Below are 144179 nucleotides of genomic sequence, written 5' to 3'. Positions count from 1 at the left end.
TTTGTCGAGCTCTTGCATGAAGACGGAGTTCATAAGGTACATGAAATATGCTGGAGCATTGGTGAGACCAAACGACATAACCAGATATTCATATAAGCCATATCGAGTAGAAAAGGCTGTTTTTGGAATATCACTGGGCCGAATCTTAATTTGGTGATAGCCAGAATGAAGATCAATCTTGGAGAATACCTTGGCTCCGGCTAATTGATCGAAAAGAATGTCAATGCGGGGTAAGGGATACTTATTCTTGATGGTTACCGCATTGAGAGGACGATAATCGACACACAGCCTTAAGCTATTGTCTTTCTTTTTTACAAACAGGGCTGGACAACCCCATGGTGATGCACTTGGACGAATGAAACCTTTGTCCAAGAGGTCTTGGAGTTGAATTTTCAATTCAGCTAACTCGTTAGGAGGCATGCGATAAGATTTCTTAGAGATAGGGGCTGTGCCAGGTTGGAGTTCTATGATGAACTCGATATCCCTGTCTGGGGGCATTCCAGGTAAGTCCTCTGGAAAAACATCTGGATATTCACAGACAACTGGAATATCCTCTAGCTTGACCCCAGATGTAGCATAGGTGCAAGAGTTGAAAGACTTTGGTTGTGGGAGATAAAGAATGGTAGGTTCGTGTTCGAGTGAATCTATCTCCACAGTGCGAGAAGAGATATCTAAAGACACATGGTGCGGTGCTGTGTCATCCAGTTCATTCCCAAAAGGACATCCATTCCCTTTAGGTCTAACAGAAGTAAGTCTGTTTTTATCACCTGACTACCCAAGAGAAGTGGTACTTTCATACAAATTTGATTTGATAGGGTTTTCCCACCAGGAGTGATTATCCTATAATCTTCTTTAGTAGGATAAATATCCAAACCTACTTTACTTCCACATTCTTTACTGATAAAACTATGGGTGGCACCAGAATCAAAAAGAACAATAACGAGGTAATGGTTGATAGAAAATGTACCCGTCATTATCGGTGTCCCTTCAGGAAGTTCGGAGAGCGTGGTAAGATTCACCCTCCCTTGATGGACCTGCACCACTTGCCTCTTACCCTTCCCCTGGTGGTTTGGATTAGATGCTTGCCCTTGGAAAGATTTCCTAGGTTGAGGGCAATCCTTGATGAAGTGGGACGGGCTTCCGCAATTGAAACAACGATAATTGCTGTTTCCTGGAGTAGCTGGCGGAAAGCTCAGCCGCAGACCTTGTCATGGTGGCTGTTGATTTTGCGGCAGCGGTGGTCGGTTGAATTGGGTCTGTTGGGGAGGTCGAGCTACCCATCTGCCAGGCAAATTACTTCGAGGCGGAGCTCGAGGGGCGTTACTCGGGACCAACTAATACCTTGGCGACTGTGAACTTGCAGGCCCTGTAGGTGCTTTCCATTTCTTTTGTGCTCTATGGGCGGCAATACAATCCTCTTGAGTAATGGCCATATTGACCAACTCATTAAAATTGTCGGCCTTTACCAAATTCAACCATTCCTTAAGTTTGGTGTTTAGGCCTCGGCGAAAGCGATCACATTTGCGGGCATCAGTGTCCGCATGAGATCCTGCATATTGGCACAGGTGATTGAAAACCTGTGCATACTGCGTAACAGTGCGGGTACCTTGGGTCAAACTCAAAAATTCATTGAGCTTCCGCTCAATGAGTCCCGTTGGTATGTGATGTGCTCGAAACGCAGTTCGAAACTCGTCCCAGGTGACGACGTGTTCAGCAGGTTGCATAGCATGAAACTGATCCCACCGAAGGCAGTGCTTCGGAGTTGCTGAGCTACAAAGAGCACCTTATTCTCATCCGAACATGGAGCTGGTAATAAGGCGAACTTGGACTCGATGGTTCGCAGCCAAGCGTCTGCGTCCAAAGGTTCATCAGCCTTATGGAATAATGGAGGTTGAGTGCTGAGGAAATCCTGGTAATTGGCCGATAGAGGTTCACCTCGGCCCCGAGGTTGTTGCTGAAAGTGGCCCATTTGAGCTTGCACAAGTTGATTAAGAAGTTCAGTTTGCCGGGCCATAACCTCGGCCAGGTTTGGAGGTGGCGGTGGTGGTTGCTGAGAACTACCAGGCTGACCTGCCCGGAATCCTTCCGGGGTTCCTCGAGTAGCTCCAACCATCTGAAATAAAGGAGACATCCATTATCAACCATAATCTTACTCCAGTTTCAGATAGTATGCAATTACCAAACGGAAATGTAATGCATATGCTCCATTCAATCCACTTGTAACAAGGATATTGAACCAGATAACCAAACACAGGATTTAGATTACTATACAGATACTGATATCCTTACATCTCATATCGATACACTCAAACCATTACAAACTTTTACCTAAAAGCACATGCCACACATACAACAAGTGGCCCTATAACTAGATAACCTACATACCACTTATGTTACATCTTTATACACTAGTTACATCTAAACCATCACCCACTCAGCCACAACTAAAAGTCATCAAAGTTTCCTACTGATGACTGACTACCAGAAGAGGAATGATGGGGACTGATGACAGGATCTCCAGGCTCAGAATCAAGTTCTGAGACTCCTTCAATCTCCTCTGGATCTTCTTCTTCAGCCTCGGGTACTGCAGGTGCATCGGGAGGGATTGGGGGCTGCTGCAGTTCTTCAATATGAGCTTGAGCATCATCAACCGCAAGGATCAGATCATGGATTTGTGCCTGTAGAAATTCAATAACAGTATCGCGCTGAGTGATGATGTGATCACTCTCATTGATCTGATCTTCCCGATGGTGGATGGTCTCGTTTTGAGTAGCAATAATCCCATCCTTCTCAATCACCACAGCTTGAAGTTGATCCACCTAGGTGATATGACTAGCAGCTTCCCTATGGAGACTCCGCGCAGCATAAATCAAATGGCCTATCTCCCGGCGTAGCAACGAGTGATAATGGTACTGCACACTCGTGAAACGCCTCATCCCTCGTAGGACTTCTTCTGATGAACCTTCCAATCTATGACTCTCAGGAATTACCCTGAGGTCCCATTCTGACTCACCAGGATCTGTTGTAGCAAACAAACCAATGGGTTGTCCTACGACTTCCTCAGGATGTTGACTACAAAAGGCATAAATGGCTTCTAGTGCTGCCGCTTCAATAGTATCCACAATTCTATAGCCTATCATGCTTATCTCAATAGGCTGCCATTGTGAACGAAAAGGATGCTGAGGAATAGTCATCCTGACATGAGCTCTATGAATTCCTTCTTCCAAATGTTCGACAGCATCATACTGAGGAGGCTCCGTGTAGTGAAAAGACTGCAAGGACTCCCAAAGTAGATGAGGGAAACCTTCCCAATGGAGGGCATTAGTATGAAGATGCCCTTCCGGATCCCAGAAAACGTTAGAAGGTGCTGCCATCTGCGACCAGAATGCAAATGGTGTAACTTTTTATCTTGTTAAGAGAGTACAAGATAAACAGATCAAGATAATCAATTCTAATAACAGCAGGGACTGCAAATCAGATGAAGAACTAAGATTCTATATAACATACCCAACCTAAAACTATCACTAAAACTCCATTAACCCCTTCCAAAGACAAACAACATATCCTTCATCTTTAGTCACCTCAAACATATATGAAAAACCCTTTTTGTTAACAAATTATGTATGCACGCACTACTCGTCCTCACAACCAAAACAACTGCCGAATATGTTCGGACTTACGTAGTTAATTCCGGTGGCATAACCATACGTCTCTCACTATATATAACTAATCGATAAACCCTATGCATCCTAATAACGTAGGCGTGGTCAGTGTACCTGCAAAAGAATACACACATATATATATATATCTCATGAACCTTCCATGGCAGCACGACATGAAAGCGTCCCCAAACATTACTGCTCACTATAGAAACAGCATCTGTACAATTACCGCCGTACAGACAACGTTAACATACGTCATCGAAACAACGTATTCACGGGGGTACCGCAAAATGCGGGGGTATGAACAGCGATCGCCATACCCTGCGCCGAATCATATACTCCCAATATAATCAACCTAAGTTGGTATATTGGCAGCATCTCAAGTAGGCCACTGCTTGAGAAACAGCGTTCGGTTTGCATCACCGACAGGAAGGCCAAGCTCCCTCAGTTGGCTGAGGATCCTTACCGTCTTACCTCCGTTCGTAGATGTCGTAACAGAATATAAGGTTGAGTTGTACAGAAATTTAAATTTTGACAGAAAGTAGTGCTGCAAGTCAGAATTATTTATACATATATAAATACTAATAGCCACCTGATACTTTCCCCATATAAATCCCTAGGGCTTTATGTTCTAATCATCAACCTTAACGGATCCAACGTGCTTTATAAACTCATTTGTGAACCAATTTTTATCCTGAAAACACTTTTTAAGAGCTTTTCCAGATGTAAAGGTAAACCTACAGCTCTGATACCAGCTGTGGCAGAACCGCCTGAATTATTCCGGCTCAAGTGCGCTAATGATCACCATACAATAGCCATCAGCTTAACGCACTTCAAACGGAACAATCCCTTGGTCTGTCGGGTCTCCGCCCGATACAACCACGATTCAAAAGGATCGAAGCAGGTTTGCCTCGCACGAAGGCGAGTTCACATCACAGAATAACTCATCAAATTTTAATTTACAGCCATAAATACATTATTACAAGCCGAGTTCAAATATAAGTAAACTTATACAAACAGTGTTCAAACTGACAAGCATAACGGCTTGTCCAAACTCACAGCGGAAAGAAAAGTTTACGCGACTACACACGTCGCGAAGGCGGACACCACGCTTAGCCCTGGGCCTGGTGTCACTCCGGAGGGTCACTGCCGGCCGGGGACGGGTCCCACTCCACGAACCAGCCATAAGGAACGGACATTGGCCACACAGGGTTGTCCGTGGGGTTCTCGAAGGTCATACCTGAAACAGATATTGGCAAGGCTGAGTATTCTAATACTCAGCAAGACTTACCCGAGTTTGGGTATACTTTAACCCATAACTAGACTCATGAAGGTACTATACGGGGCTCTAAGTTTATTTTCAGCTGAAAAGCAACAGAGAGTATAAACTATTTTCAAGCTTTAGCTTTCAGATTCTAGCTTGATTAGCCATTCTAGGTAAGCACCTATACTAAACAATTATGATATAGATTATCATTCATCAAGATTATTCCATCAATAATTATACTTTTTACTCGATGTGGCAGAAGGATAAGCAATCTCAATCCTCGTGAGAGGCGGACGATTCTGAATCGAATTTTTGACCTTGCAAGGTAAACCTAACACGCACGCTCGGAAGATCCAACGATCATTTCCAAGCAACCGTTTGCCTTTCATTCCGGGTCATGGATCAGGTCCACCACAAGCGGCTGTAGGACCATTCGCACACCAATTGTGCAGGACATACGTCTATAGCGCGACTACAAAACCCGTATTCCTGTCTGCCATGCAGAACGTACTCCCGCACGTCGGTGCGTGGGAGAACCAAAATACGAGTGGTGGGAGGTATGTCCACTTGCTGGGCCGATTGGTTACTAGGCTTACCGCTTACCATATTTCGCGGCAGGTGGCTAGTACTTTCAAACGCTTAGCCACCACTACCACACATTTCGACCTTAAAGCTTTTATCCAAACAGACAGGGTATTCTTCAGGTCATGATACAGCACATGACCCTGTCCATTATCCTTGTAATGGTTGCAGAATTGTAAACATGCAACTCCTATATCGCGCGAGTGACAGGAAATCACCCGACTTTTACTGGCCCTATTTAGCAGAGCATCTAAGCGATAAGGACTCGGGAGCGATACATTGGATTCCTAAGGTCTTATGCAACTAGGGTTTCATTTCAACTCCTAGACATAATGCAAGATATATAATATATATGTGAAATGGTAATAACTTGAAATATTGGGATATGCATCGGGGCTTGCCTTCTTGAGTGGGGTTGGGGGCAGGAGTGTCAAAGGCTTCCGAACTTGGGTTCGGGGCTTCAGTTAGTCCCTCAACGACTTGCGCTGTGTCTTCTGAAAAGCCTTGGTCTTGTCCTAAGACCAACTCGTAGTCCCCGTCGTCGAGCGTCGTTGATTCTATATGAGATGCAATAAATTAAGTAAGGTAAGGTTTAAATTTAAGATCTTATGTTTCAAATGTTATAACTCACCAAGTTATCACACAAAAGCTCATAAAATAAAGAGGGTTTAGGTTTGAAATTCTAGTTATAAAAGAATCATAAAGATATTGCTGAATTTGTTGCAAACACGAACTGAAATATTTAAATTTGAATTTGAATTTAAACCCAACTTAATTTCAAAACTTTAAGTAAAAGATCATAAGGTTTTGGAAATTTAATTATACATTAAACATTAAACAATATCACATTAGAGAATGACAATAGATCTTAATTAGAAAGGGTTATATAACAGGTTTAGTTAATATTTCAAATTTGAAAGTCCAAATTAAAAGAAGTTAAGTTTAAAACAAATTTGAGTTTGAAATTTTATAAAAGGTTACATATAGTTTATAGAACATACATGCCAAAATTCATAAGCAACAAAACAAGAAATATAAAAGTTAAGTATAAACTACCCCTTAATCTTAGGTTTAAAATAGAGGTATAAGTATTTCGTTTCAAAGTAAACTTTATTAACAAAAGTTATAGGGTTTGAAATCTAGTTTCCAAAAAAACTAATTTTACCATTTTTGGATTTTTCTGTGAATTACTACGAATTTTGCAAGACAGAATATACACTCACATGAAATAACAAACACTCTTGCACATAGGTCCTTAACACTACTATTCCCCTGAGTCTTATAGTTTGCAAATAGCCCCCTGGGCTTTTGCTCCTTCTAACCTGAGATCCCTGCCGGTCCAACACAGAGGGGGCGAGGTTTGACCGGCGTGTACTGGTGACGGCGATCACCGGCGGTGGAATTGGAGGGGTGGGAAAGTATCAGTGACCCTTTGCGCACCTGAGGACGCTTGGAATTGAAGTGGGGTGTGGCTAGCAGTGGCGGCACGGCGGAGGCAGGCGGCCGGCGATGGAGGTGAGTAGTGGAAGCGGCGATCCAGTGGTCAGAGGCGGCGTGGGATAGGCCGGAAAGCTTCACTAGAGCATAGAGAAGCCGGCCATGGGGTCGTGATGGCGCGGGGGTGACCGAGGTGGCCGGCCCATGGCGGGCAGGGGGCGGCGGCAGGCGGTGCTGGTCGGGAAGGTTCCTCGGCCGGGATCGAGAGGCGGCCGGGGGCTGCGAAGCACCGGCAAGTACCGGGGAAACCTTTAGAGGGATCAGTGCGGGCAATGGTGGCCTGGACATGGCTGCCCACGGTGACCCAGAGTTCACCGGAGGAACGGTTTGGGAGGTGGAGGCGAAGGGGGCTCGAAGTGGGTTTGGCAAGCGAATTAGCGAGGCAAACGAAGTGGTTGGGAGTTGCTGGTGCTACTGAGCAGAAGAGAGGGAGGGATAAGGCGAGCCTGCGGGGGAATTGCGGCGGCGGCAGAGACACCGGCGAGCGGCGCTTGCAGGACTGCAGGCGTCGTGGCACTCGGGCAAGGCGCCAGCAGATGGGGCTACAGCGGTGGAGGGATGGTGAGGCGACGCGTGGGCGAGGGAGGAGCAGGAGGTGGCCGGCGGCGGCCAGGAATGGTGTACTGCGCCGGCGGCAGGGGGAACCAGAAGCGCAGAGCAGAGAGCGGAGACTCAGGGAGGAAGAAGCGGGAAAGAATGAAGCCGGGGACTGTTTTGTAAAATCAAGGAAAAATAGGGACTTCGCTGTAAAGACCTTGTAACTTTTAAACCAGTGCTCAAATGGAGATGGTCCAAAAAGCAAAAGTGCATAGTTTTTCAAACTCTACAACTTCTCTTTAAGGTTCATCTGCAGTTGAGCAATAGTTTTGAAGGTACTATAAACTTAGTAATATTTTCAAATTTTATGTAAATCCTATGGATAAAATTACTTTTACATATATACCCAAGGGTAATTTCTCATATTTTTGCAATTTAACCACAAGTTACCATCTTTTGCAAAACAAACCTCATGCTTTTAAACTTTTCCCTCCATTTCCACCCATTTTGCATAAAAGGACATCTAGTTAAATTTAATTACATAAATAACACTTTTTCCTTAACATTGCTCATATTAAGCACACCTTTACCATACTTTGCACCTAAAAGCATACCAAAACTCTAGGGTGTGACCAAGTTATTTACCTGAATGTTACAGCATGGTCTTCGTCAGTCTTAGAGTATATTAGAATATCGTCGATGAAGACCACGACGAATTTATCAAGTTCCAGCATAAAGACTGAATTCATGAGATACATGAAATATGCCGGGGCGTTAGTAAGGCCAAATGACATAACCAGATATTCATATAATCCATATCTGGTTCAGAAGGCCGTTTTTGGAATATCACAAGGCTTGATTTTGATTTGATGATAACCAGAGCGTAAGTCGATCTTAGAGAAGACCTTAGCTCCAGCTAGTTGATCGAACAAAATATCAATGCGGGGAAGAGGATACTTATTCTTGATAGTGACCGCATTGAGTGGATGATAATCAACACATAACCTTAGGCTATTGTCCTTCTTTTTAACGAAGAGAGCGGGACAACCCCAAGGTGAAGCACTTGGGTGTATGAAACCTTTATCAAGAAGATCTTGAAGTTGAATTTTTAGTTCAGCTAATTCATTTGGAGGCATACGATATGGCCTCTTTGAAATAGGAGCAGTGCCCGGTTGAAGTTCAATAACGAACTCGATGCCTCTGTCTGGTGGCATTCCAAGCAAGTCATCTGGGAAGACATCGGGAAACTCACACACTACAGGAATATCCTTTACTTTAACATTGGGAATGGCATAAGTACAAGGATATAAACATTCCTGTTGAGGTAAGTAGAGGGTAATGGCTCCTTGATATGGTGAATCAATCTCAATAACTCGGGAAGAAATATCCAGCAGTACTCTATGTTCAGTCATCCAATTTGTCCCAAGTATAACGTCAATACCCTCTAAGTTTAGCAATACCAAATCAGTTTTAATCACTTGACTGCCTAATCGAATTGGCACACTTTTAACCATTTGATCAGAGGTAATCTTTCCTCCAAGGGTAGAAATCATATATGATCCATGGGTAGGACAAGGATCAAGTCCTATTCGGGTACCACAGTTGTTACTAATAAAACTATGAGTTGCTCCAGAATCAAATAATGTAACAACTGGTTGGTGATGGATAGAGAATGTACCCGACATGACGGGGACTTCGTCCGGAAGTTCCGCAAGGATGGTGAAATTAATTCGTCCTTGCCGGACTTGCATCATCGGCCTTTTACCCTTGTTTTGATTACCTTGATTGGAACTTTGTCCTTGGTTAGGTTTCTTGGGTCGCGGACAGTCCCTGATGAAATGGTCTGCACTCCCGCAATTGAAACAGTGATAATTACTGCCTCTCTATGGAGCTTGTTGCACATTTGGCCTTGGGCCAGATTGCTGTTGTTGCTGTGGAGGTATGGGAGGTCTATACCTTCCTTGTTGTTGGGGTGGCCTAAAAACCAATTTGCCAAACAAGGCATTCCTCTGTGGTGCTCTGATCTGGGTGTTAGGAACAACCCGATACCTCGGTGATTGAACACTCGAGGGTCCAGTAGGAGTCTTTCTTTTCTTTTCAGCACGATGTACCATGATACAATCCTCCTGGGTTAAGGCCATATTAACCAGCTCACTAAAATTATTAGCCCTAACAAGATTCAGGCGCTCCTTGAGCTTGGTATTAAGGCCATGACGAAAACGATCTTGTTTCTTGGCATCATTATCTGCATGATAACCTGCATATTGGCACAGATGATTAAAAGTCTATGCATACTGCAATACCGTATTGGAACCCTGGGTAAGTGCCAAGAACTCGTTCAACTTCCGTTCCAGCAATCCTTCGGGAATATAATGTGCCTTGAAGGCAGTCCGGAACTCATCCCAGGAGATGACATGCCCTGCGGGCTGCATGGCGTAGAGATTATCCCACCATATACGGGCAGTACCGCGAAGTTGCTGGGCAGCAAAAGAAGCTTTACTCGAGTCCGCACAAGGTATAGTCAAGAGGGCGAACTTTGATTCAATGATATGAAGCCAGGCATCAGCATCCAAAGGTTCTTCAGCCTTACTGAAGAACGGGGGTTGAGTGCTAAGGAAGTCCTGATAGCTGGCCACTGGAGGGGGAAGGTCATCACGACCTCCTCGGAACTATTGACACTGCTGGTTCTGTTGTGCTTGTACCAGCAGATTGAGAAGTTCCGTTTGCCGTGCCATCACCTCAGCTAGATTGGGAGGTGGCGGGGGCGGTTGTTGAGAACCACTGGCTTGTTCTGCCCGATAGCCTTCCGGGATTCCACGCGTGGCTCCCACCATCTGAAATAAAGGAGACATCCATTACTAATTATATAACCTTACTCCCAAATTCAGAAGATACAATATTCATATAAACAATGCATATATTCCATTCAGTCATCTCATTTCAGAACATCAAGATAAGGATCAAGGAAATAAAACATGAAACTTATATTACAACATGGATGATGATGGTTCCTCACATTACACAACCATAGGACCCATATACCGGCCATCTATATTACAACAAATGGCGCAAGGTCTAAGCAAACTACATATTAACTAAAGCATCTCACTCCTCACAGATTACAACTAGAAAGAAGTTGACGATTTAACAACTAGAAATCGTCGAAGTTGCCTACGGAAGACTGACTGCCCAAAGAAGAATGGTGAGGACTAAGAACAGGATCCCCATGCTCAGAATCAAGTTCTGAGACTCCCTCAATCTCCTCTGGATCTAATTCTTCGGCTTCAGGTATTGCAGGTGCGACGGGAGGTATCGGTGGCTGCTGCAGTTCTTCAAGTTGAGCCTGAGCATCATCAGCCGCAAGGATCAGATCATGAATTTGTTCCTGAAGGAACTCTATGATGGTGTTGCGTTGAGTAATTATATGATCATTCTCATTGATCTGATCTTCTCGGTGAAGGATGGTTTCATCCCGTGCTGCAATAATCTCATCCTTCTGAGTCACCAGAGCTCGAAGCTGATCAACTTGAGTATTTTTTCTATCAGCCTCTCTATAGTGACTTCACGCAGTATTAATCAACCGACCCATTTCACAACATAGGAGCAGTTGATAGTGATACTGTACATTCATAAACCGCATCATTCCTTGAAGCGCTTCTTCCGGTGGACCTTCCAATCTATGACTCTCAGGGACGATTCTGAGATTCCATTCTGGCTCATTGGGACTTGTCGTTGAAAATAACGTAATGGGTTGTCCTGCAACTTCTTTCGGGTGCTGATTACAGAAACGATAATTGCTTCTAATGCTGCTCCTTCAATAGTATCAACTATTCGATAACCCATCATGTTGATTTCAATGGGTTGCCATTGCGAGCGAAAAGGATGCTGAGGAATGGTCATTCTGACTTGAGCTCTGTGAACTCATTCTTCCAGATACTCAACAGCATCATATTGGGGAGGTTCCGTATAGTGGAATGACTGTAAGGATTCCTAGAGTAAATGAGGGAAACCCTCCCAGTGCAGGGCATTGGTATGGAGATGTCCTTCCGGATCCCAAAAGACATTAGAAGGGGCTGCCATCTGCAACAAGAATGCAAATGGTGAGATATGTTTACCTTGCTAGGAAGTCACAAGGTAAATGGAACAAGATGACTGATTTTGACAATAGCAAGATCTAAAACCCGAAAGAAAACTTAAGGTTCTTGACCAAAACTACCTCAAGAACCCCATTAACCCATATTAAGGATAAACAACATACTACTCATCCTTATCAAACTTAAACATACCTTGCATTCTTTTGTTGTCAAGGAATTATGCATGCACGTACTATTCGTTCTCTCAACCAAAAACAATTGCCGAATATCTTCGGACTTATGCAATTAGTTTCGGTGGCATAACACATACGTCTCTCCCTAATAACTAGCCGATAACTCCTACTCGTCCTAACCTCTTAATCGTGGTTAGTATACCTGCAAGAGATCACAATATATATATCCAATGAACCTTTCATGCCAGCATGTCATGAAAGCGTCCCCAATCATTACTGTTCACTATAGAAACAACATCTGTACCATTACCACCATACAGACAATGTTAACATACGTCATTAATAACGTATTCACGGGGGGTACCGCAAAATGTGGGGGTATGAACAGCGATCGCCATACCCTGCGCCGAACCATATACTCCCAATATAATCAACCGAGGTTGGTATATTGGCAGCATCTCAAGTAGGCCACTGCTTGAGAAACAGCGTTCGGTTCGCATCACCGACGGGAAGGCCAAGCTCCCTCAGTTGGCTGAGGATCCTTACCTCCTTACCTCACTATCGAAGACGTCATTACAAGAAGTAAAGTTGGATTGTGCATGAATTTAAGTTTTAGCAGAAAAGTAATGCTGGTGGTTAGAGTTATATATATATATCATAGCCACCTCTAATTCCCTTAAATATCCCCCTAGGGCTTTACATACTAAGCACAAGCCTTAACGAAACCAACGCGGTTTTACAAAATACTTGGTTGATCGAATTTTATACTAAAAGTATTTTTAAGGCGTTTCATATCTCCAGTGTACACTTGTTAGCTCTGATACCAGCTGTGGTAGAACCAACCCGAATTACACCGGCTCAAGTACGCGAGTCCACTCTTGAGGACTCCAACATGCCTCAAACGGTATAATCCTTTGGTCTGTCGTGTAATGTCCCGATAAACCACCGAATGCAGGATCAAACAAGGTACCCCGCATGAAGGCGAGTCCCGAGATACAAATGCCATTACATTTTTCATCACAGGCAGATACATTACATGAGTATCCAACGTGACATAAACTTTCCCAACTGAGGGAATTTATTACAAAACAACCATAAGTTTCAAGTCATGCAGCGGAGTTTAAAGCACGGGAACTGTACACGTCGTCCATGCAGACATCATGCTAGCCCAAGCATGACATCATTCGGAGGGGTCTGCGTTGGCCGGGGACGGGTCCCACTCCACGGACCAACCATCAGGCAGAGGGTAGGGCCACAGTATAGGCAGAACTGAGTCATCAGAAGGATTACCTGAATAAAGTTACAAGGCAAGACTGAGTATTCTAATACTCAGCAAGGCTTACCCGGTTTTGGTATACTTAGCCATGTAACTAGACATTATGAGGGCTTGCTCTGATTCTGGATTTAGTTTTTAGCTGAAAGCAACTAAGAGTAAATCCTTAATTGTAACCTTTAGCTTCCAGATTCTAGTTGATTATCCATTCTAAGTAAGCACCTATAATTAAGCAAGCATGGTATAATCTTCGGTCAGGCATCATCTTTGATAATTATAATATTGCTCTAGTTACTCTATGTGACAAAGGGATCAAGCAGTCTCAATCTCCGCGAGAAACGGACGATTCCGAATCGAATTTCAACCTTGCAAGGATAAACCTAACTCACACGCTTGGAACACCAAAGGGTCATTCCGAAGCAACCGTTTGCCTTTCATTCCGACTCGTGGATCAGATCCACCACAAGTGACTGCAGGACCATACGCACTTCCAAAGTGCAGGATGTACGCCTGTAGCGCGACTACATGTCCGTACTCCTGGTTGCACTTGCAACACGTATTCCTACACGTCGAATCAAGTAACCAGAAGAAGCAAATACGAGTGGTGGGAGGTATGTCCACTCCTCGGGCCGATTGGTTACTAGGCTTGCCGCTTACCCAAAACTCACGGCATGTGGTTAGTACTTTCAAACGCATAACCCCGATCACCACACACTGCGACCTTATCAAATTCAACAACACAGATGGGGTATCATCTCATCCATGATACTTCACCTTCTTCCCGTCCGTCATCCTTATAGTGATTGCAGGAATGTAAACATTACAATTCCTATATCACGCGAGTGATAGGAAATCACCCGACTTCTACCGGTCCTATTAGCATAGCAGCTAGTCGGACTCAAGTTCTAGTGTTCAGTACATCGGTTCCTGGAATTATGCAGCTAGGGTTCCAAGCAATTCCTAAGAACTTAATGCATAGAATTACACAAATAGATATAGATTGCAATGTATTTAAAATAGTGGGTTATGTCCGGGGCTTGCCTTCTTGTGTAGGGTTGGGGGCAATAGTGTCAAGGTTTTCCGAACTTTGGTTCGGAGCTTCAGTTAGACCTTCGACGGTGTTCTCGGGGTCTTCAGGAACTTCTACGGCTTCATCCGAGATTAGCTCGTAGTCACCGTCGGCGAGAGTAGTCAGGTCTACATGATATGCAAGGATATAACATTAAGGAATGCATACTCTTTTACTTTATTTCACGATAGGTTGCAATCCAAAAAGGCTAACACTTCAAGGACTCATGGCACAAAAAGGTAAATAAATTTAAACCTTAGGTAAATAGATTAGGTAAATAAAATTATAAAGTTTTGAAACCATAGGTAAATAAAATTGTAAAGTTTTGAAAATTTAAACCTAGATTAATTGCATACTCAATAGATTATGACAAAGAGATCTAATTAAATAAGCTTTAGTGGATAAGCTTAGCTAATCCTATGATTAAATAAATTGAATTGTCCAGAGTAAAAGAATTCAAGTTACAAAAAAAATTGGGTTTGAAAATTCTACATTAGTTCTTACATAATCTGTAGAAATTGTATACCAAAAATCATAAGTAGCAAGGTTGTTACGTAGAAGCTATGTGTGTTAAACTCTTTCACCTTCGATTTAAAATAGATTAAAAAATAATTAGTTTCTAAATAAACTCATTTAATAAAAGTTGTAGGGTTTAAAATCTAGTTTCTAGCAAAATTAGTTTTGTAATTTTTGGATTTTCCTACAGTTTGTTATGAATTTTACAAAACAGCAGCAGCATCACATGAAATAACAGCAGACTAGGGGGGTCTCGGTCTTTTTGCGCTCGGGCCCCTGGAAAAGGATTTATATTTGCAGATATGCCCCTGCCCGACCTTGACGACGGCCGGCCGATCGGTTCGAGTGCGTTCTCATCGGCGGCGAGCTCTCCGGTGGGAAGGGGCAGACCAAGTACGACCCACGGGATCTAGGGAGTGGTTTGGAGGAGAGGGTGCTCGATGAACGGCGGGGGAGCACAGCCGGCGACGGAGAGGTGCGGCGGCCGCGTTCGGGTCACCGGCGTTCCCGGCGAAGGACCGGTGAACACGAGCAGGGGAGGCGCGCACGAGCACCAGCAGGCCACGGGGAAACGATTTGTGTACCTGGATGGGCCGGAGATCAAGTGGAGGAAGCTGTCGACGACTAGGTCGAGCTCGGGCGGCTCCGGTGAGCGGCGGCTCAGGGTGAGAGCAATTCCGGCGGAGGGAAGTTGGTGGCTGGGTTGGGTCAAGTCGAGGAGCTGGGGAAGAGGGTGGGGAAGCAGCTGGTCAAGTGAATTTGGGCGGGGTGGCGCGATTGGGGAGAATCCCGGTGAGGAACAGCGACGGCAGCTCGGTGTCGCGAGGAGGAAGAAAGGGCAATGCAGCTGGAGGGAGAGGAAGTGTGGTCGGGTTTGTAGCAGCACCTGGTTTGCGGAAGAGAAGGAAAAGGAAAGAGAAAGGGATGGTCACGACTGCGCCCAGGATGGTGGGCAGCGAGGTGGTGGCCGGTGAGCGCTCGGGAGCACCGTGGCGCGCGCAAGGCTAGACAGCACGGCTCGGCTAGAGCGGCGGGTAGGGGTAGGCTGACGCGTGGGGAGAGGGCAGGCAGGAGATGAACGGCGGCGAGGGCAGGGCTGCGGCCAGGGGGGAGGTTCTGCGCCGGCGGCAGAGCGGGAAGCAGAGGAGCAGAGGGTGTTCAGAGGTAGAAGAAGAGGGGAAAAGTCCAAGGACTGGTTTGGAAAACTTAGAAAGTTCAGGGGTGTCTAAGTAAACTAAAAATTCTTACTGATCTAAAGATCAAATGAGGAAAAGTCCAAAATGAAAGTTGTAGAGTTTTTCAAGCTCTACAAACTTGCTTTAGGACTCAAATTCAAAAACTCAAAGTTTACAACGTTACATGTTGAATTTTGAGCAAGGTAGAATTTAAATTACTCCTGTCCTTACCAAACAAGGTTTTGATCAAATTTTTGATATATTTGCAAGTATTCGTGAAATGTCATGATGACTAGTACTTTTACAAGTAGGCCCTCAGATAAACATGAAAGTTACTTTTATTCTACAGTTATTTTGCATAAAAGACCCTATGGCTTATGTTTATTTACAAATCGGCCCCTACTCTTACTTAAGGGCTTATTTTCCTTATAATACCAAAATTTTAACACCTAATATCATATTTCTCCTAGGTTTCAAGGCTACCTTCCAATCCACCCATCATACACTTAAAGGCCTATATTGTATAGAAATTACAAATACACCCCTAGCCCTTTGTACTACCCATACCAAACATACCTATTTCACACTAGAGTTTAGAGTCTATATCCCTTATTACCTGGATGTCACAATTAGATATCTCTTCCCGAATTGTGGAGATAGATTAACCTGAGTATGAACCTACCATTCTCTATCTCCCACAACAACAGTACCTTAATCCTTGCACCTATGCTACCACCGGGATCAAGTTAAAGGATATCCCTATTGTCTGTGAATACCCAGACGTCTTTCCAGACGATTTGCCTGGAATGCCCCCAGATAGAGATATTGAGTTTATCATAGAACTCCAACCTGGTACAGCCCCTATTTCTAAGAGATCCTACCGTATGCGTCCTAATGAGTTGGCCGAGTTAAAAATCCAACTCCAAGACCTCTTAGACAAGGGTTTCATTCGTCCAAGTGCATCACCATGGGGTTGTCCAGCCTTATTTGCGAAAAAGAAAGATAATAGCTTAAGGCTATGTGTTGATTACCATCCTCTCAATGCGGTGACTATCAAAAATAAGTATCCCCTACCCCACATTGATATTCTCTTCGATCAGTTAGCCGGAGCTAAGGTATTCTCCAAGATTGATCTTCATTCCGGCTACCACCAAATTAAGATCCGGCCAAGTGACATTCCAAAAACTGCCTTCTCCACCCGATATGGTTTATATGAATACCTAGTCATGTCATTTGGTCTCACCAATGCTCCAGCATATTTCATGTATCTCATGAATTCTGTCTTCATGCAAGAACTCAACAAATTTGTGGTGGTCTTCATTGATGACATCCTAATTTATTCCAAAAACCCCGAAGATCATGCCAAACATCTTCATGTCATTCTCAAACGATTAAGAGACCACCATTTATATGCCAAATTCTCCAAGTGTGAGTTCTGGTTAGATACTGTGAAATTTCTGGGCCATACCATCTCGGGTGACGGTATATCCGTTGACCCCAGCAAAGTACAAGAAGTGATGGATTGGAAACCTCCAACATAAGTCCATCAAATTTGTAGCTTTCTTGGTCTAGCTGGCTATTATCATCGCTTCATCCCGGATTTCTCCAGAATAGCCAAACCTATGACCGAACTACTAAAGAAAGGTGTCAAATTCTCTTGGGATAAAAAATGCGATGATGCATTCCACACCCTCAGAGATCATCTTACTACTGCTCCAGTCTTGGCTCAACCAGATGTGTCAAAACCCTTTGACATCTATTGTGATGCATCAGGAACCGGACTTGGTTGTGTGCTTATGCAAGACAACCGAGTAATTGCATATGCATCACGAGCACTCAGGGTTCATGAACAGAACTATCCTACCCATGATCTTGAACTCGCAGCTGTCATTCATGCCCTAAAGATCTGGAGACATCATCTAATGGGTACGAAGTATCATGTATACACCGATCACAAAAGCCTCAAGTATATCTTTACACAAGCAGATTTGAATATGAGGCAAAGACGCTGGCTAGAACTTATCAAAGATTACGATTTGGAGGTACACTATCATCCAGGTAAGGCCAATGTCGTTGCGGATGCACTCAGTCGCAAGGCACATTGTTCTTGCTTGTCTGTAGAAGCTTTCAATGAGACTCTTTATTCGGAAATGAGAAAGCTCAATCTAGAAATCATTCCCCAAGGTGACTTAAACCATCTCTCAGTTGAAGCCACGCTTAGGGATAGTATTGTTCTAGCTCAACAGCGCAATAAAGGAGTCAGAATCATTAAGCAGAAGATAACACAAGGAGAAGGGAAGTATAAGTGCTTCCGAGTAGATCCAGAAAGAGTTTTATGGTTCAACGAACGTATCATTGTACCTAAGGACCATAAACTCCATAAACAGATAATGGATAAGGCCCACCTGTCCAAATTCTCTATGTACCCTGGCAGTACAAAGATGTAGCAGGATTTGAAGCAAAACTTTTGGTGGACTCGTATGAAATGAGAAATTGCCAAGTATGTCTCAGAATGTGATATCTGCCAAAGAGTCAAAGCCAGTCATCTGAAGACTGCTGCTATCCTTCAACTTCTACCTATTCCCTCTTGAAAATGGGAGGATATCAGTATGGACTTTATTGTTGGCTTGCCCAATACTTCTCTGAGACATGACTCAATTTGGGTAATCATTGATCGGTAAACCAAGAGTGCACATTTCCTTCCTGTGCACACTACATATAATGTCAAGAAGTATGCCGAAATTTACCTGGATCAAATTGTTCATCTTCATGGGATACCTAAGACGATAATTTCTGATCGTGGAGCACAATTCGTCGCTCGGTTCTGGGAGCAACTACAAGATGCTCTTGAAACTAAGTTAATTCGAAGCTCTGCATATCATCCTCAAACAGATGGACAGACTGAAAGAGTAAATCAGATTTTGGAAGACATGCTTAGAGCTTGTGTACTTCAGTATGACAAGAATTGGGATAAATGCTTGTCACTGGCAGAATTCTCTTACAATAATAGCTATCAGACTAGTCTCAAAATGGCCCCGTTCGAAGCATTGTACGGTCACCGATGCCGAACTCCTTTGAGTTGGTCACAAACCGGCGAGCGTAAAATCTTTGGACCTGACCTAGTTATTGAAGCAGAGGATAAGGTAAAGATTATACAGAACAATCTAAAGGCAGCCCAGTCTTGGCAGAAAAGCTACGCTGATATACGAAGAAGACCATTACAGTTTCTAGTCAGAGACTTCGTATTTCTACGAGTATCTCCTACTCGAGGTATTCAAAGGTTCGGCATAAAAGGGAAACTTGCTCCTCGATACATCGGACCCTTTAAAATCCTTGAAATTTGTGGACCTGTAGCTTACCGTCTTCAACTTCCTTCTCAATTAGTGGCCATCCGTAACATCTTCCATGTATCCCAACTTAGGAAGTGTGTTAAGGTTCCTACCGAAATCATCGATTCCCAAGTCATTGAAATCGAACCTGATCTGACCTATACAGAACATCCACTTAGAGTGCTAGATACCAAAGAGAGAAGCACTAGAAGAGAAACTATCAGAATGTTCAAGATTCAGTGGAACCATCACACAAAAGAAGAAGCCACATGGGAAACTGAATCTTATCTTCGACAAAATTTTCCAGACTTCTTCCAAACCAACCTCCGAACTTTATCATTCAATTCCATCCTGTTCCGGAATCTCGGGACGAGATTCTTTTTAGGGGGGAAGGCTGTGACACTCAGGTAATTAGCATGGTCACTCCCTAGATTTTTAGTGTGATGTTATGTGCAAAATGTGGTAAACGTGGGTTTAAAAATTTAAATACTTAGAGAGAAGGGTTATTTATATAATTATATTTTAACAAAGGTCCTTTAGTGCTAAATGGGTAAGCATGGAGGGTAGATTTCAAATGTATGAGGGTTATTTTGCAAAAGTCAAAAACTTGTGTTTAAATCGCAAAAGTAGGTGAGACTACCCTTTGGATATATTTGTAGTGTAGTTTTTAAATAGGGTCTGTATAAAGTTTAGAATCTTTGCTAAATTTTATTTTAACTCCAACTCCTTAGCTCTTCTGTGGATGAACCTTAAAGCAAAGTTGTACATTTTGAAAAACCATACACTTTTGCATTTGGGCCCATCTTCATTTGAGCACTGGTTTAAAAGTTATTTATGCTTTACAATAGGGTCCCTGCATTTCTCAGATATTGCATTTGGATCCTCCTTCGTCTACCTCTCTCTCCCTCCTCCCTGTTTCTCTGCCGCGCGCCGCCGCTGCTCTGCCCCGGCCATGTGCGCCGCCCCTGCTGCTCCAGTACCCCTCTGCGCCCGTGCACGTGCCACCCCGGCCTCTGCCCCGCCGCTTCCCGCCCTCGCGCTGGCCACCCCTGCCCTCGCCACGTCGCCCGCCGTCTGCCCGTGCTGCACCTCGCCGCCGCTCGCCGTCGCAGCATCTTCCGCACCACCTCCTGCCTTCCGACGTTCCACGCGTCACCCCTCTGCAGTGCCGCCGCCCTCCCGACCCCGTGCTGGCCTGCCCGTGCGCCCTCCACGTCGCTGAGCTTCTGCCCGAGCGCCGCCGCGATCGCCCCGCACGCCACCGAGACGCCAGCTCCTATTTCCGCGCGAGGCTATCTTCTCCTGGATCCCGAGCGCTCCCTAAAGCTTCTAGCACTCTTGCTCTCGCGTTTGCACACGCACAACTCACCTGACCCCTCGTGTTCCGATAATCTCCCACTGCCCGATTGCCGCCGCCATCCCTCCTCACCGTCGGGAGCCCCCACCGCTGCTTCCCCCTTCCAATCCGAAGCACGAACAGCATCCCCACGAACCACTGAAGCTCACTGAGCAAACCAATTGCCAGTTCTTCCACCAGAATCACCAGACTGCAGCGCCGGCGAGCCTCTTTCCTTCGCCGCCGCTCGGCCTCCCGTCGACCCACCGATACAAGGCCACCCCGCTCCAATCAACGGCACCACCAGCACCACATCATCCTATTGAAGCGATCCCACCCCTCCTTCACCGCCCTCCATCGCCCTAGCCTGCAGAACACCGGCCGCCATTACCGCCGGTGAGAACCCGAGCTCCACCCCGCCGTCGATCACCACTCTCCGGCCTACGTCTGTCCAAATTGAGTTGGGGGAAAGCATCCCCGCACTCCCCCGGTGCTCACGCGTGCCTTGTTCCCCCATGTTCGCCGGCCCCTCGCCGGGAACGACGACGCCCCGACACGGCCACCGCCATTGCTCGTCGCCGGCCGTGCTCCGCTACTGCCCTTCAAGCACATCATCTCCCATCGTGTTCAGTAGCCTCTGTAGGTCGTGTAGCACCGAGTCCTCCCCACCCCGGACCTCGCCGCCGGCGAGAACGCCGAAGACAGGAACGCCGGACGCCGTCGAACGCCGACAAGGGCATATTTGTGATACTTTGTTTTGTTCTAGGGGTCTGAGTGCAAGAATCCGAGGACTCCAGTGTAAACCTATATGTTATTTTATGTGTGTAAAGCTGCTGACTTGTAAAATTCATAGGAAATTGTAGGAAATTCCAAAAATTATCAAACTAATTTTGTTGGAAACTAGATTTCAAACCCTACAACTTTTATTAATAAAGTTTAGTTTGAAACTAAATATTTTTGAATCTATTTTAAACTCAAGGTAAAAGGGTATAGGATGCATAACTTTCACATGCTAACTTTATTTCTTGTGATTTTTGATATGCAGCTTCTATAGGTCATATGTGAGCTTATGTAAAAGTTTTAAACTTAGCACTATTTTGTAGTATAAGCTATCTTGAATTTGGGCAATTCAAATTTGAGATGATTTGAAATTAATTAAGCATGTTCCTTAGGCTTAATTAATTAGATCTTTTTGTTATAATCTAATGTATTGATAATTAGTCTATAATTAAATTTTCAAGACTTTATAATTATATTTACCTAAGTTTTGTATTTAAACTTGAAATTTGAATTCAAATTCAAATGTCTTAGTTCCTGTTTTCAGTAAATCCAATACTATAATCATAACTTAAATATAAATAATAATTCAAGACTAAACCCCCTTGTTTCGTGAATTCATGTGTGTTAACTTTTTGGATTGCAACTTTATTGTGAAATAAAATCTTAAACTCAAACACCATCTCACTTAAATTATTACATATCATGTAGACTCAACGACGCTCGACGACGGAGACTACGAGTTGGTCTTGGGACAAGACCAATGGTTTTCTGAAGACCCGATAAACGTCGCCGAGGATCTAACTGAAGCCCCGAACCAAAGTTCGGAAGTCTCTGACTCTCCTGCACCCAACCCTACTCAAGAAGGCAAGCCCCGATGCATACACCAGTATTTCAATTCATTACAATTTCATTATTATATATATATCTTGCATTACATCTAGAAGTTGAAATGAAACCCTAGTTGTGTAAATCCTAGGAATCCAATGTATTGTACCCGAGTCCTTATCGCATAGACGCTCTGCTAAATAGGACCGGTAGAAGTCGGGTGATTTCCTGTCACTCGCGCGATATAGGAGTTGAATGTTTACCCTTCTGCAGTCACTATAAGGTTCATGGACGGGGTCATGTGCAGTAACATGACATGGAAGTTTACCCCGTCTGTGTTGATAAATATTGATAAGGTCGAAGTGTGTGGTAGTGGTGGCTAAGCGTTTGAAAGTACTAACCACATGCCGCGAAATATGGTAGAGCGCTAAGCCTAGTACCTGAATGGCCCGGCAAATGGACATGTCTCCACCACTCGACTTTTATTTTATGTTTACACGCACCGACGTGTGGGAGTGCGTTCTGCAAAGCAGATAGGAATACGGTCATGTAGTGGCGCTACAGATGTATGTCCTGCACAATTGGTGTGCGTACGGTCCTGCAGTCGCTTGTGGTGGCCCTGATCCATAACCCGGAATATGAGGGAAACGGTTGCTTCGGAACGATCTTTGGATGTTCCAAGCGTGTGAGTTAGGTTTACCCTTGCAAGATTGAAACTCGATTCAGAATCATCCATCTCTCGTGGAAATTGAGACTGCTTATTCCTTCTGCCACATAGAGTAAGAAGTGTAACTAATGATGGAACAATCTTGATGAATGATAATCTCTACCTTGCTTGCTTAGTGTAGGTGCTAACCTAGAATGGATAATTAACTAGAATATGAAAGCTAAAATTTGAAAGTAGTTCATACTCTTTGTTGCTTTTCAGCTGAAAATAAACCCAGAACCATTACAATGCCTTCATGAGTCTAGTTACGGGCTAAAGTATACCCAACCCGCGTAATCCTTGCTGAGTATTAGAATACTGAGCCTTGCTAGTATCTTTTTCAGGTATAACCTTCGAAAACCCCACGGATAGTTCTGCGTGGCCAACTTCTGTTCCACATGGCTGGTCCGTGGAGTGGGATCCGTCCCCGGCTGGCAGTGACCCTCCTGAGTGACACCAGGCCTTGGGCTGAGCATGGTGTCAACCTTTGCGATGTATGTAGTCGCGTGTTTATCTTTCCTTCCGCTGCAAGCATGGACAAGCTGTTTGGCTTATCGGTTTAAACACTATTTGTATAAGTTTTATTTTGAGTTTGAGCAAGGTTTGTAATAATATTTGAATATCTGTAAGTTAAAAGTTGATGAACTTTACTGTGATTGTAAACTCGCCTTCGTGCGAGGTAAACCTGCTTCGATCCTATTGAACCATAGTTGTATCGGGCGGAGACCCGACAGACCAATGAGTTGTTCCGTTTGAAGTGCGTTGAGTTAGTATCGGCTAAATCGTGATGACTGGCGCACTTGAGCCGGAATAATTCAGGCGGTTCTGCCACAATATGTGTGCTTATATACCGGATAGCAATAATCTGGTACACTCAGTGCAGAGGGCGGCTGGAGGAGTTTCCGGGGCAGATGCTGACAAACAAACGTGGCTAGCTGCCTATGCCGAGTCATGATAGTGCGCATTCGGCCCAGGAGCGCAGATAGTAGATCAGAGCAGTGCCATCCTAAGAGATCAATTTGGCATTCTACCAAAGAGGAGGGTGATCGGTTATACTAAGCTGTATCCTAGTGACTATGATTTAATTCCCGTACCACCTAAGTATCGGCTTCCTGATTTTACCAAATTCAGTGGAGCAGAAGGATCTAGCTCCATCGAGCACGTGAACCGGTACTTAGCGCAACTAGGGATGATCTCGGTGTCAGATAGATCCCTTGCGAGTGAGGTTTTTCTCACAGTCTCTCACAGGGCCAGCCTTTGGATGGTACACATCATTAGGCCCTGATTCGATCCGCACCTGGAAGCAGTTGGAGGAGCAATTTCATATTCAGTATTACTCACAAGCTGCAGAGGCTGGAATTGCCGCCTTGGCACAAGTACGGCAGAAGCATGGAAAAACCATGGCGAAATATATCCAATGCTTAGAGAGGTGAAGAACCGATGTTACTCGACCCGTATTTCAAAGAAGGAGGCGGTCGAGTTGGCATCCTTGGGATTACTAAAGCTGATCAGGGATCTGGCTTTCCAATTGGAGTTCAACTCTTTGGCGCACTTGGTGCAAAAGTTAACGACATATGAGCAGCGCCACCTAGAGCTATACCAAGATAAGTTCAAGCATCAAGTGACATTGATCGACACAAAAGACGCTGAAGACTCTGGGGATGATCAGGAGGTAGCAGTTGCAGAATGGACTCGGGGGGCAAATCCCGTGTCCTGTAAGTGGGTGAAACAGTAAGGGCCTGCCAAAGGTTTTGACTTCGACATGAGCAAAGTTGAACAGATATTTGATTTTGTTATTGAAGGAAAAACAGTTGAAGTTACCTGAAGGTTGCAAGCCTCCTACGGCATAGGAGCTGTAGGGGAGATCATATTGCAAGTGGCATCACTCTTTCACTCACAACACAAGCGACTGCAAGGAACTCCATTGGCAGATCCAATCGGCTATTGAGCAAGGCCGATTGATCTTGGGCCAAATCGCCATGAAGGTCAACACCCAGCTCTTCCCGAGTGTGAACATGGTGGAAGGTTATGTCCGATCCACGAGGTGGCAATTAGATTTCGCACTCAGCATTAACATGACAGGGCTTGCACCACGCCGCCGAACCAAGAATGAAGAGGCCGATCCTTGCGATCGGCCCCAAAAAGGAGAAAAGGGATATATCACAGAAGAACAAGTAAGGCATGTCAGGAATCAGCGGCCAGCCTATTCCGATCTCCTCAAGAAGTACGAGTACCAGTAATAGTAGTGTCTCCAGCGTGAGTCAAAGGAGGAAGAGTATGAACGCCGTACTGGAAAAAGTTTAAAGAAACAGGAAGACACGCATGATCATTGGCATTGCCCGTTCTTCAAGTACTGTTCGGATTCCGGCATGTCGATTGCCTACTACCAAGGATTGCCCGGAGTGCGGATCCCGGAAGCGAGATGCAGAGGGGGTCTCGATTTTCTGATGTTTGGGGCCTGTGTCATCTCAGCAAGAACAGATTCAACCACCACGAAGAAGGGTGGACTTCGAAGAAGAAGAGGATAAGTATCACCGTCCGCGCTGGTGCCCTGATGGACTTAACCGTTCCTAGAAATGTAGGGTTCAGCGGTTGCGCAGCCTGGAAGAAGCTGAGGCTAGATATCTTGAGACACTGAGAAAGGCGTGCCCGAGTTTGGCGGACAAAGTCCACTACATGCAGAAAAGGGAGTCGCGCCCTCCCAGGAAGGAGTGGCGGCCAAGATCAACAAGAGCTGATGCGAAGACATCGGCTGATGCGCATATGGTGTTTGTGCTCCTTGCGGAGTTCCACACTCGAGGAAATGAGGAATTATCAGTGGCCCAGCTTGACTTGGGGCCGCGGCCGGTAATATTTGAGAAGCCACAAGCAAAGAACTACAAGCATTTGAAGGCTTTATATCTCAAGGGTTACATAAATGGCCAGCTCATCAACAAGATGTTGGTTGACGCAGGAGCGGCAGTTAACATAATGCCGTACTCAGTGCTGCGCCGCTTGGGGTGGTCCGCTGGAGATTTGATCAAGACCAACGTCACGCTAAGCGACTTCAACGGCCAAACTTCAGAGGCACAAGGCGTCCTTAGTGTGGATCTGACCATTGGAAAAAAGACTATCCCAACCTCTTTCTTCATTGTCAGCAGCAAGAGCACATATAATGTCCTACTTGGTAGGGATTGGATCCATGCCAACTGCTGCATCCCTTCCATAATGCATCAATGTTTAGTTCAGTGGGATGGAGACGAGGTAGAAGTGGTTCATGCAGATGACTCGATTGAGATCTCGCATACTGCCATGAGCATCTGGGATGCGGAAGACCAAGAGCCGATCTCGGGGATCAGTTTGGAAGGTTGCAACCGCATTGATGTAACACCCTAAATTTTGCAAGTACAAGAAAAAAATAAATTGAATAACATGGTAGGTTAAAGGGTTACAAGATTTTTGATAAGCAATTTTCTTAAAGTATAAAAATAAATGTAAGGGAAAGTATATGATATGTGCATTCATGCTCTTTGCATTGTTTCCTTGGTTGTAGTTCATTTGGATTTAAGTTTGAATTCAATTTCCATGTTCAAATTCAAAAGTATTTGCTCTTTCTCTTCCTTTTTCCCTCTCTCTCTTTTCTCCCCTTTGGGCCCAGCCCAGTCGGCTCTCTTCTCCTTCTCTCCCTTTCTTCCCTTTTCCCCTGGCAGCCCGGCCCAGTTCCCCGCGCGTGGCTCTTTTCTTTCCTTCCCTCACGCGCGCGCGGCCCAATTTCCTCGCCCCGGCCCGATCCGCTCGCTCCGCTCCCCCTCTCCTTCTCTATCTCTGGTGCTGGCAGGAGGGCCCCACCTGTCGGGGTCTTCTCCTCCCCCGCGCCCAAATCGGACTCGACGGCCGCCCTATAAATGCCGGCCGAACCCTAGCCCCCTCTTTCCCCAAGCCGCAGCCGCCGCCCCGCTCTAAACCCTAGCGCCGAGCCACCATTGCCGCTCGAGCTCGGGCTCGCCGCCGCGCCGCCGTTCCGCTGCCGCCCGCCGTCGATCGATCGTCCCCGGAGCACCCCGTGGTGGTGAGGACGCTCGGCCGCCCGTCTTCTCCCTCTCCCCCGCTCCTCCCGTGGATGCTCGGCGCGCACCGAAGTCCACCACCGCCCCTCGCCGCCGGCCGCCGCCTACGGCCGCCGTCTCTCCCTCTCTAACCCCTAAACGAGTTCCCCACGTCGCCCTCTAGCTCCCCGTCCAACCCGCGTGCGAAACCGAGGCTGGGAGCACACGAGCGCACGTTTCCGGCGAGCCACCGCCGCCTCCCCCTCACCGCCGGCGCCCCGCCGCCGCTCCCGCGGCGCCCCAAGCCACCCCATCGTTCGATCTAGATCCATCGGCCCGCAACAGATCTAGCCTCGGGTCAAAAGAATTAGGTACCGGTCAACCAGGGAAAATTTTCAGTTTAGCCCTTAAGTTTTCCCGAAATCAACCCGCCGTCCTTTCCAGTGCAAAAGTATTCGCGTTTAGGTCCTAATTCTTCTGTTTAGGCCCCTGAGGTTTTTCAAAATCGAACCCGCCGTCCTATATTCCTCGGTTTAGCGTTCTAACCCCTCTATCTAGGGTTTATTTACGATCTAGCCCCTGGTTTCTTTGTTTTAGGTCCTTTTATATCCAAATCTTCGCAGATAAGCCCCTGAAACCCTGTTTTAGCCCTAACTTCTCCGTTTTAACTCCGATTTTATCGATTCTTACGCTCACGCGATCCTTACGACTTATACAATGTTTCTAAGCTATTATTTTGTCCTGTTTTCATTGATTGGTGTACTGTTCTTATTTTATTGTGTTTGTTTGTTTGTATGTGCTCGTGTGTCGCGATAGACGGTGCGCAGTTCGAGGATTCGCAGGGTCAAGACTTTGAAGAATTTCCTGAGCAGCAGCAGTTTGCTAACGAAGGCAAGTGGTCCTTGATCATGTTTCCGTCCTATTAATGTCACAATTACACCTTTACTTTTTATGCGTGCATGTGTCTAGAATATGATGGAACCCAACTAAGGATATGACTAGATTCTATTTAACTTCCTTGTTTAAACCTGGGTTATTTCATTTATATTTTAGCTACGCTAGTTGCTCAATAGTAGACTTTGGATGGTTGGCAATCATGTTATCCCCTGTATCCTTCATGTCCTTTGGAGTATTGTTTGGTGATAAATAAGATTATTGAATGAATTGGAACATGGAGAACCACCCAGGAAAACAGTACAACCACAGTACTATATGGCTCTGGTCTTGGCTAATTAATTAGAAACCTTAGCTCGTGATGATCTTACCGAAAGGGCAAGAGGGGTTGCATTGACGGGGTATACCTCGGTCCTTTTGAGGCACATAGCTATGTGGACCTTGGCTAAGGTATTTCCTCACTAGGGAGAGTTATGACCGCTTTGACTTGAAACCTTAGCGGATTATCATAAGTTAGGGAATCTTTGTAAAGGCCTCGTAGTGAATCCCTGCCACTCACCTTGGAAGTGTTTAAGGGCTTTGCAAACCCGGGCACCAAGGGAAACACGAGCTGTGGGTAAAGTGTACAACCTCTGCAGAGTGAAAACTGATATATCAGTCGTGCTCACGGTTAAGAGCGGCTTGGACCCTCACATGATAATTGAACTTAAAGATGACTTAAGCTGTTGTTCTTTATTTGATGTTATTGTTTATTTAATCAGTTTTTATATAAGGGTTGGTATAAACTTAAACCTAGTTAATGCTTGCTAAATAAAACTTGACCAACTAAAATGCTTATCGCAGTCAAACCATGTCAGCATATCCTTGATTTGGCCTTGCATGTCATATAATTTACTCCACTTGCTGAGTACCAACCATAAGTGTACTCACGCTTGCTTTATTAAAACCAATGCTGCTCAGAACAAGATAACTTTCCGGAGTTTCCCGAAGATATTGGAGAATTCTAGGCGGGTGTCTCCCAGTCAACTGCCTGTGAAGTTGAAGTCCGCTGCTATTTATCGACGTTTGATTATTCGTTTAAGATTAAGACTGTCGGTCATGTAATAAAGTACTATTATACTTTTATTCGTTAATGCATTGCTTCGGATATTCGCTTGTGACGTCTACTGTATGTGCGGAACTTGATCCTGGCGCACATATGGGATGCATTCGGTTACCTTTTCTAAACCGGGTGTGACAATTGAGGCTACAAAAAATGGGGTGAGGCTGGTCTTATCCACTGGCCTTACAGAGTAGATGAGTCACAAAGAACAAGCTGCTCTGACGCACTTGTTGAGGCTGATCCCCGCGATCGGCCCCAAAAAATAAAATGTAAACCTTTGATGTCAAGTGTTTTACATGATCATAGCAGTTACAGGGAGGCCCGCTTTAGCAGCCGGCTATACTTCTATTGTAAAGTTTCAAAGAACAATGAAGGATATAAAGCGGCCGATCTCAATGATCGGTCGTAATTCTTTTTGTTATCTTCTTTGTCCATCTGCAATGTTGATTTAACAGATGATGGAAAATTAGGATACGGGTTTACATTAGCTGATGAGCTCGAAGAAGTGGATATTGGTCCTGGGGATAAGCCACGACCAACATTTGTCAGCAAAAATTTATGCCCATGTTTACGAGAGTTGATGATAGCTTTGCTAAAGGAGTACACAGATTGCTTTGCCTAGGAATATTCGGAGATGCTTGGGTTGGACAGGAGTACAGTCGAGCATCGGCTTCCTCTGAAGAATGGATTTCGGCCGTTTCAGCAGCGAGCGCGACAAATGAAGGCTGAAGTCCTAGTGGAGGTTAAGAAGGAAGTGGAGAAAATACTAGAAGCAGGATTTATAAGGCCTTGCAGGTATGCCAAGTGGATTTCAAGTATTGTACCCATGCAAAAGAAGGATGGCCGATGGTGAGTCTGCGTGGACTTCAGAGACCTCAACAGGGCTACTCCAAAGAATGAATATCCGATGCCTGTCGTGGAGACGTTGATTAACGCGGCTGCTGGTCATAAGATCTTGAGTTTCATGGATGGCAACGCCGGTTATAACCTGATCTTTATGACTCCGGAGGATGTAAACAAGACCACATCAGAGTACCTGCGGCAGTAGGACTTTTCGAATATGTGGTTATGACTTTTGGGTTGAAGAATGCCGGTGCTACGTATCAGCGTGCCATGAATTACATTTTCCATGATTTGATTGGCAAGCTGGTGGAAATTTATATTGACGACGTCGTGGTGAAGTCTGCGTCAATCGAAGGGCACTTGGGGGACTTACGACAAGTTCTGGAACGAACTAGAAGGTTCGCGCTTAGGATGAATCCGAAGAAATACGCTTTCGGCGTATTGGCCGGTCAATTCCTAGGTTTCTTGGTTCATGAGAGAGGAATCGAGATCGGCCTAAAAAGTGAAGAAGCTATGCGAACAATGGTGCCACCTACTATGAAGAGAGAGCTCTAGCAGCTCATTGGTAAGATCAACTTTGTCAGAAGGTTTATTTCCAATCTCTCCGAGCGGATTGAGCCTTTTATGGAGTTAGTGAAAATCAAAGCCAATGAAGAGTTTCGCTGGGAGGTAGATAGAGCAGCAATGGGCATTTGAAGAGACCAAAGAGTATCTGTCAAAACCACCTGTGCTCATTCCACCCCAACAAGATAGACCATTTTACGTGTATTTATTGGTAGGGGACACCTCCATCGCTTCAGTAGTAATACAAGTGCATGACAACAAAGAAAGGGTTGTGTTCTACCTCAGCAGAAGGATGCTAGATGCGGAGACAAGGTACCCTCATATTGAAAAATTATGCCTTTGTTTGTTCTTTACAGACATGAAGCTTCGTCATATCCTGCTATCAGCTGAGATAATTGTCATCTGCAAATCGGATGTCATAAAACACATGCTATTGGCTCCTGTGTTGAAAGGCCGACTTGGAAAATGGATGTTTGCATTGTCAGAGTTCGATATCCGATACCAACCCGTAAAGGCGGTCAAAGGGCAAGTGTTGGCGGATCTCATCGCAGAAAGGATCAATACTGACATAGCAGCACTTTCCATACGTGCATGGGCCATGTACTTTGACGGATCGGTTTTTGGAGATTGATGTGGCATAGGTATCCTGCTTGTGTCGCCTCGGGGGGCAATGTATTCTTTTTCAATCAGATTATCTACCGCTTGCACCAATAATCTCGCAGAATATGAAGTAGTGTCTAAAGGTATGGAGTTGCTTCTTGAGGCCGGAGCTGAAGCAGTGGAAATTTTCAGGGATTCAAAATTGGTGATCTCTCAGCTCACAGAGGAGTATAGGTGTGAGAGCGAGTCACTCTTCCCGTTATGGGTGCAATGTCAAGATCTGACGGCCCAATTTAGGTACATAAATTTCTATTGGATACCCAGGACTCGAAATTCGGAGGCCAATGATTTGGCACAGATGGCTTCAGGATACAAGGCTGTAGCGGATAGAGCCGATCTTCAGGTACACCTACTGGACCAAGGACATTGGAGAGCTGATATCTTCAATTATTTGAAGGATTCGGCTCGGGGGGCACCCAAGAGGATACATTACAAGGTTATGAGATATGTCCTGATAGGAGATGACATGTTCTACAGGGCTTTAGAAGGTCTGCTACTCAAATGCTTGGGGCCGGTTGAATCCAATCGGCTCTTACACGAAGTCCATGAAGGCACCTGTGGGACTCACCAATCAGCTCACAAGATGAAGTGGCTAATTAGGCGATCAGGGTATTACTAGCCCACCATGCTTGAAGATTGCTTCAAATATTATAAAGGATGTCAGGCATGTTAGAGGTTCGAGAAGATTCAAATGGTACCAGTGTCACTAATGAACCCTATCGTCAAACTGTGGCTGTTCAGAGGCTAGGGCATGGACATGATCGGCAAAATTAATCCTCCATCCAGCAAAGGCCACCAGTTTATTTTGGCCATCACAGATTACATTACCAAGTGGGTGGAGGTGGTTCCCATGAAGTCAGTAGCATCCAAAGATGGACGTTCGGTCTTCATTTCAGAGGAGTTCAAGAAATTCGCCACCGACATGGGCATCAAGTTGATCAGGTCATCTTTATATTATGCCCAAGCAAACGGACAAGCTGAAGCATCCAATCAGAGCCTTATCAAGTTGATCAAGAGAAAGATTGATGAATATCCTAGGCGTTGGCATGAGGTCTTATCAGAGGTATTGTGGGCATACTGTATTTCTTGCCATGGAGCAACAAAAACTTCTCCTTATCACCTGGTGTATGGACAGGAGACTGTATTACCGTGGGAAATTATGGCCGGCTCGAGACGCATAGAGTTCCAGAATGACTTAACAGCTGAAGAGTATGCTACTCTGATGAATGATAATGTTGAGGACCTCATGGAGCTAAGGCTTTGGTCACTTGAGAAGATCAAAGAAAGTAAGGCCAAAGTAGCCCGCGTGTATAACAAGAAAGTCAATCCAAAAGAATTCCAAATTGGAGATCTGGTTTGGGAAGCGGTGCTACCGTTGGGGACTAAAGATGCAGCGTATGGTAAATGGTCTCCAAACTGGCACGGGCCTTATAGGGTTGACCAAGTCTTATCTGGGAATGCATATATGCTTGAGGAGTTAGATGGTGTCAAGTTCCTTGTGGCGGTCAACGGTCAACATCTCAAGAAGTACTTCCCAAGTATGTGGGATGGTGAGCAGTAAAGCTGATGCTACGCATCAGGCTATGAACTGATATGATCAGTAGGTCCGTACAAGAGAAAGCCGACGCTGCGCGAAAGGATATGATCCGACAGAGCCTGATGACTCGTACAGGTGGAAGCCGATGATATGTGTCAGGCTGGGTACAAGGAAAGATGGCTGATACATGCAGTCGGCCCATATATATAAAAGAGAAAGAAAAGTACTTTATACCCAACGCATTGAGTTGATCGAATAGCTGATGTACAACCATCGACTCTAGAATCTTAATATAGATACATACAGGTTTATCTTACAAAGGGTGACTGCAAGGAAGCCTACTGAAGCAACTCATCGATGGCGGCGATGACCTCAAGATGGATGTGATCAGCCTCAGCAATCACTGCTTCATCATCCTTGTCTTCTCCTGACACCACCTACCTACTCAAAGCGCTCAGCTCTGCAAGTTCTATTTTCAGTTGGGCGGTCAAGTTTTCTGCTTCTCATTCGGAGCTGGCAATAAGGTTCTTTTGTTCTTGGATGCGATGCTTGGTTGCCCGAACCTTAGCCTTGAGGTCCTCTAATTCCTTCTCCAGAAGTTGAAGCCTTTGAGAGTTCTCAGATGTATTGGCCTTGGCGTCCAGAGTCACTTTCTTCTCATTAAGCAACCAACACCTCTCGGCAATGTCGGCCTTCAAGGGAGCTTAAGAGCGTCGAGCCTCAATTCTGTGTCGAGCTTGTTCTACCTTTGCCCGAAAGAAAGGAAGGTGCCCGGTTGGCCAAAGCTTGATCTGAAGGATTTCAAGGAGTTTAGACCTAATCTCTTTGAGGATCTGCCTCACTGCATCGGAATCCTGCACTAAGGCGTCAATCGGAGCTGACAGAAGGCTCTTCACGCGGAGAAGTTGGCTGGCAATGCCGGTCGAGTCTTGCTGATGATCATTGGTTTCTAGTATGGCCGAGTCGATGGATGTAGGGTCGAATGAAAGTAACTCCAAGAGGTTCAGACCCTGAAGGAAGACATAAGACTAAAGCGGCACAAGAGACACAGGGAAAAGAAGATACAAACGACTCGGTGACAAAACATACCTGTCCTGGAGAAGGAGCAATAACGGCTGATGAAGTGATGATCGGCTCCTGAGGGCACACCCTTGCTGGAGAAGGAGTGACAGCAGATGAAGCAACAATTGGCTCTTGCAGGCGCGCCCCTTCCAGTGAGGGACCAATGTCCGATGCGGCCACGACCAACTCCTGCAGACCTCGAAGGATGACTGAAGCATCAATTGGCGTTGTGGGGTTATCTGGAGCTTTTGGGGTGGGATCCTAAAGGTTGATTAAGGCGTTGACTGTTGTTGAAGGATCTTCTGGAGCCTCTGGAGTTGGGTCTTTTTGGCATGCGGGCTCTTCCCCACTAGAAATGTCTACAACATCAGACTACAAGAAGGGAAAGAGCAATCAAGTCAAGATATACATGTTCAGAGGATCAAATTATAAGAAGGGCGGTCTAAACCTGGCTGACGATCGGAGCTTCTTGAGTAGTGGAAGATGGCCCCATTTCCTTCTGAATTTTTCTGACAACCATCTTCCTCACCTTGATTTGGGCCCGGGGGGCAGAAACATCAGAGGATCGTTTTCGCTTGGGGGTCAGCTTCATGGTGCAGGGCTGGATCCGCATGATACCTTTTGACGAGGGAGGTGCATTTTTGCAAAAAAGGACCACGGGGGCAGCTGGCGAAAACTGGAAGGTGGAGCCATCATCGTTCCTGGGCTCCGGACCATCTTCCTACTGTAGAAAGAACAAATGGAATCAGGTAAGGAAGTGAGCGGAGTCAGGAAGAAAACATGGGATTAATGGTAATACCTCTTCCTCAGGGGCTTCATACTCAACGTGAATCTGCTGCAATATTGTCCCCAGCGCTTTCCGGAAGACATGAGTCTTCCACATCAACCACCAGTCCTCGAAGTTGATGGCCGAAGAAGTGAATGATAGGTCAATAGGGATTGGGATGAGAAGGTCTGAAAATAGGCTGTAACATCATTGGGTGGTGACGGCGTCGGGTAGATCGGTTCTGTTGGTTGTCAAATAATGAAGGAAGAAGTGAGGAGGGACTTGCCCAAGGCCAAACTGCCGAGCTGCTATGACCGACTGATAGAATTCATATCCTGGCTTGATGATCCGGTTGGAGCTACTCATGCCGACTGGAAGGAGGCAAGGGCGGATCATGATAGAATATAGATGCCGAGTGCCGTCATCATCAGCAAAATCAGCCAACCTGAAGGTGACCGGGTTCTCAAAAATTTCAGAATTAGTATAGGGAAGGAAGATAGGGTTGTTCAGGCCCCTATAGAAAAATCTAAACTAGCTTGAAGCTTGTGAGGGATTCAACTTGCTGCCAGGAAGGCTGTATAAAGCCTGGCCAAAGCTGGTACATCTGATCCGCCTCCCACTCTGATCTGGGAAAGATTTGTCGGCCAAAGCAGGGAAGTCTGGGATGAAGTCCTAAAAGTATAGGTGGGCCCACAATTGGATAAACCACCAGGGACCATCGGTCCTAAGTTTCTTCTGGGTAAGTAGGTCCAAGGACATCAGGTGGAGGTATCTGTAGACTTCCCCAAGGAACAACTTGCCAAGGCCAACAGTGTTACCTTTGGCTAGTTCATATGCAAGGGGAAGATAATTCTGGGTTGGGGCAAGGGAAGGACCACAAAATAAGAAGTGTTCCAACCAAAGATTCAAGAAGGTTGTATATTCTTTTTCGGTCACAGGACCTTTGGTTTTAAGGTGCTGATTCAGGTATGCACCCCAGTTTGTACACTCTGTTTTGGAAGACAACTTGAAGGGAACTTCGGATAGTCTGTAGGCAAAGGGGCAGGATGAAGAGATGTTAAGACCAGTGATCATCACTACATCTAGGAGGGTTGGAGTCATTGGTCCATGACCAAATAGGAAGTAGTTCAAGGCATCGGACCAAAAGTAGCCGATGGTTTTCAGGAGATTCTCATTCTTCTCAAGAGGGGATAGAGATAAAGACAGAGCGTCGGCTATCCCTATGGTCTCCCATGTGGGCTGGTAGGTCTTTGCTACTCTGTTATACCAAGTCACCCAGCCCTAGGGAGGATTTGGCCAGGCACGTAGGCTGTCGGCCCAAGAATCTAAGTCTATATTTTGACTAACGAATGGAATCTGATTGGCCTCGCAAGAAATTAGTCTATGGGTTTTTCGCAAGAACGAGGCCCGAGACAAAAGGAATTGGGAGCAGAAGGATGCGGCAAGAGAATATCTGAAACCTGAAGAATCCACAAAAACCAGACAGCCGGAGAAGGATCATTTAATGATGTAAGTGATCTAGAAATCGCTACATTAAATTAGTAAAGGTCGGAGTTTTACCTTCAGGCCAAAGACACCCGCATCGGCATTCGAAGATCCCGCCATCGGAAACCCCAAAGATCAAGAACCTAGGAACTGGATCTAGGGTTAGCGGCGCAAGTACGAGTTTGTGCTCTAAAGGCTTTGGTTTGGGTCTTTGCGGTTAGGGTTTATGAGTGGAAGGTTTTGGAGAATAACTTGGATTCGGGGAATCTTCAGAGATCTGTTTTGGGGAAGGTTCCGGATTTAAGCGAAAAATAAAATGAATTGGAGAATTGACTTAGATCCTGATCAACATTTTTGAGGAAAGGAACCGATGCGTTGCCATCGGCTCTTAACAGATTGGTTTCTTAATGAATTGCAGTTGAAATAAAAGATTTGATTTATAATGGGGAGTAAGTACAAAAGGGGGAGCTGGTTGCTCCTAGAGACGGTCTATCGGCTTAATCCTATAGCCTACCACCAGTAGGCACTGGAGGTTCTGCGGCGCTTGATCGGTGGAGCTGTGCTGACGTCGCTATCACCGCCACTGCCGTCGACGTTGCTGCCATCATCTCCGCCACTGTTACTACTGAAGCCGCTACTGTCTTCGGTTTCTTCGTCGTCGTCGTCATCGTCGTCATCCTCCAACGATCCACCAAGGAGGAAGCCTCCTGCTACCGAGTCCTCCTCGATTAATGAGGAATCGGCTTCTTCTTCCGAGGAGGAGAAGAAGTCTTCTTCCCAGGATGCATCGTCTTCATCATCTTCCTCTAGCTCACCACCGAGGAGGAGGTGGAGGTCTTCGCCGTTGGTCAGGGACTCGTCGTCCTCTGACCAGGACTGGAAGTCCCATTCTTCTACATCCCAATGCAGGGGGCATAAACTTCGTAGGCGGCTATAGGGTCATTCTCTGGAGTGGGTTCTCGAGTGGACTCGGACTCGAAGGAGATGGCGGAGGAAGCAGAGGAAGAGGAAGAAGCCATTACGAGAAGAGGAAAATTCAATCAGGTATGGTTGCTAATGGCTGAAGGAAGGGGATGAGAAAAAGAAAGTTACCGGGGGCAGGTTTGTAAAGATGGAGTGGAAGATGAATCGGCACCATAGCAGTTTCCAAGGAGTCTGACGCAGAGCAGTCACATCTCTTAGAAGTTGAAGAGGCACGCCTGTACGGATTCGGAAGTCGAAGAGGCGGGGTGATTAAAAGATAAATGGTTTCGGAATAACTATTGCCGAAACCAGGGGGGCATGTGTTATCGCCATAACTCAGGCGGGCTAGAAAGGTGGGCCAAGAAGCAAGATGGGCTCAAAAGGTAATCATAGTGAGCTTCCGAATTGGACCCTGTGCAGGTGTTTGAGTCCAAGGTTGGCCATGTATCTAGATAGGCATGTGTGTTTAAATAGTTTAGATAGAGATAGCCAAGATTCGTGTCGTGTTTAGTTAGGATTGGTTAGGTAAGGCAGGTCTCTGGACTATAAATATTGTGGCAGAACCAACCTGAATTATACCGGCTCAAGTACGCGAGTCCTTGTCGGAGGGCTACCTCGTACTTCAGACGTTATAATAATATTGGTCTGTCAGGTAACGTCCCGATAAACCACCGAACGCAGGATCCAACAAGGTACCTTACACGAAGGTGAGTCTAGAGATATAATGCCAATATAATTTACACCACAGGCAGTTATATTACAAAAATATACAAAGTATCATTAGCTCCCACTGAGGAGAGATTATTACAAAACAGGTTTAAGTTTCCAGTCAAAACAGCGGAGTTTGAAAAGCGTAGACATTATACACGTCGTAATTACAGATATTATGCTAGCCCTGGCATAATATTACTCGGCGGAATCTGTGTTGGCCGGGGACGGATCCCATTCCACGGACCAACCATCAGGCAAGGGGTAGGGCCATGGTGTAATGAATGCTAGCTCATCAGGGGATTACCTGAAGTAGATCAACAAAAGCAAGGCTGAGTATACTAATACTCAGCAAGACTTACCCGCTCATGGTATACTTAGCCATGTAGCTAGACTTATGCAGGCTTTTCGGGTTTTGGGTACAGTTTTCAGCTGAAAAGCAACAAAGAGTAGGTCCTTAATTTCAACTTTTATCTTTCAGATTCTAGTTGACTAACCATTCTAGGTAAGCACCTAATACTACTCAAACATGGTAGAATCTTTAATCAAACATCAGCTTTATAATCACAAAGTTGCTCTTGTTACTCTATGTGGTAAAGGGAATAAGCAGTCTCATTCATCGTGAGAGGCGGACGATTCTGAATCGAGATTCAAACCTTGCAAGGGTAAACCTAACACACACGCTTGGAACACCACAGGGTCGTTCCGAAGCAACCGTTTACCTTTCATTCCGACTCGTGGATCAGATCCACCACAAGCGACTGCAGGTCATACGCACTTCCAAAGTGCAGGACGTACGTCTGTAGCGCGACTACAAAACCCGTACTCCTGGTTGCCCAGCAACACGTATGCCTACACGTCGAACAAAGTAACCAAAAGAAGCAAATACATGTGGTGGGAGGTATGTCCACTCCTCGGGCCGATTGGTTACTAGGCTTACCGCTTACCATATTTCACGGCATGTGGTTAGTACTTTCAAACGCTTAACCACCGCTACCACACACTGCGACCTTATCAAGTTCCACAACACAGACGGGGTATCTTCTTGACCATGATACCTCACAAACTCCCATCCGTCCTCCTTATAGTGATAACAAGAATGTAAACATTACAACTCCTATATCGCGCGAGTGACAGGGAATCACTCGACTTCTACCGGTCCTATCAGCATAGCAGCTAGTCGGACTCATGTTCTAGTATTCAGTACATTGGTTCCTGAAATTATGCAACTAAGGTTTCAAGCAATTCCTATGAACTTAATGCATAGAATACATAAATAAATATAGTGTGCAGTGTAATAAAAATAATTGGTTATGTCCGGGGCTTGCCTTCGCTGGTGGAGTTGGGGTTAGTCAAATTATTTTCTTCCGAACCTTGGTTCGGGGCTTCAGAGAAATCTGCGACGAGATTCCCGGGGTCTTCAGAATAAACTCCTTCTTGTTCCGGGATTAGCTGATAATCCCCGTCAGCGAGAGTGGTCGAGTCTATATGAGATGCAAAGTTACAAGTTATGGAATGCATATACTTTTATTTTAATTCACAATAAAGTTGCAATCCAATTAACAGAATATTACATTAAAACAAATAACCTGACTATCCTGCACTGGGCAGTCATTTATCGAGTACTAACTATCTTACTTAGATACATTAAACAGCAAACTTAACTACGTTAAGTATCTCACTAGTGGCATGGGGCAACTGGTTGGGGTGGTTTCTAACAGCTAGATTAAATGGCCTTATTCATTGCTTACACTAATTGTTTATATGAACTTTAAGTTACTAATATATTATGGACTACATAAACTATGTCTAAATTGTTTGACACCTAACCCTTGGTTGAAAATTTAATCACATGTGTTACTATTAAGGAATAGTACCCTAAAATATTTCCATGATTTTTCAGTATTTAGATATGTAATTATTAAATATACAAAGTGAATTACACATTATTTCTAATTAATATTTGTACATTAAGGAAATAATACTGGAATACTAGGATAATTATTTTTCTTCAATTCTACATGTTAAAAGAAAATTAACATCACTGGTTTTACCATTTTATCATTTTTCTATGAATTACTATGCATTTCTTAAGCCTACAAGTAACTAAACTTAACAATTAAATTAGATCATCAAACATTCAGAAACTGAACTTTATTTCTTAAGTAAAGTTGTAGGTCTTTATCTAAGGATTCCAACAAAATTTATTTTGCATTTTTATGAATTTTCCTCGAATAGTTATAGCATTTCTAAGTTGGCAGCATAAATTACACAAGAGGTCCTTCGGTTACTATTCCTCTGAGTCTAAGGCTATGCACAAAACCCCCTGGATTTTTGATTCTTCTAAACCGAGGTCCTTAAGCCGGAGGCCGAAGCAGAGCAAGGGAGGGGCGGCCGTGTTCCGGCGACGGTGGTCACTGGCGGCGAGGTCCAAGGGCAGGGAAAGGCTCAGGGACTCACGGTGGTCTTGTTGCGCTACTTGTCGAGGACTGGGATGGCCGGAGAGAGAGGTCTCGACGAGGACCCGAGGCGGCGACGGAGAGGTCTCCGTCGACGGCAGTGCTCCGGTGGTGAACGTCGGCAGCAAACCTGCGCACGAGCTTCAGTGAGAGGGAACGTGTAGGTACCATCAATTGGAAGAAAACACATCGGGTCACAGGTAATCGACGAGGACAGTGGCGGCGGCGGCGGAGGTGAATACCGGCGATCGTCGGGAGGGAGATGTGCTGGACTAGAGGGTCAATGGATGGGTCGGGAAGCTTCACAGGGGTGATGTAGTGCTGGCTAGGGTATCGTGGTGGCGTGGAAAGGCTCGGAGCGAGCTGCCCACGGTGAGGCCAAAGGTGGCAGCGGCGGCGCTTCGTCGGAGACGAAGTTCCAGTTGCAATTGGATGGCAACAAGTGGTCGAGGAGCACCAGTGAGCTACTGGGAAGCTTGCGCAAGGGTGGATTGGGACGGAGGAGGCCTGGTGCTTGCTGTCCACGGTGATGCCGTGCGCGGCCGGAGCAAAAGGAGACGGCGGCGGTGGAATGTGGGTCGAGCGCTCGGAATTATGCACTGGAACTGGAGGAAAAGAGCGTAGGCATCACAGGAAAGCTGATGCGTGCGAGAGACAAGAAGTTAAGGCTCTGTGGTGAGCGCTCCACGGCGACGAGGAGGTGGCGGCCGGAGGAAGCTCGGGGTCGTCGTGGCGCGCGCGCGAGAGGCGACCAGGGGAGAGGAAAAAGGTCGGGATCGAGAGGAGATGACGCGTGGGCATGTGTAGCAGCTGGAGGTGGAGCTTGGGGGCCTGCGCCGGCGGTGAGCAGCGGTGGCAGGAGCAGAGGGCAGAGAGGGAAGCGGCGGTGGTCAGAGGAAGACGAAACAGGGAGATGTCAGGGGGACTTGTTTGTGATTTCCAAAAAAATTCAGGGACCCCTCTGTAAACTAGAATTTCTCACTGCTACAAAGGTCAAATGAGAAAATGGTCAACATGAAAGTTGTAGAGTTTTTCAAACTCTACAACATTGCTTTAGGGCTTAGGTTCAGAAACTCAAAGTTTTCAACTCTTGAAGTTAAATTTATGAATAAAGGTAGAATTTAAATTACTTTTGTCTTTGTTCAATAATTTGATCAAACTTTGGGTGTGTTTACAAATTTTCCTGAGATGTCATGATTACTTATGTTTTTGCGCATTAGTTTCCTACAAAGTCTATTTCTCTTATGTTTTAACTTAATATTTGTACTTTTCTTCCCTATAGTCATTTGAATTTGACATTTAAGAGCATTTTCACACAATTGCACATAGGAACTTATAAAAGTCTATAATTTACAATTACACCCCTAGCTCTCTGTACAACTCATAACATACATACAATTCACTAATACCTAGTGTCCAGATATCTAATTACATGAATGTTACAGCCTTCCCCCCTTAAAAAGAATCTCGTCCCGAGATTCCGAAGCTGAGCAGAAGCGGATGATTAGATTTGGGGATTGGCTTGCAGGAAGTCTGGGAAATTCCGTTGAAGATAAGACTCTGTTTCCCAAGTTGCTTCTTCCTCGGTGTGATGATCCCATAAGATCTTGTATATTTTAACTGCCCTTCTTCTGGTGAATCTTTCCTTAGTATCCAGGATTCGAAGAGGTTGTTCAATGTACGATAGATCGGGTTCAATCTCAATGGCACATGTCTCAACGATTTCCGTGGGTACTTTGACACACTTCTTAACTTGAGAGACATGGAAGACATCGTGAATAGCCACCCATTGAGATGGAAGATGAAGTTTGTAAGCCACTGGGCCACAAACATTAAGAATTTCAAAGGGTCCGACATACCGGGGTGCTAATTTCCCTTTTATGCCAAAACGTTGGACACCTTTGGTAGGAGATACTCGGAGATAGACAAAATCTCCTATTTGGAATTGTAGAGGTTTCCTCCTCTTATCTGCATAGCTCTTCTGTCTGGACTGAGCGGTTTTAAGATTAGATTGAATAACCTTAACCTTATCTTCGGCTTCAATGACTAGGTCTGGTCCGAAGATTTTGCGTTCACCGGTCTCTGACCAACTCAAAGGAGTTCGGCATCTGCGACCATATAATGCTTCAAAAGGAGCCATTTGAAGACTACCTTGATAACTGTTGTTATAAGAGAATTCAGCTAGAGCAAGGCACTTGTCCCAACTTGTACCATAGTGAATAATATAAGCTCGGAGCATGTCTTCAAGGATTTGGTTAACCCGCTCAGTCTGCCCATCAGTCTGGGGATGATATGCAGAGCTTCGAATCAATTTGGTTCCTAGAGCTAATTGCAATTGCTCCCAAAACTGTGCAATAAATTGGGGCCCTCGATCAGAAATGATGGTTTTTGGAACCCCATGCAATCGAATGATTTGTTCCAGATAGACTTCGGCATACCTTTTAGCAGAGTAAGTGGTATGCACAGGAAGAAAATGAGCGGTTTTTGTGAGTCTATCAATGATTACCCATATGGAGTCATGCTTTTGAGATGTGTTGGGAAGACCGACAATGAAATCCATGCTAATGTCTTCCCATTTCCATGACGGAATGGGTAGTGGTTGAAGTGTACCAGAAGCTTTTAAGTGGCTAGCTTTGACTCTCTGGCAAGTGTCACACTCAGATACATATTTGGCAATTTCTCTTTTCATTCTGGTCCACCAAAAATGTTGTCGTAGGTCTTGATACATCTTGGTGCTACCAGGATGAATAGAGAATTTGGACAAATGTGCTTCATCAAGGATTTGCTTACGAAGTGGATGATCTTTAGGTACAACAATGCGATTGTTGAACCATAGGACTCCTTCATGATCAGTGTGAAAACACTTATATTTGGCTTCTCCCTGGGATAACTTTGATTTGATGATTTTGATACCCTCATCATGTAGTTGCGACATGATGATTTTATCCCGCAGAGTAGACTCAGTGGATATCAAGTTTAGACTACCTTGAGGAATAATCTCAAGATTGAGTTTCCTCATTTGATGGCAAAGAGTGTCACTAAAGGTGGATATGGTTAAGCAGTGACAATGTGACTTGCGGCTAAGTGCATCCGCAACCGTATTAGCTTTGCCCGGATAATAGTGTACCTCAAGGTCATAGTCTTTGATTAATTCCAACCAACGCCTTTGCCTCATATTTAGGTCAGCTTGGGTCAAAATATACTTGAGGCTCTTATGGTCAGTGTAGATATTACACTTAGCGCCCATAAGATGATGTCTCCAGATCTTGAGGGCATGAATGACTGATGCTAATTCAAGATCATGCGTTGGATAGTTTTGCTCATGAGTTCGAAGTGCTCTTGATGCATAGGCAATGACCCGATTGTTTTGCATAAGAACACAACCAAGGCCAATTCCAGAAGCATCGCAATAGACATCAAAAGGTTGAGTGCTATCTGGCTGAGCTAGCATTGGAGCAGTTGTCAGGAGTTTTCTCAAGGTATAGAATGCTTCCTCACATTTTTCATTCCAGCAGAATCTAACTTCTTTCTTTAATAGCTCAGTCATGGGTTTAGCTATTTTAGAAAAGTCTGGAATGAATCGGCGATAATATCCTGCCAATCCAAGAAAACTTCGAATTTGATGGACTGAAGTGGGAGGGTTCCAGTCCATAACTTCTTGAACTTTGGTTGGATCAACCGATATGCCTTTACTGGAAATAGTATGCCCTAAAAATTTCACACTATCCAGCCAGAATTCACACTTCGAGAATTTGGCATAAAGGCGATGATCACGTAGTCGTTGAAGAACGACACGTAAATGATTAGCATGGTCTTCTTTAGTTTTGGAGTATATCAGAATGTTATCGATGAAGACCACGACGAATTTATCAAGTTCCGGCATAAATACGAAATTCATGAGATACATGAAATATGCCGGTGCATTAGTAAGTCCAAATGACATAATCAGATATTCATAAAGTCCATATCTGGTTGAGAAGGCCGTTTTTGGAATGTCACTAGGCCTGATTTTAATCTGATGATATCCAGAGCGTAAGTCAATCTTAGAAAAGACCTTCGCTCCAGCTAGTTGATCGAACAAAATGTCAATGCGGGAAAGAGGGTACTTATTTTTAATAGTAACCGCATTGAGTGGACGGTAGTCGACACATAGCCTTAGGCTATCGTCTTTCTTCTTGACAAAGAGAGCAGAACAACCCCAAGGTGAGGCACTTGGGCGTATATAACCTTTATCAAGAAGATCTTGGAGCTGAATTTTCAATTCTGCTAATTCATTTGGAGGCATGCGATACGGCCTTTTTGAAATAGGAGCAGTGCCAGGTTGAAGTTCAATGATGAACTCGATGTCTCTATCTGGTGGCATTCCAAGCAAATCGTCTGGAAAGACATCGGGGTATTCACACACTACACTATTGGAATATCCTTGACTTTGATATCTGTGATAGCATAAGTACAAGGATGCAGACGTTCGGGCTGAGGCAGATAAAGGGTAATGGCCCCACGATATGGTGAATCAATTTCGATAACTCGGGAAGATATATCTAACCGTACTCGATGTTCCATCATCCAGTTTGTCCCAAGTATAACATCGATACCCTCCAAACTTAATAAAACCAAATCAGTTTTGATCTCTTTACTACCCAGTTGAATTGGCACACTTTTAACTATTTGGTTGGAAGTAATATTTCCTCCAGGGGTAGAGATCATATATGACCCCTGGATAGGACAAGATTCAAGTCCTAGTCGGGTACCACAGTTGTTACTAATGAAACTATGTGTTGCTCCTGAATCAAATAACGTAACAACTGGTTGATGGTGAATAGAAAATGTACCCGACATGACGGAAGCTCCATCTGGAAGTTCTGCCAGAGTGGTGAAGTTAATCCGTCCTTGCCGGACTTGCATTACCGGCTTCTTGCCCTTGTTCTGGTTACCCTGAGTAGAGCTTTGCCCTGGATTAGGCTTCTTGGGCCGCGGACAATCTCGGATAAAATGATCCGCACTCCCACAATTGAAACAGCGATAATTGCTGCCTCTCTGTGGCACTTGTTGAATATTTGGCCGTTGGCCAGGTTGTTGTGTTTGTTGCGGGGGAACGGGAGGTATGTACCTTCCTTGCTGTTGAGGCGGCCTGAAAACCAGTCTACCTGTTGGGGCATTCCGCTGTGGTGCTTTGGGCGGTGTATTGGGAATAACCCGATACCTCGGTGGTTGCGCACTCGAGAGTCCAGCAGGGTTCTTCCGCTTTTTCTCGGCATAATGTGCCACAATGCAATCTTCTTGAGTTAAGGCCATATTAACCAACTCACTGAAAGTATTAGCCCTCACAAGATTCAGGCGTTCCTTGAGCTTGGTGTTAAGGCCCCGACGGAAACGGTCTTGTTTCTTGGCATCGTTATCCGCATGATATCCTGCATACTAGCACAGATGATTGAAATTCTGTGCGTACTGCAAAACTGTACTGGTGCCTTGAGTAAGAGCCAGGAATTCATTAAGCTTTCGCTCCAGTAATCCTGCTGGAATATAATGTGCTCGGAAGGCGATCCAGAACTCATCCCAAGTGATAACATGCCCTGCAGGTTGCATGGCATAGAAATTGTCCCACCAGATCCGAGCAGCACCACGGAGTTGTTGGGCAGCAAAGGAAGCTTTGCTAGAGTCTGCACACGGTATTGTCAGTAAAGCGAACTTCGATTCGACGATATGGAGCCAAGCATTGGCATCCAAAGGTTCTTCGGCCTTACTGAAAAAGGGCGGCTGGGTACTGAGGAAATCTTGGTAACTAGCCACAGGAGGATTGCGATCATCACGGCCTCCTCGGAATTGTTGATGCTGCTGGTTCTGCTGTGCTTGAATCAGCAAGTTAAGCAACTCCGTTTGCCGAGCCATAACTTCGGCAAGGTTGGGAGGAGGTGGTGGCGGTTGTTGAGAACCGCTGGCCTGATCAGCCCGGAAACCTTCCGGGGTTCCGCGTGTGGCTCCAACCATCTGAAATAAAGGAGATGTCCATCATTAACCATATAGCCTTACTCCCAATTTCAGAAGACATAACACTTTAGATAAACAATGCATACATTCCATTCAATCATCTCATTTCAGAATTCAAAGATAGTGAACAAGAGGATAAAATAGGAAGTCATATTACGTCACTGACTCGGATAGTTCTCCACATCACACGTCCGAAAGTCCACTACGCAGGCCATCTAAGTTACAACAAATGGCGCGAGGTCTAGATAAGCTACTAACTACTTAAGTTATTACATTCCTTTGGATTACATCTCGAAAGTCGACGATTTACTAAAAATCGTCGAAGTTGCCTACAGAAGACTGACTGCCCGAGGGAGAGTGATAGGGACTAAGAACAGGATCCCCGTGTTCAGAATCAATCTCTGAAACACCCTCAATCTCTTCTGGATCTTCTTCTTCTTCTTCAGGTACTATGGGTATAGCGGGAAGTATCGGTTGCTGCTGCAGTTCCTCGATGTGAGCCTGAGCATCATCCGCTTCAAGTATCACATCATGAATTTGCGCCTGTAGAAACTCAATAACAGTATCGCGCTGAGTGATAATATGATCACTCTCATTGATCTAATCTTCTCGATGAAGGATTGTCTCATCCCTTGCGGCGATGATTTCATCCTTTTGAGTCACCAAAGCTTGTAATTCCTCTATTTGAGTTACTTGATGGTCAGCATTCCGATAGTGGCTTTGAGCCACTCCAGTTAACTGACTCACACCATGACGCAGTAGCATCTGGTAATGATGTTGCACATCCATAAACCTGGTAATGATACGAACGGTTTTTTCAGCCAGATCTCCTAGCATATGACCAAGATGGTTTGTTCGAAAATCCCATTCCAGGTTACCAGCGTCTATGGTAGGAAATAACCCAATAGGATATGCGGCAACTTCCATTGGATGCTGATTACAGAAAAGTTTGATGGCTTCTAAGGCAGCAGTTTCAAAGGTATCAACCAGACGATATCCAACCACTTCCACTTCTATGGGATGCCATGAGGAGCGGAAAGGGTGTTGAGGAATTATCATCTTAACCCTGCAGCGAGGAACTCCTTCTTCACGATATTCTACCCCATCATACAGAGGAGGCTCTGTATAATGAAACAGACTCAAGGATTCCCACAAGAGACGAGGAAACCCTTCCCAGTGCAGAGCATTAGTGTGAAAGTGCCCCTCCTGATCCCAAAAGGCATTAGCAGGAGTAGCCATCTGCGACAACAATGCAAATGGTAAGATATGTTTACCCTGTTGAGAATTTACAAGGTAAAATGGATTAAGATAGCTGATTCTGATAACAGCAAAGGCTGGAAATCAGATGGATACCTAAGATACCCAACTAAGGATTCTTACTTACCCAAACTAAGAAAAACCAACATGTACCTATTCTTCAGACAACAAATAAGTATGCATTGATTTTGTTGATTAGTGTATTATGCATGCACGCACTAATCGACCTCTCAACCAAAAATAACTGCCGAATATCTTCGGACTTACGTAGTTAATCTCGGTGGCATATTTCATACGTCTCTCACTATTAACTAGTCGATAGGTCCTATCCGTCCTAGTTTCGGAATCGTAGTTAGTGTACCTGCAGAAAACCACATTGCATATATATATATCCAATGAACCTTTCATGCCAGCATGTCATGAAAGCGTCCCCATTCATTACTGCTCACTATAGAAACAGCATCTGTACAATTACCGCCGTACAGACAATGTTAACATACGTTATCGAATAACGTATTCACGGGGGTACCGCAAAATGCGGGGGTATGAACAGCGATCGCCATACCCTGCGCCGAACCATATACTCCCAATGTAGTCAACCGAAATTGGTACATTGGCAGCATCTCAAGTAGGCCACTGCTTGAGAAACAGCGTTCGGTTCACATCACCGACAGGAAGGCCAAGCTCCCTCAGTTGGCTGAGGATTCTTACCTTCTTACCTCACGATCGAAGATGTCGTTACAGAAAGTAAAGTTGGATTGTACACGAATTTAAATTTCAACTGAAAAGTAATGCTGGGAGTTAGAGTTATATATATATATATATTACAGCCACCTCTAATTCCCTTAATAACATTACCCTAGGGCTTTACGTACTATACATAAACCTTAACGAATCCAACGTAGTTCGCAAATACTTGATTGACCAATTTTTATACTATAAATTATTTTTAAGGCTAAATATATCTCCAGAGTACACTTGTTAGCTCTGATACCAGCTGTGGCAGGACCAACCTGAATTATACCGGCTCAAGTACGCGAGTCCTTGCCGAAGGGCTACCTCGTACTTCAGACGGTATAATAATATTGGTCTGTCGGGTAACGTCCCGATAAACCACCGAACGCAGGATCCAACAAGGTACCTCACACGAAGGTGAGTCCAGAGATATAATGCCAATATAATTTACACCACAGGCAGTTATATTACAAAAATATACAAAGTATCATTAGCTCCCACTGAGGAGAGATTATTACAAAACAGGTTTAAGTTTCCAGTCAAAATAGCGGAGTTTGAAAAGCGTAGACATTATACACGTCGTTATTATAGATATTATGCTAGCCCTGGCATAATATTACTCGGCGGAATCTGTGTTGGCCGGGGACGGATCCCATTCCACGGACCAACCATCAGGCAAGGGGTAGGGCCACGGTGTAATGAATGCTAGCTCATCAGGGGGATTACCTGAAGTAGATCAACAAAAGCAAGGCTGAGTATACTAATACTCAGCAAGACTTACCCGCTCATGGTATACTTAGCCATGTAGCTAGACTTATGCAGGCTTTTCGGGTTTTGGGTACAGTTTTCAGCTGAAAAGCAACAAAGAGTAGGTCCTTAATTTCAACTTTTATCTTTCAGATTCTAGTTGACTAACCATTCTAGGTAAGCACCTAATACTACTCAAACATGATAGAATCTTTAATCAAATATCAGCTTTATAATCACAAAGTTGCTCTTGTTACTCTATGTGGTAAAGGGAATAAGCAGTCTCATTCATCATGAGAGGCGGAGGATTCTGAATCGAGATTCAAACCTTGCAAGGGTAAACCTAACACACACGCTTGGAACACCACAGGGTCGTTCCGAAGCAACCGTTTACCTTTCATTCCGACTCGTGGATCAGATCCACCACAAGCGACTGCAGGTCATACGCACTTCCAAAGTGCAGGACGTACGTCTGTAGCACGACTACAAAACCCGTACTCCTGGTTGCCCAGCAACACGTATGCCTACACGTTGAACAAAGTAACCAAAAGAAGCAAATACATGTGGTGGGAGGTATGTCCACTCCTCGGGCCGATTGGTTACTAGGCTTACCGCTTACCATATTTCACGGCATGTGGTTAGTACTTTCAAACGCTTAACCACCGCTACCACACACTGCGACCTTATCAAGTTCCACAACACAGACGGGGTATCATCTTGACCATGATACCTCACAAACTCCCGTCCGTCCTCCTTATAGTGATAACAAGAATGTAAACATTACAACTCCTATATCGCGCGAGTGACAGGGAATCACTCGACTTCTACTGGTCCTATCAGCATAGCACCTAGTCGGACTCATGTTCTAGTATTCAGTACATTGGTTCCTGAAATTATGCAACTAAGGTTTCAAGCAATTCCTATGAACTTAATGCATAGAATACATAAATAAATATAGTGTGCAGTGTAATAAAAATAATTGGTTATGTCCGGGGCTTGCCTTCGCTGGTGGAGTTGGGGTTAGTCAAATTATTTTCTTCCGAACCTTGGTTCGGGGCTTCAGAGAAATCTGCGACGAGATTCCCAGGGTCTTCAGAATAAACTCCTTCTTGTTCCGGGATCAGCTGATAATCCCCGTCAGTGAGAGTGGTCGAGTCTATATGAGATGCAAAGTTACAAGTTATGGAATGCATATACTTTTATTTTAATTCACAATAAAGTTGCAATCCAATTAACAGAATATTACATTAAAACAAATAACCTGACTATCCTGCACTGGGCAGTCATTTATCGAGTACTAACTATCTTACTTAGATACATTAAACAGCAAACTTAACTACGTTAAGTATCTAACTAGTGGCATGGGGCAACTGGTTGGGGTGGTTTCTAACAGCTAGATTAAATGGCCTTATTCATTGCTTACACTAATTGTTTATATGAACTTTAATTTACTAATATATTATGGACTACATAAACTATGTCTAAATTGTTTGACACCTAACCCTTGGTTGAAAATTTAATCACATGTGTTACTATTAAGGAATAGTACCCTAAAATATTTCCATGATTTTTCAGTATTTAGATATGTAATTATTAAATATACAAAGTGAATTACACATTATTTCTAATTAATATTTGTACATTAAGGAAATAATACTGGAATACTAGGATAATTATTTTTCTTCAATTCTACATGTTAAAAGAAAATTAACATCACTGGTTTTACCATTTTATCATTTTTCTGAATTACTATGCATTTCTTAAGCCTACAAGTAACTAAACTTAACAATTAAATTAGATCATCAAACATTCAGAAACTGAACTTTATCTCTTAAGTAAAGTTGTAGGTCTTTATCTAAGGATTCCAACAAAATTTATTTTGCATTTTTATGAATTTTCCTCGAATAGTTATAGCATTTCTAAGTTGGCAGCATAAATTACACAAGAGGTCCTTCGGTTACTATTCCTCTGAGTCTAAGGCTATGCACAAAACCCCCTGGATTTTTGATTCTTCTAAACCGAGGTCCTTAAGCCGGAGGCCGAAGCAGAGCAAGGGAGGGGCGGCCGTGTTCCGGCGACGGTGGTCACCGGCGGCGAGGTCCAAGGGCAGGGAAAGGCTCATGGACTCACGGTGGTCTTGTTGCGCTACTTGTCGAGGACTGGGATGGCCGGAGAGAGAGCTCTCGACGAGGACCCGAGGTGGCGGCGGAGAGGTCTCCGTCGATGGCAGTGCTCCGGCGGTGAACGTCGGCAGCAAACCTGCGCACGAGCTTCAGTGAGACACAGGGAACGTGTAGGTACCATCAATTGGAAGAAAACACATCGGGTCACAGGTAATCGACGAGGACAGTGGCGGCGGCGGCGGAGGTGAATACCGGTGATCGTCAGGAGGGAGATGTGCTGGACTAGAGGGTCAATGGATGGGTCGGGAAGCTTCACAGGGGTGATGTAGTGCTGGCTAGGGTATCGTGGTGGCGTGGAAAGGCTCGGAGCGAGCTGCCCACGGTGAGGCCGAAGGTGGCGGCGGCGGCGCTTCGTCGGAGACGAAGTTCCAGTTGCAATTGGATGGCAACGAGTGGTTGAGGAGCACCAGTGAGCTACTGGGAAGCTTGCGCAAGGGTGGATTGGGACGGAGGAGGCCTGGTGCTTGCTGTCCACGGTGATGCCGTGCGTGGCCGGAGCAAAAGGAGATGGCGGCGGTGGAATGTGGGTCGAGCGCTCGGAATTGTGCACTGGAACTGAAGGAAAAGAGCGTAGGCATCACAGGAAAGCTGATGCGCGTGAGAGACAAGAAGTTAAGGCTCTGTGGTGAGCGCTCCACGGCGACGAGGAGGTGGCGGCCGGAGGAAGCTCGGGGTCGTCGTGGCGCGCGTGAGAGGCCACCAGGGGAGAGGAAAAAGGTCGGGATCGAGAGGAGATGACGCGTGGGCATGTGTAGCAGCTGGAGGTGGAGCTCGGGGGCCTGCGCCGGCGGTGAGCGGCGGTGGCAGGAGCAGAGGGCAGAGAGGGAAGCGGCTGTGGTCAGAGGAAGACGAAACAGGGAGATGTCAGGGGGACTTGTTTGTGATTTCCAAAAAAATTCAGGGACCCCTCTGTAAACTAAAATTTCTCACTGCTACAAAGGTCAAATGAGAAAATGGTCAATATGAAAGTTGTAGAGTTTTTCAAACTCTACAACATTGATTTAGGGCTTAGGTTCAGAAACTCAAAGTTTACAACTCTTTAAGTTAAATTTATGAATAAAGGTAGAATTTAAATTACTTTTGTCTTTGTTCAATAATTTGATCAAACTTTGGGTGTGTTTACAAATTTTCCTGGGATGTCATGATTACTTATGTTTTTGCGCATTAGTCCCTAAGTAAAACTGAGTTTTACTTTTACCTCTCAACCATTTACATGTAAAACCTTATACCTTTGTGTTAATTACACATAGATCCTTAGTTTCCTACAAAGTCTATTTCTCTTATGTTTTAACTTAATATTTGTACTTTTCTTCCCTATAGTCATTTGAATTTGACATTTAAGAGCATTTTCACACAATTGCACATAGGAACTTATAAAAGTCTATAATTTACAATTACACCCCTAGCTCTCTGTACAACTCATAACATACATACAATTCACTAATACCTAGTGTCCAGATATCTAATTACACGAATGTTACAAATATGTACCCTAGATTATGAATAAGGGAATCAATCAACCATTCACCAACAATTCTTCGCGCATCGCCACCCCTGTTCTAGGGTTTCTCAGGTAAGTGCCGTGCAGCCTCGATCATGCTCCACGTGATCGGGGCGGCATCGTCCCTGCTTATCCACCTTTTGTGTTTCTCATTCTGAAGCGTTGTTGATGGTGAGTAGCACTAGTTATCTTAACATTTGTAGAGTAGCATCGGCTTTTCCATGCTTTAATCGTGCATCTTTTGTTACCTGTAAACGTTCAGCTGTCATTGTGCCCAATCTCGGGTGTGAGGGCAGCATCTTGCTCTATTTTGTTTAGTAGATCCAATTTGTTATAGTTAGTCTTTGTTTGTTGAAGGTTTAGTTTAATATCTGCATGATTAGGCCCTTCAATCGGGTTGAATGTTCCGGCAGTATGTTTGGCGCTTTATGACAGCTTAAAAAGGGATTGTTTCGGGAATCAGCTTTCAGTTGGTTTTTAGGCCTCTGTTTAGGTTGTTGTTTCGTTACCTTCCGTATTTGTTAGGCTCAATTACATGTAGGATTTTCCGGTTATGTAGTGAAAGCTTTAACTGTCGTAGATTAGATTAGCTTAATGGTTACAGAGCAAGATTTATGTTACCATCGGATATATTTGCCTTGTTTATAGATCCGATCTGGTACTGAATATAATCGGCTCTTTATAGCCGATATAGGGAATCACCCGATGAGCCGATCACGGCTCGGACTTGTTTATATGTGTCTGTGCATGCAGGAAACTAACATATAACACCTTCCTGATCAGGTACAAGGTCAAGTGGCACGCCTAGCAACCCAGACGCCAGGACGTTTACCGGATCTCGGGCCGTTGACCGAGGGACCAGGGCCCACCAGCAGTCCCGGGAGCCTCCCGGCTCCTCGTGTTGCCTGTCGCTGCTCACAGGTGGGTTTCGACCGACAACAGGAAGCTGGAGAAGGATTTCAACATACTGGAACTGCAGCATGTTGAAGACAACTCGGCGGCAGATGCACTCTCCATGAGGGCACCAACTTAGGCATCCGTGCCGGAGGAAGTCTTTCAAAGACGGCTGCTGAAGCCATCTGCCCAGCCTGCAAAACTGGGCGAAGGGGGTCAGTCTAGCACCTCGAAGCTAGCAGTCCCGGCGGCGCTCCATCCATGGGGTCCGCCAAGGATTGTGTGCACCTTTGAGGGTCCCGAAGACCTCGAGCAGCCGCATCCAAACTCTCAGGGGGGGGTCCCAATGCATGGATCTCTGAGATCCGGGACTACCTGAAAGACAACATCCTTCCTGAAGACCATGTATCCGCTAAGCGCATAGTGCGATTGGCTAAGCGATACGGGGTGGTAGAAGGGGATCTCTACCACCGTGGCGCCAATAGCATCCTCATGCGGTGCATCACCCAGGAAGAGGGCTGCGACTTGCTTACAGAAATTCATGGAGGCGAGGGCCGAAGTCATTCTTCATCCTGCACGCTGGTCGGTAAGGCCTTCCGGCATGGCTTTTACTGCGGTAGAACCGCTCGAATTATTCCGGCTCAAGTGCACTATTGATCGCCGTACAACTGCAATCAGCCCAACGCACTTCAAACGGAACAATCCTTTGGTCTGTCGGGTCTCCGCCCGATGTAACCACGGTTCAGCAGGATCAAAGCAGGTTTACCTCGCACGAAGGCGAGTTCACATCACAGAATAGCTCATCAACTTTTAATTTACAGTCATACATACATTATTACAAACCGAGTTCAAAGATAAGTAAACTTATACAAACCATGTTCAACTGACAAGCATAACAGCTTGTCCAAACTCACAGCGGAAGAAAAAGTTTTTACGTGACTACACACGTCGCGAAGGCGAACACCAAGCTTAGCCCAGGGCCTGGTGTCACTCCGGAGGGTCAGTGCCGGCCGGGGACGGATCCCACTCCACGGACCAGCCATAAGGAACGGACGTTGGCCACACAAGGTTGTCCGTGGGGTTTTCGAAGTTCATACCTGAAACAATTATAGGCAAGGCTGAGTATTCTAATACTCAGCAAGGCTTACCCGGGGCTGGGTATACTTTAGCCCATAACGAGACTCATGAAGGCATTGTAAAGGCTCTGGGTTTATTTTCAGCTGAAAAGCAACAAAGAGTATGAACTACTTTCAAGTTTTAGCTTTCATCTTCTAGTTGAGTGTTTATTCTAGATTAGCACCTACACTAAGCAAGCAAGGTAGTGATTATCATCCATCAAAATTATCCATCATTAGTTCCATTTCTTACTCAATGTGGCAGAAGGGATAAGCAGTCTCAATCCTCGTGAGAGGCGGACGATTCGAATCGAATTTAACCTTGCAAGGTAAACCTAACACACACGCTTGGAATACCAACAGGGTATTCCGAAGCTACCGTTTCCCTCATATTCCGGGTTATGGATCAGGGCCACCACAAGCGACTGCAGGACCGTACGCACACCCTATATGTGCAGGACATACGTCTGTAGCGCGACTACAAAACCCGTATTCCTGTCTGCCATGCAGAACGTACTCCCACACGTCGGTGCGTGTAAACATAAAATAAAAGTCGAGTGGTGGAGACATGTCCATTCGCCGGGCCACTCGGGTACTAGGCTTACCACTTACCATATTTCGCGGCATGTGGCTAGTACTTTCAAAAGCCTAGCCACCACTACCACACATTTCGACCTTAAAGCTTTTATCAAAACAGACAGTGTAAACTTCCAGGTCATGATACAACACATGACCCTGTCCGTCATCCTTATAGTGGTTGCAGGAATGTAAACATGCAACTCCTATATCGCGCGAGTGACAGGAAATCACCCGACTTCTACCGATCCTATTAGCGGAGCATCTATCCGATAAGGACTCAGGAGCATTACATTGGATTCCTAGGATTCATGCATCTAGGGTTTCACTTCAACTCCTAGACTTAATGCATAAATATAGATAAATAGATATAGATTGCAGTGTAAATAAAGTAGTGGGATATGTCCGGGGCTTGCCTTCTGGAGTGTGGGTGAGGGCAGGAAAGTCAGAGGCTTCCGAACTCGGGTTCGGGGCTTCAGTTAGTCCCTCGACGACTTGCGCTGGATCTTCTGGAAAGCCTTGGTCTTGTTCTAAGACCAATTCGTAGTCCCCGTCGTCGAGCGTCGTTGATTCTATATGAGATGCAATAACTTAAATAAGGTGAAATTTAAATTTAAAATTTCACATTTCGAATATTGTAACTCATCCAATTAACACACAAAAATTCATAAAATAAAGAGGTTTAGGTTTGAATGACTCTTCATAAGTGAGTCGTACTTTAGTACTAAGTTTGTTGCAAGCAGAACTAGACCATTTGAAATTTGAATTTGAATTCTAATTTAAATTCAAGACTTTAGGTTACAAGGATTATGAAGTTCGGGAGATTAGTCGTACACTAATCATTAACACCTTAGAGAAAGACCAACAGATCTTATTTAATTAGGCTTATAAAACATGCTTAGTCAAAGTTCCAAACTTGAATTGCCCAAATTTAAAAGAAGTTAAGCTACACAATAAATCTAGGTTTGAAATTTTAATGCAAGATTACTCGTAGTTTATAGAAGTTGCATGCTAAAATTCATAAGCAACAAAGCATACATGTGGAAATTAGGTACTAATTACTCGTTAACCTTAAATTTAAAATAGATGCAAAAGTATTTAGTTTCATATTAAACTTTATAAACAAAAGTTATAGAATTTGAAATCTAGTTTCTAACAAAATTAGTTTTGCCATTTTTGGATTTTTCTGTGAATTATTACGAATTTTGCAAGGCAGAAAATGCTTTCACATGAAATAACAGATACTTCTATTACAGACTAGTCCCTAGATTTTACACAAAACCCCTTGGAAAGAAAGCAATCAGTGCAATTGGGTCCAATGACCATGGCCGGCGGGGAGGAGCTCGGGGCCGGCCAAATCCCGGCCGTGGGAGTCGCCGGCGGCGAGGGGGAAAGGGAGGGGGAGCACGAGGAGGTCTTGAGCTACCTGTGGGTGGTCTTGGGGAGGCTCGGGATGGCCGGAGCAGTGCTGCCCACGGAAGGCCGGGCCGGCGGCCGGGGGCGCACGGCGGCGGTGGGGTTCCGGCGTGCGAAGGAGGGAAGGGCCGGGCTGGGAGGCTGCAGTGGGGGACGGGGAAGCTGCTGGTGCAGTTGGTTTGGGGAAGAAAAGAGCGGAGGGGAGAACTCCACGGCGACCCGAGCTCACGGCGGCATCAATGGAGGCGGCAAGCTCCTGTACGCGCGCGGGGAGGGTCTGGGGCGTCGTTTTATAGGCAAACGGGGTGATGGCGAGCCGCTGGCGCCACAAAGTAGAAGAGAGGGGGGAGATAAGGCTTGCCCACGGGGGTTTTGCGGCGGCGGCAGTAACTCCGGCGTGCGGTGCTGGCAGTGCGCAGGCGCCATGGCGCACGGGCAGGGCGCCAGCAGGGGAAAGCTAGAGCGGTGGGGGAGCGGGGGAGTGACGCGTGGGCAGGGGAGAGCAGGGGGATGGACGACGGCGGCCAAGGGTGATGTGCTGCGCCGGCGGCAGGAGCACCAGACGTGCAGCAGCGCAGAACAGAGGAGCAGGACGCAGGGAGGAAGAAGGGGGGAGGAGAACTGAACCAGGGACTGATCTGTGAATTCAAGGAAAAGCAGGGACCTTACTGTAAAGGGCTTGCAACTTTTAAACCAGTGCTCAAATGAAGATGGTCCAAAAAGCAAAAGTGCATAGTTTTTCAAACTCTACAACTTCTCTTTAAGGTTCATCTGCATTTGAGCAATAGTTTTGGAAATTAAATAGACTTAGTAATAATTTCATATTTTATGTAAATCCTATGGATAAAAATACTTTTACATGTATACCCAGGGGTAAATTCACCTGTTTTTGCAATTTAACCATAGATATTACTTTTTGCAAAATAACCCTCTTACTTTTAAACTTTTCCCTCTACTTCTATCTATTTTACATAAAAGGACCTCTAGTTAAAATTAATTACATAAACATCACTTTTTCCATAACGTTGCATACATAAGACACACATTTGCCATACTTTGGACATAAAAGCATAGCAAAACTCTAGGGTGTGACTAAGCTAATTACCTGAGTGTCACATTTACGGGCCAACAGCGCTCCAGGATGCAGCTGAGGTGGTAAAGTCCTACAAAGCATGCTAGTTCCATGCAAAGTAGATACACACTCCAGCTTAGGCTCTACAAATGATTCCACCCTCTTGGCCTTTCGCTGTATAGGGGTTGGATATCTTGGGACCTTCCCCCAGGGCCGTCGGCGGGTACCGGTACCTGTATCTTGCCATCGACAATTCACCAAGTGGCCGGAAGCTACCCCTGTGGTCAACATCACCAAAGCATCTGCTATCGCATTCCTCAAGTCAATTGTGTGCCGGTTCGGAGTCCCTAACCGAATCATCACCGACAATGGGACCCAGTTCAAGAGCCAGCACTTTCAAGAATACTACAAGGACATCGGCATCCAGCTCTGCTTCGCTTCTGTGGCACACCCCAGAAGCAATGGCCAAGTAGAGCGGGCTAATGCTGAGATACTTAGGGGGCTCAAGATTCACACCTACAACAATCTCGAAAAGCGTGGTGCGAAATGGGTCGACCAGCTTTCGAGCGTACTATGGGGGAACCGGACCACACCCAGCCGAGCAACCAGGGAGACCCCTTTCTTTCTGGTCTACGGGCCGAAGCATGCCTTCCCCCAGAGATCACTATGGGCTCGCTACGAGTCCAAGCTTTTGATGAGGAATTGCAGGAGCAGCAGCGCCATCAAGATGTAGACCTCATCGACGAGCGAAGATGGCGAGCAGCGGTCCGAAATGCATGGTATAGCCAAGCGCTCCGGCGTTACCATCAACGGTTCGTGCATAGTAGGGAGCTTCGGGTCGGGGACCTAGTCCTGCAGCGAATCCTAAACTAAGAGGGGCTCCACAAGCTCTCCCCCAGCTGGGAAGGCCCCTTCAAGGTGTCAAAGGTGTGCCGACCCGGTTCTATTCGCTCAGCTACGGAGGAGGGCGTGCAACTACCCAACCCATGGAACATTGAGCACCTCCGTAAGTTTTATCCTTAGGGGCTTAGCCAAGAATAAATTTTTCCTTTATAATATGGTAGCACCTCTGTGCGGACCAGAGCGGTGGAGGTCCGCCCTCGTAAACCCGGCCCTTGGCGTTCATCGCACATTCTATCTATACCAACTTATCAAGGAAAAATTTATTCTCAGTCTGTCTTTGAGGTTGATGCAATTCAGTTCTTTTTCTTGCCTCCCGCTTACCCTAACCCCCATGTGGTCCCTTATTCCTTGCCATGCTTGAGGCCTGAATTGAGTTGCTGGGTTGTGTCTCCACCCAAGACCCCTCCTTCACAGGAAGGAGGGGTCCGGTCTTCTGGGAACCGGCTCCGGGGAAGTGTACTTATCCTCGGGGGGCCCAGAGTCATGTAGCCGCTTAGCCTGGTTCCGTACCCTAAGCCTGCATGCTCTACCTTCCTAGGATAAGTACCGTAGTACCTAGAACTGCGGATCCGGAAGTCCAGATCCCTTTAATCTTAAAGGCTGGGTCCTGGTGCTCTGATTCACTAAGCCTAGTTTTACATCTCAAAGGACTCTTGCCAGTGAGATCCGGGACCCCATGGGAATGTTGCTAAGCGCCGATCCTAAGTCATGTGTAGGACTAAACCTTGTTTTCATGGTAGCTAGCCCCAATCCCTTGCGACTACCTCCCAGGGGGCCAAGGGACCTCGAGGCCAAAGAGCACACAACAGAAGGGAGAACAAGCAAATGGAAAAATAGCTAAGTTATATGTCGCCCCTTAGTTCGGGTTTTTATATTACATATCATATGTAGAATAACTTGTCTGGATCTTATAATGTGTAGAAAAACAACAAAAACTACTCCTACTCCTTCGGTAGTCTGGAGGGGCCCTCTCCCTTTACAGGTCTGGCTCCACGTTGCGCTCAAAGCGGGAGGCCATGATCTCCACCACCTCTTGTATTCCCTCCCGGGCAGCGGCCTCTGCTTCTGGCACTAGGCCTGTGAGGACTGGAGTTAAGGAGATGGCGGGGTCATGGCTCTAGAAGTAGGTCAAGACGTGGTCTACCACTATCCGAGCAAGCTCCTGCCCTTCGGACTCGAGGCGAGCAACTAGTGTGGACTCCAGGCGTTGCAGATGCTCGGCAGTGGATTCCAGCGCTTGAAGAATGGAGCTGATGGAAGAAGGGGCCTCTGCGACCTGGATGGGATTTAGCCCAAGGGGTTCCAGGGTGGTACTTGCTTCACCAACCCAGTTGGGAATCCGCTCGACCCCGGTGCGCTTCTCAGCCAAGAGCCCCTCTACCTCGGCCTCGCGGTGCTTGAGGACCTGGAGTTGTTGGGAGAGGGATCGGCTCTCCTCTTCCTGGCGTAGGCGTTGGCCCTCAAGGGCTCGGGTCCGGGCCTCCAGGTCTGACTAGAGGACGGAGAGGCAGGCCTCCTCCTCCTTGACGGCCACCTCCCGGAGGGACAGGTTCTACTCTCGATAGTTGAGGACGGCCTGCTCGTTGTCAATCATCTTTGCCATGGCCTTGGTAGTGTCGATGGTGTGACGAGCCGTCTGCTCCTTCAGCTACACCTCTTTGTCCTTCCAGGCCACCGCCCTCTCCCGGGAGACGACCGAGACCTCCCGGTCAAAGATCCTACCCATCTTCTCATGGAGGGCCTCGCGCTCCTGCTCGAACTTGGCCCGTTCCTTGGCGGCGCGGGAGGACACCACCTGGATGCAGTTCCCCAGCTGGCGCTCCCAGTCAGAGAGTTGAAGATGCTCCACCTCGAGCTTCTCCCACTCCTATCGAAAGCCCGCTTCGACCTCCTCCATCACCCGCTGGGCCTTGACCAGGAGGCGGGGAAGAGGGACCTCCACCTAGCTCGGGAGGAGATGCTTCCTATGCACCACCTCTGGCTCATCCCCCTGCACAGATTGGGGGGCCGGAGCTGGGCGCACCCGCATCGAGTCTTCGACCACCTGCTTCTGCGACCTCTGCTGCGACCACCGCCGGGGGCACCTCTGCCGCACCAGTTGCTGGGGGTGCTTCTACCGCGATCGCTGCCGGGGGTACCGCTGCTACGGCTGCCCCCGCAGTTGGCTCCTCCAGTGGCGTCTCCACCACGACCTCCTCCGCAGCTGGTTCTACAGGGGGCACCCCCGCCGTGGCTCCCGCTGAAACCACCGTGAAAGTACGCCTAGAGGGGGGGTTAATAGGCGATCGTCGTTTAAAACCTGCACACAGAAACTCAGTCCGAGGCTGCCTGGCAGACTGTCCGCTAGGAGTGTCCGCTGGGCACTTCCAATGTCCGCTGGGAGGTCTCGGGAATGGAATGCAATCTTTCGAAAGATAAAACTTGTATACCAAAATCTACTTGAATAGAAAGACTCTAATACAAGTGAGGAACACTAAATGCGGAAGTAATCTAGCTCAAAGTAAGTACACAAGTAGATCGGGCAAGAATGCTAGACGTTGGTAAGCATAACAAAAACACAAGAATGAAGTAAGGTAATCAAGCACAAGAGACACAAGATTTTCACCCGAGGTTCGAATCCACAAAAGGATTCTACATCCCCGTTGAGGAGTCCACAAAGGACCGGGTTCCTCTCAACCCTTTCCTCTCTCAAGTAACCACAAAGGTCAAACTTGAGCTCTTTACTAACCACAAGGGGTAATACAAACTTCTCAATCCAACCACACCACGAGTTGGTTGTTCTTGAGCACCTCTAACCGTCTAGGAGCCAAGCTCCAAGAGTAATAGATGTGGAAAGCGATAGAGAGTGCCAAGAGATGCCCAAGAGAGGTGAATCTCTTGGGAAGAACTCGAATCTTGCTTGAATCTTGCTCAAACCCAACCCTAGACCAAGGAATTGGAGTGGAGAAGCTAGGGTTTCACTTTGGGGAGCTTTGGAGTGCTTAGAATGTGCTTGAGACTCGGTTTAACTGGTTAGGCAAGAGTGTATTTCGTTTGGGGTTCGTGGGGTATATATATTGCCTCACTGGAAACTAGCCGTTAGGCTGATTTCCAGTGACCTGGCGAACTGTCCGCCAGGAGCGCTCGGATTTGCATAGAATGCTTCAAGGCTTACACTCCGAATTTGATTTATTGGTGATCTTCCACACACTTTCCACACCCCCCTTGATAGTACGGTATACCTAAACTCAAGAAAACATAAAACAAAGAATTTTCTCCACTTGCAACTCTTTTCTTGATCCGGTACCGTTCTCCAAATTTGAATAATCGTCGAGATTCACTCCTTTTCTTTTCTCCTTTTTGGTTTCTTTGACCCCTGCTCATTATACTCAATTGAAACATTAGATACTCATTTAGGTTGTTATTAATCACCAAAATAGGTCATTAGTCCTAGATGCACTTTCAATCTCCCCCTTTTTGGTGATTGATGACAACTCAAATGAATCAATAAAAACAATGAATTCAATAGAGCTTGAGGAAATATATATGTGATGAGCTCCCCCTAAATCCATGCATCCACAAGATATTCATGAACTCCATTTCATAATGAGCATACCAAAAAAAAAGATATAGCACCATGATGAGATATAACCAAGATTAGATAAACATGGATAAGCAATAGGTTCACAATCATAGCATAGCATCATCCATAAATAAGTTATTACAAGCCAACTTAGTTCAAATACGAGATAAGCAAAATAAACACATAGTCTCACATACATCCAAATAGAGATAAGTTTTTGACACTCAAGCTCACCATGACTCTAAAAAGCATAGTCTAGAAAGCTAGGATACAATTTTCTCCCCCTTTGGCATCAAGCACCAAAAAGAGAAAAGATAAACGGGATCTTGGAGCGGCAATTACTCATCATCCTCCTCCTCATCATCATCATCATCATCATCATTGCATGCATCATATTGCTCCCACTCAGCTGGAAGGTCCCTAGGAGGAGAAGGTGGAAACGCGGGCCAAGCCGTCTTCTCAATGCCAAGGTGGCGCTCAATCCTGTTGATGCTCTGTTGATTTGCTCGAGCGTGAGCGCGAACTACATCATTTGTGTTGCAGCATACCTTGAAGAGAGCCTTCAAGCCATGAATAAAAGCGTTGCCTTTCTTGCGAGGACGAGCCCTAGAAGTGGAGGGCATTGCCGAAGTGGAGGGCATATCCGTAGTGGGCTGGGGTGGAGAATGAGCTGATGGTGGAGACTCGCCTTCTGGAGGAAATTCTAGCTCCTTGGGAGGCTGTGGACAATAAGGTGCATGGACCGTGTCATATCCAAACTCCATTCCTATCACGGCATTAATCATCCTTTGGATGTATGGAGCATAGATAACTGGAGTACTGCCATGATGGAGCATGTACCTCAACTCCGTCCAGAAAAAGTGAAAGACACTGAAGGGTGGGTGGTCGAAGCCCATAGCTAAGAGAAGCAACTTTACTGTACCATGTATCTTTGTGCGATCCACCCCTCTTGGGAGTCAAGGTCTCCCGAAATATCCTGTTCATGATCTCCATATATGGACGTAGTCCATGAGTCGTCGCCAAATCCAGATCCTCATCCCGATAGAGAGTCATAAGAGCTTCATCCGTTGGATTAATTTCATCGTGAATCTCCTTCTCATCTAGAGTGTCATCAAGCTTGAGGATAGTTGCAAATTGCTTGTATGAAACCCAGAAAGCACGCCCTTGAAGATTGAAGTGAATAAAGGATGTCTTGCCCTCACCTTCAAACCAAGCAGTGGAGCAAAATTGAGCAACTAGCTCATTGTTCCAATTTTGGTTGAGGGCCAAGAATTCATACAGGCGTTTCTTCTCACATTCTCTTATGATGAAGTCAAAAGTAGGATTATTTTTCTCACTCATTTCAACCCAATTGATGTACTTAGAGATAGTGATAGCATTCTTCTTCTCAATAAAGATGGATATGTACAATCAGCTTGGAATTTGCTCCAAAACCTCCTATCCGTGATGTACTTCTCATAGTCATAAGGATTTTCCTTTCTTTCTTTAAAGACAGCACCTCCTTGCTTTGTGGTGTAATCAATTCTCTTCACTCCAACTTCACTGAAGTTGATCCTAGTATACTCCGGTCTGTGCATGATCTACTTTCGGTAGGGTTGGAGTGGAGGATAATCATCAAAGAGAGGAACCGATTCTTTAGGTCTAGCTTCTTGTGGAGGAGCAGCCCTTTGGCCTCTACGGCTGGATGCCCCATGGCTAGGACCACCCATTTGGCTAGCACGACTAAGCGGTATTTTGCGAGTTGGCTTCTTTGGGCGCTTAGGTGGAGGAACGACTTCCACTTCTTCAATCTCATCGGAATTTGAGTTGGAGGTGGGATCATGCATGAACTTGGTCCTCCTCTCATGCACCATCTGGACATGTATAGGAAGCATATTGCTTGATTAGAAGTAATGAAAGAACGAGTGTTAACAGCAACGGGATTACACAGGAAAAATCAGAACAGAACTTGCCTAGCGGACTGTCCACTAGGAAGGGTCAGTTTTGAATCTTCTCGCGGAATCACGCAATGTTAATGTGGCAGAACCAATCTGAATTATACCGGCTCAAGTACACGAGTCCACTTCCGAGGGCTCCAACGTGCTTCAAACGGTATAATCCCTTGGCCTGTCGGGTAACGTCCCGATAAACCACCGATACACAGGATCAAATAAGGTTACCTCACACGAAGGTGAGTCCAGAGATACAATCACCATCACATTTTACATAACAGGGAATTACATTACAAGAGTTTATAAAAGTAGTACAAAGTTTCAAACTTAGAGAAAACAATACAACTCTTTAAGCTATGATTTTTAGCAGCGGAAAAACATACACGATGATCTACAGCACGTTGACAAGACGGATGTCATGCTAAGCCCGGGCACGACATCACTCGATATCACCAGTGCTGGCCGGGGACGGATCCCATTCCACGGACCAACCTTCTGAAAGAGCACAGGGCCAAGGCAAGGAAGAGTAGGGTTTTCCAGACATTACCTGCAAAACATATAACTAGCAAGGCTGAGTATACTAATACTCAGCAAGGCTTACCCGGGATTGGGTATACTTAGCCCATTACTAGACTTATGTAGGCTTATAATGGTTCTGGGTTTAATTTCAGCTGAAAAGCAACTAAGAATAGATCCTTATTTTCAACTTTTAGCTTTCAAGTTCTATGTGATTATCCATTCTAGATAAGCACTTATAACTAAGCAAGCAAGGTAGAGTTCTTTATCTCAACCATCAGTATTACTCATCATATAGTTACTCTTGTTACTCTGTGTGATAAAGGGATTAAGTAGTCTCAATCATCGTGAGAGGCGGACGATTCTGAATCGAATTCAACCTTGTAAGGTAAACCTAACTCACACGCTTGGAACACCACAGGGTCGTTCCGAAGCAACCGTTTACCTTTCATTCCGACTCGTGGATAGGTCCACCACAAGCGACTGCAGGAACATACGCACTTCCAAAGTGCAGGACATACGTCTGTAGCGCGACTACAAAACCCGTATTCCTGGTTGCCCTTGCAACACGTATTTCCTCAATCGAACATAAGTAACCAGAAGAAGCAAGACGAGTGGTGGGAGGTATGTCCACTCCTCGGGCCGATTGGCTACTAGGCTTACCGCTTACCCATAACTCACGGCATGTGGTTAGTACTTTCAAACGCTTAACCCCGATCGGCACACACCGCGACCTTATCAATTTCAACAACACAGACGGGGTATCACCTCAACCATGATACCGCACAAAACTCCCATCCGGCATCCTTATAGTGATAACAGGAATGTAAACATTACAATTCCTATATCGCGCGAGTGACAGGAAATCACCCGACTTCTACCGGCCCTATTAGCATAGCAGCTAGTCGGACTCAAGTACTAGTATCCATCACATTGGTTCCTAGGAGAATGCAACTAGGGTTTCAAGCAATTCCTAAGAACCTAACGCATTGAATACATAAATAGATATAGATTGCGGTGTAATAAAATAGTGGGTTATGTCCGGGGCTTGCCTTTATTGGTGGGTCTGAAGTCAGAAATGTTAACATCTTCCGAACTTTGGTTCGGGGCTTGCGATATTCCTTGGTGACGTTCACTTGATCTTCAGACATATCCTTCGTAAACTCCTGGGAGATCTCGCAGGTACCGTTGCCGAACGTAGTCATATCTACATGCGATGCAACATTACATTCAAAACGTGCATATGAAACTATCTGACTTCACAATACAGTTGCAATCCAGCACTCATATAACACACTATCACATAGCAACCAAAAAGATTTGAAGCTAAACTTAAACAGAGCTTCAGGGGAACAACCAATTAGAAACAGCTACTTGTTGAGGGTTACAACAGAGCTGATTGGAAACAATGAGGGTTTAGCCGATTGATGAGCACATCGGGTTCTTAGATGATCGATGAAAGCATCGATTACTTCAGCAGGGGGAGGATTCCTAAAGCAGTTGTGTCTTAACTGAGATGTGCTTAAGAGTTATCCTAGGTAACTAAGTGTGGTTATATCGACTCGATTACGTCAACACAACACTTGAGTGACGTATAGCCGATTGGAGTGTGATTGAGGGTATGCGGCCGATAGATACACAGCCGATCTCTTAGTCGATAAATCGACTGATAGAAGTGTGTGGATAAGGATAGAGAAACTAAGGATCGATTGGCCGTGTGTGACCGATATGGAAAAGCAATCAAAATCGGCTTGGGTCGGCCGATGGCAAGAACCCTAAGATCATGGGTGTCTCTCCGATACATCGTCTCCGTGCAGTCGATGTAGGACGGAACAAAGGACTGTATCGGCAGTAGCCGATACTAGAAAGGTAACAACCGTATCAGCTAACTGGTCGACGGTAGAAGCATCGACTGATAGCTGTTACACAGGGACGTCATCAACTCAAGGAAACGGATGCTTAGCAGCTGAACTGATAGCCAACGCTGAAGCATAGCCGTAGAGATGTATAAGTTAAGCAGAAAAAACACATAAACTAATAGGGATCTTTTTACGAGAAGGATCTTAAGGAAACGGCAATCAAGACAAGGATAACATCTTGATGGTAAGGAGATGAGCACCAGGGTGATAGGATTAACTAACCGTCAACTTTCTCCACCTAAAACATATATCCTATACTTTATCTTCCAGCTATAACATATGCATACAATATAAGGTACAAACAAAGCACTCATTCCCTGACATTTAACCTAGACCGCAAATCAAAGACTTTCACTCAAGATCACAACATAAAACTTGTAGATTTCGACCTAGGGTTTCAAAGAAAACTGATTTTGCATTTTTATGAACTTCCTACGAAAATCTATGAAATGTAGAAGTTCATCGATTTGAAATACAGAAAGCTTTAGAAATTTTACAAAGAACACCCTAGAACTTTCTAAAACATAGCAATCAAGTCCCTGGTCCGGGAAAACAGATAACAGGAAGTTAATGGCGATATTCCGGCAAAGGAATTGCCGGCATTAGGAGGATTCAAGGAAATAGGGCAAACCTCGGGGTAGCCTTGGTTATGAAAGAGAACACGCGGAAAGTGAATTCCCGCGATGAACAGGATCGGCGATAAGATGAGCTTGACGATGACGAGATTCCGTGGTTGATGAAGAAGTTTGCCGGGCAGGGTTGCCGTGCTTGGTTGCATCAAAGCTCCTCCGAGCTCGTCACGCCTAACTGCCGCCTTCACTCCACAACTCCTCCTTCCGACTCGCCTCGCCGTAACCGTCACCTTCGATTTGCCTCCTCTTCTTCCAGCTTGCTGCCCCTCGTGCATCTCACGCGCGAGCGAGCTCACGTCCTCGACACGATCACTCTTGCACCATCAGAGATCACCGGGGCGTAGTTAGGGTCGATGCCATCACGTTCTCGCATCTCGCGCAGAAACCTTCCATCGCAACTCCTTCTGCGCATGCCGTTGCTCGGCACGTCGCACTCCAACACTATCTGCTCGTGCCCGTGGGTTCGTTCTGCTCCGGCCGCTCAACACCTGCCCATACCGCCAACTCCTACGCGCCACCACGCGCATGCTTGCGCCACTCGCTCGGCATCGCCCACGAACCACTCCTGTGCCGCTGCCGCGCACGCCTGCTACCTCACCCGCGCGCCTGGGCCACTTCGCGCGTCACTGCTCACTCCGGGTTGCTCGCCTCCACCCGGGTCTCGCACCTGCTGCGCTCGCACGCGTCCTGCACGCCATTGCTCGTTCGGGGTCGCTCGCATCCAGCATATCCGTGCCGCCACGTTGCGAGCCTCGCCCCAGCGCCGCTTGGTTCGCGTGCCGCTCACGCGTTTGCTCCACGCCTTCCACCCGTCCGCGCAGCGCTCTCACCAACCGCAGCGAGCCCCTGTGCCACCAGTCCTTTGCCATTCTCCTCCGTCCAAGCCCGGCGCCGTCCCCTGGTACTATCTCCGTGCTCCAACGCCACCATGCGCCGTTGCTTGGCTCTGCTGGCGCCCCCGTGCTGTCGCCTGCGCTCGGCCCACTCCAGCCGAGCCGCACGCCCCTTGGCCGCGCCCATTCGCACGCCGTGGCCCGCACCGCCGGATCCGCTCCTGCACCGCGCCTGTGCGCATCCACGCCGCGCCACGCCAGCACACGCCGCCGCCAGCTCGCTCGGGCTCGCCTGCGTTTCGCGCCTCTCGCCTCTGCTCCCCTGCGCGTTCGCGAGCCACCGCCTGCCCGCCAGCGTCTCGCTTTCCAGCCGAGCTGCCGCTTGCCGCACGCTTACGCGCGCCCTTAGCGCTTGCGCCGCGCGCGCTCCTGCTCCATGCCGCCAGCTCCCGCATCCGTGCGCTCTGCCAGCTCCTGCACCTGCCGCGTACGCGCCTGTGCCCGAGCTGTTCCCGCTCCGCGCGCCAGCGCCCAAGCCCCGAGCCACGCCTGGCCGCGCCCGGCCAGCGCCACGCCTACGCGCCCGCACCTCTGCGGCCGCCGCTCGCCCGCGCCTGGCCCACCAGCCCGCGCGCCTAGCCCTGCCGCGGCCGCCGCCCTGGCTTCCGCGCGCCGAGCCACGCGCCGCTCCAGTCCCGGGCCGCCTGCTTCCGCCTGCACCGCTGGCCCGCTGCTGCCTGGGCCGGCCTCCGTCCGAGCCGGCGCCGCTCGCTCGGCTCCGCCCGGCGCCGCTTGGGCTCTGGCCCCGCCGCGCGCCGCGCCCTGCGAGCCAGCGCTCGCGCGCCTGCGCCTAGGAGCCGCGCTCCGCCTGCCCGCACCCACGCGCGCGGCCGCCCTGCCGGGGCCCACATGCGCCGCCGCCTGGCCTGGGCTGCTCGCCCAGCGCCCCGCACTGCCGTGAGCTGAAGGAAGAAAGGGGAAAAGCAGGGAAGAAAAAGATACAGCCGCCAGTGAAGGATAAGGCAAGACAGAGAGAGGTAAAACAGAGGAGGAAGGGAACTAGGATTTCCCAAGGACTTATGTGTAATTTCCGAAAACTGCAGGGACCTGTCTGTAAAACAAAATTTCCTGTTGATTTAAAACCCAAATGAAGAAACGCCCAAAACGAAAGTTGGAGAGTTTTTCAAGCTCTACAAAATTGCTTTAGGGCTCAAGTTCAGAAACTCAAAATTTAAATTTTTACATGTGAATCTTTGAACAAAAGTCGGATTTGAATTGCTTTTGCCCTAGAAATGTAATTCGTCAAATTTTAGGACTTAAATGCAAGCATTTATGACACGTCATAATGACGGGATAGACTCGTCATAACGGTTGGATAGACATGTCATGATGACTTGCACTTTTACACTTTAGCCCTGAGTAAGTTTGAAAGTTACTTTTGTAAATCAAATATTTGCATAAAAGGACTTATACTTTTATAAAATCACATAAATACCCTTATTTTTACCACTTTACCCAAAATTTTTACACACCTCAACATACACATTTCAAATGAAACTTTTGGATAAATAATATATATATTTTTACAAGACATAAATAAGAAAAAAAAACATGTTTACAAAACCACCTTTCATTTATTTTGGAATTACCCTAATCCAACTACATTTTGCAAAAACAACCCTAAATTTTTCTGTAATTACAAAAATACCCTTTTTATTTGCACTTTTAAATTTTCAAAAGTTTCACATAGACATACACAAGCTTTACACTTAACAAACACATATTTCACACTAACAAAATATATGCCTAGCATTACAAATACATGAACTGTCACAGCCCTCCCCCCTAAAAAGAATCTCGTCCCGAGATTCGAACGAAAGACTCTTAAGGGAAGAGAAGCAAATCACCCATCAAAAGCAGCAGAAAACAATCACACCAGAGAAGGTTGATGCTGATGGTAGAAACCGTTGAAGTGTAGCAAGATGAGTATAACGAGAGCATGGATAGATTGTACATGGATGAGTTTGACAAGAAAAGAGAAAGAAAGGTCATCAAATTCTCATAGAATTGAGATCAATCATGAAAACGATAAATGTCGATGACATTCATTACAGAACTTATGATTCGCAAGTGAGGATAGTACAAGGGATTGACAAAGTGTTGTTTGAAATATTCTTGCTCAGAGTTTATTACCTGAATAATTTTAGATGATGTTGATTGCAAAACATGCCTATTTATATACCGATGCAATCAAGGAATAATAACAAAATGCTCCAACCATGCTCGTGATGCACTGTTGAGATGTATGTTTGCATTGATGGTGCAACATGAGGATGAGGGATCCCATGCACGACCGAGATGATGCATATGATACAATGCAATACCATGATGCTGACCGAATGATGCATACACTATGATGCAAGAATGATGATACTTGCAATGTATGCACGTATGAAATGCATGATGTATGATGCATGTTGCCATGAGTTGATGATGCACATGACTCGCACCCTACAACCGTTCCCTCGTAACGAACACTTGAGTAGGTCTATATCCTTGAGTGAGGATCAAAAGTTAGGACACTAGTAAGGTTGCATAAGAAGAGATTGCAGTGGGGTTACGTCACATAGACCTAGTCACCAGTGCGCTCCTAATGGCTCAATCATATGGCTGCAGCACACATGAGGCCTTAGGTTCCGACACGGCAACATGATCATGTGATTAAACACCACCACAAAAGAGGAATAGCAACCCTATAGTGCCAACAGCAGCAAGATAGGTCTTAAGAAGCCGAAGACAACCTAAAGCTGTACAAGAGGCACACTCGTTAGTTAGTCTACGGGCTTTCGATGATGATGCAACACCATGCATTGACCAAATGGTATATGTTATGATGCATGACTTTTTTGCCAGGAGAATTGTATGCAAAAATTAATTATTGTCATACATCTTTTTAATTTATCCAAAATCATCTGAGCAAAAATCGAAGGTGCAACTTTCGGATGTTGTAACCAGAATAGACAACAAGATATGGTACAACATCGAGAGAGGACAGATGATTCACTAAATAATGGATCCAAGGGTTTGCTGACAACTATCAAGATTTAACCCTTAAGGAAAAGCAAGATCAAGGGTTTGATTTAGCTGTCAAGCTAAGATCGGTGATAGGGTTCAAATATAACCCATTCCACTTGATTCACAAAAGGCGTTCTCAACTCTAAGTTAGCCTAGCAGATTACGTTGGCTCCTACCACACAAAATCAAAACAGGCATTCAGATACAAGCACATATTTCAGTTCATCAACGTAACAACCAAGACAATCAGGTCAATCCAAGATATCATGATGCATGCACGTTCTATCGTCCTCACAAACAAAAATAACTGCCAAGCAGTCTTGGTCTTACGTGGTTAGGTACGGTGGCACAATATACATACGTCTCTCCCTATCACATCTAGTCGATAGATCCTAACCGTTCAAAACCTATCGAATCGTGGTTAGCATTCCTGCAGAAAACACAATATGTATATATTGAACCTTTCATGCCAGCATGTCATGAAAACGTCCCCAATCATTACTGTTCACTATAGAAACAGCATCTGTACAATTACCGCCGTACAGACGACGTTAACATACGTCGTCGAAACAACGTATTCACGGGGGTACCGCAAAATGCGGGGATGTTGTTGTTCATACCCCCTTACCTAACTATTTACTCCCAATGTAGTCAACCGATGTTGGTACATTGGCAGCATCTCAAGTAGGCCACTGCTTGAGAAACAGCGTTCGGTTCGCATCACCGACGGGAAGGCCAAGCTCCCTCAGTTGGCTGAGGATCCTTACCTTCTTACCTCATCGTCGAAGATGTCGTTACAAAAAAATAAAGTTGGGTTGTGCATAAATTTAAGTTTTGACAGAAAAGTAATGCTGGTAGTTAGGGTTATATATATATACTATAGCCACCTCTAGTTCCCTTATAAACATCACCCTAGGGCTTTACGTACTAAGCTCAATCCTTAACGAATCCTACGTAGTTTTGTCAAATACTTTGTTGGTCAAACTTTTATACTGAAAGCATTTTTAAGGCAAAATGTATCTCCAAGGTAACCTTATAGCTCTGATACCAGCTGTGGCAGAACCAATCTGAATTATACCGGCTCAAGTACGCGAGTCCACTTCCGACGGCTCCAACGTGCTTCAAACGGTATAATCCCTTGGCCTGTCGGGTAACGTCCCGATAAACCACCGATACACAGGATCAAATAAGGTTACCTCACACGAAGGTGAGTCCAGAGATACAATCACCATCACATTTTACATAACAGGGAATTACATTACAAGAGTTTATAAAAGTAGTACAAAGTTTCAAACTTAGAGAAAACAATACAACTCTTTAAGCTATGATTTTTAGCAGCGGAAAAACATACACGATGATCTACAGCACGTTGACAAGACGGATGTCATGCTAAGCCCGGGCACGACATCACTCGATATCACCAGTGCTGGCCGAGGACGGATCCCATTCCACGGACCAACCTTCTGAAAGAGCACAGGGCCAAGGCAAGGAAGAGTAGGGTTTTCCAGACATTACCTGCAAAACATATAACTAACAAGGCTGAGTATACTAATACTCAGCAAGGCTTACCCGGGATTGGGTATACTTAGCCCATTACTAGACTTATGTAGTCTTATAATGGTTCTGGGTTTAATTTCAGCTGAAAAGCAACTAAGAATAAATCCTTATTTTCAACTTTTAGCTTTCAAGTTCTATGTGATTATCCATTCTAGATAAGCACTTATAACTAAGCAAGCAAGGTAGAGTTCTTTATCTCAACCATCAGTATTACTCATCATATAGTTACTCTTGTTACTCTGTGTGATAAAGGGATTAAGTAGTCTCAATCATCGTGAGAGGCGGACGATTCTGAATCGAATTCAACCTTGCAAGGTAAACCTAACTCACACGCTTGGAACACCACAGGGTCATTCCGAAGCAACCGTTTACCTTTCATTCCGACTCGTGGACAGGTCCACCACAAGCGACTGCAGGAACATACGCACTTCAAAAGTGCAGGACATACGTCTGTAGCGCGACTACAAAACCCGTATTCCTGGTTGCCCTTGCAACACGTATTTCCTCAATCGAACATAAGTAACCAGAAGAAGCAAGACGAGTGGTGGGAGGTATGTCCACTCCTCGGGCCGATTGGCTACTAGGCTTACCGCTTACCCATAACTCACGGCATGTGGTTAGTACTTTCAAACGCTTAACCCCGATCGGCACACACCGCGACCTTATCAATTTCAACAACACAGACGGGGTATCACCTCAACCATGATACCGCACAAAACTCCCGTCCGGCATCCTTATAGTGATAACAGGAATGTAAACATTACAATTCCTATATCGCGCGAGTGACAGGAAATCACCCGACTTCTACCGGCCCTATTAGCATAGCAGCTAGTCGGACTCAAGTACTAGTATCCATCACATTGGTTCCTAGGAGAATGCAACTAGGGTTTCAAGCAATTCCTAAGAACCTAACGCATTGAATACATAAATAGATATAGATTGCGGTGTAATAAAATAGTGGGTTATGTCCGGGGCTTGCCTTTATTGGTGGGTCTGAAGTCAGAAATGTTAACATCTTCCGAACTTTCGTTCGGGGCTTGCGATATTCCTTGGTGACATTCACTTGATCTTCAGACATATCCTTCGTAAACTCCTGGGAGATCTCGCAGGTACCGTTGCCGAACGTAGTCATATCTACATGCGATGCAACATTACATTCAAAACGTGCATATGAAACTATCTGACTTCACAATACAGTTGCAATCCAGCACTCATATAACACACTATCACATAACAACCAAAAAGATTTGAAGCTAAACTTAAACAGAGCTTCAGGGGAACAACCAATTAGAAACAGCTACTTGTTGAGGGTTACAACAGAGCTGATTGGAAACAATGAGGGTTTAGCCGATTGATGAGCACATCGGGTTCTTAGATGATCGATGAAAGCATCGATTACTTCAGCAGGGGGAGGATTCCTAAAGCAGTTGTGTCTTAACTGAGATGTGCTTAAGAGTTATCCTAGGTAACTAAGTGTGGTTATATCGACTCGATTACGTCAACACAACACTTGAGTGACGTATAGCCGATTGGAGTGTGATTGAGGGTATGCGGCCGATAGATACACAGCCGATCTCTTAGTCGATAAATCGACTGATAGAAGTGTGTGGATAAGGATAGAGAAACTAAGGATCGATTGGCCGTGTGTGACCGATATGGAAAAGCAATCAAAATCGGCTTGGGTCGGCCGATGGCAAGAACCCTAAGATCATGGGTGTCTCTCCGATACATCGTCTCCGTGCAGTCGATGTAGGACGGAACAAAGGACTGTATCGGCAGTAGCCGATACTAGAAAGGTAACAACCGTATCAGCTAACTGGTCGACGGTAGAAGCATCGACTGATAGCTGTTACACAGGGACGTCATCAACTCAAGGAAACGGATGCTTAGCAGCTGAACTGATAGCCAACGCTGAAGCATAGCCGTAGAGATGTATAAGTTAAGCAGCAAAAACACATAAACTAATAGGGATCTTTTTACGAGAAGGATCTTAAGGAAACGGCAATCAAGACAAGGATAACATCTTGACGGTAAGGAGATGAGCACCAGGGTGATAGGATTAACTAACCGTCAACTTTCTCCACCTAAAACATATATCCTATACTTTATCTTCCAGCTATAACATATGCATACAATATAAGGTACAAACAAAGCACTCATTCCCTGACATTTAACCTAGACCGCAAATCAAAGACTTTCACTCAAGATCACAACATAAAACTTGTAGATTTCGACCTAGGGTTTCAAAGAAAACTGATTTTGCATTTTTATGAACTTCCTACGAAAATCTATGAAATGTAGAAGTTCATCGATTTGAAATACAGAAAGCTTTAGAAATTTTACAAAGAACACCCTAGAACTTTCTAAAACATAGCAATCAAGTCCCTGGTCCGGGAAAACAGATAACAGGAAGTTAATGGCGATATTCCGGCAAAGGAATTGCCAGCATTAGGAGGATTCAAGGAAACAGGGCAAACCTCAGGGTAGCCTTGGTTATGAAAGAGAACACGCGGAAAGTGAATTCCCGCGATGAACAGGATCGGCGATAAGATGAGCTTGACGATGACGAGATTCCGTGGTTGATGAAGAAGTTTGCCGGGCAGGGTTGCCGTGCTTGGTTGCATCGAAGCTCCTCCGAGCTCGTCACGCCTAAACTCCTCCTTCCGACTCGCCTCGCCGTAACCGTCACCTTCGATTTGCCTCCTCTTCTTCCAGCTTGCTGCCCCTCGTGCATCTCACGCGCGAGCGAGCTCACGTCCTCGACACGATCACTCTTGCACCATCAGAGATCACCGGGGCGTAGTTAGGGTCGATGCCATCACGTTCTCGCATCTCGCGCAGAAACCTTCCATCGCAACTCCTTCTGCGCATGCCGTTGCTCGGCACGTCGCACTCCAACACTATCTGCTCGTGCCCGTGGGTTCGTTCTGCTCCGGCCGCTCAACACCTGCCCATACCGCCAACTCCTACGCGCCACCACGCGCATGCTTGCGCCACTCGCTCGGCATCGCCCACGAACCACTCCTGTGCCGCTGCCGCGCACGCCTGCTGCCTCACCCGCGCGCCTGGGCCACTTCGCGCGTCACTGCTCACTCCGGGTTGCTCGCCTCCACCCGGGTCTCGCACCTGCTGCGCTTGCACGTGTCCTGCACACCATTGCTCGTTCGGGGTCGCTCGCATCCAGCATATCCGTGCCGCCACGTTGCGAGCCTCGCCCCAGCGCCGCTTGGTTCGCGTGCCGCTCACGCGTTTGCTCCACGCCTTCCACCCGTCCGCGCAGCGCTCTCACCAACCGCAGCGAGCCCCTGTGCCACCAGTCCTTTGCCATTCTCCTCCGTCCAAGCCCGGCGCCGTCCCCTAGTACTGTCTCCGTGCTCCAACGCCACCATGCGCCGTTGCTTGGCTCTGCTGGCGCCCCCGTGCTGTCGCCTGCGCTCGGCCCACTCCAGCCGAGCCGCACGCCCCTTGGCCGCACCCATTCGCACGCCGTGGCCCGCACCGCCGGATCCGCTCCTGCACCGCGCCTGTGCGCATCCATGCCGCGCCACGCCAGCACACGCCGCCGCCAGCTCGCTCGGGCTCGCCTGCGTTTCGCGCCTCTCGCCTCTGCTCCCCTGCGCGTTCGCGAGCCACCGCCTGCCCGCCAGCGTCTCGCTTTCCAGCCGAGCTGCCGCTTGCCGCACGCTTACGCGCGCCCTTAGCGCTTGCGCCGCGCGCGCTCCTGCTCCATGCCTCCAGCTCCCGCATCCGTGCGCTCTGCCAGCTCCTGCACCTGCCGCGTACGCGCCTGTGCCCGAGCCGTTCCCGCTCCGCGCGCCAGCGCCCAAGCCCCGAGCCACGCCTGGCCGCGCCCGGCCAGCGCCACGCCTATGCGCCCGCACCTCTGCGGCCGCCGCTCGCCCGCGCCTGGCCCACCAGCCCGCGCGCCTAGCCCTGCCGCGGCCGCCGCCCTGGCTTCCGCGCGCCGAGCCACGCGCCGCTCCAGTCCCGGGCCGCCTGCTTCCGCCTGCGCCGCTGGCCCGCTGCTGCCTGGGCCGGCCTCCGTCCGAGCCGGCGCCGCTCGCTCGGCTCCGCCCGGCGCCGCTTGGGCTCTGGCCCCGCCGCGCGCCGCGCCCTGCGAGCCAGCGCTCGCGCGCCTGCGCCTAGGAGCCGCGCTCCGCCTGCCCGCACCCACGCGCGCGGCCGCCCTGCCGGGGCCCACATGCGCCGCCGCCTGGCCTGGGCTGCTCGCCCAGCGCCCCGCACTGCCGTGAGCTGAAGGAAGAAAGGGGAAAAGCAGGGAAGAAAAAGATACAGCCGCCAGTGAAGGATAAGGCAAGACAGAGAGAGGTAAAACAGAGGAGGAAGGGAACTAGGATTTCCCAAGGACTTATGTGTAATTTCGGAAAACTGCAGGGACCTGTCTGTAAAATAAAATTTCCTGTTGATTTAAAACCCAAATGAAGAAACGCCCAAAACGAAAGTTGGAGAGTTTTTCAAGCTCTACAAAATTGCTTTAGGGCTCAAGTTCAGAAACTCAAAATTTAAATTTTTACATGTGAATCTTTGAACAAAAGTCGGATTTGAATTGCTTTTGCCCTAGAAATGTAATTCGTCAAATTTCAGGACTTAAATGCAAGCATTTATGACACGTCATAATGACGGGATAGACTCGTCATAACGGTTGGATAGACATGTCATGATGACTTGCACTTTTACACTTTAGCCCTGAGTAAGTTTGAAAGTTACTTTTGTAAATCAAATATTTGCATAAAAGGACTTATACTTTTATAAAATCACATAAATACCCTTATTTTTACCACTTTACCCAAAATTTTTACACACCTCAACATACACATTTCAAATGAAACTTTTGGATAAATAATATATATATATATTTACAAGACATAAAATAAGAAAAAAAACATGTTTACAAAACCACCTTTCATTTATTTTGGAATTACCCTAATCCAACTACATTTTGCAAAAACAACCCTAAATTTTTCTGTAATTACAAAAATACCCTTTTTATTTGCACTTTTAAATTTTCAAAAGTTTCACATAGACATACACAAGCTTTACACTTAACAAACACATATTTCACACTAACAAAATATATGCCTAGCATTACAAATACATGAACTGTCACAGTTAAGCACTAACTTGTTGAGGCTCAAACTTTGTAGGCATATTCTAGATGATAATGGAAGGCTAGAAACAAATTTTGAACAACTTGGGATGGATAGATTTGGAGATCGAGTTGAAACAAAGTTTTAGGCATGAAATGAACATGAACAAGTGAATTTTAAACCTAGCCATCCATTCTTCAAGATTTTCAAGGAATAGCATGCTCTACATAGCAGGAATCCAAAGCTAAAAGCATTCCTCAAGATATGCATCGAGTAGAGAGATCGATGGAAGATTGCTTATACCTTGTTCTTGCCCTAGGTTGGACGAGAGAGGTTCCAATGGATGGAAATCGAAGGGAGTAGGTCCGTGCAGCTCATAGAGGGGCTTCCCTTGCCATGGAGGGATCGATGCCTTGGTTCCACGGACAATGGAGGTGATGTCCGTTAAGAAGAGGAGAGAGTGAGTGAGAGGGAGGTGGTGTCCGTGGAGAAGAAGATGGGGTGGATATGTTGGTGAAGAGTGAATGAGGAGCCACACTCAAGGAATATGAACTCTCAGCCCCTTACCCCGGACATGAGACAATGGGACCACTAGGGAACACGAGGATACAAGAAATCGGTCAGCTCTGCTGGCTGGGCCCGAAGCCTCCTGGCGGACTGTCCGCCAGACCCGGTAGACTGTCCGCCAGGAGCTCTCAGCCAGCAAATTCTCTCCACTCTCACGTAACCTATCCAATTATTCAAATAACATGGAGAGAGATTGGATGTATATGATTTAAGACATTTGGGATATTGTAACACCCTAATGTAATTTTTCCCTAATTTTAATGAATTTATTTTGGCTCAAATGAAATTTCTAGGCTTTTCTTTATTTTTTTGGTGGCATTTAAAGCAATTTATAACACAAGAAAATAAAATCAATTATAAGGTCAACATGTTTGTGCATTCATGCTGAAGCATTGTTTTTCTTTGTGTTGAGTTTATAGGGTTTGAATTCAAATTTATTTGAATTCAAATAGTTTTGTTTGAATAGTTGAGTACAGAAAAGGAAAAGGAAAGGAGAAGGAAGAAGAGAAAGCAGCCCAAACCCCCTCCTAGCCCGGCCCAGCTCTCCCTTTCCCCTCCCTCTTCCCGCATGGGCCACGCCGGCCCACTCTCCCTTCTCCCTCGGGCTTCCTCTCCTCTCTCCTTTTCTCTCCACGGCCCAGCCCGAGCGCCCTCCTCGCTTGCCTTTCCTCCCTCGCGCGCGCAGCCCGCCTGGCCCAGCACGAGCACCCTTCCCCGTTCTCCTCTCTCTCCGACACCCGGGGCCCACGCGTCAGCTTCTCCCCCGCTCTCCCCTTCTCCTTCCCCTCCTCTGTTTCCTCCGCCGGCCGGCCGCTCGGCCACTGCCCGTGGCCCCGCTCCGCCGCACCTTGGGCTTCCTTCCCCAAGCTCGCAAGACCCCACTAGCCAGCCCCCGGACCTTCCCTTGCTTCCAGAAGCAGGGCCGCGCTTGGATTAGATCGAGCCGCCACGCATCCGCGGGAGGCGCGGGGGCCGTTGCGTGAACGACCCGCACGCCGAGGACCGCCCCACCCTTCTTAGCCGTGACAGTTTCCTCGCGCTCTCCCTCAGCCGCCTCCGCCTTTCCCAGTTTTTTCCCCAAGCCTCGCGTCGCCGCTCCGCCGCTCGACCCGAGGGCAACGCCGCCGTCGACCGAGCCCGCGCCGTCGCAATTCCACCCCGGCACCGCCACTTCTCCACCGCCAGCCGTCGTCGCAGCTTCCAGGCGTGGTAAGGATCGCGCCGTGCCCCTTCTCCCTTTCTCTCTCCCTCCGAGTGAGCGCGTTCCCCTTGCCACCGTGAACCCGAGCCGCCCCCGCCGTGGGGAACCCCAACCCGAACCCTAAACCGCTTTCTTGACCGTCTACATGTGTTCACCGTGTTGCGCGCTATCTCCCAGGCCTGACCCCGTCCAAATCCGAGCCCGGGCGGCCAAGATGGGCCAAGTTCGGCGTGTCCCCGCTGAGCGCCGCCACGGGAGACCCATCACCGGCGAGCAATCGCCGCCGGCCGAGCCCCAATCCTCACAGGCCGTCGGATTGAGATCCTACGGCCGATACGCGTAGATACCCCTTCGCGAAACAGATCTAATCTGGACCGTAGAGATTAGATCCAATGGCCCAGAGCCGCACGTACCCTTTCAGCCGTTTCTTTTGCTAAAGAGCCCCTGCCCTTTTGAGGAATCAACCCGCGGTCCACCCTTAGTTCAAAAGTATTTGCAGTCAAGTCCTGCTTTACTCGTTTAGACCCTTGAGCTTTCCGGTTTTTGAACCCGCCGTCCAAGCCCTGGGTTTTCACATGCTAGCCCCTGTGTCTACCCTTTATTTGCGTTTAGACCCTTGGTTTTTGCGCAGAACCCCTTAGAACCTCCAGTTTTCTTACAAATAGGTCCCTGGATCTTGTTTCAAGCGTAGTTTTCGCGTCTTAGCTCCGTTTTAGGTGTTCTTTATGTCCACGCGATCATTGTAACGTGTAGAATAGCTTTAGAATAGTTTTATGTGTTGTTTCTATGTAATGTTGTACTGTTTCTTATAGTTTGCTATTGTTTGTGCATGTGTGTATGTCTGGACCATGCTTGATGATCGTGAGTAGACGCGGAGCTTTTGGACCAGTACCTGGAGCCGCCATCTTCTGAGCAGTTTGAGCAGCAGCAGGAGAATTTCGAGGAAGGCAAGTGTAACATGAACCTCCTATCACTTTTAATACAATTTCATGCTGCATTTTAATTCTGTATGCCTATAAGGATTTCCTGGCCACTTTATATCCTTTATATATATCCTTTGGGTTGCATTTTGGTTAGTTGTGCTAGGTTGCTGCGCTATAACACACCTCAGTCCTTTTAATTAATCTGATTAATGGTTATATGCAACTTAATTCTGAGAGTGGCCCTCTATGCTATGTGCTTGAGCGGTCCACATCTGCTTAAAAGGTGTTTTTGTTAGAAACTTGGTTTAGGGGGCCAGCACGGTGCTTAGTGCTTGGTTGGCCACTCTCCATAAGGACCGGTTCATAGAGCAACAACCTGGGACAACCGCGCAACTACAAGACTGGAATGGGAACTTACTAATTAGGTCGTGTTGGTTCGGGAGTAACTTACCTGCATGGGCAAGAGGGGTGGTAAGCTTCAATGGTCCCTGCTCCTCCGGCTTGGTCTGTGCTGTGTGTCTTGTACCCTCGGAGGTGGGCCCCATCATCGCTGATCCAGAATCCTTAGCGGTTACACCTTACCAACGTGATCCTTTGTAACGGTCTCGTAGTGTGCTTGCTAGCCATCCCACCTAAGGAAGTGTGATGAACAACTAGCATAGCTCACGACTTGTGGGTAAAGTTGTGCAACCTCTCGAGAGTGTAAAACTGATATATCAGCTGTGCTCACACGCATGAGTGGCCCAGATCCTCCGTCTGATTAGTGGGGTTATCAACCTTTGATTAGGGAGGTTTCCCCGGGTGGTTTTGGTTGGATGGTTCTCAAGTAGTTGTTAATTAATATTGATTAATTTATTATGCAATTAGGTTTATGGTAATTCATCTACTTGTAGTAATTAGCTTTAATAAAAATTTGCGAAGACTAAAAGCTACTGCAGTTGAGTCAGCTAACCTTAGAGCCTCATAGTTTGTGTTATACTTGTTGAGTACGAGTTTGTACTCACACTTGCCTCTCTACTCTTCTGCTCTATTTCGGATATCCTCGACTGCTGCTCAGTGCCCGGCAACGTGGAGGACTACGTCAGCGGCTTCGATGACTTTTAGGCGTTTGTCTCCCAGTCGACGTCCCTGTGGTGTCCTACTCTTCATGTAATTCATTTTACGCTTCCGCAACTCTTGAACCGATTCTTGATTCGGTTGTAATAAAATAATTCACTTACGGTTTATGTTATTGTCATTCGTGATATGTGTTGTGATATCTTGATGATTCTGTTGTATATATGCGTGACTTGATCCTGGCGCATATATACAACAGATTATATAGATAAAGTCACGCATATATACAACAGATTATCAAGATATCACAACACATGTCACGAATAAAAGCGTATAAATTATAAAATGAATATCTTTATTACAACTGAATCAAGAATCAGTTCAAGGAATGCGGAAGCTTAAAATAAATACATGAAGAGCTGGGCGCCACAGGGACGTCGACTGGGAGACAAACGCCTAGAAGTCGTCGAAGCCGCTGACGTAGTCCTCCACGTTGCTGGGCACTGAGCAGCGGTCGAAGATATCCGAAATAGAACAGAAGAGTAGAGAGGCAAGTGTGAGTACAAACTAGTACTCAACAAGTATAACACAAACTATGAGGCTCTAGGCTGGCGGACTCAACTGCATTAGCTTTTAGTCTTGGCAAATTTTATTAAAGCTAGTTACTACAAGTGGATGAATTACCATAACCCAAATTGCATAAGATTTAATCAATATTAATTAAGAACTACTGAGAACCATCCAAACCACAACCACCCGGGGAATCTCCCTAGTCAAAGGTTGATAACCCCACTAATCAAAAGGAGGATCTGGGCCGCTCATGACTGTGAGCACAGCTGATATATCAGTTTTACACTCTCGAGAGGTTGCACAACTTTACCCACAAGTCGTGAGCTACGCTAGTTGTTCATCACACTTCCTTAGGTGAGATGACTAGCAAGCACACTACGAGACCGTTACAAAGGATCACGTTGGTAAGGTGTAACCGCTAAGGATTCTGGATCAGCAACGATGGGGCCCACCTCCGGGGGTACAAGACACACAGCACAGACCAAGCCGGAGGAGCAGGGACCATTGAAGCTTACCACCCCTCTTGCCCACGCAGGTAAGTTACTCCCGAACCAACACGACCTAATTAGTAAGTCAAGACCATCCCATTCCAGTCTTGTGGTTGCGCGGTTGTCCCAGGTTGTCGCTCTATGAACCGGTCCTTATGGAGAGTGGCCAACCAAGCACTAAGCACCGTGCTGGCCCCCTAAACCATGTTTCTACAAAAACATATTTTTAAGGACGCACAAACCACTCAAGCACACAGCACAGAGGGTCGGCTCCAGAATTAAGTTGCAAGATCATTAACAAATTAATTAAAAAGGACCAAGTGTGTTATAGCGCAGCAACCTAGCACAACTAACCAAAAATGCAACCCAAAGGATATATAAAGGATATAAAGTGGCTAGGAAAGTCCTTATAGGCATACAGTATTAAAATGCAGTATGAAATTGTATTTAAAAGTGATAGGATGTTCATGTTATACTTGCCTTCCTCGTACTCTCCGGGCTGCTGCTCAAACTGCTCAAAAGATGGCGGCTCCTGGTACTGGTCCAAAGGCTCCGCGTCTACTCACGATCATCAAGCATAGTCCACACATACACACATGCACAAATAATAGCAAACTATAAGAAAACAGTACACCAATACATTAGAACAGCACATGAAACTGGCCTAGAACTATTCTACGCGTTACAACGATCGCGTGGATATAAAGAACACCTAAAACGGAGCTAAAACGCGAAAACTACGCTTAAAACAAGATCCAGGGACTAAACTGTAAGAAAAACAGAACTTCCAGGGGGTTCTGGGCAAAAACCAGGGGCCTAAACGTAATTAAAGCATAGACTCAGGGGCTAGCTCATGAAAACACGCGGCATGGACTGCGGGTATGAAAACTGGAAAGTCCAGGGGTCTAAACGAGTAAAACAGGACTAAAGCATAAATACTTTTGAACTAATGAGGACCGCGGGTTGTTTTCCTAAAAGGACAGGGACTCTTTAGCAAAACCGGCGGGCTGAAAGGGTACGCGCGGTTCTGGGCCATTGGATCTAATCTCTACGGCTCGGATTAATTCCATCTCGCGAAGGGGTACGTGCGACTCTCAACTGTCGGATCAAGATCCGACGCTCCCGACCCTCTCTTCTCTCAGATCTAATGCAGCGCGCCGGATCTAAGATGGGCGGCTCGGATTTGAAACGAGGGGCGAACCGGTACGTTTTAACCTGGGCGCTCGGATTTGGATCTAGCGGCTCGGAACAAAGGGTGCACGGCTTCTAATCAGGCGCGTCGATCTCAGATCGAACGGCTCAGGGAGAAGGGAAAGAGGGGGGGGGCGGCACTGCGACGCCGGCGGCAGCTGCCGCGGCGGCGCGGCTCGGGCTCTCGCCGGAGCAGGCGTTCTGGGGGCGACAAAGGGTCTCTTGGCCCGCGGTTTGGCCGTAGAGCACGAGCGCGGGACGGGCAAACCACTAGCAGGCTCAGGAAGTGGCGGTATCGACCGAAGGGGGCGGCCCGCGGTGACAGGTGGCTCGGGGCGGCGAACATCGCCGGCGTGCAGGTGTTCCAGAGGCTAGAGCGGGTCCAGGGCTACAACATCTAACGCATAAGCTTCGGGGGTTTGATGCAATGCTTACCAGAGGGTCGCAGTGGCCGGAGCTGCAGCGGAGGATGGCCGACGGCGAGGTCCTGCGGCGGAGGCGGTTCGGTGTTCGTGGAGAAGAGTGTTGCCGGGGCTTTCCGGGCTACTGGCCACCGGGGATCGACGCGCGGGGGTCCTGCGAAGGTGCCAGGGGAATTAGGGAAGTCCGGGGTCCACCGGTGACGAAGAATTTCAGAGGCGGAGTCCCTCACCGGCGACGGCTTCGATTCTAATTCCGGCACGGCAAGACTCGAGGGTCGAAGCAGAGGCCTTGGACAGCTTCTTGATGGTGAGGTGGAGCGAGCGTGGGAGGTGCCGGGGTCTGTGGCACGGCGGAGCGCCCGGACCACGGTGAGGCCGAGGTGACCGGAGCGGGGAAGGAAGGGCGGCGGCGCTGGAGATCCTCGGGCGACGCAGGGCTAGGGTTAGGGTTCCGAGGGGTTTGGGCGGCTACTTGTAGGGCGGCGGCGGTCCCATTGACGTGCGGGCCCGAGGCAAGGAAGCTCACCGGAGATCTCAGGGAGGGAGGTTGCACCGGAGAAGAAGGGGAGAAGGAGAAGGGGACGCTGACGCGCGGGGCCCGGCGGTCAGTGAGAGAGAGAGGAGGGAGGGGGCGCTCGGGCTGAGAGGAGAAAGGAATGGGCCGGCGTGCGGCCCACGCGGGGAGAGGAAAAGGAGGAGGGGGGTGCTGGGCCTCGGGTTGGATTGGACCAAGAAGAGAAGGAGAGGGAGCCCGTGAGGGAGAGAAGAGAGGGAGCTGTTGGGCTGGGCTAGGAGAGGAAGTGGGCTGCCCTTCCTTTTCCTTTTTCTTCTTTCTTTTCTTTTCTACACTCAAACATTCAAACAACACTATTTGAATTCAAACAAGTTTGAATTCAAACCTTATAAATTCAACACAAATAAAACAATGCTGCAGCATGAATGCACAAACAATTTAATCCTATGATAAAGTTTAATTACTTGCGTTATAAATTACTTTAAATGCGAGATAAATTAGAGAAAATCCTGGAAAATTTATTTAAGCCCAAATAAATTCATTAAAATTTGGGGAAAATACATTAGGGTGTTACATAGAGCATCTTCCACCTTAAGAGGTTCAAGAAAAGAAACAAGGAGTAATGTTCACAAAAAGTAGCAACACGAGAACGAGTCGTTACTCCCTTTGCAATGTCACCAAGGATGTTGTCCACGGGGTGATCCCGTTGAACACTTTGGTGCACCCTTGGATGTGGCACTTGATTTCTTGACTCCTCTTGTTCGTCATCCTTTTCTTCTTCATTTTGTTCAACACCTCCCCCTTGATCATTGCCATCTTCTTGACGATCATCATCTTGAGTTGAAGGCGATGCCTTGTTTGAAGATTGTTGACCTTGATCATTGCTTGATTCTTGAGGGCGTACATCTCCAATTAACATGTTCCTTAAGGCTGCACTTGGAGCTTCTTCATCATCTAATTCATCAAGACCAACTTGCTCTCCTTGAGAGCCATTAGTCTCATCAAACACCACATCACATGAGATTTCAACACATCTGAAGATTTTGTTGAATACTCGATATGCATGTGAGTTTGAATCATAACCAAGTGGAAAACCTTCCATTGCTTTAGGAGCAAACTTAGAACTCTTAGCTTTCTTGTTGAGAATATAACATTTGCTTCCAAAAACTCTAAAGTATGAAACATTAGGTTTGTTACCGGTGAGAAGCTCGTAGGGAGTTTTCTTTAGTATACGATGAAGATATAGTCGGTTGATGGCGTGACAAGCGGTGTTAACCGCTTCCGCCCAAAACCGGTCGGAGGTCTTTTACTCATCAAGCATTGTCCTTGCCATCTCAATGAGCGTGCGGTTCTTCCTCTCCGCCACCCCATTTTGTTGAGGCGCATAGGGAACGGAGAACTCATGCTTGATTCCTTCTTCATCCAAGTAGTCATCCACTTGAGTGTTCTTGAACTCGCTCCCATTGTCGCTTCTAATCTTCTTGATTCTTAAGTTGAACTCATTTTGAGCTCTCCTTAAGAACTTCTTGAGAACCCCTTGTGTTTTACTTTTATCATGCAAAAAGAATACCCAAGTGAAATGTGTATAATCATCAACAATGACTAAACCATATTTGTTACCGCCGATGCTTATGTAGGCAATAGGACCAAACAAGTCCATATGAAGTAGTTCCAATGGTCTACTTGTTGTCATGATGTTCTTGGCAGGATGGCTTGACCCAACTTGCTTTCCCGCTTGACATGCTCCACAAGGCCTATCTTTCTCAAACACAACGTTGGTTAGTCCAATGACATGATCACCTTTTAGGAGTTTGTGAAGATTTTTCATACCAACATGGGCTAGGCGGCGGTGCCACAACCAACCCATGTTGGACTTTGTGATTAAGCATGTATCAAGTTGAGCTTTATTTTTGGTGAAGTCCACTACATAAAGCTTTCCCTTTAATACACCCTTAAACACAATTGAACCATCACTCCTCCTAAAGATAATCACACCCTCATTAGTAAAAATACAATTGTAGCCCATGTTACAAAGTTGTGATATGGATAACAAGTTGTAGTCCAAAGTTTCAACAAGAAAAAGTTTTGAAATGAAATGTTCGGAAGATATAGCAATGTTACCGACACCCAATACTCTTCCTTGGCTGTTGTCGCCAAAGGAGGTTAAGTCGGTTGGATCGTCATTCTCTTCATAAGTTGAGAACATGCTTCTTTCTCCGGTCATGTGGTTGGTACATCCACTATCAATGATCCAGTTCAATCCACCGGAGGCATAGCCCTGCAAACACAAGTTTAGGCTTTGTTTTTAGGTACCCAAATTTGCTTGGGTCCTCTCACATTAGTCACAAGTGATTTGGGCACCCACACACAAGTCTTTGGACTCTTGCGGTGTGTCCCAACATATTTAGCAAAGACTCTACCAAATGTGTTCCTCATAATCACATATGATGCATTAAACTCATAGAAATGCATAATAGGAAGTTTTGATGCAGTAGAGAAAGTGGACGGGAGGCCGGAAATCTGCCACCCGAGGGTTCCTGGCGGACTGTCCGCCAGGCACTCTCGGGTGCCCAGCTCCGGGAGCAATTTTCCCACTTGCTGCTTCCTTCACAAACTTAGGGAACTCGTGCCCATTGTTCTTGATTCTTGCATTATGCTTTTCCAAACGTTGGAAACCAATACCATCCTTGATGTTGGGTCGTCTTGAGTTCAAGTATGCACCTCTTGCATATTTGAGTTTTTCCTCCTCAAGATCCTTCTTCTTTTGTTGTGCCTCACCTTCTAAGGATGTGATCTTGACTTTCAAGCTTTCAATCAACTTCACATTAGTAGCACAAGCATCAACATCAATATCCTTACATCTAAGGCATGATTATGCTATGGAGGGGTTGATTGATGGGTCATGTTGAGATGTTGAGGCGTTGGATAAGAGAGTGTCAAATTGCAATTCAAGGCTTTTGTTTAAGCAAACAAGTTCATCTTGAAGTGCAACATTTGCACTCTTGAGACTAGTCTTAGTCTCCTTGCTTTCCGCAAGTTCCTTATCCAAGGCCTTACATTTTTCTTCTTGCTTGGTTATGAGCTCCTTGAGTTCAAGGTTTTTCTTCTTTTCAAGAATGAGCAAGTCCTCTTGTTTCTCAAGGAAATCATTCTTCTCGTTTAACTCTTCCATGAGTTCGTTAAACTTAGCAATAGCATTTTTATCTAGATTCTTGAGCATGGCAATCATATCAATATCATTATCATTTTCACTAGAGCTACTAGATGTACTTTCATCATCACTAGTAGTGTACTTAGGAGAAGAACATGGGATGGTTTTTACCTTTCTTTTACCTCCCCTTGCCATAAGACAAGTGTGAGTGATGTTCGTCCCATCCTTGAGGTTGGGGAAGAGAGAAGTCTTGTTAAAGGCGAGTGTGGCCACTTCTTCTTCATCCGAGTTGGAGCTCTCATCATCGGAGCCCCACTCCTTGCCAAGATGTGCTTCACCACTTTGTTTCTTCTTGAAGAACTTCTTGTCCTTGGTGAAGTACTTCTTCTCCTTGTTGTCCTTCCTCTTCTCTTCCTTGTCCTCTTTCTTCTCATATGGGCAATTTGCAATGAAATGCCCACTCTTGCCACAATTATAGCAATTTCTTTTTGTCCTTCTTTTGGAGCTCTCATGCCTCTTGTTGCCCTTGTAGTTGCGGTTTCTCATCAATTTGCTGAAGTTCTTCATGAGAAGAGCCATGTCATCATCATCAAGGCTTGAACTATCACTATCATTGTCACTTGATGAGGATTCTTGCACTACTTTCTGGCTCTTCTCCTTCTTGTTTGCCTTGAGGGCAATGTCTTGCCCTCTTGAGGTTGAGGTTCCCTTGGACAAGCTCTTCACATACTTGGCTTCACTTTCCATCATCTGATGGTTGATAATCTTGCCAAGTACTTCTTTTGGTGTCATCTTCTTGTAGTTGGGACTCTCCCTTATCAAGGTACATAAGGTTATGTTCCTTACCGAAAAGGCCCTAATCATCCTCTTGACCACTTCATGGTCTGTCCACTTCTTGCTTCCAAGACTCCTCACTTGATTGATCATCTTCTTGAGCCTCGTGTACATCTCTTGGGGGGTTTCATCATCCAACATGGCAAACCTCCCAAGTTCTCCTTCAATCATCTCAATTCTTGCTTTCCGAATGGTCTTGGTGCCTTCATGTGCCACTTTGAGAGTATCCCATATCTCCTTTGCACTTTGCAATCCATCCACTTTATCAAATTCCTCTCTACTCAAGGATGAAAGGAGGATGGTTGCGGCTTGAGCATTGTGGTGGAACAATTGTTGCATAGTTGGTCCAAAGCTTTCATCGTCACTATCCGGCTGCTCAATACCTACACAAACAATCTCCCAAACACTAGGGTGAAGAGAAAACAAGTGCCATCTCATGTTATTCCTCCATTGAGAGTAGTTAGTTCCATCAAAGTGTGGGGGTTTTCTAAGAGAAACGGAAAGAAAATTGTTGTTGGAACTCATGTTATTATAGTTGAAAGGAGTGCGAGAGTAGTTAGAAGTAACCGATTTCTTCTTCTTTCTTCTCTTGATGTAGATGGACCCCACATCACTACTTGATATTGGGGATGAGGATGATTCAATCACTATTTTCTTGCTCTTGCTCTTGCTATTCTTTTTGTGATCTCCACTCTTCTTGGAGCCTTTGGATACATCAAACTTAGCGTTGTCGTCTTCCTTGTGCATCTCATCTTCTTTGCCCTTGTTCTTCTCAAGATTCTTGTGTGAATCTTCTCCAGCCATGATCTCCTCAAGTTGTTAGACTCAAATTTGAGGAACCACGCTCTGATACCACTTGAAAGTACGCCTAGCGGGGGGTGAATAGGCGATCGTCGCTTAAAACCTGCACACAAAAACTCAATCCGAGGCTGCCTGGCGGACTATCCGCTGAGAGTGTCCGCTGGGCACTTCCAACGTCCGCTGGGAGGTCTCGGGAATGGAATGCAATCTTTCGAATGATAAAACTTGTATACCAAAATCTACTTGAATAGAAAGACTCTAAGACAAGTGAGGAACACTAAATGCGGACGTTGGTAAGTACACAAGTAGATCGGGCAAGAATGCTAGACATTGGTAAGCATAACAAAAACACAAGAATGAAGTAAGGTAATCAAGCACAAGAGACACAAGATTTTCACCCAAGGTTCGAATCCACACAAGGATTCTACATCCCCATTGAGGAGTCCACAAAGGACTGGGTTCCTCTCAACCCTTTCCTCTCTCAAGCAACCACAAAGGTCAAACTTGAGCTCTTTACTAGCCACAAGGGGTAATACAAACTTCTCAATCCAACCACACCACGAGTTGGTTGTTCTTGAGCACCTCGAACCATCTAGGAGCCAAGCTCCAAGAGTAATAGATATGGAAAGCGATGGAGAGTGCCAAGAGATGCCCAAGAGAGGTGAATCTCTTGGGAAGAACTTGAATCTTGCTTGAATCTTACTCAAACCCAACCCTAGACCAAGGATTTGGAGTGGAGATGCTAGGGTTTCACTTTGGGGAGCTTTGGAGTGCTTAGAATGTGCTTGAGACTCAGTTTAACTGGTTAGGCAAGAGTGTATTTCGTTTGGGGTTCATGGGGTATATATATTGCCTCACTGGAAACTAGCCATTAGGCTGATTTCCAGTGACCTGGCGGACTGTCCGCCACGCCTGGCGGACTGTTCGCCAGGAGCTCTCGGATTTGCATAGAATGCTTCAAGGCTTACACTCCGGATTTGATTTATTGGTGATCTTCCACACACTTTCCACATCCCCCTTGATAGTACGGTATACCTAAACTCAAGAAAACATAAAACAAAGAATTTTCTCCGCTTGCAACTCTTTTCTTGATCTGGTACCGTTCTCCAAATTTGAATAATCGTCGAGATTCATTCCTTTTCTTTTCTCCTTTTTGGTTTCTTTGACCCCTGCTCATTATACTCAATTGAAATATTAGATAATCATTTAGGTTGTTATTAATCACCAAAATAGGTCATTAGGCCTAGATGCACTTTCACGCCGGAGTAGCCTCTCCGCCCGCCGTGGCTGGAGGGGTCGCCTCCATTTGAGGTGCAGTCTCAGCCACTGGAGCTCCAGCCCGGACCTCCGCGGCCGCGGGCGGGGCTGGAGGTGCTATTGGTGAAGTTGCCGACCCCCCAGCAGTGGTTGTGGAAGAAGCGTGTTGGGGGCCGGACCTGCCGACCGAGGAGTCGCCGGTGGAAGCAGAAGAAGAGGCAGGGCGAGTAGTACTAGCAAGCATCATCAAGATAAGGATTAAAAAAAAAGAGGACAAGGGGAATTAACCACTCACGTGGAGCTCCACACCCCCCATCCGGTCTGGAAGAATGGGGATTGCCTCCTCCCTAAGGCTGGCATCCCGGGCGACCGGCGGGGCAGCTCCACCGTCGGCGTCTCCGGTGGTGGTGGTGGGGCCTGCGGCTGCTGCTGAGGTGGTGGTGGCGGTGGAGCCTGCTGCTACCGCTGGGGCGGTGGCGGTGGTCGCTACTGTGGCGATGGCGGGGCCTGGTGCTGCCGGTAATACGGCGGTGGCGGGGCCTGCTGCTGCTGCTGAGATGGTGGTGGCGGTGGTCGCTAGTGTGGCGGAAACCACCGCGGCTCCTCAGACCTCCCCAGCAGCTGCTGCTGGTGATGGGGCGGCAGCAGAGCCCGGGAGCTACTCTGCCCCCATAACTCCATTGTCTTCTGGCGCTTGGGGTCCGCTTCCCCCACAAAGGATCCATCACTGTGGCGGAGCCTCCGCGACCTGTCCTCCTCGCGGTCCCTACTGCTCCGAGAGCTGGCCGCCTCCGGCTCCTTCCCTCTGCCAGAGGGTGCCGAGGCTCCGTGGCTGGACTGGCCGGAGTTTGGATCGACGCGCCGGGGGCTGTCGGGCGAAGCACCAGGGATCGTCGTCGAGGGTAGGCAGAGACGCCTGGATCGCCATTCGCATCCCCTGGTCTTCACACAGAGCATTGATCCCTCTCGGGAGCACCAGCAGCTCCGGGGCATACGCCTCGCCGGTCATCTGTGACATTTCAGGTACTTAGGAGCTAGGCACACTAATTTCTAGTATGAAGTAGTGTGAAGTTTGTGTTTGTTTTGATGAATGCCTTTAAAAACTTAAATACATGTTAAAAGGTATTTTTGTAATATTGGAAAAAATTAGGGTTCTTTTTGTAAATTGTGTATAAATGGGAGGTAATTTCAAAAATGTATGAAGGGTTGATTTACAAACGTGAGTTTTCACTCTTTAACCACTGTAAGAAGTGTAAATACTCCAAGGCTTCATTGAAAGGGTAAAATTTATTTTGGATTTATTTGGAATTGAATGATTTGTTGGTTTTTAAAAATAATTTCAAAACCCTAACTATTTTAAAGTTGGACCCTAAAGCAAAGTGGTAGATTTTTTTAAGCTCTACACTTTTGATTTTGGGCATATTTTCATTAGAACTATAGTTTGAAAAGAAATTTTACTTTACAGTGAACTCCTTGAACTTTTGCAAAATTTATGAACAGGTCCTCATCTTCTTCCTCCTGCTTCCCCCTCTCTGGTTCCAGCAACGCCGCCCACCGCCCATCATTGGTGTTTTCCTTGGCCACCAGCTGCCCCTTCGCCGCTCTTCCTGCACCACCTGGCCCCCAGTTCGCCCGCTCGCCGCTTAACCGACCCCGCTGGCTCCTCCTCGCGCAAACGCGTGTCGCCGCTGCTCGCCCGAGCCGCCACGCGCGTAGTCGACCGCCAGCAGCTGCTTGCTGCCCGCCCGCGTGCCTCTTTTTAGCTTGGGAACGCGCCCAGTGAACTTCTCCTTTCTTCTATCCCCTCGCGCGCACCCGCATTCTTGTTCTTTTCCCCGCTCGACTACTTCGCCGGAGCTCCTCTATCCACCTTCGTCACCCGTCTCCGCCACTCCTACTCTCCAATTTCGTGCTCCACTAGCACTGCCGCATTTCACTGCCCCTTCCTGATCCGCTCTTCTTCCTCCTTCCATGCACGCGCAGCCCAGAATGCCGCGCCGGCGATCTCACTCTCCACCCCCGTTCTAATTCTAGTCGAACCGAAGTCCCACCCCTTCTCCTCCTTCGCCAAGAGCACCATCAGCACTACATCTCCACGCTGAAGCTCCGTGACCAATTTCCTTCACCTTCCTGCACCCCAGTCACCGGAACGCCGTCGCCACACTCGAAACCTCGCCGCGCCGGCTCTTTCTCTAGTCGAACCGCCACCTCCGAGCTCCCCTTCTACGATTCCGACCACCTCCAAGTCCGTTGTGAGCTCTTGAACCTTTTTCCCTACCTTCCCCTCACAGCCGGTGAGCCTCCACGCCGAATTTTAATCGCCGCCGTTTGACTTCTTCTGATCAAGTTGAGTAGGGACCCAAATGCAAGTCTCTATTTCTTTCTAAGGTCTTTTCTATAAAATTGCATGAATCAATCGGCTACCCATCTGTAAGATACATGTCCGTTAGTTACACACGCCCATTGACTACACGTCGATCGGCTACACCTCTATCGGCTACTTTCACTGAAGAAAAGTCACAGCCGATACGCGCAAAAATCATTACCTAGGTTAACACCTTAAGCAAGTATTGGCGAGGCGAGCCGATGCACACCCCAATCGGCTAGATCAGCTATTTGAAAAGCATCCTGTGAAGTAGACCCGATCGGCTCTGTAATAACCTTCACCCAATAACCGTTTTCAATAAAAATTGTACACCAGAAACTCTACTTAAGTTTATTTCCTTCAAACCTTTTTGTTGTTTGTACAAATTAGTTAAGTCTGGACGTGATGTATTGAATGTTTTCTTGTTGGATTGCAACTTCATAATGAAAACAAAATAATAACAATTTGCTTCAAATAATTGCATATCATGTAGATTTGACGACACTCGCCGACGGTACCTACGAGCTAATCCCGGAACCCGACGAGGGTATTTCTGAAGCTCCAGTGATCGTCACCAAGGATCTTTCGAAAGCCCCAAACCAAGGTTCGGAAGATACTGACCTCACTAACCCCAGCCTCACCAGTGAAGGCAAGCCCTAGTGCATAACCCAGTATTTTAAATTATGCACTTATATTGTTATATATCTATCTTGTGCATTAAGTTCTAGGAATTGTTATGAAACCCTAGTTGCATGAAACTTAGGAACCTATGTAATGTTTTCGAGTCCTTATCGAGTAGATACCCTGCTAATAGGACCGGCAGAAGTCGAGTGATTTCCTGTCACTCGCGCGATATAGGAGTTGATTGTTTACTATTTTGCACTCACTATAAGGATCGCGGACGGGGTTATGTGCAGTATCATGGATTGAAATGGTACCAATATTTGTTGATCAATTTGATAAGGCCACAGTGTGTGGTAGCGGTGGTAAAGTGTTTGAAAGTACTAGCCACATACCGTAAATATGGTACGCGGTAAGCCTAGTACCTGATTGGCCCGGCAAGTGGACATATCCCCCACCACTCGAATTTTGGTTTATGTACACACACATCGACGTGTGGGAGTATGTTCTGCATAGTAGACGGGAGTACGGTCATACAGTCGCGCTGTAGACGTACGTCCTGCACATTGGATGTGCGTATGGTCCTACAGTCGCTTGTGGTGCTGCTGATCCACGACCCGAAATATGAGGGGAATGGTTGCCCGGAAAGGAAAGTTTCCGAGCGTGTGAGTTAGGATCCCTTGCAAGGTTATGAAATTCGATTCAGGAATCGTCTGTTTCTCGCGGTGATTGAGACTGCTTGATACTTCTGCCACATAGAGTAACTAGAGCAACAGTTGGTGGAATAATATTGATGTATGTTGTAATACCTACCTTGCTTGTCTAGTATAGATGCTCACTTAGAATGGCTAATTGAACTAGAATCTGAAAGCTAAAATACGGAATTAAGGACATACTCTTGTTATTTTTTAGCAAAAGAAAGCTAGAGCCTTTCAACCTCTCATGGTCTAGTTATGGGCTAAGTATACCAGTTGACGGGTAAGCCTTGCTGAGTATTAGTATACTCAGCCTTGCTAGTAATGTGGTTTTCAGGTATGTCATTCGAGGACTCAGTTGCTAGTTCTCCTTGGCCCTGCACTTTACCGCCTAGCTGGTCCATGGAATGGAATCCGTCCCCGGCCGGCAATTATTCTTCGGAATGGCGCCATGCTTTGGGCTAAGTGTGGTGCCTGCTTTGCGATGAGTAGTCACGTTGTTGTTTCATTTCCGCTACCATCTCTGAATACTATCCGTTAAAACTTGAAGTTTTCAAACAATGTTTGTATAAATTTGTTTTAGTTAGGTTTGCAGTACTCGACCAGAACCCGGTTTGTAATAACTATTTATGCCTATGTTGTAAAAATATGACGGTGATTGTATCTCTGGACTCGCGTTCGTACGAGGTACACTTCAATGATCCGGAATCCAGTGGTTTCATCAGGATGTTACCCAACAGACCATTGGGTTGTTCCATTTGAAGTGCGTTGAGGTCATATCGCCTATATAGCGATGGTCTGCGCACTTGAGTCAGAATAATTCAAGCGGTTCTGCCACAGGCTGGTATCAGAGCTAACAAGTGTACACCAGAGATATGATTGACCTTAAAAATATTTTTAGTATAAAACTAGACCAACAAGATATTTTGTAAAATTGCGTTGGTTTCGTTAAGGATTGTGCTTAGTACGTAAAGCCCTAAGGGTTTATATGGGAGTTATCAGGTAGCTACTAATATATATATACAGTACACTTATAGTACTATTCTAACTTCCAGCACTATATTTCTATAAAACTTACTTTCGAGCACAATCAACTTTATATTCTGTAACAACACATTCGACGATGAGGTAAGAGGATAAGGATCCTCAGCCAACTGAGAGAGTTTGGCCTTCCTGTCGGTGATGTGAACGGAACGCTGTTTCTCAAGCAGTGGCTTACTTGAGATGCTGCCAATATACCAACGATAAGTTGATTATATTGGGAGTATATGGTTAGGCACAGGGTATGGTGATCGCTCTTCATACCCCCATTTTATATGGTATTCCCGTGAATACGTTGCGAAAGTAACGTATGTTAACGTCGTCTGTACGGTGGAAATTGTACAGATGCTATTTCTATAAGTGAACAGTAAAGTTTGGGAATGCTTTCGTGACGTGCTGGCATGAAAGGTTCATAATATATATGATTTTTCTGCAGGTACGCTAACCCCGACTCGATAGGTTCTGAACGAATAGGGTCTCTCAACTAGCTATTATAGGGAGAGACATATATATATATATATACTATGCTATTGAAATTAACCACGTAAGTCCAAAAATATTTGGCAATTGTTTTTGGTTGTGAGGACGAGTAGTACGTGCATGCATATTTCATGATTAAACAAAGTGAATGAATTAAATGGCTTATTGTTTTAAGGATATCTAGAGTGTTGCTTATCACAAGTGCAGTCTTAAAATGGTCATACAGATAGCCTTAGGGTTTAGTATCTCGGCATCTTTTATTTCATCCTCAAGATCTATATCATCCATCTGATTTCCAGCCTTTGCTATTACTAGAATCATGGTGGATCTTCTGAAGATCTTTTGGGACCACGAGGGACATGCTCATACCAATGCCTTGCATTGGGAGGGTTTTCCACATCTCCTGTGGGAGTCATTTCAGTTGTTTAGCTACACCGAGCCACCACAATATGATGGAGTGGAGTATAGTGAAGAGGGTATTCCTCGGTGCAGAGTGAAGATGACTATTCCTCAACATCCATCTCAATCTCTGTAGCACCCCATCGAGATTGATGTGGTTAGTCACCGTCTAGTAGACACTTTTGAAGCCACAGCTCTTGAAGCCATCAACATTTTCTGTGACTAGCATGCAGATGAAGTAGCCAGGTATCCTATTGGTTTGTTCCCTGTAGCAGATTATCATGAACCCGAGTGTACTTTTTGAGTATCACACTTTGGACACTTACTGGGAGATTTGACGGAAGAGACGCTACGTGCTATAGTCAGGTTTATGAATGCACAATACCGTCATCACATACTTCAGCGTTGCGGTATGAGTCAGATGACCAGTATAGCCAAGGTTATCACAGAAACATTAACCAGCAGATTACTCGGATTGAAGAACTCCAAGCTATGATTACCGCTAAAGATGAGGTTATTGAACAGTGGGATGAAACTATCATTCATCGAGAGGATCAGATCATTAAGAGTGATACATTAATCATTCAGCGCAACACTGTCATCGAGTTTCTCCAAGAGAAAATCCATGACCTTACTCTTGAGCTTGACGACGCCATCGCCCATATCAATATGCTTCATGAGCAGCCAGCACCTCCTGTCGCAGCTGAGGAGTCTGAAAGTGAAGATGAAGAAGAAGACCTGGAAGAGATTGAAGGAGTTTCCGATCTTGATTCCGAGCATGGAGATCCCGAACCTAATCCTCAGACCAATCATTCTTCTTCTGGCAACTAGTAGTCTATGGGCAACCTCAACGATTTCTTGTCTTTTCCAAATTGTCGACCTTCTAGATGCACTTAGTGTAGTATAGTGTGACATAGGGAGCGAGCAGTCTATTTTGACCTAAGGGCCACTTGTTGTATTATGTGTGGCATGTGTAGGCATGGCTTGAATTGTAGTTAGTAGGCTACCAAGATGTAACATAGTAATGACCACCAGTATATGATCTATAACCTGAGTTTCCTGTCTGGTTACCTGTTGAGCTATCTATCTCGTGTCTTGGATTTTTCTTGCACTATCTCTATATATTTTATTTTTGTGCGGTATATTTCTGAGAATGGAAGCAAGTATTGGTGATTGCTAAAGGATATCTTCCATTTTTCAGATGGTTGGCGCTACACATGGAACCCCTGAAGGTTTCAGGATAGACTAGGCTAGCGGCTCCCAACAACCGCCACCACCACCACCAAATCTAGCAGAAGTAATGGCACAACAGACTGAACTCCTTAATCAGCTAGTGCAGGCATAGCAGAACCAGTTCTGTCATCAGCAACGAGGTCGTGATGAACATCCCTCTGCTAGTTACCAAGATTTCTTCAGTATGCAGCCCCACCTTTTCCATAAGATCAAAGAGCCTCTTGATGCGGATGCGTGGCTCCGCACTATTGAATCCAAGTTCACGCTACTGTCCGCACTATGCTCCGAAGCAAACAAGGCACTCTTTGCAGCACAGCAGCTTCGTGGCATTGCTCGCATTTGGTGGGATCATTATTATGCCATGCAGCCAGAAGGACATGTAGTCACATGGGAAGAGTTTTGGACCGCCTTTAGGGCACATCATATTCTTGAAGGGCTCATTGAGCGGAAGCCCAATGAATTTTTAGCTCTTACCTAGGGAACCCGCACCGTAATGCAGTACACACAGGCTTTCAATCACCTATGTCAGTATGCGGGTTGTCATGCAAACACCGATGCCAAGAAGCGAGATCGTTTCCGTCGTGGCCTAAACACCAAGCTCAAAGAACGATTGAATCTGGTTAAGACAGACACCTTCAATGAGCTGGTCGACATGGCAATTACTCAGAAAGATTGCATTTCAGCCCATTAGGCTGAGAAGAAGCGGAAGATACCCACTGGACCCTCGAGTGCTCAACCCCCGAGGTATCGATTAGTCCAGAATACATCTCCACGAGCCCCACCCCGAAACAATCAGTCAGGCAGATGGGTAGCTAGACCCCCTCAGCAGTCTAGATTCAACAGACCACCAGTGCCTCAGCCTCAATAGCAGCAGCAACAGCTTGGATCAAGGTCGAATTTGTCGCAGTTCAACGAGGGAAACAACAACAATCGTTGTTTCAATTGCGGCAGTTCATCGCATTTCATCAAAAATTGCCCTCAACCAAGGAAATCATTCCAAGGGCAGACTTCCAACCCGAGCAGCAAGGGCCAAGGCAAGAAGCAAACTGTACAAGTCCGCCAAGGAAGGGGGAATTTCACGAATCTTTCCAAACTTCCTGAGGGTGCACCAATAATGACGGGTACTTTCACTATACACCATCAACTGGCAGTTATACATTTTGATTCCAGTGCAACCCATAGCTTTACCAGTCCAAAGTTTGGAACAAAAGTAGGCTTGGATTTCTATCATACTTAAGGAACATACATGATAGCGACTCCTGGCGGTAAAATTACTTCAAATCAAATCTGTAGAGATGTGCCAATTCAAATGGGTAGCAACCTGATAAAGACAGATTTAATTTTGTTAAACCTAGAAGGAATGGATATCCTATTAGGTATGGATTGGATGACTAGGCATCAAGTATCATTAGATATCTCTTCCCGAGCAGTTGTGATAGACTCACCTAATTACAAAGCTACTATTCTATATCTTCCATAGCGGGAATATATCAATTCTTGCGTTTATACCATAGAAGGGATCAAGCTTGAGGACATCCCTATCATATGTGAGTATCCAGATGTTTTTCCGGATGATTTGCCCGGTATGCCTCCTGATAGGGACATTGAGTTTGTTATAGAGTTACAACCCAGTACAGCCCCCATCTCTAAAAGACCCTATCGTATGCCACCCAATGAGCTGGCAGAATTAAAAGTTCAACTTCAGGACCTTCTTGATAAAGGTTTTATTCATGCAAGTGCTTCACCATGGGGATGCCCAGCCTTGTTTGTGAAGAAAAAGGACCATAGCCTTAGACTATGTGTGGACTATCGCCCCCTCAATGCAGTAACCATCAAAAACAAATATCCTTTTCCCCGCATTAACATCTTATTCGATCAATTAGCTGGAGCCAAGGTATTTTCCAAAATTGACCTTCGCTCTGGATATCACTAGATAAAGATTAAGCCCAACGACATCCCAAAGACAGCATTCTCCACCAGATATGGACTTTATGAATATCTGGTTATGTCCTTTGGTCTTACCAACGCCCCAGCATATTTCATGTATCTCATGAACTCTGTCTTTATGCCGGAGCTCGATAAATTTGTCGTAGTATTCATCGACGATATTCTGATCTATTCCAAAAATCTAGAAGATCATGCTAGACATCTTCATATTATTCTTTAGAGGTTGCGAGAACACCACTTGTATGCCAAATTCTCCAAATGTGAATTTTGGCTAGATGCAGTTAAATTTTTGGGTCACACCATCTCCAGTGACGGCATATCTGTTGATCCGAGTAAAGTTCAGGAAGTGATGGATTAGAAGCGCCCTACTTCAGTACATCAGATCCGTAGTTTTCTTGGTCTTGCTGGCTATTATCGTCGTTTCATCCCAGACTTCTCTAAAATAGCCAAGCCAATGACAGAATTGCTAAAGAAAGGAGTTAAATTCTCCTGGAATGAGAAATGTGAAGAAACATTCCACACTCTAAGAGCACATCTCACTACTACTCCAGTTTTGGCTCAGCCAGATAATTCCAAACCTTTTGATATCTATTGTGATGCGTCGGGCATTAGACTTGATTGTGTACTCATGCAAAACAACCGAGTAATTGCTTATGCCTCACGAGCACTTAGGACTCATGAACAGAACTATCCTACCCATGATCTTGAGCTTGCAGCCGTTATCCATGCGATTAAGATCTGGAGATATTATCTTATGGGTACTAAGAGCAACATCTATACTGACCATAAGAGTCTCAAGTACATTTTTACACAAGCAGATCTAAATATGAGACAAAGATGTTGGCTAGAGCTTATAAAAAATTATGATCTAGAAGTGCACTATCATCCAGGCAAGGCCAATGTGGTTGCGGATGCACTTAGCCGCAAAGCGCATTGCCATTGTTTATCAATAGAAGCCTTCAGTAAAACTCTCTGCTAGGAAATGAGAAAGCTCAATCTTGAAATTATTCCTCAAGGTAGTTTGAATCATATAGCAGTTGAACCCACACTTCAAGATAGTATCGTTAGGTGTAACACCCTAATGTAATTTTCCTAAATTATTAATGAATTTATTTTGGCTTGAATAAAAATTCTAAGGTTTTTCTTGATTTATCTGGCATTTAAATTAATTTTATACTAGGATCAATATGTTTGTGCATTGATGCTGGTGCATTTCTTTTGTTTGGTTGAATAGTTGAGGTTGAATTCAAATTCCATTTGGATTCAAATTGATTTGAGTTAGTTTAGAAAAGAAAGGAAAAGGAGGGAGAAAAAGAGGAGACAGCCCGGCAGCCCATCCTCTTCTTTTGCTGCAGCCCAACCTCCCCCTCCTCCCTCTTAGGCCGGCCTTCTTTTCCCCAGCGGCCCATTCCCACTCCCCTCTCCTCTTCCTCCTTCTCCCCGCGTGGGCCACGCCCCGCCCAGCTCTCCCTGTCCTCAGCCCGAGCGCGTCTCTCTTCCTCTCCCTCTCTCCGGCGCAGCGACCCCACACGTCAGCGCCTCCTTCCCCCTTTCTTCTTCCTTCCAGTGCCCGACCCCCCTCCTCTGTTTTCTTCCCCGCCGGCCCGGCCGCTCGGTCGCTGCCCGTGGCCCGCTCCGCCGCACCCCCGGCCCTCTCCCCCTTCGCCGCACCTAGCCCGAGCCGCACGCTGGCCTAGTCCCCCGCCTGGATACTTCTAGAAGCGTGCCCGCGCTCGGATTGGGACGAGCCGCAACGACCCCGTGAGGAGCGAAAGCTCCGTTGTTCGGCTGACCCGCACGCCGAGGCGGCCAACCCCCCCCCCCCCCCCCCTTTTGTTATCCGCAGCCGCCCCTTGGGCCACCCTAAGCCGCCTCTGCACCCCCAGCCTCCCCGAGCCCCCTGCACTGCCCCTTCCGCCGCTCGGATTTCGGTAAGCCGTAAGCCGCCCCCGAGCAATTGGTCGCCGCCGGTAGGCCGCAGGCCAAGCTGACCCCCTTTGCACCTTCGCAGGCGACCCCTGAAGTGATCCAAGGTGACCAGAACATCGGAGCCCTTCTGTAGCCGCCGGCCCGCGAGAACCCGACCCGCCTCCACCGCAGAACCTCACCGCCGGTCATCATCCGCGCGTTCTGTCCCAGCCCAAGCCCTCGGTGAGCTTCACTCTCTCCTCCTGGTCCCTTTGCGCCGGATCCCGTAGTGTTTGGCAGCCCGTAGCGCCCGGAATGCTGCACGCCGGCGATGCCGTCGTGCCGAGCCGCCCTCACCGTTGTTATGCCCTAGCCGTGCCCAAATCCACCACCACAAGTGCCCAGATGTGTTCGCCGTGCCAAACTCTAGCTCTTAGGCCTGATCTCGTCCAAAACCGAGCCCGGACAGCCAAGATAGGCCAAGTCCGGCGTGTTTCCGCCGAGCGCCGCCGCGGGAAACCCATCTCCGGCGACTCCCGCCACCGGCCATAGCCCCTTTGAACCCTAGCCGCCTGATCTGTAACCAACGGACGAGATTAGATCATACCGGTTCGGCCGCCAGTTTTGCTAAAGAGTCCCTGTATTGTTCTGGAATCAACCCGCACTCCTGTGCCGTTAAGAAATAATTACAGTTAGGTGTTGTTTTTATTGTTTAGGCCCCTGAGCTCTTTGGAAATCGAACCCGCAGTCCAGCCCCAGTAGTTTTGCATGTCAGACCCTGCGTCTAGCCTTTAATTACGTTTAGGTCCCTAATTTTTGCCCAGAACCCCCTGGAAGTTCTGTTTTTCACGCAGAAAAGCCCTGGACCTTGTTTTAGCCCTAGATTTCGCGTCTTAGATCCGTTTTAGGTGGTTTTCACGCTCACGCGATCATTATAATGCGTAGAATAATTCTATCATAGTTTTGTGTGCTATTTTTCTATATTGTTGTACTGTTTCTTATTTTTTTCTACTTGTTTGCATGTATGTGTATATGCTGGACCATGTTTTGGCGTTGCGATCATGAGTAGATGCTGAGCCTTTGGACGAGTACCAGGAGCCCCTTTCTTCAGAGCCCTTTGAGCAGCAGCAGGAGAACTTTGAGGAAGGCAAGTATAACATGAACATCCTATCACTTTTAAATACAATTCCATACTGCATTTTAATTCTGTATGCCTATAAGGACTTCCTAGCCACCTTATCCTTTATATATATACCTTGGGTTGCATTTTGGTTAGTTGTGCTAGGTGCTGCGCTCTCACCCATCTCGGTCCTTTTTAATTAAATTTGATTAATGGTTATATGCAACTTAATTCTGAGAGTGGCCCTCTGTGCTGTGTGCTTGAGTGGCTCACGTCTCCTTAAAATATGTTTTTGTTAGAAACATGGTTTAGGGGGCCAGCACGGCGCTTAGTGCTTGGTTGGCCACTCTCTATAAGGACCGGTTTATAGAGCGACAACCTGGGACAGCCGTGCAACCACAAGACTGGAATGGGACGGTCTTGACCTACTAATTAGGTTATTTTGGTTTGGGAGTAACTTACCTGCGGGGCAAGAGGGGTGGTAAGCTTCAACGGTCCCTGTTCCTCCGGCTTGGTCTGTGCTGTGTGCTTGTACCCCCGCGAGGTGGGCCCCATCGTAGCTGATCCAGAAACCTTAGCGGTTACACCTTACTAACGTGATCCTTTATAACGGTCTCGTAGTGCGCTTGCTACTCATCTCACCTAAGGAAGTGTGATGAACAACTAGCGTAGCTCACGACTTGTGGGTAAAGTTGTGCAACCTCTCGAGAGTGTAAAACTGGTATACTAGCCGTGCTCACGGTCATGAGCGGCCCAGATCCTCCGTCAGATTAGTGGGCTGTACCTTGGTGGTTTGGCTTGGTCTTCAGTAGTCTTATGCTTAATCTTGATTAATTATTATGTAACTTGGGTTATGATAATTCATCCACTTGTAGTAATTAGTTTTAATAAAATTTGCTAAGATTAAAAGCTAATGCAGTTGGGTCAGCTAACCTTAGAGCCTCATAATTCGTGTTATACTTGTTGAGTACGAGTTGTGTACTCACACTTGCCTTCTCTACTCTTCTGTTCTCTCGGGGATATCTTTGACTGCTGCTCAGTACCAGGCGACATGGCGGATTACATTAGCGGACTCGACGATTTCTAGGCGTTGTCTCCCAACCGACGTCCTTGTGGCGCCCTGCTTTTCATGTATTTATTTTACGCTTCCGCATTCCTTGAACTGATTCTTGATTCAGTTGTAATAAAGATACTCATTTATAATTTATACGCTTTTATTTCGAGATACGTGTTGTGATATCTTGATGATTCTGTTGTATATATGCGTGACTTGATCCTGGCGTATATATGATTGCTCGATTTATGTTCTTATAAATCGGGTGTGACAGAATTGGTATCAGAGCCGTGTCAACTGTAGGACGAAGTTAGGACTTCTTTTCCTTGCCTTGCTTCCGCAAAACTCACACAATCAGTTCTGCCTCTATTCCTTGAGTCTTTAAACCTTGATCTACTTGCTCTTTCTTGTCCTTTCTGAGAATTAGTTTGATCTTTTCCGTAGACGTTGGCCTAAACTCGTCTAACCCCATAAGTTTAGGCTATCCCGATGAAAGAGCGCTAAAACGAGTGTGTTAGTCGAGTAGTGTGATAAACTCGGCCAAGATGTGAATATTGAATGTTTGTGATTGTGCAAAATGTTTTATTTGGATCTTTGGTTGATTGCATAGTCTAGTAGTTAAATTTGTTCATGCAAAATGACTTTAATACAAACCTGAATTAAATAATCAAAAAATTGAGTTAGAACGTTGGGGGTAAAACCGTACACTCTTTTCTCTCTATTTTATCCTGTCGGAGTTTTCTTTCCGGAAGTTGTACAATATCTATCTCTTATAAATTTCGCTCTGCTGCAAACAGATGGTGAACACCAGGAGCACCGGCACCGGTTCTGGCCAGCAGGGGCAGAACAGCCAGAGTATTGATCAGCCGCTGCCGATTCCTCCACCTCTGACTCCGGAGCAGTTCTTCCAGCTCCAGATGCAGATGATGGCCACTCTGAACAACACTGTTCAGGCTCTGCAGCAGATTCACACCCAGCCACCGCCTCCTCTGCCACCTCAGCCCCGTGACAGGCGTGTGGACTTTCTGAGAGGTCATCCGCCTACCTTCTCTCACGCCTCGGATCCACTCCAGGCGGATGACTGGCTTCGCTCGGTGGAGCGCCAGTTGGTTGTTGCTCAGTGCGACGACCGGGAGCGAGTCCTGTACGCAGCAGGGCAGCTGCGAGGCTCAGCTCTCGATTGGTGGGAGTCCTACCCAGCTCGGGACCGTGACGCCCTCACTTGGGTCCAGTTCCGGGAGCGTTTCAGGCAACACCACATCCCTGCTGGAGTGATGAAGATGAAGCGCAAGGAGTTCCTTGCGCTTAAGCAGGGAGCTATGACGGTGACCGAGTACCGTGATCGTTTCCTCCAGCTTGCTCGCTACGCCCCCGCTAAGGTCGCCAATGATGGCGATAAGCAGGAGCATTTCAGGGAGGACTGGATGACCACCTGGAGTACGCGCTCATGAACCACCGCTTCGCCAACTTCAACCAGCTGGTTGACGCTACCCTCAACACCGAGCGCAAGCACCGGGAGATTGAGGACAAGAAGAGGAAGATGGCTCCTGCTGCGTCTGGCAGCAACACCCGGCCTCGGTACCAGTACCCGCAGTAGCAGCAGAGGCAGATCTAGCAGTATCAGCAGCGACAACAGCAGTACCCATCTCGTCCTCAGCAGCAGCAGCAGGCGGGACAGGGCCAGAGTCTTCCAGCGCCTCCGGCACGCTCTGCTCCACCGGCTCCACCAGTTCCGCGGCAGGGAGTGCCTACTCCTCCTGCCGGGCAGCAGGCTCCAGCACTCCCACGGGTGTGCTTTCACTGTGGCGAGCCGGGACACTATGTAACATTCAGGTAATTAGAAATATAGACACTAGGTATTAGTAAGTTGTATGCATGCTAAGGTGTATATGAGTTGTACAGAGAACTTGGGGTGTATTTGTAAATTATGAATTCCATAAGTACTTGAGTTTAATTGGGTGAAAGTGCTATTAAATGTCAAATTCAAATGACCATAGAAAGGAAAAGTACAAATGTTAAGTAAAACCTAAGAGAAATAGGCTTTGTATGAAACTAAGGACCTATGTGTAATTAACACAAGTATATAAGGGTTACATGTGAAATGATTGAAATATAAGAGTAAAATTCAGATTTACTTAAGGTTTAATGTGCAAAAATACAAGTAATCATGACATTCTAGGAAAATTTGTAAACATACCCAAGGTTTGATCAAATTATTTGAATAAAGACAAAAGTAATTCAAATTCTACCTTTATTCATAAACTTAACTTAAAGAGTTGTAAACTTTGATTTTCTGAACCTAAGCCCTAAAACAATGTTGTAGAGTTTGAAAAACTCTACAACTATCATGTTGAGCATTTTCTCATTTGACCTTTGTAGCAGTGAGAAATTTTCAGTTCACAGAGGGGTCCCTGAACTTTTTGGGAATTGCAAACGGGTCCTTCTGACTCCTGCCTGCTTCTTCTTCCTCTGTCCCTGCCGCTTCCCCCTCTACTCTGCTCCTGCCACCGCCGCTCACTGCCGGCGCTGCGGCCCAAGCTCCACCTCCAGCCTCTGCACGTACCTACGCGTCGCCCTCTGCCTCTCCCACCTCAGCTCCCATCTCTCCCTGGCGTCTCCTGCGCTCGCCACGCGCACGCCACCGCCGCTCGGCCTCCACCGAGCCGCCGCCGTGGCAAGCCCCAAATCGAGCGCCCAGTCCTTGTGTTCGCACGCGCTTGAGCACTACAACTACCCCACCGAGCTGTTGGTCGCATTCTTCTCCTCCTTTTCCACTTCCACGCCTCGGAACGCCGTCGCCATTGCCGCCCGAACGCCGGCGAGCTTGAGCTCACCGTCGCCCCACCCCTCCACCGCTGCTCCGCCTGCGCTGACCCCATTTTCAGCTCCACCTCATCCTCGCACAGCTTCCCAGCCATTTCCCTTCCCCGCTTGGACACCAGAGCTTCGTCTCCGACGGCCACCGTCCGCCGCCGCCTCCTGCTCCTCGTGGACGGCTCACCCCGAGCCATTCCACGCCACCACAGTACCTTAGCCAGCACTACATCACCGCTACAAAGCTCTCCGACCCATCAATTTGATTCCTAAGGCTTTACATCGGCTCCCCGACGAGCTCCCTGAGCTTTCTCATCGCCGCCGTGTTCTGTTCACCGTGGAGCACCTGCTTCTAGCCACTCCCGACCTCAATTGGTTGCACTTTAAGCTTCCTTAACTCGCACTGAAGCTCCTGGGCTCCTTCCTTGCCCCTTCTGCCCACCGAAGTACCCTTCCCACCGATCTTCCCCGTCGCCGGCCGCACGGTCTCCGTCGAGCCACCCCCACAGCTTGCCCCGAGCCGATTCCACTTGCCCACAGGTGCGCCCTAACGTGTTTGTGCCTTCCCATCCCTCCAACCTCGCCGCCGGCGATCGCCGACGACGAATCACGCCGGTCAATTCATCTGTCTCCTCTTTGACTGGGAGTAAGGACCTCGTGTTAGAAGACTTGAAAACCCAGGGGGTTTACTGCAAACCCTTAGACTCAGAGGAATAGTACCCGAAGGACCCCCTTATGTAAATTATGCTGTCAACTTAGAAATTCTATATCAATTCGAGGAAAAATCATAAAAATGTAAACTAAATTTTTTTGGAATCCTTAGGTAAACATCTAAAACTTTACTTAAGTTATAAATTTCAGTTTCTGAAGGTTTGATGATCTAATTTAAATGTTAAATTTAGTTACTTATAGGCTTAAGAAATGCATATTAATTCATTGAAAAATGATAAAATTGTGAAACCAGTGGTGTTAATTTTCTTTTAGCATGTGGAATTGAAGAAAAATAATTATCCCAATATTTAAGTATTATTTTCTTAATGTACAAGTTTAATTAGAAATAATGTATAGTTCATCTTATATGATAAATTTTTATAGATGTTAAATGCTCCAAAAATCATGAAAATATTTTAGGGTACTGTTCTTTAATATTGTAACATGTTATTAAATTTCCAACCAAGAATTAGGTGTCAAACAAATTAGACATAATGTACTTAGTTCATAATGTAATAGTAACTTAAGGTTTATGTAAGTAATTAATAGAATAAATAAGTAAAGTTATTTTATGTAATTATTAGAAACACCCCCAACCTATTGCCCCATGCCACTAGCTAGACACTTAGTAGGGTTAACTTAGCTATTTAATGTATTTAGATAAAATAATTAATACTCAATAAATGACTGCCCAGTGCAGGGTAGTTAGGTTATTTTCGAAATGTAATGTTCTTTTGTTTGGATTGCAACTTTATTGTGAATTAACATAAAAGTATATGCATTCCATAACTTGTAAACTCTGCATCTCATATAGACTTGACCACTCTCGCTGACGGAGATTATCAGCTGATTCCGGAACCAGAAGGAGTTTGTTCTGAAGATTCCGGAAGTCTCGTCGCGGAATTCTCTGAAGCCCCGAACCAAGGTTCGGAAGATATTAATTTGACTAACCCCAGCCCCACCAGCGAAGGCAAGCCCCGGACATAACCCTACTTTATTACACTGCAAACTATACTATTTATCTATATCTTTATGCATTAAGTTCTTAGGAGTTGTTTGAAAACCTTAGTTGCATAATTCGAGGAACCGATGTATTGAACACTAGAACTGAGTCCGAATAGCTGCTCTGCTTATAGGACCGGTAGAAGTCGAGTGATTTCCTGTCACTCGCACGATATAGGAATTGTGATGTTTATATTCCTGTTATCATTATAAGGATGACGGACGGGAGTTTTGTGAGGTATCATGGTTGAGATGATACCCCGTCTGTGTCGTGGAACTTGATAAGGTCGCAGGGTGTGGTAGAGGTGGTTAAGCATTTGAAAGTACTAGCCACATACCGTGAAATATGGTAAGCGGTAAGCCTAGTAACCAATCGGCCCGAGGAGTGGACATACCCCCCACCACATGTATTTGCTTCTTTTGGTTACTTTGTTCGACGTGTAGGAATACGTGTTGCTGGGCAACCAGGAGTACAGGTTTTGTAGTCGCGCTACAGACGTACGTCCTGCACTTTGGAAGTGCGTATGGTCCTACAGTCGCTTGTGGTGGATCTGATCCACGAGTCGGAATGAAAGGCAAACGGTTGCTTCGGAACGACCCTTTGGTGTTCCAAGCGTGTGTGTTAGGTTTACCCTTGCAAGGTTGAATTCGATTAAGAATCGTCCGCTTCTCACGATGGTTGAGACTGTTTGATCCCTTTACCACATAGAGTAACAAGAGTAACTTTGTGACTATCAAAGATGATGTTTGATTAAAGATTCTACCATGTGTGAGTAGTTATAGGTGCTTACCTAGAATGGTTAATCAACTAGAATCTGAAAGCTAAAAGTTGGAAATAAGGATCTACTCTTTGTTGCTTTTCTGCTGAAAACTCTACCAAAACCTGAAAAGCCTGCATAAGTCTAGATACATGGCTAAGTATACCATGAGCGGGTAAGTCTTGCTGAGTATTAGTATACTCAGCCTTGCTTTTGTTGATTTACTTCAGGTAATCTCCCTGATGAGCCAGCATTCATTACACCGTGGCCCTACCCCTTGCCTGATGGTTGGTCCGTGGAGTGGGATCCGTCCCCGGCCAACACAGATTTCGCCGAGTGATATTATGGCAGGGCTAGCATAATATCTGTATTAACGACGTGTACATTGTCTACGCTTTTAAACTCCGCTGCTTTGACTTAAAAACTTAAACCTGTTTTGTAATAATTTCCCTTCAATGGGAACTGATGATGTTTGGTGTACTTTTGTAATATAACTGCCTGTGATGTAAAATGTAATGGCTTTTATATCTCTGGACTCGCCTTCGTGCGAGGTACCTTGTTTGATCCTGCATTCGGTGGTTTATTGGGACGTTACCCGACAGGCCAAGGTATTATACCGTTTGAAGCACGAGGTAGCCCTCAAGAGAGGACTCGCGTACTTGAGCCAGTATAATTCAAGTTGGTTCTGCCACAGCTGGTATCAGAGCTAACAAGTGTACCCTGGAGATATATTTAGCCTTAAAAGTAATTTATAGTATAAAATTTGATTAATCAAGTAATTGCGAACTACGTTGGGTTCGTTAAGGTTTATGTATAGTACGTAAAGCCCTAGGGTAATGTTATTAAGGGAATTAGAGGTGGCTGTACTATAAATATATAAATCTAACCTCCAGCATTACTTTTTGTCAAAACTTAAATTCATGCACAACCTGACCTTACATTCTGTAACGACATCTTCGATCGTGAGGTAAAAAGGTAAGGATCCTCAGCCAACTGAGGGAGCTTGGCCTTCCTGTCGGTGATGCGAACCGAACGCTGTTTCTCAAGCAGTGGCTTACTTGAGATGCTGCCAATGTACCAACTTTGGTTGACTACATTGGGAGTAGATGGTTCGGTGCAGGGTATGGCGATCGCTGTTCATACCCCTGCATTTTGCGGTACCCCTGTGAATACGTTGTTTCGATAACGTATGTTAACGTTGTCTGTACGGCGGTAATTGTACAGATGCTGTTTCTATAATGAGCAATAATGAATGGGGACGCTTTCATGACATGCTGGCATAAAAGGTTCATTGGATATATATGTATTGTGGTTTTCTGCAGGTACACTAACCACGATTACGCAACTAGGACGGATAGAACTTATCGACTAGTTAATAGAGAGAGACGTATTTATATTGTGCCACCATAACTAACCACGTAAGACCAAGATTACTGGGCAGTTATTTTTGTTTGTGAGATCGAATAGTACGTGCATACATAATACATTAATCAACAAAAGGGATCTTTAATTTTGTTGCTTTAAGAAATAAGTAACCTGTTGGTATTTCTTAGTTTGGGTGAATAGCAATCTTTAGCTGAGTCCCTTAAGTATCCATCTGATTTCTAGCCTTTGCTGTCATCAGAATCAGCTATCTTAATCCATTTACCTTGTGAGCTTTCCGCAGGGTAAATATATCTTACCATTTGCATTGTTGTCACAGATGGCTGCTCCTTCCAATGCCTTTTGGGATCAGGAGGGGCATTTCCACACCAATGCTTTACATTGGGAAGGGTTTCCTCATCTATTGTGGGAATCCTTGAGTCTGTTTCATTATACAGAACCTCCTCAATATGATGGGGTAGAATATCGTGAAGAAGGAGTTCCTCGATGCCGGGTTAAGATGATAATTCCTCAACACCCTTTCCGCTCCTCATGGCATCCCATAGAAGTGGAAGTGGTTGGATATCGTCTGGTTGATACCCTTGAAATCGCTGCCTTGGAAGCTATCAAACTTTTCTGCAATCAGCATCCGACAGAAGTTGCCGCATATCCTATTGGTTCATTTCCTACCATAGATCCTGATAATTCGGAATGGAATTTTCGGACAGAGCATCTTGGTCTTATGCTAGGAGATCTGGCTGAAGAAACCGTCCGTATTATTACCAGGTTCATGGATGTGCAACATCATTACCAGATTCTACTGCGTCACGGTATGAGTCAGTTAACTGGTGTGGCTCAAAGCCACTATCGGAATGCTGACCGTCAAGTGACCCAAATAGTGGAATTACAAGCCTTGGTGACTCAAAAGGATGAAATCATTGCAGCAAGGGATGAGACAATCCTCCATCGTGAAGATCAGATCAATGAGAGTGATCATATTATCACTCAGCGTGACACTGTTATTGAGTTCCTACAGGCACAAATTCATGATCTGATACTTGAAGCTGATGATGCTCAGGCTCACATTGAGGACATGCAGCAGCAACCGATACTTCCCGCTATACCCATAATACCTGAAGAAGAAGAAGAAGATCCAGAAGAGATTGAGGGTGTTTCAGAGATTGACTCTGAGCATGGGGATCTTGTTTTTAGTCCCTATCACTCTCCCTCTGGCAGTCAGTCGTCTATAGGCAACTTCGACGATTTCTAGTTTCGTAAATCGTCGACTAGCTAGATGTAACTTGTGGGGAGTGTAATAACTTAGATAGTATGTAATTTAGCTAGATCTTATGCCATTTGTTGTAACATAGATGGCTTGCGTAGGGATCTTTCGGATGTGTGATGTGGAGAACGATCAGAAGTAGTGTAATAAAATAAGTTTCCTGTTTTATCATCTTGTTCACTATCCTTATGATTCTGAAATGAGATGATTGAATGGAGTGTATGCATTGTTTATCTAAGTCATATATTTTCTGAAATTGGGAGTAAGGCTATATGGTTAATGATGGACATCTCCTTTATTTCAGATGGTTGGAGCCACGCGCGGAACCCCGGAAGGTTTCCGGGCAGATTAGGCTAGCGGTTCTCAACAACCACCACCACCACCTCCTAACCTTGCCGAGGTTATGGATCGGCAAACTGAGCTGCTCAACTTGCTGGTTCAAGCACAACTGAACCAGCAACATCAACAGTTCCGCGGAGGTCGTGATGACCGCAATCCTCCCATGGCCAGTTATCAGGATTTCATCAGTACCCAGCCTCCATTCTTCAGTAAAGCTGAAGAACCCTTGGATGCCGATGCTTGGCTCCATATCATTGAATCGAAGTTCGCTCTATTGACAATACCTTGTGCGGACTCAAGCAAAGCTTCCTTTGCCGCCCAGCAACTCCGAAGTGCTGCTCGGATCTGGTGGGACAATTTCTATGCCATGCAACCTGCAGGGCATGTTATCACCTGGGATGAGTTTCGGGCAGCCTTTAGAGCACACTATATTCCTGAGGGATTGCTGGAGCGAAAGTTGAATGAATTCTTGGCACTTACTCAAGGCACTAGTACAGTCCTGCAGTATGCACAGAACTTCAATCATCTGTGTCAATATGCGGGATATCATGCGGATAATGATGCCAAGAAACAAGATCGTTTCCGTCGAGGCCTTAATACCAAGCTCAAGGAACGCCTGAATCTTGTGAGGGCAAATACTTTCAGCGAGCTGGTTAATATGGCCTTAACTCAAGAAGATTGCATCATGGCACATTATGCTGAGAAGAAAAGAAAGACTCCTACTGGACCTTCGAGTGCTCAATCACCGAGGTATCGGGTTGTTCCCAATACACCGTTCAGAGCACCGCAGCGGAATGCCCCAACTGGTAGATTGGTTTTCAGGCCGCCCCAACAGCAGGGAAGGTATAGACCTCCTGTTCCCTCACAACAATCACAACCATCTGGCCCACGGCCAAATGTTCAACAAGTGCCACAGAGAAGCAGCAATTATCGCTGTTTCAATTGCGGAAGCGCGGATCATTTCATCCGAGATTGTCCGCGGCCCAAGAAACCTAATCAAGGGCAGAGCTCTACTCAAGGTAACTAGAACAAGGGCAAGAAACCGGTGATGCAAGTCCGGCAAGGACGGATTAATTTCACCACTCTGGCAGAACTTCCTGATGGAGCTCCCGTCATGTCGGGTACATTCTCTATTCACCACAAACAGTTGTTACATTATTTGATTCAGGAGCAACACATAGCTTTATTAGTAACAACTGTGGTACCCGAATAAGACTCGATTTTAGTTCTACCCATGGGTCATATATAATCTCTACCCCTGGAGGAAAAATCACCTCCAACCAAATGGTTAAAAGTGTACCAATTCAGTTAGGTAGCATAGAAATCAAAACTGATTTGGTTTTACTAAGTTTGGAGGGTATTGATATTATACTTGGGACAGACTGGATGACTAAACATCAAGTGCGGCTAGATATTTCTTCCCGAGTTGTTGAAATTGATTCACCATACTATGGGATCACCACCCTTATCCTGCCTCAGCCAGAATGTCTGCATCCTTGCACTTATACCATCACAAATATCAAAGTCAAGGATATTCCTATAGTATGTGAATATCCCGATGTCTTTCCAGACGACTTGCCTGGAATGCCACCAGATAGAGACATCGAGTTTATCATTGAACTTCAACCGGGCACTGCTCCTATTTCAAAAAGGCCGTATCGCATTCCCCCAAATGAATTAGCAGAACTAAAAATCCAGCTCCAAGATCTTCTCGATAAGGGCTATATACGTCCAAGTGCTTCACCTTGGGGTTGTTCTGCTCTCTGTGTCAAGAAGAAAGACGATAGCCTAAGGCTATGTGTCGATTACCGTCCACTCAATGCGGTTACTATCAAAAATAAGTACCCTCTGCCCCGCATTTACATTTTGTTCGATCAGCTAGCCGGAGCTAAGATCTTCTCTAAGATTGACTTACGCTCTGGTTATCATTAGATCAAGATTAGGCCTTGTGACATTCCAAAAATGGTTTTCTCGACCAGATATGGACTTTATGAATATCTGGTTATGTCATTTGGACTCACTAATGCACCGGCATATTTCATGTATCTCATGAATTCATTATTCATGCCGGAACTCGACAAATTCGTCGTGGTCTTCATTGATGACATTCTAATATACTCCAAAACTAAAGAAGACCATGCTAATCATTTACGTGTCGTTCTTCAATGACTACGTGATCATCGCCTTTATGCCAAATTCTCGAAATGTGAATTCTGGCTGGATAGTGTGAAATTTTTGGGACATACTATCTCTAGTGAAGGCATATCGGTTGATCCAACCAAAGTCCAGGAGGTTATGGACTGGAAACCTCCAACTTCAGTCCATCAAATTTGAAGTTTCCTTGGATTGGCGGGATACTATCGCCGATTCATTCCAGACTTTTCCAAAATAGCTAAACCCATGACTGAGCTATTAAAGAAAGAAGTTAGATTCTGCTGGGACGATAAATGTGATAAAGCGTTCCATACTTTGAGAAAACTCCTAACAACTGCTCCAGTGCTAGCTCAGCCAGATAGCACTCAACCTTTTGATGTCTATTGCGATGCTTCTGGAATTAGCCTTGGTTGTGTCCTTATGCAAAACAACCGGGTCATCGCTTATGCATCCCGAGCACTCCGGACTCACGAGCAAAATTATCCAACGCATGATCTTGAATTGGCCGCAGTTATCCATGCTCTCAAGATCTGGAGACATCATCTTATGGGTGCTAAGTGTAATATCTACACTGACCATAAGAGCCTCAAGTATATTTTCACTCAAGTTGACCTAAATATGAGGCAAAGGCGTTGGTTAGAATTGATTAAAGACTATGACCTTGAGGTACACTACCATCCAGGCAAAGCTAATGTGGTTGCGGATGCTCTTAGCCACAAAGCACACTGTCATTGTTTATCCATAACAACTTTCAGTGACACTCTCTGCCATCAGATGAGAAAACTCAATTTAGAGATTATTTCTCAAGGTAGTCTGAATTTACTATCCATTGAGTCTACTCTTCGAGATAGAATCATCATGTCGCAACTACATGATGAGGGTATCAAAATCATCAAATCAAAGCTATCTCTAGGAGAAGCCAAATATAAGTGTTTTCACACCGATCATCAAGGAGTCCTATGGTTCAACAACCACATTGTTGTACCTAAAGATCATTCACTACGTAGACAAATCCTTGATGAAGCCCATCTATCCAAATTCTCTGTTCATCCTGGTAGCACCAAGATGTATCAAGATCTACGGCAACATTTTTGGTGGACCAGAATGAAAAGAGAAATTGCTAAATATGTATCCGAGTACGATACGTGCCAGAGAGTCAAAGCCAGTCATCTTAAGGCATCTGGTACACTTCAGCCATTACCCATTCTGTCATGGAAATAGGAAGACATTAGCATGGATTTTATTGTCGGTCTTCCCAACACCTCTCAAAAGCATGACTCCATATGGGTAATCATTGATAGACTCACAAAAATAGCTCATTTTCTTCCTGTGCATACCACTTATTCAACTAAGAAGTATGCAGAGATCTATCTAGATCAAATCGTTCGATTGCACGGTGTTCCTAAAACTATCATCTCTGATAGAGGACCCCAGTTCATTGCACGCTTCTGGGAACAGTTACAATCAGCTCTTGGATCCAAACTGATACGAAGCTCTGCGTATCATCCTCAAACGGATGGACAGACTGAGCGAGTTAATCAAATTCTTGACGACATGCTCCGAGCTTGTATTATTCACTATGGTACAAGTTGGGACAAATGCCTTGCTATAGCTGAATTCTCTTATAACAACAGTTACCAAGCTAGTCTTCAAATGGCTCCTTTTGAAGCGTTATACGGTCGAAGATGTCGAACTCCTTTGAGTTGGTCTGAGACCGGTGAACGCAAAATCTTCGGACCAGACCTAGTCATTGAAGCTGAAGATAAGGTTAAGGTTATTCAATCTAATCTTAAAACCGCTCAGTCCAGACAGAAAAGCTACGCAGATAAGAGGAGAAAACCTCTGCAATTTCAAGTAGGGGATTTGGTCTATCTCTGAGTATCTCCTACGAAACGTGTCCAACGTTTCGGCATAAAAGGGAAGTTAGCACCTCTTATATGTCGGACCCTTTGAAATTCTCAATGTTTGTGGCCCAGTGGCTTACAAACTTCGCCTTCCGTCTCAATTGGCTGCTATTCATGATGTCTTCCATGTTTCTCAACTTAAGAAGTGTGTCAAAATACCCACGGAAATCGTTGAGACATGTGCCATTGAGATTGAACCCGATCTATCGTACATCGAACAACCTCTTCGAATCCTGGATACCAAGGAAAGACTCACCAGAAGAAGGGCAGTTAAGATGTACAAAATCTTATGGGATCATCACACCGAGGAAGAAGCGACTTGGGAAACAGAGTCTTATCTTCAACGAAATTTCCCAGACTTCCTTCAAGCCAATCCCCAAATCTAATCATCCGATTCTGTTCAGCTTCGGAATCTCGGGACGAGATTCTTTTTAAGGGGGGAAGGCTGTAACATTCAGGTAATTAGAAATATAGACACTAGGTATTAGTAAGTTGTATGCATGCTAAGGTGTATATGAGTTGTACAGAGAACTAGGGGTGTATTTGTAAATTATGAATTCCATAAGTACTTGAGTTGAATTGGGTGAAAGTGCTATTAAATGTCAAATTCAAATGACCATAGAAAGGAAAAGTACAAATGTTAAGTAAAACCTAAGAGAAATAGGCTTTGTATGAAACTAAGGACCTATGTGTAATTAACACAAGTATATAAGGGTTACATGTGAAATGATTGAAATATAAGAGTAAAATTCAGATTTACTTAAGGGTTAATGTGCAAAAATACAAGTAATCATGACATTCCAGGAAAATTTGTAAACATACCCAAGGTTTGATCAAATTATTTGAATAAAGATAAAAGTAATTCAAATTCTACCTTTATTAATAAACTTAACTTAAAGAGTTGTAAACTTTGATTTTCTGAACCTAAGCCCTAAAACAATGTTGTAGAATTTAAAAAACTCTATATGCTGTCAACTTAGAAATTCTATATCAATTCGAGGAAAAATCATAAAAATGTAAACTAAATTTTGTTGGAATCCTTAGGTAAAGATCTACAACTTTACTTAAGGGATAAATTTCAGTTTCTGAAGGTTTGATGATCTAATTTAAATGTTAAATTTAGTTACTTATAGGCTTAAGAAATGCATATTAATTCATTGAAAAATGATAAAATTGTGAAACCAGTGGTGTTAATTTTCTTTTAGCATGTGGAATTGAAGAAAAATAATTATCCCAATATTTAAGTATTATTTTCTTAATGTACAAGTTTAATTAGAAATAATGTATAGTTCATCTTATATGATAAATTTTTATAGATGTTAAATGCTCCAAAAATCATGAAAATATTTTAGGGTACTGTTCTTTAATATTGTAACATGTTATTAAATTTCCAACCAAGAATTAGGTGTCAAACAAATTAGACATAATGTACTTAGTTCATAATGTAATAGTAACTTAAGGTTTATGTAAGTAATTAATAGAATAAATAAGTAAAGTTATTTTATGTAATTATTAGAAACACCCCCAACCTGTTGCCCCATGCCACTAGCTAGACACTTAGTAGGGTTAACTTAGCTATTTAATGTATTTAGATAAAATAATTAATACTCAATAAATGACTGCCCAGTGCAGTGTAGTTAGGTTATTGTCGAAATGTAATGTTCTTTTGTTTGGATTGCAACTTTATTGTGAATTAACATAAAAGTATATGCATTCCATAACTTGTAAACTCTGCATCTCATATAGACTCGACCACTCTCGCTGACGGAGATTATCAGCTGATTCCGGAACCAGAAGGAGTTTGTTCTGAAGATTCCGGAAGTCTCGTCGCGGAATTCTCTGAAGCCCCGAACCAAGGTTTGGAAGATATTAATTTGACTAACCCCAGCCCCACCAGCGAAGGCAAGCCCCGGACATAACCCTACTTTATTACACTGCAAACTATACTATTTATCTATATCTTTATGCATTAAGTTCTTAGGAGTTGTTTAAAAACCTTAGTTGCATAATTCCAGGAACCGATGTATTGAACACTAGAACTGAGTCCGAATAGCTGCTCTGCTTATAGGACCGGTAGAAGTCGAGTGATTTCCTGTCACTCGCGCGATATAGGAATTGTGATGTTTATATTCCTGTTATCATTATAAGGATAACGGACGGGAGTTTTGTGAGGTATCATGGTTGAGATGATACCCCGTCTGTGTCGTGGAACTTGATAAGGTCGCAGGGTGTGGTAGCGGTGGTTAAGCGTTTGAAAGTACTAGCCACATACCGTGAAATATGGTAAGCGGTAAGCCTAGTAACCAATCGGCCCGAGGAGTGGACATACCCCCCACCACATGTATTTGCTTCTTTTGGTTACTTTGTTCGACATGTAGGAATACGTTTTGCTGGGCAACCAGGAGTACGGGTTTTGTAGTCGCGCTACAGACGTACGTCCTGCACTTTGGAAGTGCGTATGGTCCTACAGTCGCTTGTGGTGGATCTGATCCACGAGTCGGAATGAAAGGCAAACGGTTGCTTCGGAACGACCCTTTGGTGTTCCAAGCGTGTGTGTTAGGTTTACCCTTGCAAGGTTGAATTCGATTCAGAATCGTCCACTTCTCATGATGGTTGAGACCGTTTGATCCCTTTACCACATAGAGTAACAAGAGTAACTTTGTGACTATCAAAGATGATGTTTGATTAAAGATTCTACCATGTGTGAGTAGTTATAGGTGCTTACCTAGAATGGTTAATCAACTAGAATCTGAAAGCTAAAAGTTGGAAATAAGGATCTACTCTTTGTTGCTTTTCAGCTGAAAACTCTACCAAAACCTGAAAAACCTGCATAAGTCTAGATACATGGCTAAGTATACCATGAGCGGGTAAGTCTTGCTGAGTATTAGTATACTCAGCCTTGCTTTTGTTGATTTACTTCAGGTAATCTCCCTGATGAGCCAGCATTCATTACACCGTGGCCCTACCCCTTGCCTGATGGTTGGTCCGTGGAGTGGGATCCATCCCCGGCCAACAGAGATTCCGCCGAGTGATATTATGGCAGGGCTAGCATAATATCTGTATTAACGACGTGTACATTGTCTACACTTTTAAACTCCGCTGCTTTGACTTAAAAACTTAAACCTGTTTTGTAATAATTTCCCTTCACTGGGAACTGATGATGTTTGGTGTACTTTTGTAATATAACTGCCTGTGGTGTAAAGTGTAATGGCTTTTATATCTCTGGACTCGCCTTCGTGCAAGGTACCTTGTTTGATCCTGCATTCGGTGGTTTATCGGGACGTTACCCGACAGGCCAAGGTATTATACCGTTTGAAGCACGAGGTAGCCCTCAAGAGAGGACTCGCATACTTGAGCCGGTATAATTCAAGTTGGTTCTGCCACACACTACGCCAGCGTCTGTCCTCAGAAGGCGCAGTCGGGACAGTAGGGGCGCCCAGCTCAGCCCAAGGCGCCATCCCAGGGCAGGGTGAACCACGTGACGGCTGAGTCAGCGACCGAGGCTCCCAACGGAGTTATTGGTACGTTCATGGTCAATGCTCACCCTGCTACAGTGCTTTTCAATACTGGTGCTACGCATTCCTTCATTACTTGGTCTTTTGTTGAGCATCATGGCATTCATACTAGCACATTAAAGAGGGGCATGTTAGTATCTTTACCGGGAGGGCAGTTGAGGTCTCATATCTTCTGTTCCAGAGTTAGTGTTGTCATAAGGGGGGTAGAGTTCAGTGCTAATCTCATGGTGCTAGACACCAAGGCTATCGATGTGATCTTGGGAATGGAGACCCTTGTTAGATGGGGTGTCAAGATTGATTGTGCTCAGAGGACTGTCCACTTGTCAGCACCAGATGGACAGGAGGTCACGGTCAGTGCTTCGGAGCCTTCCGGAATTCTTTGTCAGATGGAGGCTAGACCCACGGATGGTATTCGCATGGTGTCTGAATTCCCGGATGTCTTTTTGGATGATTTGCCAGGTATGCCGCCTGATCGCGACATCGAGTTTTCTATTGATCTCTTGCCTGGCACAGCTCCTATTGCTAAGCGGCCCTATCGTATGGCACCCGTTGAGCACGAGGAAGTCAAGAAGACCATCGATGAGTTGCTAGCCAAGGGCTATATCCATCGCAGCTTCTCTCCTTGGGCTTTTCCTGTCTTGCTCGTAGAGAAGAAGGATGGTGCGAAGAGGATGTGCATCGATTATCGGGATCTGAATGCAGTCACCATCAAGAACAAGCATCCATTGCCCCGTATTGAGGATCTCTTCGGTCAGCTTCAGGATTTCTTGTGTGTTCTCGAAGATTGATCTGCGTTCGGGTTATCATCAGCTGAAGATTCATCCCGAGGATATTCCGAAGACGGCATTCACCTGCAAGTATGGGCTATACGAGTATACGGTCATGTCCTTCGGCCTGACCAATGCTCTGGCTTTCTTCATGCATCTGATGAACAAGGTTTTCATGGATTATCTGGACACCTTTGTGGTGATATTCATTGATGATATCCTGGTATATTCCAAGTCAGAAGCAGAGCATGAGAAACATCTGAGGCTATGTTGCAGAGGCTCAGAGAGCACAAGCTGTATGCCAAGCTCAGCAAGTGCGAATTCTGGATTGATTAGGTTCCTTTCCTCGGTCATATCATCTCCAAGGGAGGCATCGTGGTAGATCCGAGCAAGGTGAAGGATGTGCTCGAGTGGAAAATACCGCAGACGGTGAAGAAAATTCGTTCCTTTCTGGGCTTAGCAGGGTATTATCGGAGGTTCATTGAGAATTTCTCCAAGATTGCGAAGCCTTTGACTTCCTTGCTGGAGAAGGGTGTGGATTTCTCTTGGACTCATGAGCGTCAAAAGTCCTTCGAGGAGCTGAAGAAGAGGTTGACTACGGCGCCAGTCCTTACTCTGCCAGACCAGAGCAAGAGGTTCACAGTATATTGTGATGCTTCGAGGGATGGTCTTGGTTGCGTCCTAATGCAGGAAGGCAGAGTTATAGCTTATGCTTCACGACAGTTACGCCGGCACGAGCTAAATTATCCCACTCATGATCTGGAGTTGGCCGCAGTTGTGCATGCTCTGAAGATATGGAGGCATTACTTGTTTGGGCAGCAGTGTGACATTTACACTGATCACAAGAGCCTCAAGTACATTTTCACGTAGAGTGAGCTGAACATGCGGCGGAGAAGATGGCTAGAGCTAGTCAAGGATTATGACCTGGAGATTCACTATCATCCGGGTAAGGCTAATGTTGTGGCAGATGCTCTAAGCAGGAAGAGTTATGTCAACATGGCCGTGGCTTTTCAGATGCCCCAGGAGTTATGTGAGGAGTTTGAGCAGCTGAGTTTGGGTTTCTTGCATCACACTTCGAGTGCAGCATTCGAGGCAGAGCCCACTCTAGAGGCAGAGATTAGGCAGCATCAGAAAGATGATAAGAAGCTGCAGGAGATTCGTGAGTTGCTCAAGATTGGCAAGGCCCCTCATTTCAGAGAGGATGATCAAGGTACCTTGTGGTACAAGGGTCGGATATGTGTGCCGGATGTGAAGGATCTTAGGAAGCTGATCCTGAGTGAGGCTCATGATACAGCATATTCTATCCATCCTGGCAGCATGAAGATGTATTACGACCTGAAGGAACGATTCTGGTGGTACGGGATGAAGCGTTTCGTTGCAGAGTACGTGGCCATTTGTGACACTTGTCAGCGTGTCAAGGCAGAGCATCAGAGGCCAGCAGGTCTATTGCAGCCGTTGAAGATTCCAGTGTGGAAATGGGAGGAGATCACCATGGACTTCATCGTTGGCTTGCCTCGTACTCAGAAATGGTACAACTCCATATGGGTAGTAGTGGACCGGTTGACGAAGGTAGCTCACTTCATCCCGGTGAACACTACTTAGTCCGGTGCTAGACTTGCAGAGTTGTACATTTCCATGATTGTTTGTCTGCATGCAGTTCCGAAGAAGATTATATCTGATCGAGGGTCTCAGTTCACTTCAGGTTCTGGGAGCAGTTGCATGATTCGTTGGATACGAAGCTGCACTTCAGTACCGCTTATCATCCTCAGACAGATGGACAGACAGAGAGAACCAACCAAGTGTTGGAGGATATGCTTCGAGCCTGCGCTATTCAGTATGGTACCAGCTGGGATAAATGCCTGACGTACGCAAAGTTTTCGTACAACAACAGCTATCAGGCTAGTCTAAAGAAGTCTCCTTTCGAGACCCTGTATGGTCGGAAGTGCAGGACTCCGCTGTATTGGGATCAGATTGGCGAGAGGCAGGTGTTTGGTCCGGATATTGTTGAAGAGGCAGAACAGCTGGTACGGCAGGTGCGAGAGAACCTGAGGATCGCACAGACTCGTCAGAAGAGCTATGCGGATGTTCGTCATCGAGATCTGACCTTTGCAGTGGGTGATTATGTGTACCTGAAGGTCTCGCTGATGAGAGGAATCCGCAGGTTTAATGTGAGAGGGAAGCTAGCCCCTCGATACATTGGTCCGTTCAGGGTTTTGGAACGGAAAGGAGAGGTGGCATATCGTTTGGAGTTACCTCCCAGTCTCTCAGGAGTGCATGATGTCTTCCATGTGTCTCAGCTGAAGAAGTGCTTGAGGGTGCCAGAAGAAGAAGCACCGCTAGAAGGGTTGGATGTGCAGGAGGATCTGACCTACACCGAGCATCCGGTGAAGATTCTGGAGACGTCTGAGAGAGTTACCAGAAACAAGAAGATCAAGATGTGCCGGTGCAGTGGGGCCATCACACGGAGGATGAGGCTACCTGCGAGCGAGAAGATGAGCTGAGGAAGACATATCCCGACCTCTTTGCTAGCTAGCCTATTCGAATCTCCGGACGAGATTCCCGTAAGGGGGGTAGGTTTGTAACACTGTGGCAGAACCAACCTGAATTATACCGGCTCAAGTACGCGAGTCCACTCCAGAGGGCTCCAACGTGCTTCAAACGATATAATCCCTTGGCCTGTCGGGTAACGTCCTGATAAACCACCGATACACAGGATCAAATAAGGTTACCTCACACGAAGGTGAGTCCAGAGATACAATCACCATCACAATTTACATAACAGGAAATTACATTACAAGAGTTTATAAAAGTAGTACAAAGTTTAAAACTTAGAGAAAACAATACAAACTGTTTAAGCTATGATTTTTAGCAGCGGAAAACATACGCGATGATTTATAACACGTCGTCAAGATGGATGTCATGCTAAGCCCGGGCACGACATCACTCGGAATCCTCAATGTTGGCCGAGGACGGATCCCATTCCACGGACCAACCTTCTGAAAGAGCACAGGGCCAAGGCAAGGGAAGAGTAGGGTCTTCAAGACATTACCTGCAAAACATATAACTAGCAAGGCTGAGTATACTAATACTCAGCAAGGCTTACCCGGGATTGGGTATACTTTAGCCCATAACTAGACTTATGAAGGCTTATAATAGTTCTGGGTTTAGTTTCAGCTGAAAAGCAACTAAGAGTAGATCCTTATTTTTAACTTTTAGCTTTCAAGTTCTATGTAATTATCCATTCTAGATAAGCACTTATAACTAAGCAAGCAAGGTAGAGCTCTTTATCTCAACCATCAGTATTACTCATCATATATGTTGCTCTTGTTACTCTGTGTGATAAAGGGATTAAGTAGTCTCAATCATCATGAGAGGCGGACGATTCTGAATCGAATTTAACCTTGCAAGGTAAACCTAACTCACACACTTGGAACACCAAAGAGTCGTTCCTAAGCAACCGTTTACCTTTCATTCCGACTTGTGGATCAGAGCCACCACAAGCGACTGCAGGACCATACGCACACCCAAAGCGTGCAGGACGTACGTCTGTAGCGCGACTACAAAACCCGTACTACTGGTTGCCCTTGCAACACGTATTCCCACATGTCGAACATAAGTAACCAGAAGAAGCAAGACGAGTGGTGGGAGGTATGTCCACTCCTCGGGCCGATTGGCTACTAGGCTTACCACTTACCATATTTCGCGGCATGTGGTTAGTACTTTCAAACGCTTAACCCTGATCGGCACACACCGCGACCTTATCACTTTCAACAACACAGACGTGGTATCACCTCAACCATGAGACCTCATAAAACTCCCGTCCGTCATCCTTATAGTGATAACAGGAATGTAAACATTACAACTCCTATATCGCGCGAGTGACAGGAAATCACTCGACTTTTACCGGTCCTATTTAGCAGAGCATCTAAACGGTATGGACTCGGGTACAATACATTGGTTCCTTAAGATCTTATGCAACTAGGGTTTCATCTCAACTCCTAGACGTAATGCAAGATATATAATATAATAATGGAATTGTAATAACTGGAAATATTGGGATGTGCAACGGGGCTTGCCTTTACTGGTGAGGCTGAAGTCAGCAAAGTTAAGATCTTCGGAACTTTGGTTCGGGGCTTCAGTTAGACTTTCGATGACGTCTTTGGGGTCCGTAGGAATTTCCACGGCTTGGTCCGCGATCAGCTCGTAAACACCATCGGCGAAAGCAGTCGGATCTATATGATATGCAAGAATATAAAATTAAAGAATGTATAGTCTTTTTACTTTATTTTACGATAAGTTGCAACCCAGAAGATTAACACTCAAGAACTCACGATACAAAAAGGAAACCTAAGCTTTGAATCATAAACATTCAACTCATGACTATAGCATTGATTTAATTGAAAACAAGAATTAAAATACTCAAAATTAAATTCAAATTTGAATGTGAAGCTTGGATAATTAAAGTTATAAAGTTTTGAAAATTTAAACACAGATCCATTGCATATTTAAAAGATTCTGACCAAAAGATCTAATTAGATAAGCTTTACTGAATAGACTTAGCTAATTCTACTATAAAAAAAATTGAATTGATCATCTTAAAAGAATTTAAATTACAAAACAAACTTAGGTTTGAAAATTTCATATCAATTCATATTTAATCTATAGAAATTGCATACCAAAAATCAAGATCAACAAAGTTAACATGTAGGCGCTATGGATATTACACTCTCTTATCTTAGATTTAACATAGATTCAAAACTATTTGGTTTCATATCAAACTCACTTAATAGAAGTTGTAGAGCTCAAAATCTAGTTTCTAACAAAACTGGTTTTGCAATTTTTGGAATTTCCTACTATTTTCTATTGATTTTACAAGTCAGCAGCATCACTTCACATGAAATAACAAGTACCCTTACACAGAGGTCCTCAAACTCTACTGTTCCTATGGGTAGACTTTGCAGAAAACCCCCTGAGCTTGTCTTAATTGTTGCACGAGGTCCTCAAGGCGAGCTTGAACAGAGGAGGCGCTTGGGGAGCTCGGTTCCAATGGGAGGGGACCATGCCGGCAGTCGGGGAGGTCGAGCAGCACACCAGGAACTCCTTTTGGGGGTTAGGAAGAGAGGAGAAGGGCCACAAGGGAGACATCGGCGTTGGGGAAGACAGAGCTTACAGGCGCGTGCTGTTCTGGCCGGCCGGGCAGGAAACGACGGTGCAGTCTTGGTCTGGAGGAACAGGGGCGGTGCAGCTTCGGTTTGGGGAAAAGGGCAGGGGCAGCGCAGCTCCTGTTTGGGGGAGAGCAGGGGCGGCGGCCTGGCGCAAGAGGAGCGGCAGCGAGGCAGAACGAGGGGAGGGATTGAGGGCGTCGGGAGGTAGGGGATTTCCAGTGGAGGCGGTCCTCCGCGGTGAAGCAGCTTGGGGAGGAGAAGGCCGCGGCAGCGGCGGACAGGAGGGCGCGCTGGAGGGAGGTGGCGTGGGGCGAGTGGCGACGGAGGCACTGCAGCAGCACTGCAAATGGCAGAAGACCTGGTGCCATGCGCAGGGTGAGGATAAGGTCACAGTGCAGGTTTGAACGATGGGGAAACAGCACAGCTGCCTGCGGAGAAAATTAAAGCGCACTGGAACGTGCAGCAGGAGGTGGCGAAGGGCGGCCGGACAGCGGCGGCTGCAGAGCAGAGAGCAGAGCGGCGCTGGAGGAGGAAGAGAAAGGGGATTTTCCCAGGGACCTTTTTGTAAAACTGAAGAAACACAGGGACTCTACGGTAAACTAATTTTCCCAACGATACAAAGATCTAATGAAAGGATGCCCAAAACGAAAGTTGTAGAACTTTTCAAGCCCTACAACATTGTTTTAGGGCTCAAGTTTAAGAACCCGAAGCTTGCAGCATTACAAGTTGAATTTCGAACAAAGGTAAAATTTAAATTACCTTGTCCTTACCCAAAAAGGATTTGGTCAAAAATTTGGACCTATATAAAAGTTTTCATGACTGTCATGATGACTAGCATTCTTGCAGTTTAGTCCTAAGTAAACTTTTTAGAAATCCCTTTTATACTCTACTTAGTTTGCATAAAAGGACCCATATTTTGCACTAATTACACTTAGGTCCTCGTTTTCCACACAAAAACCCATTTTTCATGTGATCTAGCATATCTATTACACTTAATCAGCACTCAAGGACCTATATTCTATAGAAATTACAACTGTACTCTTAATTATTTGTACTACACATAAACACCATAGCAAACACATACTCTTTACACTAGGTCTTATTTCTACAAATACATCCAACCTTATACATTTCAACACACGCATTACATTTCATAACCTATTATGGTACAATTTGACACCTAGGGTGTCACAAACACCCTAATGTAATTTTCCTAAATTCTTAATGAATTTATTTTGGCTTGAATAAAATTTCTAAGGTTTTCTTGATTTATCTGGCATTTAAATTAATTTTATATCACAAGTAATTAAAATTTATTCTAGGATCAATATGTTTGTGCATTGATGCTGGTGCATTTCTTTTGTTTGGTTGAATAGTTGAGGTTGAATTAAAATTCCATTTGGATTCAAATTGATTTGAGTTAGTTTAGAAAAGAAAGGAAAAGGAGGGAGAAAAAGAGGAGACAGCCCGGCAGCCCATCCTCTTCTTTTGCTGCAGCCCAACCTCCCCCTCCTCCCTCATAGGCCGGCCTTCTTTTCCCCAGCGGCCCATTCCCACTCCCCTCTCCTCTTTCTCCTTCTCCCCGCGTGGGCCACGCCCGGCCCAGCTCTCCCCGTCCTTAGCCCGAGCGCGTCTCTCTTCCTCTCCCTCTCTCCGGCGCAGCGACCCCACACATCAGCGCCTCCTTCCCCCTTTCTTCTTCCTTCCAGTGCTCGACGCCCCTCCTCTGTTTTCTTTCCCGCTGGCCCGGCCGCTCGGTCGCTGCCCGTGGCCCGCTCCGCCGCACCCCGGGCCCTCTCCCCATTCGCCGCACCCAGCCCGAGCCGCATGCTAGCCTAGTCCCCCGCCTGGATCCTTCTAGAAGTGTGCCCACTCTCGGATTGGGACGAGCCGCAACGACCCCGTGAGGAGCGGAAGCTCCATTGTTCAGCTGACCCGCACGCCGAGGCGGCCAACCCCCCCTGTTTTCTTATCCGCAGCCGCCCCTTGGGCCACCCTAAGCTGCCTCTGCACCCCCAACCTCCCCGAGCCCCCTGCACTGCCCCTTCCGCCGCTCGGATTTCGGTAAGCCGTAAGCCACCCCCGAGCAATTGGTCGCTGCCGGTAGGCCACAGGTCAAGCTGACCCCCTTTGCACCTTCGCAGGCGACCCCTGAAGTGATCCAAGGTGACCAGAACGTCGGAGCCCGTCTGTAGCCGCCGGCCCGCGAGAACCCGACTCGCCTCCGCCGCAGAACCACTCCGCCGGTCATCATCCGCGCGTTCTGTCCCAGCCCAAGCCCTCGGTGAGCTTCACTCTCTCCTCCTGGTCCCTTTGCGCCGGATCTCGTAGTTTTTGGCAGCCCGCAGCGCACGGAATGCTGCACACCGGCGATGCCATCGTGCCGAGCCGCCCTCACCGTCGTTATGCCTAGCCGTGCCCAAATGCACCACCACAAGTGCCCAGATGTGTTTGCTGTGACAGTTCGCGTATTTGTAATGCTAGACATATATTTTGTTAGTGTGAAATATGTGTTTGTTAGTATAAAGCTCATGTATGTTTGTGTGAAGCTTTTGAAAATTTAAAGTGCAAGTAAAAAGGGATATTTTGTAATTACAGAAAAACCTAGGGTTGTTTTTGCAAAATGTATTTGGAGAAGGATAATTTCGAAATAAGTGAAAGGTGGTTTTGGGTAACATGTTTTTCTTATGTTATCTCTTGTAAAAATGTAGGTTTATTTGAAAGTTGTATTTGAAATGTGTGTGTTGAAGTGTGTAAAAATTTTGGGTAAAGTGGTGAAAATAAGGATATTTGTGTAATTTTATAAAAGTACAAGTCCTTTTATGCAAGTATTTGATTTACAAAAGTAACTTTTAAATTTACTCAGGACTAAAGTGTAAAAGTGCAAGTCATCATGACATGTCTATCCAATCATTATGACGAGTCTATCCCGTCATCATGACGTGTCATAAATGCTTGCATTTAGATCCTGAATTTTATAAAATTATGCTCTTTAGGACAAAAGCAATTCAAATCCGACTTTTGTTCAAAGATTCACGTATAAAAATATAAGTTTTGAGTTTTTGAACTTGGGCCCTAAAGTAATGTTGTAGAGTTTGAAAAACTCTCCAACTTTCATTTTGGGCATTTCTTCATTAGGGTTTTAAATCAATGGGAAATCTTGTTTTACAGACAGGCCCTTGCAATTTTCTGTATTTGCGCACAAGTCCTTGGAAGAGTCTCACTTCTCCTTCTCAGCTTTCCCTTTCCTGGTGCCTTCCTTTTTCTCCCCATCGGCAGTACAGTCTCCTCCTTATCCATTTTTTCCCTCTCTCTCTCCTCCTCCACAGGTTCGGCACAGGGGTGCCATGGGGCTTTTCTCTCACACGCGCTCGGGATCCAGGAGCTTGGGGCGGCAGCCGCAGGGGCAGGCGCGGGCTGCAGCAGCTGGAGCGCTGCGTGGCCGGCGGCGCGGCTCGGCGCAGACGCGTGCGAGCGCACGCGGCTCAGGCGGCCGGCCGCGGGAGGAGCGGCGGCTCGCGGCTGGCGCGAGACGCGCGGCTGGCGAGCGGCTCCAGGCGGCCTGGCGTGCGGGGAGGCGCGGCGCAGGCGGGCCCAGGAGCAAGGCGCCGACGGCGGGCTGGCGGCCAGGACGGAGCGCACGCGGCGGGCGGAGGCACGCGGGAGCGAGCGCGTGCACGCAGCGGGCGAAGGCGCGCTGGTGGCGTGCGGCTGCGACGGCTCGGCTGACGCAGGGCCGGAGGCGCGTGTGGCGCAAGCGAACGGAGGCAGGCCAGGCGCGCGGGCGAGCGTGGAGCGCGCAGGGCGGGCGCTGCGCAGGAGCAAGCTGACGTAGGATGACTCAGGTGTCGCTGGAGCATGGACACGGGCGTGCGTAGGCGCGGCATAGGCAGCACCAGTGCAGGGCGCATGGGAGGCGTGGAGCAAGCGTTGGCGTACGGCTTGGCTTGGGCGCGACGCAGGTGCTGGCGGCATGCAGCGCGGAGTGCAGAGGTGGAGCAGTAGCACTGGGCCAGGGTAGGCGTGCGTTTGCGGCTCGGAGTGAGTGCGCGCGACGCGGGAACAGGCGTGTGCGGGCACTGGCGTCAAGCGAGCACGAGAGCGGGAGCGACATGGTTTAGGCGATGCAGGAGCTCGTGTGCTGGAGAGCCGGTGCAGGTGCTGGAGCGGCAGGAACGTGGGCGGCGCCGAGCGGGTCGCGCGAGCGTGCACGTAGTGACGCGCGGAAGCTAGCAGTGTGTGCAGGTGTTGGGCGGCCGGAGCAAGCACGGCACAGATGCAGGCGGCGTAGGCATGTGAGCGCAAGAGCAGGACCCGAGCGGAGGCGAACGGCCCGGAGCAAGCAGTGGCGCGCAGAGCGGATTCAGACGCGTGAGCAGCAGCGCCATGCGGGCCAAGGACGCACGCGGTTCAAGCATGCGCGGGAGCAATGTGGCAAGGCCGAAGCAAGCGACGCCGAGCCCCTGCGCAAGGACCGGCGGTGCGTAGCGGGGCTTCTGCGCGAGAAGCGGGAACACGCTGGCGTCGACCCTGACTACGCCACGGTGATCTTTGGTGGTGCAGGAGTGGCCGTATCGAAAATGCAGTTAAGGTGTTCGACGAAATGTTGGCCGCGGGAGAAGTGATGCCAACTGCGGTGATGTGCAATGCATTGATCGGAGGCCGTCGAGGAGAGGGCAACGAAAGGCACGGCCTTAATGCAAGCAGACCACGGTCCTCGCGAAGGCGGAGTTGGGAGTGTAGCATGGCGAGTCGAAAGAAGAAGCGGTGGAGCGAAGGCGGCAGTTAGGTGTGACGAGCTCGGAGGAGCCTCCATGCAACCAAGCATGGCAGTCCTGCAGGGAGCTACGCGGGTGTGCCGGCCGTGTATCAGTGGCACCCGTGCGTGAGCAAAAGAAGACTTAGCTCGTGAGCAGTTGGACCCTGGAGGTTCGCGGAGGAGTTGTCCTAGCGAACCAATCCGGCTCTATCGTCTCGTCCCAGGGTCCACGACATCCAACAGTTCTTATCCCTCGTGGCTCGCTCAACCGCTATCACCACGAGTCACCACGAAGACTACTCCTTCGGCCATCTTCCACCCACGGCAACCCTTCCCGACAAACTTCTTCGTCACCCACGGAATCTCGTCACCGTCGAGTACTTCTCGTCGCCAATCCTATTCACCGCGGGAATTCACTTTCCGCGTGTTCTCCTCCACAACCAAGGCTACCCCAAGGTTTGCCCTGATTCATAGAATCTTCTTAATGCCGGTGACTCTTTTGCCGGAATATCGTTGTTAACTTCCTGTTATCTGTTTTCCCGATCAGGGACTTAATTGTTTTGTTTTAGAAAGTTCTAGGATGTTATTTGTAAAATTTCCAAAACTTTATTTATTTCAAATCAGTGAACGTTTACAAGTTTTATGTTATGCTCTTGAATTGAAAATCTTGATTTGTGGTCTAGGTTAAATGTTAGGGAATGAATGCTTTGTTTGTACCTTATATTGTATGCATGTGTTATAGCTGAAAGATAAATTATAGGGTGTATGTTTTAAGTGGAGAAGTGTGACAGTTAGTTAATCCTATCACTCTAGTGTTCATATCCCTACCATCCAGACTTTGTCCTCGTCTTGATTGCTGTTTCTTTAAGTTCCTTGTCGTATAAAGATCCTTGTTAGTTCAGGTGTATTTGCTGCTTAGCTAATACTTCTCTATAGCTATGCTTCAGTGGCGGCTAATAGCTCAGCCACTAAGCATCCGTTTCCTTGAGTCTATGATATTCCTGTGTAACAGCTGTCAGTCGATACTTCTACCATCGGCTGGTTAGCTGATACGGTTGTTACCTTTCTAGTATTGGCTACTGCCGATACAATTCTTTTGTTCTGTCCTACATCAACTGCACAGAGTCGATGTATCGGAGAGACACACAATCTTAGGGTTGTTGCCATCGACAGACCCAAGCCAATTTTGGTTGCTTTTCCATATCGGTCAAACACGGCCGATCGATCCTTAGTTTCTCCATCCTTATCCACACACTTCTATCAGTCGATTTATCGACTGAGAGGTCGGCTTTATACTTATCGGTCACATACCCTTAACCACATTTCAATCGGCTGTACGTCACTCAATTGATGTGCTGACGTAATCAAGCCGATACAACCACACCTAGTTACCTAGAATAACACTTAAGCACATCTTAGTTAAGACACAACTGCTTTAGGAATCACCCCTCTGCTGAAGTAATCGATGCTTTCATCGATCGTCTAGGAACCCGATGCACCCATCAATCAGCTAAACCCTCGTTGTTTCCAATCAGCTCTGTTGTAACCCTCAACAAGTAGCTGATTCTAATTAGTTGTTCCCCTATAGTTCTGTCTAGGTTTAGTTCAGATCTTTCTGGTTGTTATATGAGTGGTATGTTAAATGAGTATTGGATTGCAACTGTATTGTGAAGTAAGATAGTTTTATGTGCACACCTTGAATGTAATGTTGCATTGCATGTAGTACGACTACTTCTGCAAATAGTACCTACAAGATCTCCTAGGAGTCTACAAAGGATTTTCCTGAAGACCAAATGAACGTCACCAAGGGATTAACTGAAGCCCCGAACCAAAGTTCGGAAGATCTTAACTTTAATGACTTCAGTCCCACCAGTAAAGGCAAGCCCCGATGCATATCCCAATATTTCAAGTTATTACCATTTCATTTATATACTATATATCTTGCATTACGTCTAGGAGTTGAAATGAAACCCTAGTTGCATAAGATCTTAGGAATCCAATGTATTGCCCCCGAGTCCTTATCGCTTAGATGCTCTGCTAAATAGGACCGGTAAAATTCGGGTGATTTCCTATCACTCGCGCGATATAGGAGTTGCATGTTTACAATTCTGCAACCATTATAAGGATGATGGACAGGGTCATGTACTGTATCATGACCTGAGGATTATGCTGTCTGTTTTGATAAAAGTTTTAAGGTCGAAATGTGAGGTAGTGGTGGCTAAGCATTTGAAAGTACTAGCCATATGCCGCGAAATATGGTAAGCGGTAAGCCTAGTAACCAATCGGCCCGGCAAGTGGACATACCTTCCACCACTCGATTAATTTGGTTCTTCTCACGCACCGACCTGTGGGAGTATGTTCTGCATGGCAGACAGGAATACGGGTTTTGTAGTCGTGCTACAGACTTATGTCCAGCACATATAGGGTGTGCGTACGGTCCTGCATGTCGCTTGTGGTGGCCTGTTCCACGACCCGGAATGAAAGGTAAACGGTTGCTTCGGAACGATCTTTGGATGTTCCAAGCGTGTGTGTTAGGTTTACCTTGCAAGGTTAAATTCGATTCGGATCGTCCGCCTCTCACGAGGATTGAGACTGCTTATTCCTTCTGCCACATCGAGTAAAAAGTGTAATGGTTGATGAATTAATCTTGATGGATGATAATCTATATCTTGCTTGCTTAGTATAGGTGCTTACCTAGAATGGTTAGACAAGCTAGAATCTGAAAGCTAAAGTTTGAAAATAGATATACACTTAGTTGCTTTTCAGCTAAAACTAACCTAGAACCCTTACAATGCCTTCATGAGTCTAGTTACGGGCTAAAGTATACCCAAACCCGGGTAAGCCTTGCTGAGTATTAGTATACTCAGTCTTGCTAGTTATATGTTTTTCAGGTAAAGCCTTTGAAGACCCTACTCTTCCCTTGCCTTGGCCCTGTAATCTTCCAGATGATTGGTCCGTGGAATGGGATCCGTCCCCGGCCAACCCTAATGATACCGAGTGATGTCGTGCCCGGGCTTAGCATGACATCCATCTTGACGACGTGTCGTAAGTCATCGCGTATGTTTTCCGCTGCTAAAAACCATAACTCTAACAGTTTGTAATAACTTTTCTAAATTTGGAACTTTGCACTATTGTTGGAAACTCTTGTAAAGTAATTTCCTTGTGATTTAAAATGTGATGGTGATTGTATCTCTGGACTCACCTTCGTGTGAGGTAACCTTATTGATCCTGTGTATCGGTGGTTTATCGGGACGTTACCCGACAGGCCAAGGGATTATACCGTTTGAAGCACATTGGAGCCCTCAGGAATGGACTCACGTACTTGAGCCGGTGTAATTCAGATTGGTTCTGCCACGGCTGGTATCAGAGCTATAAGGTTACCCTGGAGATACATTTTACCCTAAAAATATTTTCAGTATAAAAGTTTGACCAACAAAATGTTTGGCAAAGCCGCGTTGGATTCGTTAAGGATTGTACTTAGTACGTAAAGCACTAGGGTAATGCTTATGAGGGAAATAGAGGTGGCTATAATATATATATATACATATAACCCTAATTACCAGCATTACTTTTCTGTCAAAACTTAAATTCATGCACAACCCCAATTTTACATTCTGTAACGACACTTTCGACGATGAGGTAAGAAGGTAAGGATCCTCAGCTAACTGGGGAGTTAGCCTTCTCGTCGGTGATGCGAACCGAACGCTGTTTTTCAAGCAGTGGCCTACTTGAGATGCTGCCAATGTACCAACTTCGGTTGACTACATTGGGAGTACATGGTCAGGTACAGGGTATGAACAGCAATACCCCCGTATTTTGCGGTACCCACCGTGAATACGTTGTTTCGACGATGTATGTTAACGTTGTCTGTATGGCGGTAATAGTACAGATGCTGTTTCTATAGTGAACAGTAATGTTTGGGGACGCTTTCATGACATGCTGGCATGAAAGGTTCGGTATATATATATATCTTGTGAATTTCTGCAGGTACGCTAACCTCGTTGCGTAAGCTTGAACGTAAGAACGACTAGATATTATAGGGAGAGACGTATTTATATTGTGCCACCGTAATTAACCACGTAAGACCAAGATTACTTGGCAGTTATTTTTGTTTGTGAGGACGTGTAGAACGTGCATGCATCATGTCATCTTGAATTGATTTGATTGCCTTGTTTGTTATGTTATTATACTAAAATATGTTGCTTGTATCTGAATGCTTGTCTAGACTTTGTGTTGTAAGAGCCAAAGTAATCTGTTAGGCTAACTTAGAGTTGAGAAGGTCTTTTGTGAATCAAGCGGATTGGGTCATGTTTGGACCTTATCGCCGATCTTAGGTTGACCGCTAAATCAAACCCTTCATCCTGCTTGGAATCTGTTTCGGCAGAAACATTGAGCTTTTCCTTTGATGGTTAAACCTTGATAATCATCAGCAAACCCTTCAATCCATCATTCAATGATTCATCCATCCTTTCATGATGTTGTACCTTATATTGTGGGCTATTCTGGTTACAACATCTGAAAGTGCACCTTCAGTTTTTGCTCAGATGATTTTGAGTAAAATAAAAAGATTTATGGCAACAGTCATGCATCATGACATATACCATCTTTGGTCAGTGCATGGTGTTGCATCGTCATCGAACTAACTAACGGGTGGGTGTCCAGTACAACCTTCGGGTTATCCTCGAGTTCTTAAGTCTATCTTGTTGCTGTTGGCACTACAGGGTTGCTATTCCTCTTTTGTGGTGGTGTTTAATCACATGACCATGATGCCGTGTCGGAACCTAAGGCCTCATGTGCGCTGCAGCCACATGATTGAGCCATTAGGAGCGCACTGGTGACTAGGTATGTGTGACGTAACCCCACTGCAATCTCTTCTTATGCCACCTTACTAGTGTCCTAACTTTTGATCCTCACCCAAGGATATAGAGCTACCCAGTTGTTAGTCACGAGAGAACGGTTGTAGGGTGCGAGTCATGTGCATCATCAACTCATGAGAGTATGCATCATACTTTATGCATTTCTCACGTGCATACATTGCAAGCATCGTCACCTTGCATCATGGTGTATGCATCATTTGGTCAGCATCATGGTAATTGCATTGTGTCATATGCACCATTTCGATCGTGCATGGAATCCTCCATCTTCATGTTGCACCATCATTGCAATCATACATTTTAACAGTGCATCACGTTCATAGTCATTATCCCTTGATTGCATCGGCATAAATAGGCATATTTTGCAATCAACACCATTCAAATCATTCAGGTAATAAAATCTGAGTAGGAATATTTCAAACATCACTCGTAACTTAATCGCTTGTACTATCCTTACTTGCTAACCATAAGTTTTGTGATGAATGTCACCGACATTTATCATCCTCATGTTGTGATCTTAGCTCTATGAGAATTTGATCACCTTTTCCTCTCTTATCTTGTCAAACTCATCTGTGTACAATCTCTTCATGATCTCGTTATACTCATCTCGTCATGCTCTCCCCGTCAACATCAATCTTCCCTGGTGTGATTGCTTCCTGTTATTTTTGATGGGTGATTTGCTTCTCTTCCCTTAAGAGTCTTTCGTCCGAATCTCGGGACGAGATTCTTTTTAGGGGGGGAGGCTGTGACAGTTCGCGTATTTGTAATGCTAGACATATATTTTGTTAGTGTGAAATATGTGTTTGTTAGTATAAGGCTCATGTATGTTTGTGTGAAGCTTTTGAAAATTTAAAGTGCAAGTAAAAAAGGGTATTTTGTAATTACAGAAAAACCTAGGGTTGTTTTTGCAAAATGTATTTGGAGAAGGATAATTTCGAAATAAGTGAAAGGTGGTTTTGGGTAACATGTTTTTCTTATGTTATCTCTTGTAAAAATGTAGGTTTATTTGAAAGTTGTATTTGAAATGTGTGTGTTGAAGTGTGTAAAAATTTTGGGTAAAGTGGTGAAAATAAGGATATTTGTGTAATTTTATAAAAGTACAAGTCCTTTTATGCAAGTATTTGATTTACAAAAGTAACTTTTAAATTTACTCAGGACTAAAGTGTAAAAGTGCAAGTCATCATGACATGTCTATCCAATCATTATGACGAGTCTATCCCGTCATCATGACGTGTCATAAATGCTTGCATTTAGATCCTGAATTTTATAAAATTACGCTCTTTAGGACAAAAGCAATTCAAATCCGACTTTTGTTCAAAGATTCACGTGTAAAAATATAAGTTTTGAGTTTTTGAACTTGGGCCCTAAAGTAATGTTGTAGAGTTTAAAAAACTCTCCAACTTTCATTTTGGGCATTTCTTCATTAGGGTTTTAAATCAATGGGAAATCTTGTTTTACAGATAGGCCCTTGCAGTTTTCTATATTTGCGCACAAGTCCTTGGAAGAGTCTCACTTCTCCTTCTCAGCTTTCCCTTTCCTGGTGCCTTCCTTTTTCTCCCCATCAGCAGTACAGTCTCCTCCTTATCCATTTTTTTCCCTCTCTCTCTCTCCTCCTCCACCGGTTCGGCACAGGGGCACCATGGGGCTTTTCTCTCACAGGTGCTCGGGATCCAGGAGCTTGGGGCGGCGGCCGCAGGGGCAAGCGCGGGCTGCAGCAGCTGGAGCGCTGCGCGGCTGGCGGCGCGGCTCGGCGCAGACGCGCGCAAACGCGCGCGGCTCAAGCGGCCGGCCGCGGGAGGAGCGGCGGCTCGCGGCTGGCGAGCGGCTCCAGGCGGCCTGGCGTGCGGGGAGGCGCGGCGCAGGCGGGCCCAGGAGCAGGGCGCCGACGGCGGGCTGGCGGCCAGGATGGAGCACACGCGGCGGGCGGAGGCACGCGGGAGCGAGCGCGTGCGCGCAGCGGGCGAAGGCGCGTTGGTGGCGTGCGGCTGCGACGGCTCGGCTGACGCAGGGCCGGAGGCGCGTGTGGCGCAAGCGAACGGAGGCGGGCCAGGCGCGTGGGTGAGCGTGGAGCGCGCAGGCCAGGCGCTGCGCAGGAGCAAGCCGACGCAGGATGACTCAGGCGTCGCTGGAGCATGGACACGGGCGTGCGTAGGCGCGGCATAGGCAGCACCAGTGCAGGGCGCGTGGGAGGCGTGGAGCAAGCGTTGGCGTGCGGCTTGGCTTGGGCGCGACGCAGGTGCTGGCGGCGTGCAGCGCGGAGCGCAGAGGTGGAGCAGTAGCACTGGGCCAGGGTAGGCGTGCGTTTGCAGCTCGGAGTGAGCGCGCGCGACGCGGGAACAGGCGTGTGCGGGCACTGGTGTCAAGCGAGCACGAGAGCGGGAGCGACATGGTTTAGGCGATGCAGGAGCTCGTGTGCTGGAGAGCCGGTGCAGGTGCTGGAGCGGCAGGAACGTGGGCGGCGCCGAGCGGGTCGCGCGAGCGTGCACGTAGTGACGCGCGGAAGCTGGCAGTGTGTGCAGGTGTTGGGCGGCCGGAGCAAGCACGGCACAGATGCAGGCGGCGTAGGCATGTGAGCGCAAGAGCAGGACCCGAGCGGAGGAGAACAGCCCGGAGCAAGTAGTGGCGCGCAGAGCGGATTCAGACGCGTGAGCGGCAGCGCCATGCGGGCCAAGAACGCGCGCTGTTCGAGTGTGCGCGTGAGCAATGTGGCAAGGCTGAAGCAAGCGACGCCGAGCCCCTACGCAAGGACCGGTGGTGCGTAGTGGGGCTTCTGCGCGAGAAGCGGGAACACGGTGGCGTCGACCCTGACTACGCCACGGTGATCTTTGGTGGTGCAGGAGTGGCCGTATCGAAAATGCAGTTAAGGTGTTCGACGAAATGTTGGCCGCGGGAGAAGTGATGCCAACTGCGGTGATGTGCAATGCATTGATCGGAGGCCGTCGAGGAGAGGGCAATGAAAGGCACGGCCCTAATGCAAGCAGACCACGGTCCTCGCGAAGGCGGAGGTGGGAGTGTAGCATGGCGAGTCGGAAGGAGAAGCGGTGGAGCGAAGGCGGCAGTTAGGCGTGATGAGCTCGGAGGAGCCTCGATGCAACCAAGCATGGCAGTCCTGCAGGGAGCTACGCGGGTGTGCCGGCCGTGTATCAGTGGCACCCGTGCGTGAGCAAAAGAAGACTTAGCTCGTGAGCAGTTGGACCCTGGAGGTTCGCGGAGGAGTTGTCCTAGCAAACCAATCCAGCTCTGTCGTCTCGTCCCAGGGTCCACGACATCCAATAGTTCTTATCCCTCGTGGCTCGCTCAACCGCTATCACCACGAGTCACCACGAAGACTACTCCTTCGGCCATCTTCCACCCACGGCAACCCTTCCCGACAAACTTCTTCGTCACCCACGGAATCTCATCACCGTCGAGTACTTCTCGTCGCCAATCCTATTCACCGCGGGAATTCACTTTCCGCGTGTTCTCCTCCACAACCAAGGCTACCCCAAGGTTTGCCCTGATTCATAGAATCTTCTTAATGCCGGCGACTCTTTTGCCGGAATATCATCGTTAACTTCCTGTTATCTGTTTTCCCGATCAGGGACTTAATTGTTTTGTTTTAGAAAGTTCTAGGATGTTATTTGTAAAATTTCCAAAACTTTCTTTATTTCAAATCAGTGAACGTTTACAAGTTTTATGTTATGCTCTTGAATTGAAAATCTTGATTTGTGGTCTAGGTTAAATGTTAGGGAATGAATGCTTTGTTTGTACCTTATATTGTATGCATGTGTTATAGCTGAAAGATAAATTATAGGGTGTATGTTTTAAGTGGAGAAGTGTGACAGTTAGTTAATCCTATCACCCTAGTGCTCATATCCCTACCATCCAGACTTTGTCCTCATCTTGATTGCTATTTCTTTAAGTTCCTTGTCGTATAAGGATCCTTGTTAGTTCAGGTGTATTTGCTGCTTAGCTAATACATCTCTATAGCTATGCTTCAGTGGCGGCTAATAGCTCAGCCACTAAGCATCCGTTTCCTTGAGTCTATGATATTCCTGTGTAACAGCTGTCAGTCGATACTTCTACCATCGGCTGGTTAGCTGATACGGTTGTTACCTTTCTAGTATTGGCTACTGCTGATACAATTCTTTTGTTCTGTCCTACATCAACTGCACAGAGTCGATGTATCGGAGAGACACACAATCTTAGGGTTCTTGCCATCGACCGACTCAAGCCAATTTTGGTTGCTTTTCCATATCGGTCAAACACGGCCGATCGATCCTTAGTTTCTCCATCCTTATCCACACACTTCTATCAGTCGATTTATCAACTGAGAGGTCGGCTTTATACTTATCGGTCACATACCCTTAACCACATTTCAATCGGCTGTACGTCACTCAATTGATGTGCTGACGTAATCAAGCTGATACAACCACACCTAGTTACCTAGAATAACACTTAAGCACATCTTAGTTAAGACACAACTGCTTTAGGAATCACCCCTCTGCTGAAGTAATCGATGCTTTCATCGATCCTCTAGGAACCCGATGCACCCATCAATCAGCTAAACCCTCGTTGTTTCTAATCAGCTCTGTTGTAACCCTCAACAAGTAGCCGATTCTAATTGGTTGTTCCCCTATAGTTCTGTCTAGGTTTAGTTCAGATCTTTCTGGTTGTTATATGAGTGGTATGTTAAATGAGTATTGGATTGCAACTGTATTGTGAAGTAAGATAGTTTTATGTGCGCACCTTCAATGTAATGTTGCATTGCATGAAGATACGACTACTTCTGCAAACAGTACCTACAAGATCTCCTAGGAGTCTACAAAGGATTTTCCTGAAGACCAAAGTTCGGAAGATCTTAACTTTAATGACTTCAGTCCCACCAGTAAAGGCAAGCCCCGATGCATATCCCAATATTTCAAGTTATTACCATTTCATTTATATACTATATATCTTGCATTACGTCTAGGAGTTGAAATGAAACCCTAGTTGCATAAGATCTTAGGAATCCAATGTATTGCCCCCGAGTCCTTATCGCTTAGATGCTCTGCTAAATAGGACCGGTAAAATTCGGGTGATTTCCTATCACTCACGCGATATAGGAGTTGCATGTTTACAATTCTGCAACCATTATAAGGATGATGGACAGGGTCATGTACTGTATCATGACCTGAGGATTATGCTGTCTGTTTTGATAAAAGTTTTAAGGTCGAAATGTGAGGTAGTGGTGGCTAAGCATTTGAAAGTACTAGCCATATGCCGCGAAATATGGTAAGCGGTAAGCCTAGTAACCAATCGGCCCGGCAAGTGGACATACCTTCCACCACTCGATTAATTTGGTTCTTCTCACGCACCGACCTGTGGGAGTATGTTCTGCATGGCAGACAGGAATACGGGTTTTGTAGTCGTGCTACAGACTTATGTCCAGCACATATAGGGTGTGCGTACGGTCCTGCATGTCGCTTGTGGTGGCCTGTTCCACGACCCGGAATGAAAGGTAAACGGTTGCTTCGGAACGATCTTTGGATGTTCCAAGCGTGTGTGTTAGGTTTACCTTGCAAGGTTAAATTCGATTCGGATCGTCCGCCTCTCACGAGGATTGAGACTGCTTATTCCTTCTGCCACATCGAGTAAAAAGTGTAATGGTTGATGAATTAATCTTGATGGATGATAATCTATATCTTGCTTGCTTAGTATAGGTGCTTACCTAGAATGGTTAGACAAGCTAGAATCTGAAAGCTAAAGTTTGAAAATAGATATACACTTAGTTGCTTTTCAGCTAAAACTAACCTAGAACCCTTACAATGCCTTCATGAGTCTAGTTACGGGCTAAAGTATACCCAAACCCGGGTAAGCCTTGCTGAGTATTAGTATACTCAGTCTTGCTAGTTATATGTTTTTCAGGTAAAGCCTTTGAAGACCCTACTCTTCCTTTGCCTTGGCCCTGTACTCTTCCAGATGATTGGTCCGTGGAATGGGATCCGTCCCCGGCCAACCCTGATGATACCGAGTGATGTCGTGCCCGGGCTTAGCATGACATCCATCTTGACGACGTGTCGTAAGTCATCGCGTATGTTTTCCACTGCTAAAAACCATAACTCTAACAGTTTGTAATAACTTTCCTAAATTTGGAACTTTGCACTATTGTTGGAAACTCTTGTAAAGTAATTTCCTTATGATGTAAAATGTGATGGTGATTGTATCTCTGGACTCACCTTCGTGTGAGGTAACCTTATTTGATCCTGTGTATCGGTGGTTTATTGGGACGTTACCCGACAGGCCAAGGGATTATACCGTTTGAAGCACGTTGGAGCCCTCAGGAATGGACTCACGTACTTGAGCCGGTATAATTCAGGTTGGTTCTGCCACATTTGCCATGCCGAACTCTAGCTCTTTGGCCTGATCTCGTCCAAAACCGAGCCCGGACGGCCAAGATAGGCCAAGTCCGGCGTGTTTCCGCCGAGCGCCGCCGCGGGAAACCCATCTCCGGCGACTCCAGCCGCCGGCCGTAGCCCCTTTGAACCCTAGCCGCCCGATCTGTAACCAACGGATGAGATTAGATCATACCGGTTCGGCCGCCAGTTTTGCTAAAGAGCCCCTGTATTTTCCTAAAATCAACCCGCACTCCTGTGCCGTTCAGAAATAATTACAGTTAGGCCCTGTTTTTATTGTTTAGGCCCCTGAGCTCTTTGGAAATCGAACCCTCAGTCCAGCCCCAGTAGTTTTGCATGTCAGACCCTGCATCTACCCTTTAATTACGTTTAGGTCCCTGGTTTTTGCCCAGAACCCCCTGGAAGTTCTATTTTTCTCGTAGAAAAGCCCTGGACCTTGTATTAGCCCTAGATTTCGCGTCTTGGATCCGTTTTAGGTGGTTTTCGCGCTCACGTGATCGTTATAACGTGTAGAATAATTCTATCATAGTTTTGTGTGCTGTTTTTCTGTATTGTTGTACTGTTTCTTTTTTTTCTATTTATTTGCATGTATGTGTATATGCTGGACCATGTTTTGGCGTTGCGATCGTGAGTAGACGCTGAGCCTTTGGACGAGTACCAGGAGCCCCTTTCTTCAGAGCCCTTTAAGCAGCAGCAGGAGAACTTTGAGGAAGGCAAGTATAACATGAACATCCTATCACTTTTAAATACAATTCCATACTGCATTTTAATTCTGTATGCCTATAAGGACTTCCTAGCCACCTTATCCTTTATATATATACCTTGGGTTGCATTTTGGTTAGTTGTGCTAGGTGCTGCGCTCTCACCCATCTTGGTCCTTTTTAATTAAATTTGATTAATGGTTATATGCAACTTAATTCTGAGAGTGGCCCTCTGTGCTGTGTGCTTGAGTGGCTCACGTCTCCTTAAAATATGTTTTTGTTAGAAACATGGTTTAGGGGCCAGCACGGTGCTTAGTGCTTGGACCGGTTCATAGAGCGACAACCTGGGACAACCGCGCAACCACAAGACTGGAATGGGACGGTCTTGACCTACTAATTAGGTTATTTTGGTTTGGGAGTAACTTACCTGCGGGGCAAGAGGAGTGGTAAGCTCAATGGTCCCTGCTCCTCCAGCTTGGTCTGTGCTGTGTGCTTGTACCCCCGCGAGGTGGGCCCCATCGTAGTTGATCCAGAAACCTTAGCGGTTACACCTTACTAAAGTGATCCTTTGTAACGGTCTCCTAGTGCGCTTGCTAGTCATCTCACCTAAGGAAGTGTGATGAACAACTAGCGTAGCTCACGACTTGTGGGTAAAGTTGTGCAACCTCTCGAGAGTGTAAAACTGGTATACTAGTCGTGCTCACGGTCATGAGCGGCCCAGATCCTCTGTCTGATTAGTGGGCTGTACCTTGGTGGTTTGGCTTGGTCTTCAGTAGTCTTATGCTTAATCTTGATTAATTATTATGTAACTTGGGTTATGGTAATTCATCCACTTGTAGTAATTAGTTTTAATAAAATTTGCCAAGATTAAAAGCTAATGCAGTTGGGTCAGCTAACCTTAGAGCCTCATAATTCGTGTTATACTTGTTGAGTACGAGTTGTGTACGGACAAACGGAAAGGATAAATCAAATCCTAGAGGATATGCTTAGAGCCTGTGTAACCCAATATGACAAAAATAGGGACAAATGCTTAGCCTTGGCAGAATTATCCTACAATAACAGTTATCAGTCGAGTCTCAAAACTATTTTACCCTAACTATTTTAAAATAGGGACAAATGTTTAGCCTTGGTAGAATTACCCTAACTATTTCAAAGTTGGACCCTAAAGCAAAGTGGTAGATCTTTTTAAGCTCCACACTTTTGATTTTGGGCATATTTTCATTAGAACTATAGTTTGAAAGGAAATTTTACTTTACAGTGAACTCCTTGAACTTTTGCAAAATTTATGAACAGATCCTCATCTTCTTCCTCCTGCTTCCCCCTCTCTGTTTCTCTGCAGCGCCGCCCACCGCCCATTGTCGGTGTTTTCCCCGGCCGCCAGCTGCCCCTTCGCCGCTCTTCCTACGCCTTCTGGCCCCCAGTTCGCCCATTGCCCCGCTGCTTGCCCGAGCCGCCACGCGCGCCGTCGACCGCCAGCAGCTGCTTGCCGCCCGCCCGCGCGCCTCTTTTTAGCTTGGGAATGCGCCCAGTGAACTTCTACTTTCTTCTATCCCCTCGCGCGCACCCGCATTCTTGTTCTTTTCCCCGCTCGACTACTTCGCCGGAGCCCCTCTATCCACCGCCGTCACCCGTCTCCGCCGCTCCTCCTCTCCAATTTCGTGCTCCACCAGCACCACTGCATTTCATTGCCCCTTTCATGATCCGCTCTTCTTCCTCCTTCCGTGCATGCGCAGCCCAGAACGCCACGCCGGCGATCTCACTCTCCGCCGCCGTTCTAACTCTAGTCGAACCGAAGTCCCACCCCTTCTCCTCCTTCGCCAAGAGCACCATCAGCGCTACATCTCCACGCCGAAGCTCCCTGACCAATTTTCTTCACCTTCTTGCACTCCAGTCGCCGGAACGCCATCGCCACACTCGGAACCTCGCCGCGCCGGCTCTGTCTCTAGTCAAACCGCCACCTCTGAGCTTCCCTTCTACGATTCCAACCACCTCCAAGTCCGCTGTGAGCTCCTGAACCTTTTTCCCTACCTTGCCCTAGCAGCCGGTGAGCCTCCACTCTGAATTTTAATCACCGCCGCTTGACTTCTTCTGATCAAGTCGAGTAGGGACCAAATGCAAGTCTCTATTTCTTTCTAAGGTCTTTTCTATAAAATAGTATGAATCAATCGGCTACCCATCTGTAAGATACATGTCCGTTAGTTAAACACGCCCATCGACTACACATCGATCGGCTACACCTCTATCGGCTACTTTCACTGTAGAAAAATCACAGCCGATGCGCGCAAAAATCATTACCTAGGTTAACACCTTAAGCAAGTATCGGCTAGGCGAGCCGATGCACACCCCAATCGGCTAGATCAGCTATTTGGAAAGCATGCTATGAAGTAGATCCGATCGGCTCTGTAATAACCTTCACCCAATAGCTGTTTTCAATAAAAGTTGTACACCAGA

General features: G+C 46.2%; 2 protein-coding genes across 2 annotated transcripts; one reads left to right on the top strand and one right to left on the bottom strand.

Moving 5' to 3' along the window:
- Window positions 1–87213: 87213 nt before the first annotated feature.
- Window positions 87214–89130, bottom strand: LOC112885370. Its single transcript, XM_025951002.1, has 3 exons — window positions 88944–89130; window positions 88101–88709; window positions 87214–87902 (listed from the first exon to the last, which is right to left on the bottom strand). Exons 1-3 carry the CDS (start codon window positions 89128–89130, stop codon window positions 87214–87216), a joined length of 1485 nt encoding a protein of 494 aa, XP_025806787.1.
- Window positions 89131–124914: 35784 nt separating this feature from the next.
- On the top strand, window positions 124915–125424 carry LOC112885369. Its single transcript, XM_025951001.1, has one exon. The coding sequence runs from the start codon at window positions 124915–124917 to the stop codon at window positions 125422–125424; it is 510 nt and encodes a 169-aa protein (XP_025806786.1).
- The last annotated feature ends 18755 nt before the right edge of the window (window positions 125425–144179 follow it).

The sequence above is a fragment of the Panicum hallii genome, chromosome 3 (assembly GCF_002211085.1).
Source record: "Panicum hallii strain FIL2 chromosome 3, PHallii_v3.1, whole genome shotgun sequence".
In the NCBI taxonomy this organism is placed as follows: Eukaryota; Viridiplantae; Streptophyta; class Magnoliopsida; order Poales; family Poaceae; genus Panicum; species Panicum hallii.
The sequence above is the reverse complement of the archived record's forward strand: the minus strand, read 5'-3'. Positions and strand labels throughout refer to the sequence as shown.

Bases quoted from the DNA above. Each gene is read 5' to 3' on its own strand.
- LOC112885370 (XM_025951002.1), bottom strand. From the start codon at position 89,130: ATGGCTGGAGAAGATTCACACAAGAATCTTGAGAAGAACAAGGGCAAA. The intron at 88,710-88,943 runs GTAGTGATGTGG...TTGTTTGTGTAG, and splicing joins ATCCTCATCCCCAATATCAA to GTATTGAGCAGCCGGATAGT. The intron at 87,903-88,100 runs GTGATAGTTCAA...AGGACAAGGAAG, and splicing joins CTCATCAAGTGACAATGATA to AGAAGAGGAAGGACAACAAG.
- LOC112885369 (XM_025951001.1), top strand. From the start codon at position 124,915: ATGCCGGCAGTCGGGGAGGTCGAGCAGCACACCAGGAACTCCTTTTGG.